Source organism: Pelobates fuscus, chromosome 4 (genome assembly GCF_036172605.1).
Source record: "Pelobates fuscus isolate aPelFus1 chromosome 4, aPelFus1.pri, whole genome shotgun sequence".
NCBI classification, from domain to species: domain Eukaryota; kingdom Metazoa; phylum Chordata; class Amphibia; order Anura; family Pelobatidae; genus Pelobates; species Pelobates fuscus.
The window spans coordinates 120,244,732-120,366,627 of NC_086320.1; the positions used below are offsets into that span (position 1 = coordinate 120,244,732).

General features: G+C 37.7%; 1 protein-coding gene across 2 annotated transcripts; it reads left to right on the top strand.

The window, feature by feature from the left end:
* The first annotated feature begins 3,677 nt into the window (after nucleotides 1–3,677).
* Nucleotides 3,678–121,549, top strand: ARHGAP28 (Rho GTPase activating protein 28). Of its 2 annotated transcripts, XR_010090745.1 has the most exons (16): nucleotides 3,678–4,142; nucleotides 68,274–68,467; nucleotides 70,414–70,631; nucleotides 77,579–77,669; nucleotides 78,081–78,229; nucleotides 85,011–85,176; nucleotides 86,791–86,882; nucleotides 89,222–89,299; nucleotides 93,131–93,293; nucleotides 96,708–96,790; nucleotides 107,211–107,408; nucleotides 109,967–110,110; nucleotides 113,895–114,022; nucleotides 115,287–115,351; nucleotides 118,498–118,725; nucleotides 121,115–121,549. XR_010090745.1 is itself a non-coding variant. In XM_063451543.1 (15 exons), exons 1-15 carry the CDS (start codon nucleotides 4,018–4,020, stop codon nucleotides 118,587–118,589), a joined length of 1,986 nt encoding a protein of 661 aa, XP_063307613.1. In that variant the 5' UTR covers nucleotides 3,678–4,017; the 3' UTR covers nucleotides 118,590–119,608. The 2 variants fall into 2 exon arrangements, 1 of the variants encoding a protein (XP_063307613.1); XM_063451543.1 differs by lacking the exon at nucleotides 121,115–121,549 and having other exon boundaries at nucleotides 118,498–119,608.
* Nucleotides 121,550–121,896: the final 347 nt, after the last annotated feature.

The following is a 121,896-nucleotide window of genomic DNA, read 5'->3' on the forward strand; positions in this document are numbered from 1 at the left end:
GCTCTGCATCTTGGCACCATTTTGTGGCATTTGGTTTGTTAGCTAAAAAGCCTGCCATAAATCAAACAGTTTAAACAAAACAGAAAAAGAAAAAGAAAGGAAGTCTCTACTCTGACCACAGAGGTGGGTCTTGAACCCTTTAATAGTAACCAAATATAGAAAACGAAAAAATTCCCCTTAGCCCTAGATCGACAAGGTTCAATCTGTGGTTAGGGAAATGGGTCAGAGTGGGTGGTACCAGCTCCACCTAATGGGCATGAACCCTTAATTGTAGATATAATAAAAGCGCACTGTATGCTGTGGTGGTGCCCCTTAAGAAAGAGGGAGACTACCCAGCAAGCTGGTAAGATGATAGATGATTATTGGTATGAGCCTGATCTATCTTAAGATTAGGAGTCCAGTGGATAGGGGTAAGCTAGGGGAACAAAAATATATATAGGAGAAAGCAGCAATAGATGGTGCTGGAAGTAATGGATACAGTGTAAGAGAAAGTATCTCTTCATCAACAGTGTTTGGAATTCATAGTTCCGTTTCTCTGATTTTGTCAAAGTTGGACATGCGCAGACATCCTAAGTCTCCCGGAGGTTCCAGGAGACTCACACATTTTGAATGTGGCTCCCTGACACCAGCAAATCACATACAATCAGGGCCGGTGCAAAGAATTTTGGGTACATAGGCAAAGATGCATTTTTCCGCCCCCCCAAAAACATCTGCACCTGTGTGCCTCTTAACCTCCCTTTTGTGTTTCTTATCCCGTCTTTAAATATCTGACTACCTTTAGTGTATTTTATCTCCTATTTTTGCCTTTGTGTGTCTCCTATGTCTCCTCTTTGTATGACTCTTACATCCTCCCACATTTTGTGTGTCTTACTCCTCCCAGACCCTTTGTGTGACTCCTTTTCTCCCAGCCCTTTTGTGTCTTTTACTCTTCCCAGCTCCTTTGTGTGTGTCTCTTTCCTTCTCAAGCCCCGCTGTGTGTTTCTTTCACATCCAGACCCTCTCCCCGTCCCTTAATGGTCCCCTCCCTTCTCTGACCCTTACTGTTCCTCTCCCCTCTCTCCTCCTTTCCCTGTTCCTTAGTGTTCCTCTCCCCTCCCCCCTCTGTTCCCTGTCGCTTAGTGTTTCTTTCCCCCCTCCCTCCTTTTCCTGTACCTCAGGGTATTTCTCCCCTCCTCTCCCTGTCCCTTGGTGCGCCACCCACCCCCATAGTGGTCCCCTCCCCTTCCTGGTGTGCCTCCTACCTTTCTTGTAGCGTGGCTGAGCGGAGCGAATGCAGGTACAGTGAGCTTTCCCTGTCAGTCCTGCCAGGTACAGGAAACAGAAGTTCCTGTACAACGGTACACTCCGCTTGGCCACGCTACAGTCAGGGGTGTATAAACACTGACAGTCACACACACTCAACGACAAACACACAGACGCCTCTGACAGCCAGACTCACTTATCTGACATACTCATTCATTGACAGACACTCACACGCACACTGACAGACACACACACACACACACACACACAAACTCACAGACACACATTCTCACATGCACACACACACACACTCACATGCACACACACTCACACACACACACAAACTCACAGACACACATACTCGAACACACACACTGACAGACACACATACTCACATGCGCACACACACTGACATACACACTCACACACACTAACAGAAACACTCACTCACACACAAACTCATAGACACACGTACACACACACTGACAGACACACATACTCACATGCACACACACACACACACACTGACAGACACACTCACTCACACACAAACTCACAGACACACATTGACAGACACACATATTCACATGCACACACACACACTGACACACACACACTGACATACACACTCACACACACACACACATACACACAGTAATTAATAATCTAAATTAAATTTACATTTCCCACACAGCCTCCCTACCTGGAGAGGTGGCGTGGGTCTCTCATTGGTGGTCCAGTGAGGCTGCTGGGAGGTGTGCGGCTGAACTGGATTAGGAGGCGGCAAGGGAGCTCTGATCTCTCTGATCTGCTCCCTCGCAGGCTGTTTTCTGATGCCGCGGGAGACGTCATATTCCGGCTCCCGCGGCATCAGCAAAAGGCGCGCGAGGGAGCCGGTCAGAGAGATCAGAGCTCCCTCGCCGCCTCCTAATCCAGTTCAGCCGCACGCCGCGCCGCTCCGGGGATCCAGGAGGTGACCAGGCAGGAGGGAGCACTTCCCTCCTGCCGGTCACTGAAATTTTGCGCCCCCAGATTCGGTGCGCCCTAAGGCGGCCGCCTGTGCCGCCTTATGGAAGCGTCGGCCCTGCATACAATATTCATGTGTGTGTCTGATTTCCATTACATTGCATATGATTTGCACCCTCTAACCCATCCACCCCCCCCACCCCCCCATTACTTGCTAAATAGGGGTCCGATTGGGTGCCATTCATTTAAGAGTCCACCGGCACCTGTGATATCAGCCTGCGTGGAGGAAGTGACAGCCACTTCCTTCCAGCTTCACAGAGAGCCTCCCAGGAGGAATTGAGGGAGGAAGGAGGTTGGAGGCAGCAGAGGAACACAGAGCAGCATGGAAGCATGGGAGAGGCTGGAGTGAAACTGCTGCTGCATGCTCACTCTCATCCTGGACAGAAATGGCTGCATAAGTATAAATTATGACATTTCTGGTGTCAGATTGTGTGCATGTCAATATGTGTGTGTATCTGTGTGTCAGTGTGTGTATCTGTGTCAGTGTGCATCTGTGTGTATGTGTCAGTACGTGTCAGTATGTGTCAGTATTGTGTATTGTGTTTGGTGTTTGTGAGTGTGGTGGAGGAAGGGGGAGGGGGAGGGGTGGTGCAGTAGCTGGTGAAGCCTCCTCCTGGAAAAGCATTTTTGGATGTTGGGATCCCATGCAGGATGTCACATGCAGCCTATGTGGCAAGTCCCAGGAGAGGGCCAAGCAGTTACCATGTTTAGTTCACTGGGCTATATCTAAATAGGAAGCAGTCACTTTATGGCTGCTAACCCTTTTTAGAACAGATTGATTAATCTTATTGACTAGAAATGTTCTGGGGGGGGGGGGGGGGGGATAAACTACATATCCCATAATTCTCTGCTGTTCAGTGGTTTATGGGATAAAACTAGACACCACAAACCAGAACAAGGCACTACTGTTGAGGGGCAGGAAACATTTTAGGCAAATAATAAATTGTTTCTTTAAAACTTTTTTCATTTTCATGTAATAGCTTATATAATGTAGTAGGGGGATAATTACCTTTAATTCATCGTTAATTTATATTATTTAATTACAGATCCTTTAACAGCAATTAGTGTCTGTATTTGCTTTGTCCTGTTATGTGTTAGCACTGCATCCCATATTTAAAATAATTTTATTTTGAAATTTATTTATTTTCCCTTCAATATGAAGTCAGTGGTGAAATGGTTAACTGCCGATAAAGTATCTGTCAGTATGCGTATATGGTCCAATCAAATGCTCAGCACTGACTGGCGACACACACATACATTAATAACAATTACACATTTCCTCTTTCACATCCCTTTAGAAAGTCCATGACCACTGAAAAGTATTTATTTTGTTTCACGTCATCGCATGCAGCGTCATGAAACCATATCTACTCACTTTTCATCGTAAAATATTTGCACTTTGTGAGTTAAAGGGCAGCATGAGTGAATGGGCATGGCTCAGCTCAATCAGGGCTCCAGACAAAGGACATGGAAGGCTGTGATTTCTGCTTCCTACGGACCCAGGCACTTCCTTAAGCTGGGGGCGGTGTTTTTAAAGATATGTTAATAGAGCTGCCAGTATTGTGACTGTAAGCTCAGTCCTCCTGTCCTGCACTCACCCCTGCCTGCTGCACCCGGGGCTCCTCAAGTCACACAGATACAAGGAACTGTCAGGGGGAGGAAGACAATGTATCTGTGACAGTCACTCTGAACTCTTAGTGCTGTGTGGTCAGCCTGTGGGGCAGACATGTCTGTGGTCCTGGTGGTATAATGGAGATAAAGGATTCTGGAAGCGTGGTCCTAACTGGATACCATTCTTACACTCCATCAAGATCCCCAATAGTGGAGCACAGCTTTGTACCAGAGATGCCTTCCACTCAGTGTTCTCTCATCAGGTAACCCATGGGCTGAGCTCTGTCTGATATGTTTCTCTTACTAAAACAGCATCGGTGTTTGGCTGAGCTGGAAGTACCACTACTCTTGGGTAGTTGTCTGGCTGAGTGTAATGAGAGTTGTAGTCCAGCAGCAACGTTACTGTGGAGAGTGAAAAGCCCCCATGCTATTTTAGAGGCTATTTGAGGCTGGTAAGATAAAGAAAAGGCTGGGATGGATACAAGGTAACAGTTTTTTTTAGAGCAATTTCGAACGATCCCTGTATTCAGATAGAGCAAAGCTGCTGATAGCGTTGTTTGGAATGACCTGTTACAATCATCTATCTGCCTTTTCTTATTACTCAGTGACAATGTGACTTGGCGAACTCTGTACTAAACGAAAGTTAATGCAACAGCTATCTGTGTGAAACAATGGTGCTTGACCTGGGAGAACTTTGTAGTCAGATCTTAGTGTCCTTTAATACAAGAATTCTGCTTTAGCTTTTGTAAAGGGATTTTGCTAAATAAATGTTTGTTTTTAGAAAAGTTATCTTATTTGTAGGTGGCAATAAGCCTACATAATCCTGTCTGCATACAGGAAAATTAAGTCTTAAAGTTTACTAAATGCAAGTTGTTTTTTTTATTTATTTTTTTATTGGTGTTAAGCTTGTATGACTTACAAGACTTATGACTTAGCTATGTGTTCTAGTCTTGACCCTCAAATGTGCAGCCATTCTTTTATTATATATAATTACAGGGAATTGTTTGGTATGATGTACATATAGCATTATATGTGTACAATTTCAAAGGACCACAGCACTCTACGCGTTTATTTATAAAAATAAAAATAAACTTTTCTTGAGTGTTCAACGTTTAAGATTTGCATAAATCTTCCATAAGGATATATACATATATAGTAGAAGGATGACCAGAACTCAAATTTTTTTCAAAGGTTAAAAGTTATAGACTTTAATAATATTCCATGTTAAAGGGCCGACGTTTCAGTCCACATATAAGACTTTCATCATATATTTCACCTTACATGAAATATATATATATATATATATATATATATATATATATATATATATTATGCTAAGGATGTCCTGTTCAGTCCTCCAAAATATTAGTTCTAAAACTGTATTGGTGGTTTGGTGATGATCTAATTTTGGAAGACTTTAACATTAGTCAACATGTATGCCTCTTGAATAGTGACCACAAAACTGTCTCCGATTTCTAATCTTAACACATAACAGCTGCCCCAGAGAAATGGCTGGAACTTGCCTTATGTGCTCATTAGAGTCAGGATCCATGATCCACGGAGAGTTTATTAGCTCAGTATGTGGCCCTTTGGAATGTTAGCACACTATATACTTCATCAAATGTTCTAAGACTTACACCAAAGCTACGACCTTTGATTGCGAACTTCAATTTTAATACTTTCTTTATAAGAGTTGTTATATATAAATATAAAAATATCCTATTCAATATTTAAAGAGCTACATCTGAAATTTGATTATAGTAAGGAGGCCCATACTGTGTTTAATCCTTACAGAATTTCTCAAATGAAATAATACTGCAAAGTAAACATTTGCTGTGAATTTTGTTTGGAAATTACCTAACATTACTCCTCATTGAATAATTTATTTGTAAGCATTAGTGCAGCTGTAAAGTTGCAAACTGTCACACTGTATAGTTAACACATCAATCAATCTTTTAAATTGCTCAAACATGCAATTCTAGATTATTGTGCTGAGCACAATATTTTTCTTGAAAAAGTGGCTAGGATAAAAAAATGTTTCCCTGAAAGAAATGTTTAATGTATCACTCTGTTTTATAGTGTGAGCATATATATATATAAAATCATTCATGTTAGTTTCGGGCTGTTAGTAAAAGTTTGTTGTTTTTTTTTTTTTTTTGGCCTGCTGTGTTCTGTTCAGATTTGCCATCATTTCCTATTGAGGAAATGTTGATGGCTATCCATTACTATATAGTAAGCCACCTCTTGCTCCTCTTTCTCAGTACTAAGTACACAGTCAAGTAAATTCGGTTTAATCCTAATCCCTTACTTATCCATTATTTATGGCAATCGGACTGAGCAAGATCTGTGTGTAAATTGCAAATAGTGGATTTACTAAATTGTATTCAATGTGTCCATTGCTGGTCCATTGTGTTTTACACCCCACTTGCTATAGAATGTAAGCTCGTTTGAGCAGGGTCCTCTTCAACCTATCGTTCCTGTAAGTTTTTTGTAATTGTCCTATTTATAGTTAAAGCCCCTCTCTCATATTATTGTAAAGCGCTACGGAATCTGTTGTCGCTATATAAATAAATGGCAATAAAAATAAAGAAGTTGAGGTTTATACGTTTATAACAGCCCTTAGTTATGGTTCACTGTGGACTGCCAATGTAAGCAGAATGTCTCTAAACCAGTGGGCATGCACCTATTGTCTTATCTTAGTGAGCACTATGTTACTCAGACCTTGCATGCAACTACAGCTCCTGAAAGATCAGTCCATGGCCCTTTTACTGTTAAAGTGATACCCTTGGATGTGTATTTCCAAGTCAGCTGTTCTACATCTAGTTGCTATTTTGTAGAATTTTACTTGGGTCAGTGTTGGGATATGAATAGATTGTGTAGATTGAATGGAATCAGTATATATTTCCAAATAACCCCACGTCAGCAAAAAAGGATATTCTGATAGAGCCCAGTTACACGAGGAAACGTTAAGCATGAATTTGTGTTTGTTAGTAGTGTGGCAATAGCTAATTTTAGCAGAATAGGAACTCATTAAAATAGATTTAATAAGGTCACTAAATAAATGAATTATTAACTATACAGAAAGTAAAAAAAAAATCATAATTGTTATCTTGGTGATACTCTAATTTGTTAAATCCACACCAACCAGAGAAGGCCTGGTGTAAGACAACCCATGGCAGTAACTGGATGCATGATAATAATAAACACTCATGAAAAGAAGATTTTGATGTAGAATTGTAGCCTGGATGTTTGGTTATCTGAAGTCTCTGTAATAGAGGATTTTAGAGCGTGGTTTAGTTTGGTTAGGGTAGCCTGCAAAGTAGCATGGGCCAAGCCAAGGGTCTACTGTCTGGTGAGATGTTAATAACACAGGAATATAAGAAAGAACTAAAGAAGAATAGGTTCAAAGAAGCAGTTTGTAGAAGGTTTGCTTGTAGGTACAGAGGAACCAGATTATCTAAAGAATTTAACTGGTGAATCTGGTCTAGAGCAAAGGTGGTATGCAGGAAGTGTAAACAAAATCATCTCATCTGCCAACAGACCATGTTAATGTGTGAATAATTTGATTACACAAAAACTTTTTCCTTGCTTCCTACGCTATGAGTAATTGCATTAGCTTGCTTGGTGTTCCATTTAAAGATACAAACTAGAGATCTACTGACAGAGTGTAACTTTACTAATCTAAATTTATAAAAGCATTATAGCTATAAAATGAACAAAGGTTAGTTGTTTATTGATTAGCGGAGTATTTTATTGTTGTGCTATAGTGATAGTTTGTTTTTGTTCATTGTGTTTTTCAAAGTTTATAAAACAAAAGATCAATTTTCTGCAGCTTGTACTGTATGATCTTGATTTACAGACTTCAGTAAACTCTAATCATCCTAAATACTAATCCTTTTTATGATCCCAAATCATGTTATGGTGATGCACATGGTTACTTGACTATGTAAATTCATTTAAGCAGGGCCCACTTCATATCTTGTTTCTCTCATTACATGTCAATATTGTTTTACCTCCTCTGTATAATTGCAAAGTGTTAAAAAATAAAAAATAATAAAAATGTTCTATGTGTATATATAATTAATGTACCAATACCTTCTATTATTTGAAACCAGTTCCTGTCTTGATATGATGAGAATGCATTAAAACACCTATGATATTGTTAGAATTGGTGTCAGGGTTATTCGTTACAGTGAGAATTCAAAGTAAACTCAAATGTAATGCCACAGTAGCTGAACTGAATGCTTAACTGAATTAGAGAATGCTTCTAGTTTGGATATAATACCTTAAATTTGAATCCACATTTAGTTCTCACTTTTACTGAATAATCTTGTGGGGTTTCATTAGCAGTTACTCGGTCAGAACCCATTATGGGTTTAGGAACCACTGCATTTACTTTGCAGATAATGCTAATGAATGCAATACTTACTTGCATTCTTAGTTATATCTTTATATGAATAACTTTGTACTGAAATTTCCTACTTTGGCCTCAAACAAAGTAGCCCTCGGAGAAGGGACCTTGGTGAATCACTAGGCAGATGACTGAAATAAACAAGATTTTCCGCAAAACCACTTCCTCAAATCAATACATCTTAGCACATAATGCATCTCAGGGATTTTAGGGATTGTCCAAGTAATTGAATCAGTCTTTATAACATAATTTCAATATTGCTAGACTCCCCCTTGCTTATAAGATTTAACTTGTTATGCTACATACATTATTATTTCACTTATTATCTTGCTTTGTAATCAGGTTCCCTATTTCAGTTTCAGCTTAAGGTTACATGGCTAAACGAAACAAACAACAACAAAAACCCTAATTTTTATATATGTGTATATCATACAAGATCGAGCACACTCACTCATTCATTCATTCACTAAACCACAATTTCAAAGCTCATTGAATGTAATAGTTTTTTTTTTTTTTTTTTTTTTTTAAACACCTAGCCTTGGCAAAAAGTAAATGGGGGTTTAGTGACAGTATATAATCATTAATTGCATAAGCCTGCCCCAACGTCAATGTACCCAATTCTTGGCAGGTCCTACTCTAACAGCCTAATGTTTGCTCTTATGAGATTAATCTACTTACTTGAGACATGCTTCTTCCTGGGACTCTCTGCAGTGCAAGGTTAAATAAGTCCCTGGAATGAGACACCTGTGACATGGACAGGTGCAAAGCCATGGGTGTTGGCCTGGACTCCCAAATACATATCATGTATAAGACCAAGAGGGCTGTACTCACCTGAACATGCGTGATCGTGATTTAAAAGAAACAAAAAAAAAAACCTCACCTAAGCAAGAATATATATTCCTGTTCTCACCACTCCAGGTGCATTTTGTGATTTCCTTATCTGCAGGTTTTCCTGTAGAGGCCTTGGAGTTTGACCGTTCTGTGCAGTATGTTAACACTGCACTCTTCTGGACAGAGATCCCAGATCTTCCACCTGGAATCTACTAAAGCCACTCTTCCAACATTGGGTTCCCAACTCTAAGTGCTCTCTTTCACAACTGGGGCTACTGCTGCCTTTACTTTCCACATCCACTGTAGCTCCACTTTCTGTCCATTGTACATGCCCACCTTCCCGTGTTCCATCTTCTTGAATTTATGGTCACTGGGTATTGCTACATCCTTCACCAATACAGTCTTCCATTCCTTGTCTACGACCACTATGCTGGATTCAGTGGCGTACACACAATCCATGGGGCCCCGGTGCAAAACTGATCCATGGCTGGATAAGTTGGTCATTACTTGCTTGTCTCTCTGGATCTGCAAGAATAGGGTACATCAACAGGTACAGGTTTATGCAATGTATGGTCATAGACTGTAACTAAACTCCCATTATTTTTGCCCAGCTTATGTTTTACGTTTTAATATTACATTATTTGAGCTTTGAAATTGCTGTTTTAGTGAATGATTGAGTGTGTTGGATCTTGTATAATATATGCTTGTTCAGGGGCACACAGTGCCAACTCTTTGATGCCTTTGATGCTATAGTGATAGAATAACAGTTGTTTTTTTTTTAATTTTATTTAGGGGGCTTTTGTTGCTCAGTGTTAGGCACAGTTTTGTTGTTGTTTATTTTGGTTGTTTTTTTGAATGGTGGTACCCTTCCCATTATTTGCAGCCAAATCTAATAAAAAGATATAAACTTTTAATGGTAATGAGTCAGACAATTCTCTTTAAATCATGGTAGGCCTGGCATGGCATCTGTTTCAAAGACTTTAAGTTAAATAACATGAATCAGTTCTTCGTGGTAAAGACAAAGTAAGCTGCTATTTTTCCAAGTATGCTGATGCTTAAAAAAAAAAAAAAGAAAGAAAAAAAAAAACATATTATTTGAGGGTATAATCAATGTGCATGGGAAAGCTGGCCAAATAGAAATCAAAATGCTGTTTTGGAATTAAGAAGGATTTTTCCTTGGTTTGACACCATTAGAATTCACATCAAATTTGGTTGTTCATCTTATTTTGGAACAACAGCATTAATTAAAGTGTGAAAGGTTGAACTTGATGGATTTAATTCTTTTTTTTTTTAATCTAGACGGATATGTAATTGTTTCTTCTTGTTACAAGTACTCTAATTTACAACCATTCCATATTGTGGTATGTGTCCCTTTAAAATCATAATGGGCAAATACAACAAAGATGAAAATTCACTCAAGCTTAAAAGCAGTGTAGAAAATACAATGTTTCTGCAAGAATTTATGAAAGAAAATGTTATCATGCTTTCTTTTTATTGATTGAAAAAAGCTTCCTTGACAAGGGGAAATATTTACAGTTCAGAGAACCTATAGTGTATTTAAACCAATGCTCATTGTAATTCTCTGCTTCTACCGGCATATTTTGAAGGACAAGGACACAATCTCTATTCCGACTTGATAATTCAAGGCTTGGTTTCCTGTTATGGAGTCAGGAATTGAACTTGCCAATTACTTGCAGTAAATCTTGACCTTTAAATAAATGGTACATTTAAGTTTGAGTTTGATAAATAGCTTGCGAATCTCCCATCCTCCCATCCACATGGCTAAAATCTGCATCTCCCCAAAAAGCTATTTAAATTAGTAACCTTTTCAAGAAAAACATTGATGATTTATGACTCTATATTCATTCACTTTTAAGGGAAGCAATGGTGAAAAGGAAGTTTATTTTTAATGCATTATATAGAAAAAAATAATGATTACATGAAGCAAAATTATTAAAAAAAATATCCTGTATATTACTGTACAGCCTGCCACAGTCACAAGTTACACAAAATCGATATAGGTAATCCAGAACTAATAATGCCATCTGATTGAGAGCTCAGGGAGCCTGTCTTATAATTGCAGTGATTTTACAAATCAGTGCAGGTATAAGGCATTCTGAGAGCTAAATGTAGATGCAGGTTACTCTCTGTCTCAGAAATGTTGCAACTATGTATAGAGCGACCCTCTCAATTAATGCTTTATTCTTAAAACAAATAATTATGGGTATGTTTACCAAGTAATACGCAGATTTTGGGGACTTCAGTGGGACTCATTCAGGTCATATGTAAATGATCGGTTGTATTGTACTGTATTATATTTGCCCTGTAATTGGCAAAAATTATATTGGTGAAAACATAACGAGGTGTAAAAATATAAGAGATGAAGGTGGCTACTAAGAGCAGGTACATTAAGCTATATATATATATATATATAAACAGTGTTTCTTGGCACTCACCCTTTCATGTGTATAGTTCAATTTAGCCTGGGTGCAATCCCACGTTGAAAATATATAAACAGAAATAAAGAGATGCACTCCAAGGACTTGGTAGATGAAAAAAGGGGTAGTTTATTCCAATAGGTATAGCATTAAAAAATAGCCGACGTTTCGACCCGTTCGGGTCTTTCTCAAGGTCCTAGAGAAAGACCCGAACGGGTCAAAACGTCGGCTATTTTTTAATGCTATACTTATTGGAATAAACTACCCCTTTTTTCATCTACCAAGTCCTGGGAGTGCATCTCTTTATTTCTGTGTGTATATATATATAAATAAAATGTGTTCTGATCAGTTAGCACCGTCATCTAATCACACTTAAAACTCCTGATGACAGAACATTTTATACTCAATGGGACTGTTGAAGAAGAAAGGGAGAAGTGTCTTGGACTAATGTGTACAACACATGGATAGCTGGTCATCAGTGATACCAAAAGCTAGAGTGCCTCTGGGTGTATTGTGATCCAGATTCACAGCTGGTCAGACATGAGGCAAGTATTAGTGAAAGGGGTCCTGCTTCTCAGGAGACTTTGTAGCTTTGACAAATTCACTCTTAGAAGATGGGGATGTGATTAATGCAGTTCCTTGCACTGGAAAGCTCTGCAGCTAATCCCACTTAGTGAAAATGGTTTATAATAGTATACATGAAACCCAGTGCAGCTGGTTTCATTAGATAAACAGAAGGGAGGGTGACAGTGCCTCATAGAGTTGGCGTGGTTTTTAAGGGAAATTATATCCAACAGATAAGTGAAGCTTTACTTAAAAGAACAAAATGTGTAATCTCTCCAACCCAACATACATTTATATAAAGGCAGTTCCTTTACAATAAATAAAATGCTAAAATAAGACTGTAAGTAGCAGTCATTTTGGATCATTTCACATTTTATTGGAGTTACTAGACTGGCTCAGGTATATAAGTGATTCCTCAGACAAAGTAACTTCCTGCATACCGAAGAATTACGCTAAAGTCTAAAATTACAGCAATCTTGGGTTTGCAACAGATCTTGTAAGAACCAGCCTTTGATGAATTATTCCTTACAGTAATGTACAATTTGGGAGTGCGGTTACATCACTAAGAATAAGGGGAACTCATTTATAATGGAAGCAGGGATTGTTTTTGGAAATGAATGGTGCAGGGCTGCAGTGTTATTAATACATGTCAGATTTTTGGACCATCTGACTGCTAGCTAGAAATTAGCAAATGTAACTTTTTCTACTTTCTTTCTTTTTTTAATTCTAATGGGTTTTTATTTGTAGTTTACATTATAAAGGATATAATGAAATGCATTTAACCCCCAGAGTGCTCTCCGCACCAGCATATGTGGGTGCACATATTGCCCTATGGAAGGAATATCCAAGCATTCATATTAAATCATATTTTGCACCAGATGATCAATTGCACGCTCTGTTTATCAGTGGACCATGGCATTGCCCTTGATATAGACGTGCTGGGGAGAAAAGTATGCTTTATACTAACCTTCACCTACTTACCCCCAGTAAAGGATTAAGGCACTATTACTTTTAGAGAAGTCACTGTGTCATTTCAGAGGTACATTGGGCGACAACGATGTTAGAGTGCATCTCATATTTCAACATATTTTCTGCTTGATACAGGTTTACAAAGAGTTATGTAATTTTCTTTGTGTGAATGGGGCTCTACTGATTGGCTTAGAGCGTCAGCTGACTGTTCTAAACCAATTAGTAGCTCCCCTGTCCAAGCCTTCCCTTATCTAGCATTTCACAAAGTCGAATGACAGGGGGGCAGAGCGATCTGGCGCTGGGGCACAGACTTTGAGGTTACACCGTGAACAGTTTATCTAAAAGTGAAGCAGCACAGGGACCTCCTGGCACCATAAAAGGATAATATAAATTCCAAAAGTAAATTATGACACATTTAATAATAAAAATGCTGTGTATTGCTCATATAATCATGCTGCAAAGGGGTTATTGGGAAAAATATACAGTCTTTATATTTGATAAGAGAATATCTCATTTTTCTATGGGAGAGTATACATAAAACAATGCAATCTTAAACAGAACCTCTGCTGGCTGCTTACTTATCAAAATATATATGAATGAGATGTAACTCATAAATTATCATGAAAGATTGTGTCAGCTACCATTCACCACTTGAGTACTCCTCCTTAGTTTTTCAGAGAATCAACAAGCACATCAATTGTTGCAGGAAAATCTCCATAATGCATCTAAAAGCTGGCAAATCCACATCAGAGTATCCCTTTCATGTAATCGTGCATTTTATATTTTAATTTAACACAGCATAGACACTATTCAGAACTAAAAACCATGTTTAAAATCGACTTCAAATGTTACAATAATATCTGATGAAGCTAACTTTGCTAACCATTGATTTAATCATTTACTGCTCCCATCGACCTCATCTTATCAGTTTGTTGTTGTTGTTATTAACCCATCATCAACATATTCCTGTACAAAGGAATATGATTAACAGTCAAACCTTACTACTGTACACTGAATACACCAAACATTTTAAAATGGGAACAATGCCCAACTTTTTCAGGATCTTTCTTGTTAAATGAACAAAAAAATGTGCAATTGTTAATGAAGAGATACAGTCTAGCCTTACAAATGGACTTTTCAAGCCAAGAAACATTTGAAATGCCTAAGGGCAAATAAGCCACCTGTTCATCTTGGATCATCTAAATAGCTATTTTTAGAAGCCTCTGCAGCTCTGACTGAGTATATCTGGGTAATGTGAATATGTAATCCAATTGTCCTACGTTCACCCGTATAAGCACCCAAAGAAAATTGGCTTATTGCTCAGAGCAATAACATTTAGCAAGCAATTAAGAGGAACTAACTAGAAAGCACTTTTAAAGGAAACATTCGACAGCTGATTCTGGAGAATTGGCCTAATACAATAAACATAAAAATTAAATTAATATCTGTAAATACTATATATTTGAATAAGCAAACTCCGAGAGATATCTGCTTCCTCTATTTAGAATAAATACAGGTGTGTATTTGGGGATTTATAAATCAGTCAAACCTTTGCTGACTACCCAAATTCCCAGTTTAATTAACAGGAAGAGGAAAAAAATATTTCAGACAAGTTTAGTGAGTGGAAAATTTCCATACTGTTATTTGTAATACCTAATACCTTTGGAAAGATTTTTTTTTTTATCATTTATGCCCCGTCAGCAGTCTATAGTGAAAAACCTAAATGTGTTCTTTTCTTTGTTTGATGTATGTATTTATATGTAACACTAAAGTTGTATGAAAACACTGCTCTTTAGTCTGTTCAGATGGGTTTCTGTTCACAGAAACTGTGAGAATGCACAGTGTGTTTCAGAGAATGTGTGTCAGTATGTTTCAGTCAGTATGTTTGTGTATGTCAGTCTGCTTGGGTCTGTGTGTGTATGTATGGGACTGTGTGTGTGCATGTATGGGTCTGTGTGTATGTGTGTGTATGTATGTATAGGTGTGTGCATGGGTCTCTGTGTGTCTTCATGGGTCAGCGTTTGTGTATGGATCAGTGTGTGCCTGTATGGGTCAGTGTGTGTGTTTTTATGAGTCAGTGTGTGCGTGTGTGTATGTATAAGTCTGCGTATGGGTCTGCATTTGTCTGCATGGGTCAGTGTGTGTGTATGTATGGGTCTGTTTGTGTGTATGGGTCTGTGTGTGTGTGTGTGTGTCTCTGTGTGTATAGGTCAGCGTGTGTCTGCATGAGTCAGCGTGTATCAGCATGGGTTAGTGTGTGTGTCTTTATGAGTCAGTGTGTTTGCATGGGCCAGTGTGTTTGTTTTGAGGGGGGTCAATGTGAGTGTATGTGTGTGGGTCAGTGTTTGTGTCAGCATGTGCATGTGTATGTAAGTCTGCATGAATGGGTGGAATGAATGTGATGGCAAACAATTTTTCACCTAGGGCGGCAAAAATCCTTGCACCGGCCCTACCGTCAGGGATCCATTTTGGGGCCCCTACTATTTAACATGTTTATAAATGAACTTGAAAAAAGCATTGAAAGTCATGTTTCAGTGTTTGCAGATGACACAAAACTCTGTAAAGTAATACAACGTGAGCAAGATATTACTTTGCTGCAGAGGAATTTAGATAGACTGGGAGAATGGGTACTCAAATGTCAGATAAAATTTAATGTAGAAAAATACAAAGTCATGCACTTTAGCGTCAAGAATGCACAAGCAACTTATAACCTTAATGGAAGCGAATTAGAGATAACCACAGATGAGAAGGACTTGGGAATTGTTGTAGAAAACAAACTATGCAACTATGTGCAATGTCAATCAGCAGTTGCTAAGGCCAGTAAGGTATTGTCATGCATGAAAAAGGGCATTCATTCTCGGGATGAGAATATCATTTTGCCTCTTTATAAATCGCTGGTAAGACCACATCTTACATATGCTGTGCAATTTTGGGCACCTGTCCTAAAGAATGATATTATGGCACTATAAAGAGTGCAGAGGAGTGCTACAAAATAAAAAAAAAAGGAATGGAACATTTTAGCTATAAAGAAAAGTTAACAAATTTGAATCCTCTTTAGTTTAGAAAAACGTCGCATAAGAGGGGATATGATAACATTATACAGATATATTCGTGGCCAATACAAACCATTGTGTGGAAATCTATTCACAAACATGACTTTACACAGGACACAAGGTCATGCATTTCGACTGGAAGAAAGAAGATATAGTCTAAAGCAAAGGAAAGGGTTTTTTTACTGTAAGAACAATAAGCATATGGAATTCTCTGCCTGAAGATGTGGTTTCATCAGAGTCCGTACAGATTTTTAAAACAGTAACTAGATGCATACGTGCAAAAACAGAATATTGAAGGATATAATTTTTCAATGTAGGATAAATCCTTCTTGATCCAAGGATTAATCTGACTGCCATTCTGGGGTCAAGAGGGAATGTTTTTCCTAGGTTGTTGCAAAATTGGAAGTGTTTCAAGCTGTTTTTTTTTTTTGCCTTCTTTTGGATCAACAGCAAAAAACAGCCTATGTAACTATGTTCCTCCTGCCCCCTTCCATGTTCTTCCAGTTGGTCCCTTTCAGCTCCCACGTCAGTGTTGTTCTAAGGTCTATGGATGATTCTGCGATGATTCTTCATAGAAAGAGCCTTTTTTACCAAAGCTGTCACTAGCTGTCACAAAACTTGACAAAGGTAGCTCTTTTGTCAAGCTCTTTTGGCTTTTGTCAAGTTTTGTCAAGTGGGGGAAAGAATAATACTAAGACAACGTAGTCCTTTCTTTGTCTTAGTATATCTTTTGACTGCATTGGAACTTCAGGAAAATTCCGACACAGTCACTCTGAGTATTTCAAAAAGATTGTATCTTTATCTTTTAACTTATATGAAAAGCAACTGCTTGTGCTTACTTGAGTATATGGAAATAATATCCCTGATTTATCCAAACAACATTTTGTATCTACATCATGCATGTGTGAACAACATTGCTAATTTTACATTTTATGCATTAAAATAAATAACAATAATGTAATGTGATTGACTCCCGTTAGGCTTAACACTTCTTACTGAAATACAGTGTCTTAAGGGTGGAGTTAGTAAGCAAGGTGCTTTACATTTTACTTCTAGTTTCTTGCACTAAAAAAATGAAATTATTGTATGCACAATTCTTTATCCACTACAACTTGCATTTCAGATGCCTGAATCATTTCTTAAAGGTTTACTCCAATGTCCAATATCACTTCTGCTTTTTGAAGTGGTCATGGAGGAAGGCATCTGATACTTTAAACACTTCACAAGCAGAGTTATTTACCCTTATGTGCTGTTTACACTCCCGCACTCGAGATTTTCTTGAGTTTTTTGCCTTCTATCCTTCCTTGCAGCCTTCCCGCACCGTATCCCCTCTGTTGAGTTTTTTATTTTTAGTTTCACCTCTCTCCCTCCTCATTGTGGTGACTTAACCGTCCAATCAAAGGCTTCTCTATGAGAAACGTTTTGTTGTACTGTGCAACAGCAGGCGTGAGGGGCATGAAAAGTAGCGCTGGGAGTTCCCAGTGCTGGATTTTAAGTAGGTAAAAAATAATTTTATTACTTAATTTTACTGTTTTAAAGAGGGGGGACCTAATGAATAATACTCAGTTGTGCATTATTTATTTAAAGTTATAAGGGTTGGAGGAACCCTTTAAATATTGAGCTCAGTGCGGTGTTAACATTGGTTGGAGAAGGTGTAGTTTCTTTCAGGCCCTGAGTGCTAGGTGGCCCAGTAACTCTGTTATATGATCATCTCTTAACCAGTTAGGGAATCTTTTAACTGTGACATGTTAGTGACATAGAGCTGGTGGCATTGCACCTGGCACCATCAGTCTGTAAAAAACAAACAAAAACAAGGCTGTTTATTAACCCCTTAAGACCGCAGCCAAATGTACAAGTTGTGAACCAAAAAAAATGTAAACAAACCACAGATTTTGACTATATGTCTGTTCAACAATAATTTACCTCTTTCATATTAAATGCACCCACACTTATTATATATCATTTTGTTCAGGGGAAACAGGGCTTTCATTTAACATCCAATATTTAGGTATGGAACATAACGTAATATGAATAAAATATAAAAAAATGAGAGAAAATATGATTTTTTTAAAATTTTCTTAGTTCTATGTGACATTCTAACTGTGAATGTCATAATACTGTTTGCTTTTACTGCAATAAAATACACATATTTGTATTCAGCGATGTCTCACGTGTAAAACAGTACCCCCTATGTACAGGTTTTATGGTGTTTTGGGAAGTTACAGGGTCAAATATAGCATGTTACACTTTTCAGTTTTTTCACATTGAAATTTGCCAGTTTGGTTATGTTGCCTTTGAGACTGTATGGTAGCCCAGGAATGAAAATTACCCCCATGATGGCATACCATTTGCAAAAGTAGACAACCCAAGGTATTGCAAATGGGGTATGTCCAGTCTTTTTTAGTAGCCACTTGGTCACAAACACTAGCCAAAGTTAACGTTAATATTTGTTTGTGTGTGAAAAATGCAAAAAACTAATTTGAAAGCCAATTGTGGCCAGTGTTTGTGACTAAGTGGCTACTAAAAAAGACTGAACATACCCCATTTGCAATACCTTGGGTTGTCTACTTTTGCAAATGGTATGCCATTATGGAGGTAATTCTTATTTCTGGGCTACTATACGGTCTCAAAGCCAACGTAACCAATCTGGCGAATTTCATTGTGAAAAAACTGAAACGCAAGCCTTATATTTGACTCTGTAACTTTTGAAAACACCATAAAACCTGTACATGAGGGGTACTGTTATACTCAGGAGACTTTGCTGAACACAAATATTTGTGTTTCAAAACAGTAAAAAGTATGACAGCAAAAATATCGTCAGTGTAAGTGCCGTTTGTGTGCGAAAAAGGCAATAAATTTCACTTTCCCTGACGATATCATTGTTGTAATAAATTTTACGGTTTTGAAACACAAATATTTGTATTCAGCGATGTCTCCCGAGTAAAACAGTACCCCCCATGTACAGGTTTTATAGTGTCTTGGAAAGTTATAGGGTTAAATATAGTGCTAGCAAATTAAATTCCCTATACTTTCGGCCTGGGTTGTTAGGCAGGTCCCGCTAATTGTAATTAATTAGGATACCTAATTATGTAAAATTATTACATAAATATATATGTAAAATTATTATATATACACGTGTGTGTATATATATATATGTATATATATGTATATAATTTTTTTACTATTATTTTTATTTATATATAGGTATACATATAGTGATGTATACGTATATACTTGGGTATATTATTTCGTTCTACGTGTATTTTGATATCTATATCTATCTATATATATATATATATATATATAGATAGATAGATATATATATATATATTATCAAAATACAGTTAGAACGAAATTACACACATATATATTTTTAATTATTTATTTTTTTATTTTAATTTTTTTTACGTATTTACATATTTTTTTATTATAATATATATATATATATAATTATGTATATATTTAATCAATATCCTTCTACGTGTATTTTGATATTAATATATATATATATATAATTATATATATAAATATTAAAATACACTTAGTGTATGTGTAAATGTGTGCGTATATATATATATATTATATATAGATCATATATATAATATATATATAAATGATGTAAGTGTATTTTATTTTTAACTCTAATTTATTTATTTTTTTACATTAAGGGGTTAATAGGGGAGGAGAGGGGCAGAGACAGTGTCAGCCAGTGATTTTACATCACTGGCTGACACACAGGATCAGTGATCACAGTGACAGGCTGTCACTGTGATCACCTCCTGCAGATCGCGGTAATTGGCCACAGGGGGAGTGCCTGGGTGGCCAGGCATGCCCCCCACCGCGATCTGCAGGGGGATCCTGCCTGCAGTTACTATGTGTCAGCCAATAGGCTGACACATAGTAACCTCTGATCGCAGTGACAGGCTGTCACTGCGATCAGATCGCAGGGAGAGGCTGTCTCTGCATTCAGATCGCAGAGACAGCCTCTCCCTGCGATCATACTCTGCAGATCGCGGTCACTGACCGCAGGGGGACTGCCTGGGGGGCCAGGCATGTCCCCCGACCGCGATCTGCTGCAGAGAATTCCGCCGGCTCCATGTGTCAGCCGATTTTAAAATCGGCTGACACATGGTAAATACCGATCGCAGTGACAGCCTGTCACTGCGATCGGAAGCTGCAGACCGCGGTCCCCAGGCACAGGGGGGCTGCCTGGGGGGCCAGGCATGCCCCCCGACCGCGATCTGCAGCGGCCATGTTCCGCCGGCCACGTGGGGCTGAAGACCGCCCAGGACGTACTATGCCGTCCTGCGGCGTTTAGAGCCACCAAAATAAGGACGGCATAGTACGTCCTGCGGTCTTAAGGGGTTAAAGTGAGCATACTAAGGGAATTCAAAATTAATTTCAGATTCAAAGTCAAAACAGCTGAGCTGGAAAAGTTCTTTAAGTCAGCTATGCTTTCAGTTTGGCTACTCTGGCCTTACATTTGTAATTTACTTTCAATTCTCATTTTAGTAAATATGACAGTTATAATAAGGAACATAGATCAGTTTTGCCGAGCGAGAGATGCCTTATTCACCAGATATTCAGCAGCTGCACCCCAGAATCTCAGGAGAATGTAATGTTAGACTGGGGGTAATAATAGTCATACACATGATCCTATAACTGTTCTGTGAGCTGCTGAGAGACCTTGCTAAGGCCCTTTACCAAGCATCCAGGAGATTCAGTGAATTCACTCCAGTAAGAGCAATGGAGCCATGCTCCAGTGGTGGTCGGCTACCCTCACTGCCTAGGGGAAGTAAGAACATCATCCTCCTGTTTCTGAAAGAAACATGGAAAAAACAGCAGCATTTTACAGGTATATTTTTTCCAAGAGTAAGGCTTTACATTTAGCTTTTACGGTTTGTTTTATAACTGCAGTGGGCTTTACATTTTAAATTCACTTTGAATTTCCAACAATTTTCACTAAACAGAATAACCCTAAAAAATGCCATGCCCACTGTACTGCTTGAGATCCTCCATGCACCCCTGCTTGGTCCTCCCATCATCATGCAATCTTCCTCTCATTTAACTTGTGGTTGTGTGTTTTTTAGTAGGTTTTCTTCTCCTATGATGTGATCAAACATACAGGATTATTCACAAATGTGAGAATAGTGGAGAATACAAGTGAATTCTATTTGAATTTCATATAAAAAGCTATGATAGCCAAACTAAAAACAGAATGGACTAGGAGACGTTTGCCCTAAGTTTTTAAACTCACTTTGAATTCCTGGCAGCTCTCACTTTAGCGAATAACTCTGATAGTGTATCTTATCGTTATATAAACATAGGTAGAATTTTAACATAGCCATGTTCATTTTACACAGTTACAGTACATCTGTTGTGCACATATCCTGCCTGATGCACACAATGCTATTGATATCTACAAGCAAATATCAAATGGCAAAATGTCCTTGGAACTGAACAAATCCATTTGGAAACGTATGAAATGTTCTCTACATGCTTGAGGTATGCAGAGTAAAGAACAGCACTCCATGCATATTCTGGCTGTGTCTTGAAATCCAATTATTTTGGATGGATGTACTTGGACGATTGTATTAAATCCACCAGCGACGTAGAAATCCCACATGATGAAATATATTTCATCATGGCTAGACCTTCTTACTTGCCTATTTATTGATTTAAAAAATTAGGAGTGCTTATTTAAAAGTTGCATATCAGCATTCTGGAAACAACCCAAACCATGGAATTGAAAGAATGGCTAATGGAAGTAAAACAGAACGGAATACTCCTACACAACAGCAAAACAGAACAATCTCAGGAAGTAGGGGTACTGGGACCAGACTACATTTTTGTTCTCTATTTAGTCTGTTTTTAGGATTGTAAAGATGTTCCAATGATTGATGAATGATTGATTGATCCAATGTTCCAATGATTGGGATTTGCTACTTATCTTATAGAAGAGGATGTTTTTTGTTTCCAACCCAGCCATTTGATCGGACTGGTTTTATTTGTTCATGAAATCTTCGATGTGCATTTTATGAGCCTACACCATCCCCTTAACTAGGATTTTATGTATGACCTACCTTGGACTTTGCATCCTTAAAATTACCTAGCATGGATCACAAACAATTGTGGAGCTGTAGCTTTTAAATACCTTAAATATATTGCTCTTTTCGAAAATGTAATTGTATGATATCAGTTGTTATTCATTAATCCCCTTTTGACTTTTCAGTAACATATTGTCATTGGTCAAGACAGTTCTCCAGGTCCTCTACTCATCTGCATAAAGACAACCTGATTAGCACACATACACACAGGGCTGCCATCATAAATCTTAAAAACCTTTACAAAACAAGTGGCTTGGACATATACCTCTAGACATATGCATACGGAAACAAATAGAAACACATAAGATAAGATAAACACTCACAGAGAAACACACACATAGAGATACACATGCCAAGACTCATACACACAGATACGCATTCACACACACAAAGTCACACAAATACAACTACATTCAGCCTTACACAAGAATACGCACACATGTTTTTGAGTGCAGAAGGGTGGTTTTGCTGGGATCCAGTGTGGCAAATTGATACAAGTAGCTGATTCCATTGGAAATCCCACGTTGGAATCTTGTGTGAAGATATGATATAACATCTTCCCTGTACAGTCTCAGAGTGCAAGTGGAGTCAGCAATTTGATCTGTTTGATTTGGGTATCTATGTTATTAATTTGAGTGTGGTCCATTTAGGGCATCAGATATTGTTGTATTTTAATGTCCAGATGGCACCTCTGCTTGAGCAGGACCTTTACCAAATCATTGCCTGCACCTTCTGATGACAGACCTGCATACATTACAACATCGCTAACATGTAACTAATTAGCTGCAAATGTATACAAAAACCCATTTGCACAAATCTAATTATTTCTGCACTGCACGCGCTTGCACATTAACACACACAAATTTAGCCACTCACATGCATAGACACACACAGCTTTAAAACCTGCTCAGAATTTACTGCTGCACATTAATGTTATTATGCAGTAGGTTTGTATGAGCAGATTTAAGGTAAGAGACAGTCAGACATCTCTTTGCATTTGAGGCTACACAAAGCACTGGTTCTGGGTCATGTCCTTCTCTTTTCCTGCCCAAAAAGGCAATCTGATAGTTCATTAAAGGAACACTATAGTCACCTAAATTACTTTAGCTAAATAAAGCAGTTTTAGTGTATAGATCATTCCCCTGCAATTTCACTGCTCAATTCACTGTCATTTATGAGTTAAATCACTTTGTTTCTGTTTATGCAGCCCTAGCCACACCTCCCCTGGCTATGATTGAGCCTGCATGAAAAAAAAAATGGTTTCACTTTCAAACAGATGTAATTTACCTTAAATAATTGTATCTCAATCTCTAAATTGAACTTTAATCACATACAGGAGGCTCTTGCAGGGTCTAGCAAGCTATTAACATAGCAGGGGATAAGAAAATCTTAATTAAACAGAACTTGCAATAAAGAAAGCCTAAATAGGGCTCTCTTTACAGGAAGTGTTTATGGAAGGCTGTGCAAGTCACATGCAGGGAGGTGTGACTAGGGTTCATAAACAAAGGGATTTAACTCCTAAATGGCAGAGGATTGAGCAGTGAGGCTGCAGGGGCATGTTCTATACACCAAAACTGCTTCATTAAGCTAAAGTTGTTCGTGTGACTATAGTGTCACTTTTAAGTAGGTATAAAAAACAAGGTACATCAAGTTTAACGGGTCACTCTTACCACTATAAAATGGGTTGGTGGCTCAGAAAATCGCTGCACACAGCACATGATAAAACTGATTACCAACTGTTGTACAGGTCTTAGATTATTTAATAGTTCTTCTATGTGTATAACTCTGTGGCTAGTGCATAAATCGCTTTATCTAATATACCCATGATGGTCAGCATTTTATGGAACAAGATAAGACACTAGAAACCAGAAGAGAGGATTGATGAAGCCACTTTCTGGTCAGGGAGCCTGTCTGCGGCAGATACTTACCTGTGCAAGTACAGCATATATTGTATCTTTACCTGTTTGCCTAAGTTTTAATGTTTTATCTATATAATGCATTGCAAAATTGAGGGGTCAATTTCTGCCAAGACACACATTTGTCCCATTATACTTTCCAAGGACCCTTATGTTTTGATATAAAAAAAAGGTTTAAAAAAACAGTGAATTTCTTTGTTGCAACTCTGAATGAAAAATGCTTAAACAATGTAGCATTTCTCCAAGTATCTGGTGTTACTACAAGAATATATCCATCAGTTTAAAAAGGGTAACCTACTGCATGTTAAGTCATGGTCTAAAATAAAATGAATGGATATTTACATATGGAATGTCCACAGGGATGTTTAGAATGCTTATAGTATATTTATATATGTTCTGGTGTGTTATGCTTGAAACCAGAGTTGGCGGCTACAGTTCAGTTTTTTAGAATGGTGTCTTGGCTGATCTCTCTGCTGTATACACAAGAAGAACTGATGGAAAACATTAGGCACATCTTTGATCACTTAATTTGTTAAATGTTTGGCCAGCTGCCCCGTCTATTTCATTTGAGTTAGTTATCGCTGACTACAAGACAGTTGGAGTTGCTCAAAAATATGCACAATCCTGAAAAAAAATGTTCTACCCTCCTCGGAGGAATTTCAGTAATTTACAGGATAAAAGGTATATGCTAGGTAAAGAAAGGAAACTAATTTTACCCACATTTAAATTATGCACACAAAACATTTTCAGTAAGTATTGTGAATATCAAACTGACCCCAAAATGATTTTTATTCTAAATGCAAAATAAAATGATAGGTAAAAAAATTATTGTTTACAGATTCAAATAGCTTTGTCTCTTAAACTGTTATAAAATCTCCTGTCATGCTTGATATATATCTTCCAAACATATCAATTCCACATTACTTGGAATAGCTCTCTGTTATTACATTATACAAGGAGAGGTACATGATTCAGACAGAATGTTTCCTAAGCTAAATAGGAAAAGTGTGTGAAAATGCAAAATATGAAAGATTGGCAACTGTCTTGAATGTTTTTCACTTTTGAATAATCTTTCTCACTGCAGATGGATGGACTTTACATTGTTTGGAAATGGTCATAAAACTCTTCCCAGTTTGATGGGCAGCAACAATTGCTTCTGTAAGATCATTGCTGATGTCTTTCCTCCTTGGCGTTGTCACATACCTGAATGCTTCAGACCAGCAAACTCTTTTATAGAACTGGCTTTTATAGAGGTGGTCACGCTTTCTGATGCCAAATAATCAAGGGCATTTGATTAGCAACACCTGTCTGCCTCTTACTACATATGGTAGTATTAAGGCTGTACTTAGTTTTTCACAAATGGCTTCTCCATTTTGGCTTTATATTTGTTAGATAATTCATGACACCGTGTAATATGTTGTTAATATGACGTATTTACCTAATTTTAAGACTTGCTAAGGAACATATGATTTTTATTATGTTCTATATGTAAAACCATAGAATTTAAAGATGATTGTATATAAACACCATGCCCACCCAGAATTCTTTGCGCTAGTAACATCACTGCAAGTTTGTGATTCATGTGGGAAAAGCAAGTCTTATGGCTCGACTGGTGTGCAGATTTTCGTTTAACATTGTATTAACCCCTTAAGGACTGAGCCAAATGTACACGTTGTGAACAGAACAAAACGTAAACAAAACCTGGCATTTGCACTATATGTCTGTCCAACCGTAATTCACCTCTTTCATATTAAATTCACCCCCTCTTATTATATATAATTTTATACAGGGGAAACAGGGCTTTCATTTAACCATGTTAGCGGTATTCCCGAGCGTGAATGCCAGAAGCGGTAACCCCGAGTCACGCTCGGGGTAGATAACAGAGCTGGCAGCGGAGTCTCCTTACCTTCTCCTTGCGATCCAGCGATGTCCCCGCGCTGTGATTGCCGGTGAGAGCCCCGGCGGATGCCTCCATCTGACTTCCTGGTTCCGTCTCTGTGAGCCGCAGAGGCTCATGGGGGCGGAACTGGGCGGGTAATTCAAATGTTTCAAGCATAAAAGTGACACACACACAAAAAGTTAGGTGATACAGTGAAATCCTGTCAGATTACATTGTATCACCTCAGATTTGACACAGTATCACCTCAGATTTGAAATTTGATCATCCTACACTGCCCTGCCTGCCCTTTTTGCTGTAATTTCTGCCCATAAAATAAATTTTTTACCATGGCATCAAAAAAGTCACTTTAGCATCTCCAAAGCGGGTTTGGATCAGATGAGTGACAGCGGCAGCGACACAGAGCCACTCGCAGAATTGAGCGACTGCGATAGCGATTCGTGGCAAGATTCGTCATCCGACTCTGACAGTGACCAGAGAAGTGGCGACAGCGACGATTCTGCACCCGAGCTCAGTGATGTGCGCACTTGGTGCCTTATTGATTGCGGTATGGATGAGGTACCGCCGCCAAGATTTCCGTTTACTGGATCACCTGGGATGAAGGTAGACGTTGAGCACAATGATCCTTTGGCATACCTAAAATTATTTCTCACAGATGACGTCATTGAAAAGATTGTCACGGAGACAAATCGCTACAACGAGCAGCAATCAGCTACTCTGCATAGCAAGTTTTCTAGGAACAGAAAATGGGAACCGGTATATTATTTATTAGATTATAATTCATGATTTTATGTTTCAAACTTCATCACATCTGAGAGTACTTTTGGTCAGGTTTAAGAAAGTAATTACTGGCCTACAATACATAACACCAAATTTCCATGCAAAAAAATGGTACCGCTTTTGGTACAAAATTCCTGACATAATCATACCGCCAGGGAGGTTAATATCAAATATTTAGCTATGAAACATAATTTAATATGAAAAAAATGGGAGAAAATAAGAAATGTTGTTATCTTTTTAGTTCTACATGACATTTTAACTGTCAATGTCATAATACTGTTTGCTTTTACTGCTATAAAATACACATATTTGAGGGGCGGAGCCAAGCAGCCAGGCTGAGCGGTCGCACGGGAGAAGAGCTCCGTGCAAAACCACTCATATCCAGCCAGAATTGGGGCAAAACCCTGACAAAACGACGATTAACTGACATTAAGTATGGAGCCCTAGACCGCAGAGCAATAAGCCTAGTATCCTGACCGCGACTGGCGGCTCCTAACCGGGGATTGACCTGAGGCCTACCTGAGGCCTACTCAGATGGGGCGGGGAGGCGGCCAATCCCTGCGCTGACTGCAGCCATTCACTTGGAGGTCTCTCTGGCAAACTCCCTCCCCCCCCCCCCCACCGGTGAGGGATATCCCGGTACCTAAAGTTTGGAACACAGCAGCACAACCACAAAGGGGATAGTCCCATACAGCTGGACCAACACTAGCAACTATGGCAGACACCATGTGTCAACCCCCAAACAGCGCCCAGCGGTTATCTCTGGAAGAAAGATTGGACCGTTTGTTTGAAGCCTTTTGGGCTAAAATCTACTGCCAAGAAGACACGGAAGTGGAGACTCCACCAGCAACAACCCAAGGAGAGGCTGGGGTGAGACCCGCAACTCCCGCCCGGGGCAACGCCAAAGCTAAGATGGCAATAGGGAGGAGGAGGACGCCTCGACGCAAACCCCGAAACCGCAGACCGAGAACAGCGGTGAGTCCTCCTACCCCCCAGCAGGGACTACCCCTTCACAACCTCAGCACCCACCATATGGGGAACCAGCACGACAGGCCATGGAGACCCTCAGCAGCACCCCGCCGAAACACCCACAGCACCTCTGAGAACCCCTTCCCCAGAGACTGACCTGCCCCGCATACAAAGGAACAACGTGGCTCCTGGTCAAACACCCGCTCCAGCTCCAACACCACTGCACAAGCGGGGCGTCGGCTGAACTGGCCTCACCATGGACGCACCAGCCATATTCAGCGAGATGCAGATCGGATGATCGGCACACAAGCCCTGCATACCCAAACACTGAGACTCTCACCTGCAACATGCAGACACCCTGGCTTTGCCTAGTAGGCACCCCTAATATGCTTTTTTATCATGAGTAATGTTTATTTTCTTAGCATGTAACCTAAGTCGACCAGAACCACATATATGTTTTCTAATGTCTTCCCCAAAATGCAAACTAGCAATTAACGGCTGGACGGGCAGCTTACCAGATCTAAATGTGCCAGTATTCCATAGCTAATCTAGTAATGTTAAATGCTGACTACCCAGTCTTAATTCTACTCAGAAGGGATAGATGCTGGGCCCAACTTGTCTACCTAACCAGATATAACTGGACTAAAGCCATAGAACGTTAACCTATGCTTGCAATTGTTGCTGAGGCAAACTTAATAATATGCTCTCTATGCTATAGCTAAAGTTGAAAAAGGCTGTCCCTTACTGGTCTGGCACTGAAAACCTGCTGTGTTTCTTCTTATACACGATTAGTTAACTGCTGTAAGACACTCCCTGGATGTATACACTTAGTCTAACCTTTACATGTTTTCTTTAATCTAGCTACTGCTGTACTGTAAACCGTGTTTATATAATATGTCTATGATAGCATTGCAACAGCAGAATTGAAAACTGAAATCACATTGTACTCTAGTTCATGCATACTTGTATGTCCCAGCATTCATTATACAGCAATAGTGTACAGCTAAGCAACCTCAACTCTTTCACATGCCATACTACATGGCAGTAAGTATTCATCAATGTTAAGCCTGTTATATTGTTTGTATTCAAAAAATGTGCACGCACTCATGCCACTGCTCAATCTATATGAATATATATGTACGCTGTTGTGGCGTTTAAAATGTCATGTACCTACCTGCACAACAAAAATAAAGAATGTATAAAAATAAAAAATACACATATTTGTATTCAGCAAAGTCTCACGTGTAAAACAGTACCCCCTATGTACAGGTTTTATGGTGTTTTGGGAAGTTACAGGGTCAAATATAGCGTGTTACATTTGAAATTGAAATTCGCCATATTGGTTACGTTGCCTTTGAGACTGTATAGTAGCCCAGGAAATAAATTTACACCCATAATGGCATACCATTTGCAATAGTAGACAACCCAAGGTATTGCAAATGGGGTATGTCCAGTCTTTTATAGTAGCCACAAACACTGGCCAAAGTTAGCGTTAGTATTTGTTTGTGTGTGAAAAATGCAAAAAATGCCAATTTTGGCCAGTGTTTGTGACTAAGTGGCTACTTAAAAAAGACTGTACATACCCCATTTGCAATACCTTGGATTTTCTACTATTGCAAATGGTATGCCATCATAGGGGTAATTTTCATTCTTGGGCTACCATAGGGTCACAAAGGCAACGTAAGCAATCTGGCGAATTTTAATGTGAAAAGAATGAAACACAAGCCTTATATTTGATGCTGTAACTTTTGAAAACACCATAAAACCTGTACATGAGGGGTACTGTTGTACTCGGGAGACTTTGCTGAACACAAATATTTGTGTTTCAAAATAGTAAAAAGTATCACAGCAATAATATCGTCCGTGTAAATGCTGTTTGTGCGTGAAAAATGCAAAAATCGTCACTTTTACTGGCGATATCATCGTTGTAATACATTTTACTGTTTTGAGACACTAATATTTGTGTTCAGCGAAGTCTCCCGAGTACAACAGTACCCCCCATGTACAGGTTTTATGGTGTCTTGGAAAGTTATAGGGTTAAATATAGTGCTAGCAAATTAAATTCCCTATACTTTCGGCATGGGTTGTCAGGCAGGTCCCGCTAATTGTAATTAATTAGGATACCTAATTATGTAAAAATATTACATAAATATATGTGTAGAATTAATATATGTATATATATACATATGTATATATATGTATATATATATATATATATATATATATATATATATATAATTTTTTAAAAATATTTTTATTTATATATAGGTATATATATATAGTGATATACGTATATATTTATGTATATAGATATATGTATTGTTTCGTTCTACGTGTATTTTGATATAAATATATATATATATTAATATCAAAATACAGTTAGAACGAAATAACACACATCTATATATTTAGTAATAATTTATTTGTAATTTTTTTTTTTTTTTACCTATTTACATATTTTTTTATATTATATATAAATATATATATAACAATAATTATATATATATATTTAATCAGTATCAGTCTACGTGTAATTTGATATTAATGCATATATATATAATTATATATATATATTAGTAGTAAAATACACCTAGAAAGTGTGTGTGTGTGTATGTATATGTGTATATATATATACTTAGATTATATATATATATATATATATATATATATATGTATATATATATATATATATATATATATATATATTTTTATACTTATTTATTTTAATTTTATTTTATTTCTAGCCAGCAGGGGGACTACCTGTCATTACAGGCAGTCCCCCTGCTGGCATTGCAGCAGGCAGCTAACCCGGCCATGTGATTGTGAGGTCCTCGCAAGGACCTCACTCTCACGTGGCCAGGGGGGCTCCTGGAGGACGGACGTGCCGTGGAGTGCTCCCTTGGAGTCCCCCCAACCGCGATCGCCGGCGTGGGATCGCCGGCGACCGGGTAAGTAAGAAAAGACCGGAGGGCGTACAATTACGCCTGGCGGCGTTTAGAGCTGCTTAAAATAGGGCGTAATTGTACGCCCTCCGGTCTTAAAGGGTTAACTATCCACAGACATCAGGTGGAAGAGGTTTTCAATCACAATTTTTCCCCACCATAACCTTTTTTGTTTTTTGCTTCACAAGTACTGCCATGCCTCACTAGCAAGCCAGTAACCAACCTCATGCTGATGATTTGCATTAACAATGAAACAGCTGTCCATAAGTGGTTCACTGGCTTTGCATATTTTCCTAAGTTGTGTTTCAAAGCTGTTGTATATAGCAAACACAGGAATCCATGTTTAAAATGGAATGAGGCAAAAATGTGATTCTTTGTTAAACTAATTTGCATATGCCCACCCAGAATCCTTTGCGGTAGTAACATCACTGACAAGTTGTGATTCCTGTGGGAAAAGCAAGTCTTACGGCTTGACTGGTGTGCAGATTTTTGTTTAACATTGTATTATATATACATATATATATACACACTTGAAAAATGTATCACTCTTGGCCAGCCTTCATACACAACCACACTCAGCCAGCCATACTGAGCCCACCACCACAATGACACTCAGCCAAGTCCTACACACAATCACGATTAGCAACTGCTCGCATATCCACACACAGCCTGTACATACATCCCACTTTGGTGTAAGGACCCTGTAGTTGCACTGGGGCCCTGTGATTCCTAGTTAAATTGCTGATGCTGAGGGCTGCAGGTAGCACTGTCTATGTTTTGATCTGAATAGGCTTCAGCAGTGTAGCCAAGCACTTTCATTAATTTTCATTATGTAAGAACTACCTGCAGATCATATTGGCTTGCAACTGTCACAGATGGGTTTTGTTTACATAAAAACATTGCTCATTTGACTACATTTTTTAAATACATGCTTTTATTAATGCCTTACCGAAGTATTACGTAGTTGTCTTTGTGTTCTATTAGGTTGGCTATTATTTCTTTTAAGTAGTATGAGTCGTTCTACAATCATACATGTGTTAAAACCTATTTTATGAATATATATATATATATATATATATATATATATATATATGTATGCCTTAGCAGATTGATATTGATACTAGACTTGTACTGCCTATCTGGCACACTGGGTAAATAGACTGTTATGATCATAAGGCAAGGGCCAACTTGGGATATTCAAACATTTCTTCAACTGCAAAATATGGCACTGTGCAAATCAGGTGGACTCTACGAGAACAGCTGATTAAAATAGCAGTGTTTTACTCTGTTATTTTGTTAGAAGCGCCATTAATGGCTGTCTGATTGACAGCTACCAGTGACATTTAAACACTACAATGAAAGCATAACCATTCTGCTGAAGGTGCATACATGGAATCCAGTACAATTCATTGAGATGTCCCAGTGCAATTTGTGTCCCTTTAAATGTAAGTAAATAACGATAGTGCCAGGAATACAGCTTTCTGTATCCCTTTAAGTTTAAAGGTGCCATTAGTGTCCCTTTAAGTATGGATGAGCTGGCCTTTTCAAGTTTGGGGGAGCATTAGAAACGGGAAATGTAAGACAATAAAGGGTACTCATGATAGGGAGTACCTGCCTTCAAAGTTATTTTTACTGAAACTCCCATGATTCCCATTCAAGCAAACCCTAATTATTTTAACTCTAACTCTTCTTAACCCCGGCTTTTATTTTAGCTCTTGAATCCTAAATATTTTTCTCAGTCTGGCCCTGAAGATTCAGTATTTACAGTGATATGCAGATCCCTAAATACAATCCCTTGACCCCCCTCCATGTTTTGCATTTCTTCCAAAAATAACTAATACTCCTGCTATTTAGAGGGTCTGCTTCTGGTCAAAATAAATGATGATTCACAGGTGCTGCTTGAGAATGAAGTGATATTACGTTTCTACCTTGGCCAAGAAGGGACTTACTTTGTCATTCCAGCCAAACATAAAATATGAAGTAATTAGCAGTTGCAAAGAGGAGCCTCTTGAAATATTTTCCTTGGGAGATCTACCCACAATTTGAGTGCAGGCAGTGATGCTGAAAACCAAAAATCCAGACAGATTTCCTGAAGGAACAAAAACACCCATGCAAGTAAATCCACAGATCATGATTAAAATATAAGAAGTGGTTGTTCATTGTACATAAATCATGGCACAGCAAAAATATGGAGTAAGGCAGAGAACAGAAGAAAAATTAACCTTAAAAATTTGTTATGCCTCTCACGGCGCTTCCTGACCTTCCATGCTGTGTGCCTTTTTCTATTTGGAATTAACCTGTTGCAATAAAATATAAACCAATTGTTCCCATCTCCATTAATGGATATTTAACAAATGAGTGAATGCATGCAAAACTATTTAATTTTAATAATGATCTATTCTAGAGAGTATTTCTTCTGGATATATAAAGTGTATTTGCTTATATTTATCCAGTGGGAATTGTATATACATGTGGTTAAAGGCCACGCGTTACTTATATCAGGCAATTACATGGAAAAAACGCTGTTAATGAAATAGTATAGACATTGATAGAAGTGTTATAACTAACAGCTCCTTTGTGAAGTGTGTGTGGTCTGTCTCTCCAGCATGCCTTAGGGAGGAAAAGCACTCTGATGGAAATGAATAGAGATGTGGTGAGAGCAACATAGGATCCAGAATAGGGAGGGCTGGGAGTTGGTAATTGTGCGAGTTTTTCTTACCATGGCATATGGTAGTACTCAAACTCACATTCCTTCCACAGCTAGTTAAAAACAAAAATAGAAGAAAAAGATAAAAGTCACACAAATCACAATAAGCTGAAGATCTAATTATTTCCATTTTTTAAGAGCACTTCTCTTTGTGAGTGCAAGGCTTTTGTTCTATTTTTACCAGAAAACACCTTTTAGTCCCTGCTGATATTGAGAAGGCAGATTGTCTGTAAGACAAGACATGCACACTGTTGCGCAAATCAATAAATATGTTTGTCTCCTGTAGTTAAAAAAAAACCTCTCTATTAAAGCCATGGGATTCATAACAGAAGAGTTACCAATCAGGTCTCCCTCGGTCTGGTGCTCCTTGCAAGATATCACCTTGTGGAGTTTCAAAGATCATGAGAACGGTGTGGAATCAGCCCAGAACTACACTGGAGGATCTTGTTAATGATTTCAAGGCAGCTGGGACCATATTCACCAAGAAAACAATTGGTAACACACTACGCCGTGAAGGACTGAAATCCTGCAGCGCCCACAAGGTCCCCCTGCTCAAGAAAGCTCATGCACAGGCCCGTCTGAAGTTTTCCAATGAACATCTGAATGATTCAGAGGAGAACTGGGTGAAAGTGTTGTGGTCAGATGAGACCAAAATCTATGCTCTATGGCATCAACTCAACTCGCCGTGTTTGGAGGAGGAGGAATGCTGCCTACGACCCCAAAAACACCATCCTCACCGTCAAACATGGAGGTGGAAACATTATGCTTTGGGGGTGTTTTTCTACTAAGGAGACAGGATAACTTCACTGCATCAAAGGAACGATGGACGGAGCCATGTACCGTCAAATCTTGGGTGAGAACCTCCTTCCCTCAATCAGGGCATTTAAAATGGGTAGTGGATGGGTATTTTAGCATGACACAAAACACACAGCCAAGGCAACAAAGGAGTGGCTCAAGAAGAAGCACATTAAGGTCCTGGAGTGACCTAGCCAGTCCCCAGACCTTAATCCCATAGAAAATCTGTGGAGGGAGCTGAAGGTTCGAGTTGCCAAATGTCAGCCTAGAAACCTTTATGACTTGGATAGGATTTGCAAATAGGAGTGGGACAAAATCCCTCCTGAGATGTGTGCAAACCTGGTGGTCAACTACAAGAAACGTTTGACCTCTGTGATTGCTAACAAAGGTTTTGCCACCAAGTGCTAAGTTGAAGGGGTCAAATACTTATTTCACTCATTGATATTCAAATCAATTTATAACTATTTTGACATACATTTTTCTGGATTTTTTTTTTTTTTTAGTTATTCTGTTCTCACTGTTAAAATACACCTACCATTAAAATGATAGACAGATCATTTCTTTGTCAGTGAGCAAACGTTCAAAATCAGCAGGGGATCAAATACTTTTTTCCCTCGTTGTACATAGAATACAGTGATACATGTGGTATTTATTTATATTTACATGGCAAGTCTTAGTTTAAATTCAACAAGATTACTTGGATTCTATTTTCTGATTTCCTCATACTACACACATAAACTAACACTCATACAACAAACAAAGTACTTGTTTACAGTATGAAACATGTAGATCAAGGGCAAGCTGATATGTGGCTGCTTAATGCCAATGTTTGCTGGACTGTTTAACCTTTTTGTTTTCTAGTAGACATTTTGTATTTCAATAAGACTGAATAAAGATATGCATTTTCATTGGAGTCCAGCTAATGATCATTCTCCTCCTTTTTTTTATATAATCAGAAGTTATTGCCAGCCTACTAGGAAAATAAAGACACAAGTTTGAAACTTGTCTGTAGATATCAACCGCTACTAAAAAACAGCTGTTGATAATAGCAATATCTTGCAACTGCTATTTAGGTTGAAAAAGAGTCTGGAACCAAGCTATTTCAGGGAAGGAGCAGATTATGAAAAGAAAAAAATGGTCAGCAGGAGCTCTTTGCAATTCATGGGCCTTGAACTTAAGCTACTAACATACATACAGATATATGCATGTAGTTGAAGACACATGCTTCAACTGCCCCACTCGTGACTTCTTATGGGTCTCTTGTTATTTATAGTATTATTATTATTGCCTTTTATATAGCGCCAACAGGATCTGTAGCGCTGTACAATATTATGAGAGGGGGGTTTTAACTATAAATAGGACAATTACAAGAAAACTTACAGGAACGATAGGCTGAAGAGAACCCTGCTCAAACTAGCTTACAGTCTATAGATATCCTCCCGTGTGTCCCTTAACTGCCACTGTGCAACTTTTTGTATTTCTTGTTTATCGTCTTTCTTCCTGTCTGCTCCCACGCTCATTGCTAGGGCAGCTGTCCGTTCCCTGCCATGCTTGGCAATCAGGAAGTGTGTGTACTGCTTGCTTCTTCTCAGTCACTACAGTAGCTATAGCCTGTGCAGCCCATCACATCTATCCCAGTTTCTTCTGGCTGCTGCCTGTTAATACAGTGCACAGCCATCCCTCATGGTGAACTTCGGTTTCAGCTGCCTGCAGTCACCAAAGTGTTTTTTGCAAGGACTGAAAGCAATAAACACATGCACTGCAGCATGAGCACAGTATGGTGGACAACTGAACATATTGTGAACTGCCTGGGGGTAGAATTTGGCTTGCTGACACTTTACAGGACGCAACGCCCCTCAAACTGCAGGGCCTGTGGTTGATGCCTTCTTGCCTAAGCCAAAAGGCATATTTGACTTTTTGTGACTTCAGAACTGGTAGACAGGGAAAAATAAGGGAGATAGGGGTTTCAAAACAGGACTGTCCTGTCGTTGGGAGTATTTTGGAAAGTATGCTGCTTATTTGCCACAGTTTCATCCGAACAAATATATGAAATTAGCACCATTGGAAAATTTGGCTCCGTCACATTTGGCATGTCAGAATTCTTTTAAATGTCAATAGAGACATTTCAGGTTTTAAACATATAAGACATTTTTTCTTAATTTAATAAGGTGTATTAATTTGCATTAATATGAAATGTTCAAATTAATTAAATGATGTAGCATTCTGTTAAATTTATATTTGCATTTTTTGAAATACATATTTTTGTAGGTATTTCATTAGCACTTCTTTGTTGCTACAATATTAGATATTGAATACGGTACAAACAAAATATTGACATATGCTAACCTATTCACCGTAAATTTCAGGAATCCATTCTTTGTACTGATGTTTGACCTCAAGGACACATGAAATGAATAGCTGGAGGCCTCATATCTTAAATATGAAACCAATTAAAGTATTGTGCAGTCAGAAATGAAAAAGGTTATAGGATTATCAACTTTGTTGTGCATCTGGCTTTTGTGATACAGGAGTGTAACAGGATGTTTTGATTTAATAGATTTTTCATACAGTTGCAGCCACCAGTGGAAAGAAAATATTTCGGATTAACCATATGTCAATCTGTATAAACACATTTAGCCATGTGTTAGCTGTTCTAAGTTCAAAAGTGGCACATAGGTGGAATTCTTTTACCTGTGAGATCTGTTTCTTAATAGAACACACTAGAATGGAGATGTTCCCATTCCCATTTTCTAAATGCAAGCATTGCTTTTTTAAACCTTCTTTAACATTAGTAAATGCTAAAGTCAGTGAATAGAAAGTAATGAAAAATAAAGCGATCATTGCATCTAAAAATCCACCGATTATGCAGAATGTGCTGCTTCTGCAGTGACCAGTCCAGGAAAGATCTAAAAAGCTTCCATACATTCTATTCTGTGGTTGTCTAATGCATTGTAGAGGTTTATTGAGTTGTAGATCATCTGTCAGTTTTCTAAATTGACTTGTTATTAGCTATTTGCCCAAGAAGGGAGGGCGATATGATGACATGGGCCAGGGTATAAAAAGGCATGAGATTAAGGTTCCTATAATTTTCTCCCACAAAAGTGTCAACTTAATGCTGATAGTCCTCCCCTTGGCCTGCACTACACGTGGCTCCTTGTTACCTCAGGTGTTCAACACCGTGGGCCTACAAGACTGCTTAGTATTTATGATTGGTTCACTGGCAGCATCTGGTGTTATTTCCATCTCTGCACACATCCTTCCAACCCTTGACTTCTAGACTCCCATACACCTCTCAGGTTTTAGCCGCGAGGCAAACAAGGCATTTGCCTTGGGCGGCATTTTCCAGGGGGGGGGGGGGGGGGCAAAAAAAGCCGCCCCCAAATGCCCAGGGCAAATGCCTTGTTAGCCTTGGGGCTAACTGACATGCTGGGCTGGCGGGCGGCTGGCGAGGGAGCACTTCCTCTGAGCTGTCTGCTCAGCTCCCTCGTGCGCCGCAGAGTGAGGCTGGGAGCCAGAATATGCCGTCATATTCCGGCTCCCAGCCTCACTCTGCGGAGCGCGAGGGAGCTGAGCAGAGTACTCATTTCTAGACTTTATATAAGCAAGCTTCATACAATTTACATTATATGTTTTAGTCGGCTAGATAAAACAATCAAATTATTAACACTGGAAGTTGCATACCTCAGTATATTTAGATATGAAATTGGAAGGAAGGGGGGATGGTGTGGGTAACACAATGTCTGTCACGGACACACAATTCTTCCCAGGTTGACAATCAGGACTGTAAGCCAGCCATAAGCCAAACATGATTGCCCATGCATGAAGTACTGTGGAAGCAATGTCTTCACACAACACATTAATGTTAAATTTGTTTTTTTCTTTACATTTTGTCTGTGTTGTTCCAGCATCTTTTCAAACTACATTTTTTAAATTAAAAAGCTCACAAGTATCTGGAGTTCTGCAATTATCCACCATTCCCTAAGGAGTAAAACTTTCTCGCCCTTACAAAGAGACCTTGACCCATCCATTATTATTTCTAAATGCCAGGATAAAGATACTGACATGAAAATGTGTCAGCTGTGAGATCTAACATTTTAATCTAAACCAGGACTACAGCCTTCAACAGACTCAAAATTAAAAAAAAAATGAAATCAAAGGCTTCTTTTCTTACATGATTCACTAATGGAAAACAATGTGCATGATCATATGTTTTTCTTTATGCAATGTTTTAGGGATTTATCATTTATATATATATATATATATATTTTTTAAATTCTTTATTTTTGTAGTGCGTTGGAAAAATAACATTTGCCTGTGAGGTACCCCAAAGGTAATCCTCTGGCACAATACAAACAGCTGAACATAAGGGTACAGGGTAAATCAAGCACATTTTTATAAAACAATGGGAATGGTATCGCTTGACATTGTTTAGACATTAGCGTGACTTAACATATTTTGTGCATATGATTTGTATGTAACGATTGTGTAAAAGATTCGCATGAAAAAGTTGCAATCATTTATATATTTTAATAGAATTTTACAGAATTCAACTTCTGCTGAAATTTAATTTAATCTCAATATATAATTTGTCATGTAGAAGGTTGCATCAAAATCCCAGTGCCTTGCATTGTTTAATTCCCATAGCCATCTGCTACGAACAAGCACAAGTAGCACACATGTTGAAAAGAAGCAAAGTGCCACTTTGGGGACTTTTGTGGGTTAGCTCCTCATTAAAATGTGATATAGAACGTCAGACATACCAGAAAGAATGTGACTTGTGGTTTAATTCACAGTGGAATCCTGCAGTAAAATAATTGCAGATAAAATAGTTTTGGTCTATTTTCCTGAAATCATGCTCTGCCTATGTCTGCCTAAAGGTGAGCGGAGTTATTTTCCAAAAATAGTTGGTTTCTCTATAGGAGTAGATTTTACAATATTACTTTTTAATCCTGATTGTTGTGTATCAGAAAATAGCCCTGTAATTCCCATGTGCCTGTGAAACCTTTTAAATATATTCTTGCTAAACTTCACTTTAGTTACTGACAAGCACATTTGTGTGTGGAAGTGTGTTTTTTGATCTACCAGCATTTTTTATAAATCCTTATGCCAGTGTACAAGATGAGTTTAAAGGGTGGAGCGTCAATAATGTTTCAGAAACATATCAAAACAGGTCATTTGTAAATAAAATACAATAAAGCAAAAATGTTTTAAACTGCGAACAAAACAATTCAAATTTGGAATGGTTTTCTGGCTATAATTCAAAAGTGACAGAAGTGACAGCTTCTCATAGAGATGCACAATAAGCATTGTACTAGCAATCATGGCACTTCACATGCATGCAGCTGATATCCTTGATGCTTTTCTGTGAGAAGCATTGGATTGGTCTGAGATTATCAGTAATGATGATCTCACTGTTGGCATTCCAGGCTTAGAAATGCTTGAATAAATCTGGGCTTAAATCTAAAACAAGAAAGGAACACTTCAATGTAAAAAATAAATACTTTAGGGGAGGTGCCTGATTTCAGATGGCAGCACTTTGCTATAGCTCTGCAATATTGGGCAAAACAACAGCTTACAAAAGCACAAATCGCCAAATAATTCCGCCACAACCTGCCCCACCTGTCCCAATGATAATCATTGTGAAAAAATCGAGACACAGCAAAGCGGTAGCACTGATATTCCGCAGCCACGCAGACAAGGGTCCCACCAGGTGTAGGAGACCGTCTGAGTCCGACTCAGACTCCGACTCCTGCGAAGTGGGAAAAAGCAGTCAGGACCTCAACCCGGTGAACAGAGGGGACCTGAGGGGGTTGCTCCGTGATAACAAGCTGAACATGGCAGCGGAGCTGGCAAAACATTTGGCCTCTATCTGAGAAGGCCTAGAAGACTTAGCCAGGCGCACCTTAGCAGTGGAACTGATGTCACGCAAAGGACACACACGCACGTTCTGTGGTCAAAGGCCGGTTACGGCCAATAAGATCCATAGGAGGGTTATTTAAGCGCATCTAAGTCTTCCCGAAATCTCCTAGACGGGCTCAACACCCATCCGCCAAAGATTTCACATTTTATTCGCACCCCCACAAATCATTTTCCCGAATTGACCACTTCTTGGTGGCCTCAAAAACCCTCTCTCAAGTAGTCACCACCAGCATTGGCTCGATCATATGGTTGGACCATGCAGACATATACCTGACACTACGCATTCTTAACCTGACCCGGCCCTGGACTTAGAAATTGAACCCCTTATTATTGCACGACATTGACCTAACCGGGACTATATCTTAAGACATTACAGACTATTTTGAATTAAACACCGACCCCGAGGCGATATCCTCTATAACCCTATGGACAGCACACAAGACAAGACGATAATCTGCAGAAAGTTAATTAGCCTGGCAACATCCATGAAAAAAAGACGAATACAACAGATCACAGATACCATGGCAAAAATTCATGACCAACTGACAGCAGCCAGAGAACTCTTAAAGCGTTTAACCCTAAAAGACACTTCTAAGGTCCTGCTCTGGCTTAAACAAAAATTTTACGAAAAAAGTAATAAAGCCAACTCCATGTTAGCATCGTGGCTGAAATGTTGCATGGAATTGAAAAGAAGTTTGCGCATTCTCAACTCGAATGGGGATATATGTGACCTCCCAGACCGGGTGGGGGAAATCTTCCAGACATATTATCAAGATCTATATAACCACACGACATTACAGCAGACTACCTCACTTGACGTCCCCAACCTCACAAAGACATTCCCGAATCCCTTGAAAATCTCCTCCTTGCCAATGTCATCCAGCCAGGCCTTGGCGGAGGAAGTGACAGCGGAAGAAATTACCATTGCCCTTCGTTCCTTTAAGCCCAACAAAAGCCCAGGCCCAGACGGATTTGGGGCCCTGTACTACAAAACCTTTAGCCAACACCTACTGAAACACATATGTGAAGTATTCAATGCCATGCTACGTGGGGAGAAACTCTCGACGGACATGGTCTCAGCCAATATTTGCCTCCTCCGAAAACCTGACAAGCATCGTGATGAACCAGGTCATTTCAGGCCAATATCATTATTAAATGTGGACTTAAAAATTATGACCAAGGTGATGGCCAATAGAATTAATCCCCTCCTTAACTCACTAATCCTTCCTGACCAGGTGGGGTTCATCCCCATCAGGCAGGCAGCGGACAACACCAGGAGTGCCATAGACCTAATAGGGTTCGCAAATCAGAGACACATCCCCACAGCAATAAAATCCCTGGACCTATAAAGTCTCTGCATATGCAGACAACGTCCTCTTAACCCTGACTAACCCAGCCACCTCCATAGACCATTTATTACAACTGATACACTCGTCCTCCCTTATCTCGGGGTATAAGCTGAACATAACGAAATCTCCAGATCCACATATCTAGCGCTGACCTCACACATCTAAAACCAAAATTTACTATATGAATATGTGAGTCAGCCATTGCCTACCTAGGCATACAACTCACCCCAGACATCACAGCCCTGTACCGAACAAATAGCGCTCCAATGCTTGAAAAGGCATACCCTGATCTCAAAGCATGGGAATAATTGGGGATCTCATGACTGGGCCATGTTGCTTCTGTCAAGATGAATCTCCTACCCCGTTTTTTATCCCTGCAGAATGCAATTATTAAATGTATCTGGAATGGCACCAAAACCAGAGTTCGCAAGGAAACATTATATGTACCTAGGAAGTCTGGCGGGCTGGGCCTCCCTAACTTCTTACAGTATCTTTTTGCAGCACACTTGACCCAAATAAGATGTGGCACCTGCCACCCATAGAGAAACGATGGGTATATATTGAACATTCTACATGTGGCTCCCCAGACAACATCACCCCTTACCCCCTCCGACGGCACCTACAATTACTCACTCACTTGACCTGTAGGATAAACTACACATCAAATATGACCTATCCTCCTATCTATCACCGAAGACCCCCATTCTCCGGAACAGACTGTCCCCCCAGGACTTACGTCCAAACATTATTCCCAATTCTAGAGGAGAAGAATAACGAGACTGGGCAACCTGTTCACCAATGACCAAATAATCTCCTACACAGACATTACAGAAGCTGAGTCCCTCTCAACATTTGATTACTTTTGATACATACAACTCTGCAGTTTTGCGGCTATAGCCAGCATCCAACAGGCAGGCAAAGCACCACTTACTAGCTTTGAGAGGGACTGCATAGTAGCTTCTACCAAGAAATACCAAATTTCAGACTTATACCTCATGATTGCAACACATACGACCCACATCTCCCTCCCATTCATCACAGCCTGGGAGGTAGACCACCCAAGGATGCAGAAGACTGGTCAGATATATGGGATGCTATGTCATCCCTTACAATTTGCGTAACCCACAAGGAACAAGCATACAAAATGTTTTTCCAATGGTACCTGACACCCCAACGACTGGCTATCATGCATTGCTTGCCCACAAATCTATGTTGGAAACAATTTCTCCATTGCTGGTGGACATGTCCTAAACTCACACGAATCTGACAATCCATCACATCCCTCCTCACAAGAATATTAAACAAATCATGCCCCACTAGATCCTTGGGTGCTACTGCTATCCAAGCCACTGGACACTTTCACAAAAGCCAAAAATAAACTAATAGCTTGAGTAGCCCTGGCCAAATGTAGGGCAATTGGAGAAGTATGGTCCTCCACTAATATACCCCTACAAAAAGTGATACTCAAGAAAACCTGTACATGGACAGACTAACAGTACAAATACATGAAACCCCCAAAACGTTTCACAAAGTGTGGGACCCCTGTTTAGGGGGGGGACACATCACTCCCTTGGTAGCCATACACAACTGCAGCAACACAGACCACAATTAGACCCAGAAATACTTACTCTCACAACTCCTCCTTCTCCTGCTGCCCCTCCCCCAGGTCTTACTCCTCCACTCCTTCTCCCACCCCCACACCCTTTTCCAGGGGATGTGGGAGCACAGGGCCAGGCGGCCAGGTACACACACATGGCCTCCTACCCACTGGGCAACAATCCACCTCCCTTCTCCCTTCTGGATTCAGATCCACCTCCCTTCTACCAACCCCCTCTCTTCCTATGACCTGAAAACCTCTATTCTCAATAATCCCCATATCAGGCCATATACCAGAAAACCATGCCCCCACAATGACAAATCCTACGTGACAGCACAAGGGACCACAATAAGGAGGCACCTGACCTGGATGAGACAACCTTTTTAAGATCAGGCAGGATGTAACTCTGCCCCCCCCAATAGCGACACCCTAATGACAACATATACGAACATTCCTCATGGGACCAATCGCAAGGGCTGTGGAACATCGGAAACAAATAAGGGTATCTATGTTACAATTGCAATCTGAAACATAGCTCACTGATACCCCGCAGTAATACAGGCGTGTTGCGCACAACAGGCCTGCAATGTACGGTTGTAGCCTGATCTCTACTGTACTGTTTCTTACCTATGCCTATATTGTAAACCAATTTATTGTTACCTATTGTACGTTCACCTATGTTACCTTTACATAAATGAAAATGAAAACAAAATAATTGAATTGAATAAGAATTACAAAAATAAATAAAAATACTTTAACCTTAGAGTGTTTCTTTAAGCTCTTCAGTATGTGTACAATTAACTCAGTATCTATACTTTGTATTAAAAAGTAAAATTCAGCCTGCAAGGTCCCATTTAATGACATGTAGTGTTTTTTGTTGTTTGCTTTACATTATTACAATGTTTTGAAGATAAACATGCTTGGTTTACGAACTGTTGAAGCCTTTGCATGTGACCATTCCAATTCACATACTGTTTTGTCCAAATGTTCTATATTTACACATAAATATAAACGACTTGCTGTAAAGGAAGTTGCTTACTTTGTTATGTTTACCTTTGCAAAATCTTTAATGGTTTATCAGTTTCATGTGTTAATCAAAAAGCTTGTCTTTACTCCTTCCTGTGCTTACATCTTTATTTATAGAAATCAGTTCTGACATGCCATATTTAGCAGGGTATGCAATACATCACATGTTTTACAAAAAAAAAAATCGAATCATTTCATTATGCAACCGAGGGTACCTACGATTATACAAATACAGAGATTTTATTATGTTTTTATAAGTATAGTTAGCTCAAAATAAGCTATATTTTTTATTTGCTGTCCTATCCTAACTGTTTTTTTTTTTTGTTACCTTGCTTTCCTGCAGATACTGATTTTAACACTCATGAAACAATATATGATGTATAAATAGATCAAGCATTGCATGTTAGTGTATTTCCTAACGGGTCAATATAATTGACATCACCATAAAACACTTTATAGCCACTGCACAATGTTTGGCAGAATCAAAAAGTGTTTCCTTAATTTCATTGCTGGAATATAAGCTAAATACATTTACCCCTTTGTCATGGAAGAAGATAATTATATTACAAAGTAAGACTTTTGCTAGAAATAAGTCTTCTTTATATTTCATGCTATCATAGGTAAGGTCCACGCTCTATAAGAACACAAGGAAGCAAACGATAAGGAAACAGCTGTATTCGGCTTTATAATATTCTAAAAACAGCTTTGGACAGAGCTTTCTTTGTTCCACTTCCCTTTCTAGATCATTGGTACACCACTGTTTACATTACAAAATAGTAAATGATGTGCATCCAATTAGAGAATATTGATTGAGGAAGCCTCCAGCAGTAATACTTACACTAAACACTGCTCTAGCTCTTTGAACCCAGTTGTATTATGCGAGTTACTATTCCACTGGGAATACTAATACTAATACTATTAATGAGGTAGACTATTTATTGTAGAAAGGATACGTGATTTAATAATCTACCAGGATATAGATCTTGCAGAGTAAAATCTTTCCAAATTGAAAATTAGTCACATGGAACTAATGAGTAAGACAATACCATGTTTTAAGCATGGCCTTCCCTTTGGGCTAATTAGGCACCAGATTGTTTTGTTTCACCAGCTGCATTTATTGCTGATGCATAAATTGTGCTGTTAAAGGCAACCTTTTAGTAGTACCGTGCCAAAACAAGACCTTGAAGTCCCTTTGCATGCCGGTGTAATTTTTTTCAATTGATGTGTTCAGTTATTTATGCGTGCTGCAACTGCTTTGTAGCATTGTATTTGTGCCTAGATGGGCTTTTATAGTGTATATGTTCATGAGTAGTTTGTGGTATTGTTTATGATACTTACGATTGTGGGCTGTGTATGGGGGCAGCTTGTGGAATTGTGTGTGTGGATGATATGTCACAGTGTGTGTGTATATGTGTGGGGTTGCCTGTAGTATTGAATGTGAGAGGCTGCTTGTTGGATTGTGTACGTGGATTTTCAGTGGTGTTTTGTTTGTGTGGACTGTGTGTATGTGTGTGGGCTATTTGTATTATTTTTATGATGGGAAGCTTATTCTGCAGTTATTTGTATATCTAGTAGTATGGGTGGCTTCCAGGGATCAGTGGGGATTGGTCTGGTCTGATACAGGCCAAAGGCAGGGGCTGTGATAGCTGATGCAGGGTGCTCTACTCCAGTGTGGATTTCTGTTCATAAGTGCGAGGAGAAATTGATCTAAGATTGCTTCCTCTAAGTGCTGCCATGCATAACTTAAGGATTACCCCTCACCTCCTGCAATTATAACTTGGTTTGCACTAGCAGATATCTGAAATCCCATCGGGACTCCTCAAAGGCCAGAACCTGTTTGGCTCGGGTAGCCTTCAGTGCCCTGCAAGTGCCCTGAGTGCCATAGGTTACTGACATCTGTCCTTGAGCCTTGCTAATTCAGTCTAATGGAAATGGCTATTTGTTGCTCACAAAGCTCTGTGTAGCTACTTGTGTGTTCTGAATAAAATGTAAATAACCCTTATTCAAGATTGTTGCTTACAAAGTCACAGCACTATGTATTCGTGTAGGAAGGTACTGTATTTTTGTTTTTTTACCAAAGTGATCTGAGAAGGACATAAGCTTTCTTAACAATTGAGCTTGCTTTTGCAATTGATAAATAAGAATTCCCACATCCATGATAAATAGAGGAGAGAGAAAAGTCAGGGGGAAGCATGTATTCTCAACTTAATTAGCTTAGTAGAAGGTCAGATTTCCTGTGTGGTGAAGAACAGACAGAGCCACAATCAGGAGCGGTAAGTGAATTTATTGACATTTTCAATCAGTGCAGGATTGCTTAGGTTCTACTGATTGGGCACCATCAGAGGCACTTGTTTTGACACATGGAAGTTAAAAATGGTGCATTTATTTAAAAATGGAATTCCCATGATGTAGTTAGGTTACATGGACTTAAAGAAAGTCTTTATCTGCTTTTTTGAACATTGGTTCTTCTACTTTTTTAATATATAGATTAAAAACAATAAATACAAATGCAAATTGCATTTATCACAATAGGGTTTAAATTGAGTCTCTGAAATATTGGCAATGTGGCAAAAATAACTGCAAGGCCAGGTTACATACTGAAGGTCATCATTTGAATATAATTAATTAACATAAACATGGTACTTTAAGGTTACTAACCAAAATTGATTAATCTGTGTAAATTCAGCTGCAGCCTCAACATGCAAGGTCTCTCTTCAATATTGAGGCAGTCGTGTCATATTCAGCCATATCCAAGCAGTATTGATGCAGCGTAATTTTCACTAGGTCATCTGTAACCTACACATCTGTTTAGCCTTTTGTACTGGTGTCTTGTCTGGCTCAATGTGCCTGCGCAAAAGTTAAACAAATATGACAAAATGGGCCTGGGCACATTTAAACCCCTGTTAACTATGGACAAATACTATTCTGTGCATTCAGAAGTCCTTGATCTTGATGCTCGAATTTAGGTCAGTCGGGTAATGCTTTGTGATTCTAAATTATATTTGTGACACCAAAAAAAGAGATGTTTGATAGGGTTAAAAAAGATGATTGATGACTAGGGGACCGTCACTAAATATTGATGTTATTCACATATCAAGTGCAAAGTGAGCAATAGAGGTAAAAAATAGGAAAAGCATTAAACTAATTTATATTTTTGATTTTTTTTATTTGATCTGTGAACCAAATAGTGGGAACATGCTTCTATCAGTGTACTACAAAATAATATATATATTTTTATTTCATTTTTTTAACTAGCTTATTGACTCTCCTCTGTTTATTTACTTTTTTCTGGCTATTCTCAGCCAACCTGCACCTTTCACTTTCAGGAACATCTTCTCCTATTTATGACCTCCCTCTCACTCCCCCTCCCCGTTCTCCTCCCCCCCCCCTCCTTCCCCCCCTCCCCCCTTCCCTTCTCTAACATCAGTTGTTTTAAGTGTTAAACTCAGATTGATCAGTATTGCTTCAGACCTGTGGAAGAGAGGAAACAAGAAAGCTTGTCTTTGAAATATTATGTTAGTCCAATAAAAAAGGTATCATTGCATACTGCAATTTTGGCATCTTGTCTACTGGCTTAATATGGCTAATCCAATATACACTACTAAATTTTCTTAGAAATTGGCCCTTTAATACATTCTTGTTACACCCCCTGGCTGTCAGTCAAACAATCAGTCCAGCTACTTCCTGGTTGTTCAGCTCAGGTGAGCTAAACTTCAAGAGGCAGCAATTGCCCAGATCACCTGTCTTGCAAAGACTTCCCTTTGATCTGCATTGGGAAGTCTGTGATTCGATAGCCACAGCAGATCTGGGTGCGGTTAGGAGGGTTAAGGTTTGCAAAGGCTGTAGACAAAAAATCTGCAGCATTTGCAAGTTGTGTTGAGATATACCCCCTATGAAACAGTGGGTAATTAAATGCATGCATGTTTTCATTAAGGGTTTGGTAACTAAACAATGATTTTTATTTTATTTGTGTTTGGGCAGTGGACTGTTTCTTTAATATTTAATTTTGGTTTAAGATATAAATATTATAAGAGCACCAAAGAGAAAATGTAATAAGAGAATAAAACCAATTACTCCTGTAGAAACATGCATAGGGCATTTTAAAGGCTAGTGATCTTTTTAGATGATTGTGTGAAAAATCTGATGTATTCCAGGGCAATCTTGTATTGCAATTTCCAACACCTTAAAATTATATTAATTGCTTGAGAAATGATAAAGATAAAATAAGCAGCTCTTCTGATGTCTGTATTTTGTGCCATATTTTAAGGGGACCGTCACATCATGTGTCATTTGGAAATACATGAATATGACCTACTAGGATTACAAAATGTGTCTAAACAAAAAAATTAAATTGTTTCGTAGTCACAAACCTATTGCACAACCTGTTTCTTTTGTTCATATAAATATTTGTTTTGCTGAAGTTCTTCCCTTGAATACAGTATACCTCTTTGTCTAATGTTCTATCCCAAGCACTTTCGTTTTGCTTGATTGATCATTATTATTAACTATGTAGTCTTGTGTCTACTGTAAACATATATTTATAATCAAATAACAGCGATACTTTAAAATCTTCCCTGAAACAAGGTATTATTTCTTTGATCTGACAAATATTACATACCAAAACCAAAAAAATAATTGTAAGGAAAAAAAAACCATAAAGGGGTATATTCTCTAAACTTTTTAAAAAAATTTAAACAGAATATGCCAATTTGAATACTTTTGCAGTCGCTATTTGTTACGTAAATATTGCAATTTCCTTGACAATCCACCACAGCTTTTTCAGTTGTCATTCACAACCACTAGAGGCTCCAGACTAAAATAGATTCACTAATTGAATGTATTTGATGTCTGTAGTTAGCATTTAAAGTACGCTTATGCTGGACACTACATGCATCCAATTTTTGTAAAAAAAAAAATTTTAAGAATCATTGTGTCAGCTTTAGACTGTGTGACTGTATTCACTGAGAGTAAAATCCTCACAGTTTGTTTTCAACATGAGAGTTCCCAGGTATGCTGTTGGATAAAGTAACACTCAAAGCATCCAAACCATTACACATGGCTGAAGTGGTTATGGTGCCAAGACCCTAGTAATGAGCCCCCCAGCCAAGCCATTTAAGAACAAGGAAGGCACTCTTAGCCAATGAGTACTGCCAGGACTTAGTTTAGTAGAGCTAAAAGAGGGACATTTAAGGAGCTTCCAGCGACAGAGAAGGTGGCAACAGGCACACAGTGGACCTCAAGTGAGGGATCAAACCGTTCATAAAGAGTTTGACTAACTACACTGGGGGGTTGACACCAGGGCTCTTCTTTCACCATAACCACTACCACTGGCTATTGGGGATATGGTGCTTGGAGTATCCCTTTAATTATTTCAAATGCATTGTTCCCAGTTTTTTTCTGAAGAATGTGTCAGATTTCAAATTGTGTCTGCATAAAGAGATTGATGTGTTTCATTTCTTCAAACTAATCTTTCAGCTATTCCCTGACAATGGCTTTACTACTTTGTTTCTTTTTGCATGTTCTGAATATGAATTGTGAAAGTGTGTAACATTCTAACAGAGCAGTTTATTCAATAACCATTAACCCCTTAAGGACACATGACATGTGTGACATGTCATGATTCCCTTTTATTCCAGAAGTTTGGTCCTTAAGGGGTTAAACTGTACAGAATTGACAATTGAATTTCAAAATAAAGTAAAATAAAGTTCTTCTCCAATTATAGTCACAGCTTAGCTATTTTAGCTTAACATTTGCAATTTGGTTTGGTTTCATGGCAATTCATTGTTTAGTAAATACATCCCGTAGTCTTTGTTGTTTTACTCCAGTGTGAAGATGTTTCTTCATTATTATGTCTATTGACACTGATGAGTCACAAATAAGCTCACAGTTTCATTTTGCCACAAACAGGAAAACACTACTGGCTTTTGTCCTGAAGTCTCTGGCTCCTTAAATAGTCACTGAGCAAGTTTTGTATTGTTTGGTTCTTAGTGTAGTCATACGCTGACATTCCACTGCCTTCATCAGTTTCATTGTATTTCAACACGGATAAGGTTCAGTAACTTATCTGAAATCAGAAGCAGGGACAGGGACACTGTTAAGAAAACACGACTTGTTTATTTCTTAATTGTCGCGTTAAGAATTCCAGAACATGTAAAGGTAAGTGCAGTGTACAGTATTCTATTCTCAGATTTCGCTGTTATTCACAGCAGCTGTTTATTTTACCAAGAACGATCGGCAGGATGTCTATGCTTTTATAACGCAAGACTAATTTGTCTGCTTGCAACTTTTTGGCAAAGTAGGTAGATTATAAACGTTTTATCATAATTAGTTTATTTAGGATGATACAATGCATTGCCGAGTCTTGTAAAATTCTGGAGACATTGCCAGCAGTGTACTGCTATTAAATGATGTGTTGCTCACCTCTCAATGGGTCACTCATACATCACTCAACATGTAAAACAAGTACAACTAAAACAATAGCTGCACGCACAATACATTAATCTGTATTGTAAAATATATATACCATCTTGTTATATCTAATCTGACACAGATTAAAACGATACTCTAAGCAGAAAAACTGATTAAAGGGTTGCTCCAAACTTTTTTTTTACTATGCCTGTGACCAGCGTGTTGTTCACACTGACACCAGATATCATTTTTTTTTACAGAATAGTCAAGCACAAATGCTGCAGTTACAGATAACTTTTTCCATGGCCACTTCTAAAAGCAAAAGTGGTCATGGAGGCTGGAGTAACCCTTGAAGACTTAATGAAGCAGTTTAAGTGTCCAGATTATGTCCCATAAGTCTCACTGATTATCTACTATATTGTGGTTTAATTACTGTGACTCACATAGCCTACATAATAAAAAGTTTAGTTTTTACAACTCAGTGTGTTTACATTAGAAGATCTTAGTTCCTACTCTATTGATTAAACTTTAATCACCACCACCTTGTAGTTCTCTTTCTGTACCAACATGTAAAATCATGCCTTTTCTACCCTTCAGACTTTCTCCCCTTCAGACTTTCTCCCCGGCTACTGAACAAGAGGTGGCTGCGCTTCTCCTTTCCTCTCGCCCCACCACTTGCCCGCTCGATCCTGTCCCATCTCACCTTATCAGATCTCTCTCCCCCTGTCTTGTGCCTTCCTTAACACACATCTTCAACTACTTTCTCTCTTCTGGCGTTGTCCCTGCTGACCTTAAACATGCCATTGTAGTACCTATCCTGAAAAAAACATCTCTTGACCTGTCCTCCCTCTCTAACTATCGTCCCATATCCCTGCTGCCTTTTTCCTCAAAACTTCTGGAAAGACTTGTCTTTACCCATATGTCTCACTTCCTCAATTCCAACTCTCTCCTTGACCCTCTTCAATCTGGCTTCCGCACTCTCCACTCTACTGAGACTGCTCTTACCAGAGGTACTATTGACCTAATTGCAGATAAATTCAAAGGCCACTACTCCATACTAATTCTTCTTGACCTCTCTGCTGCCTATGACACCGTTGATCATGCTCTCCTTCTTCAAACACTTCAATCACTCGGTGTCTGTGACTCTATCCTCTTGTGGTTTTCTCTCCCAATGCACATTCAGTGTCTCCTTTTCTAATGATACCTCCTCCCCTCGTCCTATCTCGGTTTGAGTCCCCCAAGGCTATGTACTTGGTCCCCTTCTATTTTCTCTATACTGAAACTCTTGATAAACTTATTACCTCATTTGGATTCCACTACCACCTGTACGCTGTGGACATCCAGATAAATCTCTCCTCCCCGGATCTCTCCCCTGCCATCCTGCAATGTGTCACTGCTTGCCTTTCTTCCATCTCTGACTGGATGTCCTCTCGCTTTCTGAAATTCAATCTCTCTAAAACTGAGCTCCTTGTCTTTCCTCTTCCTAATACTGATCCTCCTCTTTCACCCTCCCTTCAAGTTAGTGGTATCCACATAAGTCCATCCATGCAAGCGCGCTGTCTTGGCGTCATTCTTGATTGTGGCCTCACCTTTGAGCCTCACATCCAGTAAGTTGCCAAATCCTGTAGATTCAATCTTAAAAACATAGCCCGCATCCGCCCCTTCTTACACAAGATGCTACCAAGGAGCTTGTCCATGCTCTAGTAATTTCCTGCATGGATTAAACAGTGTGATTAAACTCTAAAATGGCAGAGAATAGAGCAGTGAGACTAATGGGGCATGAAATATGCACAAACACCACTTCATGAAGTTTTGTTGGTGCATAGTGTCCCTTTAAATTACTACCACTATAGATTCAACCCCACTTCTGAAGAAACAAACAAAACAAAAAAAACAGACTTTAACTCATGTTGTGAGATCATCTCTGGTCCAATTCAACTATGATAAACAAGGCAGATGTTTGCTGCCTTAAGGGCAATTGCCACTCTCCAACTTCCCCATGCTTCTTAGAGAGATACGGTGAATGTAATGCTTCTTTGTGAAGTATTAACCATGTTCAGCGTCAATACCAAATTCTAGGGTCCTAAGCTGGAAGTAACTCTAGTAGTTGCCTGTCGTTGTTTTACATTGCCATTAGGCCAGCATAGATGCTGTGCACTAAGATGTAGTGGTTTTGGTGTGTATTTTGTCCCTTTAAGAGAACCCAATTATCTAAATAATGACATTACTAGTGAGCTATGTTCATGCCATAGATACCAGTGGAACCCATGAAGAGCATACATTGCAGAGCAATAATACTTTTCATATAGTCTTGCTGTAAAAAAATGCCAAGTATCCTGTGCTAAGGGTCAGAAAAGGTTGTTCTATATTATCCAACTGAAACTTCTAGTTTTCTTTGGATCTCAAAGTTAATTTTAGATTTTGTGACATGCTATTCCCAAAGTAGTCACCAATACAGCTTTAAGTGCTCCAACAGAGCTTATAACAGCTGCATGTAATTATGTTCTGAACTTGCGAAGCTCCATTGAACACCTAGTTTGGCAACTTTTGTATTTCAGTTAACATAGCATAGACGTCACTTCTGGTACCTCTTGCCTTGGAAACCAGGAAATCCCTTGTGTTGAAAATAGCTTAGAGTAGCTCTGGGGGATCCAAAATTTCCAATGCAAGCAAACAAAGCAATCTAGCTGCACAGGCATTTGTCAAGTGTTCTTTTAATGTCATGTTACATTTTCCATTCAAACCATGGGCAGTATATACACTCTTTACAAGCTCATACTTTATGGTGGTGATTATGATTACATTACTGAATGTTAAGGTTTACATGTAGGTGATTGATTCATTTTGTTATAATAAGTATGGATACAGATATGTCTACTTGTTTATTGATCTCATTAAACTCGGGTTTTTTTCTTGAGCTGTTTTATGTCTGTGTTGGGTAGGCATGCCTTCCTTTTTCACAGGAAATAAATAATTCCAGTGGAATTTTAGGTGGAAATGCCAAGGGGGCTTTATAGATAGGAGAGAGAAAACAAGCCTAATGAAATTAATTTAGTGTATAGACCATGCCCCTGCAGTCTCACTACGCAATTCTTTGCCATTTAGGAGTTAAATCATTTTGGTTTCTCTTTATGCAGCCCTAGCCACAACACACATGCCATCATGAAAAAAAAGTTTTTTATCTTCAATCAGAGGTGACAACTCAAGGTTACGTAGGGGAACCCAACACTCACAGACCTTAATCTGCTTAAAAGATATATCTCATGTATTACCGGATCTTAAAATGGCTGCATTTAACCTATAGACTAGTCAGAAAGAAAACCAAGGTCAAGAGTAGGAGAAAATATTTGCCCCATTCCTGTATATTTGGACTGGTGGTGCCAACTGGAGAAATAGTACAGACAAGACACCAACAGAGACCATCCTAGCAAAATTAGGACTGTTGATAGGTCATTTCCCTTTATTATTAAAAAATATATATATTTTTTTTTCTTTTTTAACCACGTTCAGCAGCATCATTTTAACACAGTAAAGGGGTTTAAGTATGCATGTGATGGGCATAAGGTTATCCTATACTTAAGATAAGGCCAGTGACCAATGAAAGTATTTGGAAAATTGGGCAGAAGAGATGGGCCGAATGATTCTTATCCACCGTCAAATTCTGTTTCTATTTTTTTTTTTTAAATTATGCTTTGGATATTTTATACATTTTCTTTATTTTTTATTTTGCATTATATATTTTATATATTCTAAAGCTGCGCATTATAGTTTTGTAGATAAAATTTGATTTACCTTCATTAAAGTGTTGAAATAATAAAAAATTCCATCTTTGGATATCCATGGCATGATTTGTTTTGTAAGACATTCTTCTATTTTCCTAAGTGGAGATCTAAATAGCAGTTCCAGTAATCACATAAGTTAATTGGAACTTTTTAATAAACTGGGTTATGGAACTGGCTTATGTATTACTATCAGGAAGGGAACAATGGACCTTTCCTATTGTACATTCAGTGTGCACAATGCACATGCACAATAGGAAATAAACTTACATTGTTAATCTAGAACTGTTTCCCAGGCTGCCTGCCTGATTGGAAGCTATCTTTATAAATCACTGCTATCACTGCAGTTAGTGTGCACTTAAAATCATGCGCTTTCCAATAATGCAAATCGTTTATAAGTGACTTTTTAAGAAACTTGCACTACAGCAGCACTTGATAGCAATTGCAGAACTTAAATATTTTAAATGGAGCTGTCACATAGACAGAGAGAAGATGCACTGTGACTACCATTAACATAGTGACAGTTCCAATAATAGCTTTGTTGATGGGGTTATCAGATGCATTTATACCCACATAGAGCAGACTCCACATGATTCTATGAAAGAACGTGTTAGGCTATCTGTGAACTGACACTGAGGACTCTTGTAAGCAATAAAATGTCTTGTAAGAGGTGTAAAACAATTGTATTGCTAGCGATAAAACCAAGTTTATGCATTATATCCTCATCCACTGCACAATACATTTGCATGCAAAAGGTCTTATAGCAGGCAAAAAGTGGGTAGATTTCACTCGCTGATAATTTGCGCTCTAAATCCCATGCCTGCTCTCAAATCTTTAGACTTTTAGAGTTTTTATGCATGTTCCAGTTAACTAATAGGAATTAGCCCTGATACACCAATGTAAACTTAGTTAAAACACATATAGGGCTTATTCACCAAACATCAGTTTTGAAAAATGTAAAAATTTTAAATTAAAGTTAAAGGAACACTCCAAGTACCATGACCCCTAGACACCAACACTTCTCTGGGTCAAATTACCTCTTAATCTTCTTCACCTCCTGGTGCTTCGCTTGCCAGAAGCAACCTCAGTACTGTTCTCTCGCACATGTGTGAGAGTACAATATTGAGGTCTATGGAGGATCCCACACAACTGTGGGAGCCTCCACTGAAGGTGTCTCGTAATGAGCAAGATCATGAATGAATCCCACAGCTATCATTTGTGATAGCAGAGATTCTCCACATTTGTCAAGCTCAAATTTACCGTAAGACAAAGAAGTAACTATATTGTCGTATAGTATATTTGCACTGCGTTGGGATTTCAATGAAAGTCCAATGCAGTTAGCATCAGGATTTCATAAAAAATATATCCTATGAAAATAATGAAAAGTGACAAAGCCACTTTAATGCTGGAAATAAAATGTCAGTATTTCGTTTTCTGATACCGCAGGTTTTGTCATATGCAGTCTTATTTACTATTATCTTGTTTGTTATATTAGGTGTATTTAATGAATTGCAGATAATTCAAAGTGAATTTCTAATTCAAGGTCAAACTAACAAAACTTACAACAGAATTGACTTCTGAAATGTTTCAAATTTGGGTATTTTTTGCCTACATTTTTTTTTACCACTTGGTATGTTTTGCAATTCTCACTTTTGCTTATAGTTATACGCTAATCTGTACAGAAACTATGACTTAGCAACCCTGGTATTACAATATAAACATAAAGAGTGTGTAAAATATGTGGATTAAAATGAGCTGTGGTTTGGTAAACTGGTTTAACCAGTCTGTTGAAATACAAGGGAATTATAAATTACATTTATTTACTTATAGTAAATTCCTAAGAGTCCTGGGAGGATAGTTCCATGTTGTCTTAGAAAGTCCTTATTTATTATATTTGCAATTTGAGTCTTAGTGTGGTTTATCAAAGTGTTCTGTTCTTCAGAGTGGTGAGTAGAGTGTAATAGGGAAGGAGTTACTATTGGCATGTGCCTGTTGAATCTACTGGTTTCCACATGTTGACCTTTAGACCATTTCTTAGAATAGGACACTTGATAAATATCCCCTTTAGAATCTTTTCTCTGTTTGTATCACCTGCCATATAAAAAATATGTTGGATATTGATGCTGGTATATGCTTGTTTCACAAAACAAAACAAAAAAGAAAACACACTACTAGTAACAAAATTGCATCAAATTTGATTAAAAAAAAAGTCACCATTGGATCGCTCAGTTCTTCAGAGATTCACTTTATTAACAAACATCTTATTGGTTATCATTAAAGATCCTATGCACACATGGTTATTTATCATAGAACACTCACATGACACACATTGAGCTGTTGCTAAAATGTAAAATTAAAGAGTTAACCCAATAATCATAACCACTACAGCCTGCTGTAGTGTTTATGAGGCCAGGAGAACAGTAGCCTGCTTCCCCATCAATGGAGAAAACCAAACAGCAAACGTTTGCCTCATTACCTGGGTCCCCACCAGCCTCCAAGGCTTTCTGGTGATCCACTGATGCGCTCTCTGGTGATCCAGTGATACGCTACTTGGTGATCCAGTGATGCGCTCTCTTGTGATCCAGTGATGCGTTCTCTAGTGATCCAGTTATGCCCTCCTTCATAATCCAGTGATGTCCTCCCTTGTGATCCAGTGATGCAGCTCTGCAAAGATGTAGAAATCAGAGGCTGCAGCCATAGTCATTCATTGTCAGTGACTGACATGCAGTGCAATGACATTTTTGCAAAATTGACATTAGCCAGCTCAAAACTAGTTTTGCTTTGACTGATGACACCCCAATGACGCTGATGGAGTTAGAGTTATACCTCTGGCAGCAGGTAGGTTAAACTCTGTATATGCTGCATTTCATAGTGAAATGCTGCACGTAGAGATTCCAGGCACCATGACTTCAAATCACTGAAGTAGTTTTGGTGTTTAGAGTAATCCTCTAATACAATTATTTTAAGCATAAATTGCACCAAATCAAATCTGGTGATTTGGGAATAATAGATGAAATAACATACAAATTGCCTTTAGCAAAAATGATATTATTTTGCATCCAATTTGGTCATATGTTGTAATTAAGTGGCACATTTTGAATTGAGTTCATTATCTACAAAGTTAACAAGCAAGGTTTACTTTTGCCAAAAGTCATGTATTTCTAGGCACTCACAATTTTTACAGAAATACATATTTTTCCTTCTTTCTGCTCTGTTTGTGTTCTTCTAACATCTTCAATTTGCTTTGGAAACAGAGCCATGAATATAATTGAGATACAGCAGGGCTTTATTCACAAAACGAATTGTAGCGAATTGCACTGAATTAAAAACTAATTTTAGAATACAGGCATAATTGTAGAATGTAGGCTTAAATAGTCAAGCAATGACTACAGTTTAGGTGGAGATTATTTTCCAAATCACTTGTTTAGGCCTTAATTTTTCAGTCCAGTTTACAATTCATTATAATTTATTGTTTTCAGATTAACCCCTTAAGGACACATGACATGTGTGACATGTCATGATTCCCTTTTATTCCAGAAGTTTGGTCCTTAAGGGGTTAAATCCCAGTATGTTTATTTATTTATTTTTTTGTTATATGTGTTTTGGCAGTACTTATAATCTCACATATTTATGTTTATTCCAGAGCTATGCATTCCCATTCTGTTGCCTCACTGATAAGGGTTAGTTAGGAAGAGTTGGGCAGCTCCCCATGCTTTTTGAGTTGGGACCAGATTAGCATAGACTCAGGCTAGGTAGACATATACCTAATATTTAATCTACATATAACAGATTTTTTTGTACTAGGCTGCAATACTTGCATGTGATCTCATGCACACTCACAGAAATCTATTCTATAAATACTGTCAGAGTATCTCCATGTGCATGCGCCTTCATACAAATACATGTGTGGGCACTAGCCTGCTCTTCCAATAGCATTGGAAGAGCAGGCTACTGCCCACGTGTGTATTTTAATGAAAGATCATGCACATGGAGATACACTAATAGTATAGGATGCATGGCCTCATCCCAGACTGCCAGAAAGATTGCAATGAGCAAATATTTCCCCACATTATCACTATACACAGGTAAGATATAAAAAGCAAACAGCAAATTGTCTTAATCTCCTTCAAACAATGAATCTAATATAATACCATAAATATTAGTTCATAAAACCATATCAACATAGATCAGTATTTTTGCAGGTTCAGCAAAGTTTTTAGATATCTCATTCTTTAGAGTACTGTTTATAAAATAATCTATTTTATTTTTTTGTTCTTGAGCTTGTGGAAAACAGTTTAGTGTTACTCGTAGTGTTACATATTTTTAAGTTTGTTTTTTGTTAAACACTCAAACTTGGCACTCAGTTTTATATTATTTGTTTGACAATATTGCAGTAACAGAGTGGGAAACCTTAATGCCAGTATGTCTGAGCTAAGCTGGACAAATGGGGAAGGGACCGAGTCCCTATTAGTATGCCCGGGGCAACAAAATAAAAGTGTAGCTTTCAATAGAGTAGCTTCCGCAAACTAAGGGCGCCTCTGTATGGAGTATACCACCTGCTACCTATGTTATAAAGAAAAGGTATTCCAGTCACCAGGGGTGTGTATGTGCCCAGCACTCTGACTGGTTTCCATTGTACCACTGCAATCTCCCACAGAGCCCACACACTATTTCACATGTTTGTAGTGCCTTTATTTAACACAGTGTACTATATAAATATACTGCCTGATGTTCAATAAACCAGAATTGTCTTGTCCATGCACTCAGCCATGTCCATGTTTGGGTACAAAGTGGAAAGAGCTATACATCACTTTATCCAGTATCTGGCTGATGGTTGGGCGATATTCTTGAAGAAGCTCAGGCTGCTAGGCAAGGTGCCAGGCTGCTGCTGTAGCACCTGGTGGTTCCTAGTGGCATAGATAAGGTATGGGCACATTAGCAGTTTCAGGTCTAGAACCAAAGTCAGGGACCAAAGCACCCTGTTCCTGTTACAGTAGCATTAAAATGTAGTTAAGATAACTAAAAACACAATTACCTCTGACACACAAATTAGGGTTTGGGTAATCTGCCATCTGTAAGTGATATTCTCATGTAGACACTAGCAACCCTGCTTATCACAGAGTTGTCCATAATTTGTGCTTTCAAGCTGAGTCTTCTATTAATAGGACTAAGGAAACAGAGCCCAGTTCACTGCACTTTGGCTTTAATTTCACACCCATGGCATGTGATAATTGAAGAAATATAACATTTATTAAAACCACTTCAAAATTTTCCCTTTTTATATCAATTAGAGACTGACCTTGCTTTTGGATTACACCATCCCACAGCACTGGCAGAGACATATATAGCTCTGTGTAAAATGTGAAATGAAATGGTTACAGGGCAGTGCCCATATACAAGCTATCAGCATTGTTCATTAAATATTCTCATTGTTCTCTCTTAAAGGTTATCAACTTCTCATCTTCAGGATTTTCCAAAACAATGCTGGCTTGTGATTGATGAGCAATATTCCCACACTCATCCCGTGATAGTATACAGCATTAAAACCTGTTTGGGACCTAACCTTTTATGTTTTGTTGATGTATATATTTCTGTGCCATAAACTAAATTAATTAAGAGACAGTGCAAATGGGAGCAAAAGTACTTTACATGAGATACATACAACGTATTTATTCTAGAAGATACAAAACTGTTAATGGAACTATGGAGAAATATTGCTGCTAGGAGTTTGGGGGAAAAGGGTGGTATCACATGATGTGAGAATCATATTAAATGCATGTCTATTCATGTTAAATTTCCTAGATTTCATGACCAGGGCTGTCAAAATCATTATGAAGGTGCTGATAGCACTACTTATAGAGCCAAGCGGGATTTTACATTAATATTTTAATATGACACAATGTATTTAGCAGTTTTTGTACAAGAATCAAACATCAAGAAACCATTCAGAAATAGAAAAAAAACTGACATTCAAAAACAATTAAAAATAAACACATAAACAAGATTTAACCAAAATTTAAAAAAAAAATCATAAAGCTCTTAAACTTCATTATTTGTGTTTTGATGAAACCTCCAAAGCCCACGGGTCTTGGCAGATGTTGTCAAACAAAATTCCAGAAAGTCCAGAAAAGTTTTGATGAGCATCTTAATTAATACTATTGTCCCTCTCCCTCACTAGACAAGCCTCTTACTATCCCTACCCCTCATTTAACACTTGAGTACCAAGAGGACATAGAATAATTGATGCCAGACAGAAACAGCAACTCAAGATCAGAAGTGTGTCTCCTTATCATGTTGGGTCATGTATGTATTCACACTGTCCTAAGATTAAAGGGACACTATAGTCACCTGAACAACTACAGCTTAATGTATTTGTTCAGGTGAGATCTATAGCTCCCTGTAGGCAATCTAATGTAAACACTGTATTTTCAGAGAAAATACAGTGTTTACATTGATTGATAGGAATACCTCCAGTGGCCGTCACTCAGACGGTCACCAGAGGGACTTCCTATCATGTAGGGCCCTAAAAAGGCCTTGTACATGTCAGACGTATTAAGATACGTCTGACGTGTGCAGGAGAGACAAGGCACTGTGTGAGCGCCTTCTCTCTCCTGCCTGTCAGTCAGCTCAGCTCGCGGCCGCGATAGTGCGATAGTCCGCGATAGTGCGCTCAGGACTTCAGAGGGCGGCATGAATGCCGCGCAAGGGAGCAATGACGCTTCCAAATAGAAGCGTCTGATTGCTCCCTGCTCGCGCCCGCCTATTTCGGCATTTTGACGAAATAGGGGGCACGGCTTCACGAGACTTCCGGCGCTGGAACCAGGTGAGTAAACTACTCTGCCTGGAGAGTCTCTTTAATGGATCCCGTGCTGTACAATGTATGTCAGGCCCTGCAATATGTTTTTACTTTCATGCAATCATGTCTTAAACAGAATAAGTTAGCTAAGGATATGGACTTCTTTCTACCATAATTTATGTTAGGAGAATAAATGGTTATAGTGCTATGTGTTTGACTGTAGGGAGTTAATTACCAAGGAAAACAAATAACTTTCTTGGAAAGTAGGTTCTGGACTTTGGCCAATTTGTACATTCTTTAGAATATTTGGTATGCTTTTCTATTTAACTTTCCTGTTAAAAATAAATCACTTTAGTTATATGAATGAGTGTGTATGTTGTATCTGGACAGCCCATGCCTGCTTTACGTGCTTTATGTGCTAATTAGAAAACTGATTTTTTTTTTAATTCAGGTTTGACCCTGATACTGAACTGTTTTGAATATTGCACTGTTAAAAGGACACTGCACTACCCAAATAAATAATTAAATAAATAGATAAATGAAAGTTAGCTTTTGCGTGGACCATTCTGTCATTCTGTGTTGGACTTTAAGGTGCAGCCTTGACAGGAACGGGAGGAGCAACATTTAGATTGGGCGATGCCCGAGTTTCATCATGCCTAGGGCAGCACAAAATACACCACTGAATATTGCGTCCATTTAAGATACACTGGTCATGTTTGGACTCCATTTGTATTGACCCTCAACTTTCTGAATTTGTGCAACTTGAGACAGTTAATCATCTCTGGATTATGAAAGTTTTTGAAATATAATTCATAGCAAAGAGCTTGGCTCCTGACTCCTAATTGTCAGTTAGCATATCAAAAGGGTCCAAGGGATGCTAAGCAAAGTGGGACACAGTTGTATGTTTGGCTGAAGAGTAAGGAACCTAATTTGCAAATCTTTCTCTAGGATCTGACAAATGACATGTTCCACTAGCATCGCTGTAATCAGCCATACCACCTTCAATGGATAACCATTTCATGTAAACCCTATGTGCATCACATATATTAAAAGTATTGCTACAGTAAAACAATGAATCATGTTCACTGGGCATGACATTCCTAAATCCATTTCCCAATTTACAACTGATCCATTTTCCTACTATCCTTTCTTCTACCCTATTCCATACCCCATCATCCCTTCTTTTTCCCTGGATTCTATTTCCCCATCATATATACGTTTATCACTTACTGTTTAATCATGTATGATAGGAACTTGAATGTCTTCCAATTTGTTTAAATGAAATGTAAACAGACTGGGATTGCTCTGAGTACTCTTTCTTTGTTTGTTTTTTGAATGTGTACTGTACAGTCATTTTCTATTTGATTATAAAAGAGGTTCCAGTTAGTTGTTATTGCAATATTCATTTATGTCTGTTTTTGTTTAAGTATTGTGCACATTAGAAGGGGGAAAAAAGCATGCTGACATCAACATAGCTACAAAAAACAAAAACATTTCTTCCGAATATGGTGTTCATGACTAGATCAGATGAAACTTGTTTGAGGTATCTGCCAATAATGAAACAACCACTGAATACAATTTTTTCAAGTAAAAAAATTAAAAGCACATAAGTTCTTGATACATGTTCTTTATTTGGCACAGCCACAAAGAAGGGAAATGAATACAACAAATTGATTTAATTGAAATATAATTTTCAAAGTTCATAATCAAGGCCACCCATTAATCTTATTGAAGATCTTGCAAATATATGCAAGGTCTGTCCGGAAAGTATCCAGCCGTGTAATATGAAAAATAGAGACATTTACTGAAGAAGATGCAAGAAACATTGTACATAGGACAACAATGATGCCTCCATCTCATTCAAAGTAAGCACCTTGGAAACTCACACAGTTCTCCCAGCGTCTCTTCCACTGTTCAAAATGCTCTGCAAAATCCTTTGTTGAAATCGCCATCCACTGTCTCATCATATTTACCTGAATCTCATCGCTGGTCTGAAACCTTTTTACTTTCAAAGGTGATTTTAGTTTTTGCAAAAGCCAGAAGTTTCAGGACGCCAAATCTTTCAACGGATTATCTTTGAAGTGTTTGAAGCCTTCTCAATCATGCAAATAGTTTCCGCGGAGGAATGTTCACGCCTAATGCAAAATTTGATGCAGATTCGTTGCTCTACTCGGTCAGTCATTTTGAAGAACACCCAGTACCCCACTGACTAGTACAGTGAAGTCATCATTGTTCACACATGCACATTCATGTATCATGTACGGTAGACAAATGCTCATCCAGAACAGGCATTCCCTTGTAAGAGAATGCAGCTGGGAGCAAATTTGGATGATTCCCACGGTATTAGGGAGTTATTTACCAAAAGGCTAAAAGACCTAAATTGGTCTTTCAGCCAAATTTACTAATACTAAGTAAAAATTACTTAGTATTAGTAAATTGTGCCCCTATTCGCAATACCGCGAGTAGGGGCATGTCTATTAAACAGTGAGCAGCCTGTGGCTGCTCACTGTTAAAAAATAAATAAAAAAGGGTCCCCCCTCCCTGATCGGGTGGGGGCCCTAAAGTAAATAAAAGGGGGGAGGACCTATTGTCCTCCCCACCGGCCCCCACCCCTGAGCGGCATGGGGGCCTTAAATAAAAATTGGAGGGGGACCTAATGTCCTCCCCCCTGGCCCCCACCCCTGAGCGGTGGGTGGGGCCCTTAACAAGAATAAGGGGGGGTACCTAATGTCCTCCCCCCTGGCCCCCACCCCTGTGCGACAGGTGGGGGCCCTAAATACAAATGGGGGACCTAATGTCCTCCCCCCTGGCCCCCACCCCTGAGTGGCGGGTGGGGGCCCTAAATACAAATGGGGGACCTAATGTCCTCCCCCCTGGCCCCCACCCCTGAGCGGTGGGTGGGGGCCCTAAACAAGAATAAGGGGGGGGACCTAATGTCCTCCCCCTGGACCCCACCCCTGAGCAGTGGGTGGGGGCCCTAAACAAAAATAAGGGGGGGAACCAATTGTCCTCCCCCCTGGCCCCCACCCCTGAGCGCCGGGTGAGGGCCCTAAATACAAATGGGGGACCTAATGTCCTCCCCCCTGGCCCCCACCCCTGAGCGGCGCATGGGGGCCCTAAATACAAATGGGGGGACCTATTGTCCTCCCCCCTGGCCCCCATCCCTGAGCAGTGGCTGGGGGCCCTAAATAAGAATAAGGGGGGGACCTAATGTCCTCCCCCCTGGCCCCCACCCCCTGGAATTTTCCCACGCTGTGTAATTTGACTCATAACTCTCTGATTGGTTACTTAATCCACCAATCAGAGAGTTATGAGTCAAATTACACAGCGTGGGAAAATTCCAGAGAACTTTCCCACGCTGTGTAAAATGACACAGAGCACTCTGATTGGTGGATTTCAAACCAACCAATCAGAGTGCTTTGACAGGTAAATGTAGAGACTTACCTGTCAGTCTCTTCATTTACCTGTCAGAGCATTCTGATTGGATGGCTTAAACCCACCAATCAGAGTGCTCTGAGCCTAATTGCAGGGTGGGGCAAGGCTTTATAAGCCTTCCCCCGCCCTGCAGAGCTCAGTCTGCGTGGAGCCCTCGCCGGGTGAAGATGTATTATTTTTTTTTGCGCTCGTTTTTTTTTGTCGGTTATTATGGATTTTTATTTGGCCTTTTTTGTGGCTGAAAAAATAAGATTTTAGAAGAAAGAAAACATCGAATGGTAAGTTTATTTTTATTTATTTTTACAGGTATTTAGTTAAAGGTCCCCCCTCATTATTTTTAGGGTGAGGGGGTAGGTAGGAGTTTATTTTTTTGGGGAGGGGGTGACTAGGGTTTTTTGGACCCCTAGTCACCGGGGAGTTAAATATGTATTTAGGGCCCACACCCGCCGCCCATTAGGTTTAGGGCCCCCACCCACCCCATTATTTTATTAGGTCCCCCCCCTTATTTTTGTTTAGGGCCCCACCCACCGCTCAGGGGTGGGGGCCAGGGGGGAGGACATTAGGTCCCCCCCAATTTGTGTTTAGGGCCCCCACCCACCGCTCAGGGGTGGGGGACCCTTTTTTATTTTATTTTTTAACAGTGAGCAGCCTTCGGAACTTCGGCACTTTGACACCTCAGAACTTCGGCAACTTTGGAACTTCGGCACTTCAGCAATTCGGCACTTCGGCACTACTACACTTCGGAAATTCTGTAATTTCGGCACTTCGGGACTTCAGCAATTTGGCACTTCGGCACTTCGGCAATTCAACTATTCGGACATTCGGAAGCACCCGAATGTCCGAATTACCTGAAATTCGGCTGAATTTTAATTCGGACCGAAACTAATTGCACATGTCTAGTATTGTTTAGTATTATAGGATTGTTCTGTAGTATGGTGACATCATGACATGTTTCTGTAATGTATTTAATGTTTATAACCATTTGATCATTTGTTTCGCTATCATGCTGGCAGGTCTAATTTCAAACTTTTTATCACCCATTCCAAAAATCTGATTGTCTTCTATAATCCGCAGCTCAACATCCTATATGTCTACCTGAATTTATAGAGAGAACCATTTTTAATATTTTTTTTTCATTCGCTTTTTTTTTTTTAAATACTAACATGGATCTAATAGGAACCAGATGTTTAAACATTACTACCTAGTATTTAAAAGCTCCGGAGGTTGAATTCTTGCATGATGATTTAAGGAAATCAGAAGGTGGATAAGGAAATGAGGGACAGAACTGTTCCTTCATGCAGATGGTATTATTCAAGCTGGGCTTATTGTTGACACAGTGGCCCCAAGGTTTTTGAACCAAATCCACAAACATTTCTGCCTCAAGTCTCCAATTAATTATGTTGGTGGTAAAATGTATTTTCCTTTAGCATCAGTAAACTTTCTTGTTTAATATTACACGAAGAGTAACTTGATCATCTGATATTACTTGGAAAAGATTTTTGAGAATTTCAGCCAGGATTACTCCAGGATGGCTGCATATTGTCATACCTAGGTTCCACCAGTTTATTCTCAACCTTTGCCTTTTCTAGTCACTGTCTATCATTTCAATTCAACTTGCGATTGAAAAGAATATAAGGACAATCAGAACACAACTTTGGTTGTCGAGTTAATTTTTAAAATCTTTTTCCAGACAGCTTGCCTTACATACTCTTAATAAAATGAATTTCAAGAAAAGATAGAAAAGCCTCTAGTCTCTAATAGGGTTATTCACTAAAAACTGGAATTTATCTGAATCCCGACGGCAATGGCAATTCTCATAATTACTAAAGCTGAATATGGTCGGAATTCATTCAACCTGGATATAAAACCTAGGATAGGATTCGGAAGAATCACAGAGCACTAACATTTTTACTAAAATTTAGGACTGAATTAATCTGGCAAAATACACATTTGCAAATTATCACTCGCTTGATAATTTTAATAGCTAAAAATCCAAGCTATTTGCCTATTGGCATCATTAACAGCTAGAGAGCAATTACTTAAAAAAACCCTCAGCATTTTTTTTTTGTGGTGGCTAGTGATGATTTGTATTGCTATTTAGACTGTTGCAGGTTACACTCACCTATTGTCCCTGTTTGAAGCTCCATCAGTCCGGACACAAATGTTGAAGAAATCTAAAAAGTTTTGTGCAAATCCGAGTTTGATATTGGGACTTTATTGCAGCTGGCTCTGTTGCTTGCAAATGTCTAGATGGTGCCTATGAGGTCTACTTGTCAGCTTTCTCAGGTGAGCCAGGAACATACTGCTTTATTAATGAGGAATTGCCTCATTATACTCAAAGACTCCTCACTACAATATTATCACCTAATCAAGTTAAACAGATAATGATTGATTATTGCTTTCGCCTCCAAGGGCCAGAAAAACATCTCAAGAAGCACCAAGAGACATCCTGATTACATTTGTGTGGCACTCTGGTAGGGGAACCTTTATGGGGGCTGCTAGGGGATCTCCCTTTGTGTCCTCTGAAGGATGGCAGTTCCATATGAGAGGTGAATCACCCTACGTGGACTGTGGATGAGATCACTCCATTGTGCCAACGCTTACCTCGCCAGGCTCATGTGAACCCCCAATCGAAACACCTCTGACACCTAGCAAGTTTAATATTTGCTTTTTAATTTTACATAGTATTCTCTTTTTAATTTCCCTTTCTCTGGATCCATAGGCTGATATTTCCCTGCATCCTCAATACACATGCCCCTAAACCTTTAATCCTCAACAGTTTAATATATAGCACATAAACCTAGCACATAGTAGTGCTGACACCTCTCAAGTTCTAATTTGACTTTTAATTTATTGAATAGATTATTTTTAGTTTTAGTTTCCATTAGTCTAGACCAAAGGTAGGCAATCTTTGGCACTCCAAATATTTTGGACTACGTCACCCATAATTCTTTTACAGCCATAAGGCTGGCAAAGCATCAAGGGAAATGTAGTACAAAACAACTGGAGTGCTGAAGGTTGCCTACCCCTGCTCTGGACCATAGGAGGATCTTAAGTATACCTCATACTGCTCATTTCCCTCCTCCATCCTTTTTGCACGGGCCTAAAAAACATTTACGTTATCTCTGGATTATTCCTAGCATGTTCCCATTGCATATTGCATCCTCCATGTGAAAGTTGTATCTTTGTGGTAGAGTGGCCATGCAGTTGGAGCCATCTTTGGTTTGTATCACTTCCATATTGTCTTTATGTTGCAGTGCTTTTCCTGTAAACCTGCTACTTACATCAATAAAAATCTAAATTATAAATAATAAACTATGATAATTTGTATATATTTTCACTAAATAAAATTATTCAATAGTTTATTATTGCGAGTTTCTGTTTTTTAATAGTAGGTTGGCTGTTTTTTTGTTAACTAGAATGTAATAAGTGTTCTAAGCTATGCTGATGAAATAAATGAGAGGTTACATTAATTGCAAGCAGGTCATTGCAAAGTTAGATCAGATTGCAATATGAATAATATTTCCTTTTGTACTTTTGGATACAGCATAGCTATATGATTACACTTGTTTTATTGGAAATCCATGTCTCTCGTAGCTGTTTTCATTTTGTTATCACAACTATTACCAATTGTCCCATATAATAAAAAGAACAAGAAATATAAGTATTGCAAAAATTGAATGTCCATTACAATTATGTGTTTTAGGAAATCTCACTCTCGCAGAATGAACAGGATGCTTTCCAGTGAATCACCTCGCACTCCGTCATTTAATCGTTCAATCTCTGAAACGTCCATGGACAATTCTTCAATGGAAGACTTTTGGTGTGAACTTCAACACATCAAGGAGACCAGTGAAGATAATCCAGATGACAGTTTGGTGGAAATGAAGCCAGTGGATGGTAAGTTATTGTCACATAGATTACTTTTGCTTTTGTTAGTGAAGCTGTAATGTTCATAAGCAAATTATCCCTTCGTGGAATTCATCAGAACTTCTCACATGTATGTGCAGCCCAGTGACAACACAAGAAAATGAAATCTAGTTGGGAACTTGGTTTCTAAATCCATCCATTTTTACATTTTCACTTCCTATTTATATGTTTATATTTAATTTATTCATTTTCTTTTTCACTCCTTTATTTTTTTATTTTTTGGGGGGTCAGAGTTTTTATTCAAGTCTATTCATTCTCCACGTAGCATTTATTTGCACTTTGAACATTTATCCCACATTTAAAGGGACATTACACTCATTGAAGATTTAAAGGTATAGCATTAGCTTTATTCCTACATTCATTAGTACTTAAGCTATTAGTTACTTAGCCAGCTCATGGAATCTACACCCTTTTAGAGTGGTTTTCTACACAAGAAAATGAAAGTCCAGCCAATCACTTCCTTTATTCTGGGTTATTCATGCTGTGATAAACTAGGCTCTATAGTCACTTAGCCAGCTCCTGGAATCTACACCCTTTTAGAGTGGTTTTCTACACAAGAAAATGAAAGTCCAGCCAATCACTTCCTTGATTCTGGGTTATTCATGCTGTGATAAACTAGGCTCTGTAGTCCTCGTAACCACTACAGCTCATTGTACTAAGTTAATCTATCCTATTGCTCTCAGCCCATCATTGCCTGTAAAAGTTAGTTTGCTAACACAACATAGGGTCTGGTCTTTAGATTTTGTCAGCTTGCTTACGATTTGAGAAAACCCACGTGGAAAGAGTCTTTATACTATATTCACTACAAAAGATATGTGTTCCAGTCTTTCAGTACAAGCAATTGATAAGTAATTACAACGAATGTTGCTTGACACCCTGCCTTTTATTTTATTTTTTGCTTTAGTAGTGTCATATATACAATTCAGTGAATCTATTACCATTACCATTACCATGATTGAAAGAGTTCAGTTAGGTTTGAATGTGCAAAAAATGTATAAAATACAATATTGATGTACTCAGTGGTTTATTTTGGATTTGTGCTGCCCTAGTCATGACTAAACTTGGGCATCCCCTAATCGAAATTTGTCCCACTCCTTCCTGTCAATACCACACCTCTTCCTGGTAAAGACACAGCTCTTTATCTTTAGGCCCCACCTTTTCCTCTTTGAACCTCACCTCTTCGTACATCATCCTTGCAAGCACACGTACTTTCACTGACTCATTGGCACACACATTGTTTAACCAACACACACTTTCACTGATAGACTCACACTGACACAACCAGTCATTGACAGAAACACACTCCCAGATACATATATACTCACTAACAGACACAAGCCCTCACTTATTGACACACACTGACAGACATACACACATTCACAGACATACACACTGACAGTCACATGCACTTAATGACAAACACACATACATCACCAACAGACACAGACTCTCACTGATTTGACACTCACTGACAGACACACACATTCACAGGCAGACATACACATACACATTCTCTCACACACTCACAAATTAATATTAGTTTCTTTCATTTTATGATTTATGTCAACTCAGCTTCCCCTAACTTTGGGAGAGCTGGAGTGGATCAGGTCTCTGGGGTCGATGTGGATCTTGTGCCTGAGGTTCAGGGGTGACTGCTATCGCACACCGGCCTGCCTCAGAAGGGCTCTAAGATGGCCAGATTTTGGGCCCCCCTTGACTGGTGAAAGTCGTGGAATATCAGGAACAAGATTTTTTGCTGCCCCCCCTGGATAGTGTTGCCCAAGGCAAATGTCTTGTTTGCCTTGGCCAGAATACAGCATTGGATGTACTAGTCTATTAAAATATATATTCAAATGTTTTTGGGAAATTACAGAGCAATAAATAGCTCCTTAAAAATATTATTTTTTTTTCTGCAGAAGGAGAGATGGAAGCTGAATGGCTCCAGGAAGTTGGACTATCTACTCTCATCTCAGGCACTCAAGAACATGATGGACAGGCTTTATTGTCAACGTTGACACGAACGCAAGCTGCTGCTGTACAAAAGAGATATAACACTTATACCCAAACCATGAGGAAAAAAAACAAACATTCAGTCAGGGATGTACGTGAAATCTTTGGGATTAATGACTCCTCGGTAAGTCTGAAATAAATTTTATTTTTACATTCTTTTTCTGACAATATTTGAAGCCATACAACAAGAGATATTTGTTACATCAATCACTGTTGACAAGTGAGTTGCAATATTTATCTTCTTTTGTTCCTTCAAAAAAGAACAAAAAAAATATGATTTTGTAGCTTTTTCACTTTGTCACTACACTGTAAATAGCATCTACTTATGTCCACTATGCAGAATTTGAAAGATAAGGATATGCATTGCCATACTTTCTTCTAGAATATTTTTTTTTATTGCTATCTATATAATATATTGCTGAGAGAAGACATCTCAGCATAACTTGGACAAATGGACACATCATGATATATATTTTTGTTGTAGTTGATTTTGCTTTTGCGGAGTGTGCATCCTTGATTTCTTTGTATACAGGGAACAAACTCATTACAGAAAATGAGCCGCTTTAGAATTAGTTTTTTTATTTGTCAATTTTGATTAGTTTTGGGGTACAGAAAAAAGTGGGGATCAAAAGAAGGGGGACACAGTCCCATATCCATCCAAAATGTGCATGTTGTTATACAATATACATATTGGTACGTTGGTTTTACAATCTCTCAGATATTTCAGGCATGTTGGTCAGTCTCAACCACCCCTATAGCACCCAGTTTGAGTGCATGAGTAGTGTGTGGGAAGGGTGCCTACAATCAGTAGGTTTAGTACAGTGGGAAGTAGCTCATTAAATTGGGGTTTCCGTAGTGGAATAGCCAAGGGGCGGCCTTTAGTTGTTGGATGAGTAGGATGGTTCTGGGAGGCGAAGGGGGAGCTAGAGGGGTGGGGGAGTGGGTATCTCAGCTCGGGACATTACTGTCTGTTTTTCCAGTGGGGGTTCCTCGTTCTTTGGTGACAGTGGGTGGGTTTAGTTCCGAACTAGGAGGTGCTGTCGTGGGGTTTATGTCTATCCCACAGTTCCCATGCTGCAGACTAAAAAGTGGCCCGTGGTTGGGTTCTTCTGGCTATTATCTCATAGTGTTTGTTGGTGTCCACGGCTGTGATGCATTGCCCCATCACAGGGGGGAGAAGTTTGTTTCCAATGTCTGCTAATCACCGTAAGGGCTGCTATAAGGATGTGGTATAATAAGTATTTCTGTCTCTTTCTGTTTTGGTAGCAGTAGAAGTAGAAAGGTTTCAGGTAAGAAAGGTAGATCCACTTTTGTGCATTCTTGTGCCATAGTAGCAACATCTTGCCAGTGTTTGCTGAGTCTAGGGCAGTGCCACCAGGTGTGGATCATGGTGCCTTTGTCTTCTTGACATCTCCAGCAGATATTAGAGGTGTTGGGAAGCTCTGTTTGAGGCGCATAGGGACTAGGTACCACCAATAGAGAATTTTCCTGGAGAGTTCGATATGGGACATTTATAGTGTCATTAGTCTATGGGCTACAAATATGTCAATTGATTGTGCATCCATGAGTGTGTGTTTAAATCCTTTTCCCAGGATGATTTAAAGGAAAGAGAGTTTGGGCCAGTCAGAGTCATGTTCTGTGGCATATGTTGTGGAGATTAGTTTTTTGGGTGGTTTTAGTCAGATTTTTTCAGCTTCAGATATTTGTGGTCTTTAGGAGTGTGTTTTGGTGGCTTTTTATTGTAATGCCATCCAAGACTGCAATTTTTATGCAGGAGTAGTGAGGTAGTGGGCTGTGGTTGGTAACTTGAACTCAGTTTGTAGATCGGAAAAGGTTTTCAGACATGGGCCCTGCAGCATTTGTGGCAAGTTGGCAACGCCGTGTCTTTTCCATAGTTTGTGGTTGAAGTTGGAGATGAGTAGTGGTAAGAGCTTGTGAGGTTGTAGTCATTAAGTCCATTGTTTTTGCGGTAGTCATTCCAGATATAAAGCATGAGCAAGGTCATAGGCAGCATTGTGTTTCGTTTTGGACTTTGTGACTTTGGCAGCCATGCCAGCACAGGCAGTGGGAAGTCATTTGTGTAAGTCCTTTCTATCTCAGTCCAGGCAAGTGGTTTAGGTTGATGAAATGTATATAACAGGGGGGCTATATGAGCTGCTCGGTAATATCCTTTCACGTCCGGCAATTCCATCCCGCCTTTGGAGAATAATCTGTACAGTGTTGTTCTGGCTACTCTTGGTCTGATATGTCCCCATATGAAGGTGTTAAGGAGTTTTTGCATGTTCTGCAGATATGTATTGGGGAGTTTGAGCGGAAGTGTTCAGAACATATATTGAATCTTTGGGAGAAGTATCATTTTGACTGCGGCTATCCTGCCAGCCCAGGATAGAAACTTCCTTGTTCACCCTTGGGTGATGTTCTTTAGTTCATTGATTAATTTTAGATAGTTTGCCTTAAACAGAGTGTGTATGTTGGGCGTGATGTGAACCCCTAGGAATTTGATATTATCATGCCTCCAATCATGAAGATTTGTTGTAAGTGTGTGTTATGTTTTGTCTAGGGATATTGACGCCTAAGGCTAACATTTTTGCTATGTTAAGCTTGTAATAGGATCATTTGCTGTATTGGGCAAGGATTTCATGGAAGATTGGCAGGGATATGTGTGGTTGTTCTAGTGACAAGAGGATATCATCAGCAAATAGTGTTAATTTGTACTCATTTCCTTTGAGAGTGACACCATGTATATTTGGGTTTTCTCTTATCATTTGGGTTAATGGCTCCAGTGCCAGATGTAAAGTATAGGGGAGAGTAGACACCCCTGTCTGGAGCCATTAGAGATGGTGAAATGTCGGGATATGAAGCCTCCATTCCCCACTCGTGCTGTCGGGTTGGAGTATAGAGCTGTGATTATGGATGAGAATTGGGGTGGGAATTCAAATTTCCGAAGGACTGCGAGGAGGAAGGGCCAATGGAGCCTGTCGAAAACTTTTTCCACGCCCAATGACAGCAGTACGCTTGAGGCTTTCCAGGTTTCGGAAGGGTGGCAACATGTGCCATTAACATTTCGGGTGGCATGTGTCCTGTCTGTATTATGTGATTAAATACTTTTTCTAGGTTGGGAGCCAAGAGGGGCACAAACTGTCTATACTGAGAATTGGTGAGACCACCTGGGCCAGGCAATTTCCCCGGGGGGAGAGAGCGGATAGTGTCTAATATTTCTTGTGTTGTGATTGGGTTTTGCATGGAAGTTCTGTGTGCTTCTGACAGTGTCGGTAGTGTAGTGCGTTTTAGGAAGTCCCTTATTTCCTGATCGGTTGGTTGGTGTACCTAATGTCATCTATAAGGTTATATAGGGTGTGGTAGTATGCTGCCATTTCGTCGTTTATGTCTGTGGGTTTGTGGGGTTTTGGAGTTGGCCTATTTTTGTCTAAGCATTGCTGCTAGGGTTTTCCCGGCTTTATTACTTGTTTTCAGTTTCATTTTGGTTAGGATGTGTGTTGTTTTATTTAAGGATAGTGTGTTCAGTTTTGTAGCAGTTTCAGCTATAGCGTTGGCGTGGGCCTCTGAGGGTCGTGCAAAGTGGGCAGTGGTTGTGTCTCTTAGTTTACGTAGAAGAGCCAAGTAGTCTTGTTGATTTTTTCTTTTGATTTAGGAGGCCGTACTGATTAGCAGACACTGTAGGATGGGTTTATGAGCTTGCCAGATAGAGTATGTTGGTACATATGGGGTTGTGTAAGTTTGGAAGTACGTTTTGATGTTTTCTGTCAGTTGTTCTACCAATGAAGCATCATGTAGGAACGAGTTGTTCAGACGCCAAGGTGGTTTGCCTCTGTGTTGGAATTGGTCTGTCAGGGTTGCGATGACTGGGCATGGTCAGACAATATTATATTCCCTATAGAACAATGGGTGCCTTAGCATGCCTGTCTGCGGTGATCGGTATTATGGTGTCTGTTCGCGAGTTCAGGGTATGGTTCAAGTCTTTGCATATGAGCAATTAGCTATGTGTATTGCTTGGTATTTTTGCTAGGACATAGAGCCATAGAGCTATAATTTCCCGTATTGGATATTGTTTATAATACAGTGTAGAATAATGTATCATCCTTTGCTGATAGAGAGCTGTGTGGGAGAATGGAGACACCTCTGGATTTTGAGGAGTGGGTGGCATGGTATTGTGTGGGGTAGTCTTAAGGCACTTTGGAATTATTTTAAAGGTCTATCTAATAACTGACCACATTTGATAAAACATACAAAAAATGCATACTAAAAAATAAAGAAATCAAAATGTTATAAAAAGGGTCCCTCGGTGCACTGTCTAACAGGTTTGTCTATGATTGCAGTCTGATCCCTACCCTGCTAAGACACCTCAACCAGGAGCATTGCCTTTTGGTGTATAGGGACTAATCTTGTCCAACAATTAGTTTAGAGAATTAGTATTTAAATCTCCAAACTGTGATTCTGATCATCACGTTGGATGATGAGAACTGCATGCACAGTGCACAGATCAACTCTCCCATGAAGTGAGTGTGGTGTACACATGCTGCACGTGCCTGAATATGGACTAAACTTATATTAAACAACCTGGAAGAAGTGTGTTTCCTGCTTGATGGGTTGCCTTGGTGGGCTGTCTTGTAGTGGGAGTGTTTTTTTTTTTGCTGTAAACCACTCTAAAGTGGGCTAAGGATGCTCTAATTACCATACATTGTGCAATGACACTTTAAAGAACAGATAACGCAGCCTGATGGAAAAAAATCTAGAGGGTTTTGTTTTTTTAGGTGAAATATTACATGGAAACTGTCTGTTGAGCCATTCAGAGAAATACTAATCAAAAACAATGCTATGGGACTTCCTACCATCCTTTATAAATGGCCAAAGAAGATAAACAAATAGGAAATAATCGAGAATAAAGAAGTCTTAAAGACATAAAATATAAAGTAGTTTTTCAATATACTGCACAATAAAATTCATTACACTTTACATCTGTTAGAGAACGTCAAAACCCTATACATAAAAATAAAAAAGGCAAAAAGCATAAGAAAATGATCATCACAAACTTTATTTATAGCAGAGCCACTAAAAAAACATATGTAGCAATGTATTTTATGGTTTGGTGTAAACAATTATGTTTTTAATGTGACAGCCATAAGCAATATCAAAAAAATAGTTTTTAGCTTTTAGCCTGAATAAATAATCATGCCTTTAATATATATAATGTATATTTAAACATTCATAGAATGTGAAAAATAATAAACACTGAAGCTTTGATTTATTTTTATTCTGTAATAAAAATTAAATTTAAAAAACAGACAAAGGCTGTGTGACCACATGTATTTTCAATTGCAGAATTGACTGTGTCATAAGGCCAAACATTTCAGAATGAAAGGCCACTTGTAAATGTTACAGGAAGCCTGGTCACCAAACAGGAAGCTCAAAGAATAAGATACAAGGACAAAAATCACTGATGCAACCAGATAACCCTATACTTCTACCCTCACGCTTCAATCATCCCTAATTTCAGAAGAATGACATTTATGTTCCTTCTTCGTTGAAAAGAAAAACATTGTAGATATTTCAGTGCTTGCTTAATGACAAATATTTCATAACCACCAAGACCTTTATAAAAACACAAGACTTTAACGTTCAATATAGGTAAATTAATAGCTTCATGTTTCAAAGAAACACTAAAAGCACCATAACCACTACAGTGCACATTTGCAGTTGTGTCAGTAGTGCAATGATATAGAAAAGAAAATTGTGGTAAATTGGCACTTATAACATTGTAGAATAGTGCTGCTAAAAACCACCGTGAAATCAACCACTTAATTCCACACAATACATACAAAACAAGGCAAACAAAATGTAGGTTAGCGCTCTGTGAAACAGTAACAGGAAAAATATGCACAGTGTACACAAAAGTGCTGTCGTTAGAATTTATACATACACTAAAATAAACTTTGTCCAGAGGGAATATCTATAAAACAAAATAGCTCACGCAGGGCAATATAGCTTGGATAATGTCCACACTTTGACTAAAGATATTAATAAAATAGTTGCATCCTACTCACATTTTCATGAGCCTGTATAGATGTATAGATGTACTCCTTCAGCTTCTATGTTTTCCCCCAATGGTCATGCAGTGAGAAATGATGAGCAGGGGTTAGAAGTAAAATACAAACATTTATTCCATAAATCAATAAAAAAAAACGTATAAAAACACAGCAAGCTGCATACAAGGAATCTTCCTAGTTCAAACACAACGCGTTTCAGCTGGACACCTTCATCAGGTGCTTATCAGTAGTGCAATGATGCCTACGTAGTAGTCATTGGGGGTATATTTAAACAGTGCTTGCCAAAATTACAAATCTAGTGTCAGCAGCCTTTGCAAGCCCTCTTCTTTTTCCTCAGCACAGATTTCAGTCTGTGCTGTTGACGTGACCAATCAGAGGCCTCTCACTGAGAAGGAGGACCAGGAACCAGCAGGAGCCAGGGGTCCAAGGTACAATGAGCCCTGTACAATAAGCCCTGTTGCTCCATTTGACTTGGTGGAAGTGGTATAATATAGTATAATATATTGTAATATAATATAAAACCATATAATATAATATGATAGTTCTATATATAATCACCAAATAAAAAATCAAGATAAATTGGTGATACCTCCTTCCCTGCCCCAACAAATTTTAGGGCTCTATCAACCTGTTAATGAGATAGATATGAGGGTTTAAAGATAACTGCAAAATGTAGGGGACTCACTGGCATAAATATTTTTACGATATGTTTTAGTTCACTTTTTACTGAGAATTTAAAGACAATCTGACCCTGACTATTCCTTTAGGACGTTTCTTGCTACTTATTAAAGAAAACCAGGTTAAAATCAGAGTACTTTTGCAATATCTATAAAAAACAATTTTTAGAATGTCTTCATATTGCTGAGTGGAGGTGATTATTTTAACAATAGTGCACTAATTTATTTTATTTATTTTTTTATGAATCTTATAATTTAAATGCAAGTTGAGTGATTTTGCATTCCATATTTGTTTTGTTTACTAATTTTATATGTAATATTCCTTGTAGCAACAATTTGAACCCCTGCCAATCTCACCTCTAGCAACAAATGGAGTTCAGCTACCAATCATAAAGAAACCCATTTGGAAACCTGTTTCATGTGAGTATTGGTAAAGTAGCATTTTTGAAAAGTTTTTATAAAAAGTAGAGCGTTTCATAGTTAATGCCTTTTTCACATTTTTTTTTTGTGTGTGTGAGTAACCAAACTTTTATTATCTATTTTGCTCAAGATTATGAGTAATCTTAGAAGTTCATTTTAATAAATTTAAAGAAAAATCATTGGTTTGCTTAAGGGATCTCAATATTTTAACAAGTCTAGCAAATATTTATATCTGTAAATTCTGTTATTTATAGTTTTTGTTCCTTTTTTTTCCTTTTATTACATATTGTTTTCTATTTCATACATCTATTTCATATATTATATTTTTATTCCATACATTATATACATATAATAAATTATATAATTGAGTTCTGGTGATAAGTTTCAGTTAATTAGTATGTTCTTTTTTAGCTAATAGCTGTGTATTAGAGAAATCCAGTCCCTCGATAGCGGAAGAACTTTCCTTCGAGGCGTCCTTCTCAGAAACCATTGTGTTGGATGATAAAGAAAAGGAAATGCAAAAGAACCAAAGAATAAAAAAGGAAGATTGTATTTTACCAGTAAGTTCAATTAATATAGCTGTTTTGAACTATTAACAGCATTTAAAAAATTTTTTTTGATTTATTATGAATTTCAAAATCAGGGGGTTAGCAGTTCATGCCTGTGTTTACCCTTTATTGTCTATCTACAGTCTATAAGTCTACAAAGCATACCTGGTGTACATGAATTTAGAAGGCTATCATGACTTGGGATTGCATTACCACTATCTTAAACTCATGTAGGCATTCACATTTAGTTTCTCTGGAGAAATGGAGACAGCTCCATGAAATGAAAAATAATAATATTTTAGTATTTTGATATTTTTTTATTATAAAAAAAATAAATTTAAATTGTATCCAAAAATATTTAATCATTTGAAAAGCTTATCCAAAAATGTAAAATTGAGGTCATATTAATCAAAAATGTTCCATAGAATGTTCTACACATATGTAGAGCAGGCTGAATAACCCACAAAGTATGTAATCTGCCGTTAACGCGTAGACTGGACTGATATAGCCATTAAAAATAAACAGAATATATTACCTTTGGTTAATATATCCAAATAATATATCCAAATATAATACGATTTGGGATGTTTGGTTTACATATTATAAGAGTTAATTATTTCCATATATCATATATTACCCTGTCTACGTTGATGAACATCTTACTTTTTATTTTTTTATTTTATTCTTTGTTTCCCTTCTCCCAGAAGAAGATCTTATAATCAAGGATGCAATCCTGGATATTTCTTTACTAATATTTTTTTCTTGTTTCGAAGATATGTCTGATCAAGTTTTGGTTTTTCTTGGCCTCCTATAAGTGTCTCAGCACTTTATGTTTATGTGTAACGGTCGTAGCGTCTCTATGTTAATGTTCAGATATGAAGGTTTATGCACATGTAATTTACGTGCAACTGTAATATTTTAACATGATAATCACATAAGCACTTAATATTAGTATTGGCATGTTCTTTAATATATTTTGCTGTACTATCACGCACTTTAACGAGAAACTTACTTGAATATGTGAAATTTGTACATGTGATTTTTCTTGTTTAAAAAACAAAAACAAACAAAAAAACTGAATATATAAAGAAATACAAGTAAGCAACTAAACAACTGAAAGATCAAAATTTAGAAAAGTGTGGCAGTACTCTCCAAACCCAGGACAGTTGATGGTACTACAATGATATTACATTGCCTGGTGGAGTCATAGAACTTTGGAGCTGTGCATGCCATGACTACTTTTTGTGGTCATTGCATGTTTATATATTCATTTATTTGCACTATCTACTAAACCGATTGATATTTTCATGCATAAACACAGGCATTCACAGACAAACACACACATTTACAGACATATACACACAATTACACACACATACATAAAAACACACACCTAATCACAGACACACACACATTATCACAGACATGCACGCAGTCATATCACGACTATCACGACTGGCAGCGCACTGCAGGGCATGTGAGGGAGCTTTGTAGAGAGTCAGTTAGTGCAGAGCTCCCTCGCCACATGTCCCCCCCTGACCGGACAACTGTCCTTTTTGGCAGAGTAGGCACCTGCCTTGTGGGTAGGCAGGTGCCTACTCTGCCAAGTGCAGTTTGTGGCAGGCACACTAGGCTCGCCCACCTGTAGTAATGCCGAAGTCTATAGCTATCACTGGAATTCCATCATAGTTGATATTTTGTATTTACTAAAGGCAAATTTATATAAAATGTGGTAACTACCACCAATTTAGCCCATGATTCAATTTAACTTTTGGCTGTAGACCTGATTCAAATTAAAACTATTTGCCCCCCCTGCTTGTAGCACAATGAGGGGCTCAGTATGACCCCCCCCCCCAATAGCCAATGTGTAAATAGTGTTGATTTCAGTCATTTATGGTATGCAGACAGGCTGAAATACATGGTATTTATGTCCATTTGAATTTGGGATTGCAAAATCCTGACATAGATATACTGAGAGGAATGTCTGGATTTTTGTTTTTGAATGCCCATAGACAGTCCTGGATAATTTTAGCATTCCAAGTCGGAGGGGGGCGGGGGCACATTCAGAGTTTAGTGAATAACCTTGTCAGAGTTAAGCAATTAATGTTTGATACCAATTTACTCAGTACTCACTTCATTTGCTGAATAAAGTGTTAAAACCATATTATTAAGCAAACATTTTTTCCTGGATTAAGTTTCAAGAAGGGCACAAAGGATAAGTGGGTGGCCCAATGGAAAATTCCGTCTCTGTGTATTTGGTTTCTATGTTCTCTCTGTTGTATTTCTAAAATTATTTTAGCCTTGACTAGTAAAATGCCATTTTTAAAAATAAACATAATTACACATTTAACAATCTTCGGTATAGTTTGTGCCATATCTGTTTACACCATGCAAAAATTCAAATAGAAAAAAACCCGAGCACACAAGTTCATGGTTTACTTCATAGAGAAAGGATTAGCATGCAAATAAACTCAAGCACACCATGCGGGGAAGCAACTCACATGTATGTGTTGGATCAGTGTTCAAATACTTATTTTAGGTTCAGGATATATAAGATAGCAATCAGAGATGTTCACAAATTTGCATGAGTCATTGAAATTGACATGTCTATTTCTACTATTATTTTTACACTAAATTTGCACATTGACCAATGTTTTTTTTATATTATTCTGAATGACTGAAAACACCATCTAATACAAATTGGAGTCAGTTATTTTTTTTACATGATTATACTGGTCTTATTTCTTTGCACATAATAGGAAATTCCATAGCTTCATGTTTCGCTGTGTCTCTGTGTGCTCTTCTATATAAAATCATTTTATATTGAAGGCTCACTATTTCTTTAAACTGTAACAAACTTAGCTTATTAAGTATTAAAGAACATGGGAGAACCTTCTTTTAGGAAGCACACACGGCCACATCGATTTTAACTTTGATGTGCTAAAGTATGTCAAAGAATTGTCCATGAATATAGCAATATCAATGAATGAAGGAAAGGAGCGACACATTCTGCGCAGTGGTAAAATAATGGAAAATGTTATTTTGGGGTATATGTATAGGTAGATGTATAGTACGTAATGGAATGGATCCAAACTTATTTTGGGGCATTTTGTGGTTTTTGCATTTGTGGAATATGTTGCTGCTAACCCAGCAATTTCTCCTCTTTCTACCATCAAAGTGCATATTTTTCCTGGAGATTCATTCTTGGGAAGTATTCATCTCTTAAGGCATGATATTTAGCACGATGCAAGAAAAATGTGCACTCCCTGGCAGCCCATGGTTTCCTTTTGTACATTTGTCTACAGCCCTTTTTCCAGCTGGTGGTCACTGAATCTGTACTTAGTGAGTGTATGTCCATATTTATGATTATTAACATTGGTGACAACCTCTCTTGCAGGTTAGATTGTCACCAATGTCTAAATGACTTTGTCTCGGGGTCACTCTGTGCTTTGTGGTGAAAAGTGGCTTTGTTCACAAACAAACAGTGGTGAGGTAGGAAAAGAGATCACTCTAGGGAAATGGTTATAGATGTAACTAAATACACATACCAATATGTAGTGGGATATCAAATCTCCCAAATGAGGAACAACTTAAAATTGTAATGCTTTTTAGAAACTTTAATAGGCTAAAACTATTGAAAAACATATGGTGTCTTTGTTGCTGTCTTTGAGATGCAACCAGAATTTGCATGTCCTTCTCTTCAAAGAGAGCAAAATGGGGAAGAGCTCTACTCATGCTCAGCCCCTATTGTTTGTGGTGATCGTCTATATGAACAATGCATATTTAGAGAATTGGAGGTGCATGTGTTATATGTAGTTTTGTCACATTCTATGTATTTCTGTGTTTGGATTGGTCCCCAAACATCACAGCCATAAGAAGATAGAGACTTCTGTACTTTAATATACTTTGAGCAGCGGTTTTATTGAAGGATTGTGATAAGTTAATGGCTTCCTGTTTGCATGGAAAGGTATTTTTCTCGCTTTTTTATGCAATGTCTTGATGGCCAGTTTAAAGCTCCCTGGTGCAACGGTCAGTTCGGATTAGGAATAGTTTGGACTGTGATGGCTTTCATGGGATTTAAGGCTGAGTTTAAATTTATTCTAGAATTTTTTTAACTTTTCTGAAAGATCATGATGTTTGTTTTTTTCCAGGTTAACCCCTAGTACTCATGACAGTGTGTGTGCATGCAGACCTTCTGTTGTTGGAGATAGAAAGAGCATGTTGTCTGCATTCAGCAGGACGTAGGCTGATAATAGGCTGACAAGAGTAAACCTTTCTGATCATTGGGCCGACTTCAGGAGGAGAGAGGACAGGCGCCAGGGGGAACCACTTTGAGGTTAAACTGTTTGAAATCAGATTAACCCTGTTAAGTTAAATGGTACCCAGTGACTCCAGCCCACATAATAACTTTTATTAGAGCATTCCTTCAACTAACTTTGAATCTATTCTTATGGAAATACAACTGATGTATCCCTCTACCCTTCTATCTACAATAACTATTATGTCCAATAGCTCTTAGGTCATATTATACTTAAGCCAACTGAAAAGAATATAAGGAGCAGACTACTTGTACACAATCCAAGATCCTGAGTGATTCCAGGTGTTTCATGCCTTCTGCACATTTAACTATATACAGAGTTTTTCAGTTGTTGCTATTTGTATGCTTAATGCCCACATTAGAAATATGGTCTGTTCAGAAATTACTGCATGCATCTGTATACATTTAGACAGGCATAGATTAAAGTAAAGTATCTGCATTGAAGCAATGGAATTATTAAATGCACATTTTTGGCTTTATTTAATAAACAAATAACTATTGCCATGGGAACACACTACTAGTTTATTTAAATCTTATTATTTTATCTTTCCATATATAGACATATTTTACATTTCCTACGTGACAAAAATGCTGAAACATTGAAATGTTTTATTGTATTTAACTTCACAGTAATCGACAGTTAGATAACGTTTTTATGGATAAACACGTCATGAGTTTATACATCTGCTGTCTACTCCCTTTTATTTTTTGCACCAAAGACCCTACAGTCCCTGCAGTATTCCTCCTCCCCTTGCCTAGAGATCTGGATAAACTGAAGAGTTCCAGGCTTCTTTGGTGGCATGACGGTTGAGGAAATGTGTGCATATGGCCCAAGGGCTTTGTAAAACTTTGACAAATGACCACAGGAAAGTGAATTCTTCTGCATGCTGGCAATGTATATTTTTAAAGCTTTTTACTGGACAGTACAGTGATGTTTATAAAATCAATGTTATGTTAGCCTTGTGTGTCATGAAAAGACGTCAAATAAAAAGAAAAAATAAACAGAAGGATTTCTTTGCAATATATTTTAAAACAAATTATAATTTAATAAAAAACCTGGCCTTTGGAAATAGAATAATAATGGTTTTAAGCTTTTTTTGTTTTTTCTGTTTTATACGGTTATTTTTATTGTTGGGCTCTGTCGGGTACCAAGCATCCCATACATCATCATCTATAGAAAACCATAATACATTAAACAAAGGTATAGGACACTTGGAAATGCAAAAGCTAAAGTAAATCACTGCTATTCATACGTGCTACTAAAATAATATTATTATATGGGTGAGTTATGTCAGAACAGACATCATCCTGAAACTAGTCCTTGATATTTGCAGTCATTTTGCAAGAATTTCAAATTTGATTTTCAAATTGAAGGTCAAAATAGTTGTATTGGACACATTCTCTAAATAAGATATGCTTCCAGTTTGGCTACTTGGCCTTAAATTTGAAATTCACTTTAGTAAATAAACCTGTTATTAGATTCCTAATGTGATTATGCACTTTTAGCCCTCTGCCTCAAAATTGCTCCAGTTTTCCCCTGGTAGCTATAATTCTAGAGATTGGACAATAAACACAGGTCTTACAATAAATTCCTCCTGGTAAAATACCCTATCAATGAATAAGTAAACAAGTTAAAAAAGAAATCGGATTAAATGCGCAGTTAAGGGAAAACGCATCTTGAATTGAATAGGATATGCCCCAATAAGGAAGGAGAACATGAGGATTGTGAAATAAATTAAGCTGAAATAGTCTGCAAAGTCTGCTGGTAAAATGAAATATAACTATTACGTGGGCCATAAAACTCTACTGTACAAAAATAAACAGAATAATTATGTGTTCATTGGTATTCTTACTGCTATGCTTATATGGTATCCCTGCGCAGCCTCTAGAACAGGGGTGCCCAAAAGCTAGCTAACCAGATGTTGTAGAACTAATATTCCCATAATGCTTTGCATGACTTTAGAATGCCTTTAGAATAATTGTTATAACTTTTAAAACATCTGTGGATTTACCTTTTGGGCACCCCAGTTCTAAAAAGTCTACAAGAAATGAAAGGTAACAAAATGCAGTCAATGTTCCTTTCAGCAGTGCAGAGCATATCAAGACATTTTAACAGACACAATGTTCTGGGAGCCAGATAATTCTTTGCTATGTCCACCTTACCAATCGCACACCACGCTGCTCTATAACCTCGCTGTTCTACCATAAACAAACTAAACAAAAGTTGGATTCAATAGATATACACATATAAAAGTAAAGTTTTTTTTATTTCTGTAAACAATAATTTCTCGTTTAAAAAACAAACAAACAAAATATCTGGTAATGGTATGAAACAAACTCCCACATCTGAGTTGAATCTATCTACCAGGTCAATTTGTCTTGTGTCTATGATACATCTATAGGTTTGTTGGTGGATTGTTTTTGTCAATCTTGATTTAGGGGAATTTTTTTTAATACTTCTGTTTTTTGTTTCAGAAATTTATTGTCTGGAAAAGCAGGTTTGGGCTGACCGAAGTGGGCGATTTGTCTCTTGAAGATATGAAAAAAATTAGATATCTGTCTCTGATTGAACTAACAGCTTTTTATGATGCTTTGGGAATTGAACTAAAGAGAAATCGGACCGTTAGATTCAAAGGAAAAGGTATAAATATGTGCACATATTATTTACATATATACATTTTCTCTGTGTGTACAGTTGTGTTGTAGTAAAGTGGCATTTTAACATATTATACTTATTAAAGTCTCTTTTTAAAATATGTACTTAAATGAATCCATTTTTTTTCTATTTTCTATTCTACTTTTTTTTCTGTGTGTGTGAAGGGTGTGAAGGGTGCTGTGTGTGTGTGATGGGTGCTACATTATTATTATTGTTATCACCATTTATATAGCGCCAACAGATTCCGTAGCGCTTTACAATATTATTAGAGGGCGATTTAACTATAATTAGGACAATTACAAGAAAGCTTACAGGAATATACATGTAGGTGAGGGGTGCAGTGCGGGTGAAGGGTGCAGTGTGGGTGAAGGGTGAAAGGGGCAGTGTGTGTTTGTGGGGCTTTATGTTTGTGAAGGGTTGCAGTGTGTGTGTGAGGGGGGCAGTGCGAGTTTGTGTGTGAAGGGTGCATGGGGTTTATGCTGTGTGTAGGTGGGTGAGATGTGAAAATCTATCTTAATGTCTCCCCCTCTTACCTTTTACCAGTGAGGGTGGACATAATACTGCAAACCCTGCTGGTCTAATGGTGGCATGCTCACTTTAGCCTGCAGCTCTTCTGGCTGTAGGCTGACTCTCCTGTCTTCCTGCGGGCACAGCAGTGTATCGTGTGTTGTAATGGTAACGCTCTGACCAACCTGAACGCAGAGCCTCCCAGGCCCTTCCCTCCCTCTGCTGGAATTAAGTGCTAGCAGGCTGGTGAGGGAGATTTTTTTATCTCTTCACCAGCCTGAGAGGGCTTACAGCAAGGCTGGCTCTGCATGGGCCAGCAGGGGAGATAAAAGGATCTCCCCTGTCGGCTTGGTCCACGGCCATCGAGGCCCACTGGGCGTTTTCTGCAGAACCCACCACCCACCTGAAATCTCAAACTGCCCAAAAGTAGGTGGTTGGGACCAGGTTGACTACCCCTGGCGTAGACTGATATGTATTTGAAACCTCTGTAGGAACAAACCCATAAAAAAGAGATCTAGCTGTAGTTTTTTACACAGAGAAAGCAGGAGCAATTTATATTATTACTTAGCAGGCACGTATAAGAGAGGAATATAATCGAAACAACACAAAACGACTATGGGCAGTTCTAAAAGTGTTGCAGAAAGGAAAGTGATAAAAGAAGTAGAAAAATCACAGTAGAGTGGAATTAATTCCAAAGTAATTCTTGATTTGAATACAATTGGTAATTCCTATTAGTACCACTTAAAAATCAACCCATGGTTTTACAAAACACACAGAATTATTTACTAGTGAGAATTCCAAGTGAATTCAAAGTGAATGTGCAATTTAAGGCCAGAGTAGCTTAATTGAGAGCATAACTGACTTAGAGATTTTTTTTCCAGTACAGCTACTTTGACCGAAAACTTTAATTCACTTCAAATTGACCTTGAATTTACACTTTAGTGAATACGGTAACTAAACTCTGTAAGCTCTGAAGTTATTTTATATTGTGCAGTACAGTGCACAATGAACTGATTCCACATGTTGTTTAGTTAATGTCCATTACATTAGCATAGTGTAGTAATTGTTGGATACATTATTTATTTTTGGCAGAAAATGGTCTGTTTGGAGTTCCCCTGACAACGTTATTGGAAAATGATCAAAAAAAAGTCCCAGGCACAAAAGTCCCCTTGGTTTTTCAAAAAGTAAGTATATCAAAATAACAAATCAAACCAGCAATTCTAACCTTTTTACGTCGTCAAAGATTCATTGTGGTTTAAATGATGTGTCAATAGTTATACAAGTATTATATTTTTGTGTTATTATTTTGCTTCATATTTTGTTGAAAAAATATGTTTGTTTTAGCACCTAACATATTCTCACAAGAATGATTTTACCAAACAGATAGGGTTATAAAATACACAAATATAAAATCACTTGATCTCTCTCTGGGGAACAAGTGCTGACTCGGACAGGATTTAACCGATGAGTCACAACTTATTTGATTCATAAATCAGAGGTAGGATAACTCACAGGGGAGATATACAAGATACAAATGGATGAAGCTACAGTTAGTGTTTTGTACCTCAGAGGATTCCTCATATACTTTACAGTGTTATGCTGTAATCATGGAATTCTCAACAATTAAAATGTGACATTTTAGGCCAAAATAACAAATAACCCCCTAAGGACAGATGACAGATATATTCCGTCATGATTCCCTTTTATTCCAGAAGTTGTGTCCTTAAGGGGTTAAAGGGAATAATCTAGGGCAGTAATGACTAGCAATAGTACTGTGAATGTTTGTGAACATATCCACATTGCTCAACATTCAGAGGAATAGGGTTAATTATATGAGCTTAAATACGAGCATATGTCAACAACATAAAATGTTATCACAAAAAGATTGTAAAGTGATGTGATAAAATGGTCTAAGTATAAAAGCAATATATCTACAAATGAAGGTAAATAGTGGAAATATATTTGAGTACATATTACTCTCCATAATAAGAGTGGCTGCACACTATTAAAGCAACACTATAGTGTCAGGAATACAAACATATATGCCTTACACTATAGTGTTAAACTAACTATTTATGTCCCCAGCTTTAAAAAGGTGATTTAATCACCTTACTCACTTTTTCTCCCACGCTGCGCCGGTTTTGTTGCGACTGGCTCTGGCTCCATGGCTGAGATCATTAATCTTGATGATCTTAGCCAATCCAATGCTTTCTCATAAGAAAAGATTGGGAGGCTATTGCTCAAATGCGGCAAAATGCTGCACTGCGCCAATCAGCAACTCTTCATAGAGCTGCATTGAATCAAAGCGTAAAAGCGTATCAATTAAACTGTTAATAGCTCCCAACTGATTCCTCTTCTGCAACTGTCACTAGTCTAATACTATCCTTACCTTTTGTGTCATTTTACCCCACTCCCTCTAGCATGTAAGCTCATTGAGCAGGGCCCTCAACCCCTCTGTTCCTGTGTGTCCAACTTGTCTGGTTACAACTACATGTTTGTTCGTCCACCCATTGTAAAGCGCTGTGGAATTTGACGGCGCTCTATAAATAATAACATAATAATAATAATAATAATAATAATAATAATAATGCACCTCTGTGGGGAATGTTCAGCGCCTCCATGCAGAACAGAGCTGTCTGAGTAACTGTTATTAGAGGTGTTACTAGGCAGCAATGTAAACACTGACTTTTCTCAGACTAGGCAGTGTTTACATTGAAAAGCCTAATCGGACAGGCTACAGGCACCATAACAACTACATTGAACTGTAGTGGTTCTGGTGACTTGAGTGTCCCTTTAAATATCTTTAATCATTATTTTTATGTATTCATATTCGTTCTTGCTAATTAAATCAACTCACTTGGCAGTGCTGTATGTTCCATAACTCTAATATTAGTTTACCACTATTTTAGGGGGAGAAAGGGATAAAATGGTTGCAGTTTAGTTGTTGTTCCACCCATGTTTCTGTTAAGCCCATTCTTTGGGTAAATTCCGCCATCATCTGGAAAAACTCCATCCACAGTAGACTGCTTATTTGTGTGCATACTTGATCTATTGCAAATTTGTAATTGCATGTATCTCTAAGGAGGTTTGAGAGAAGGAACCTGCAACTTTTATGCTGAGCGCCACATGCATTGTAGATCTGACCCACCCCATAGGATTAGCAGCTTTGGTATCTTCATCTCTTAATACAAAAGGAAAACACAGAAAGCACACATCCTCGATTCGATTGTAAGGAAGGGTGCCAAATACCTGGTTCTGCTAAAATGGCCACAACTACACAGGAGAAGAGAGATAGTCTAGTACCACTCCAGCTATGTGTCACAGTCTTGTATTTCTGACCTTGTTAAGGTTGAACCATTGCTGTTAAAATTATTGAATAAGAGATTTTATATACACATTGGGGATTGCGGAACCATTTCTTGTGTTTACCTTATAATGCAATTGTCAGCAAATCCTTGAAAAAGCAGGTTGTTTGCTGCTGAATAGTTTGTAATAACATATTGCTTCATTTTTATTTCTTCAGCTTTTGCAAAGACTCGAGGAGACTGGATTAGAAGTGGAAGGTATATTAAGGGTACCAGGATCTGCCTCACGAGTCAAGGTATGTTTCACACCTCCATCATTAGAATATATTTTTTTATATAGATTTCCTGTACTAGATGGCTTTAGTGAGTTATTAAAGCTTCTTAAAGACATGAAAGAATACTTCTAACCCTAAGTGTGTTTTATAATGCCACACGCAAAAGCCTGAATTAAAAGTTTCCTGCCTCAGACCTGAACAGAACTCAGAGCTGATCCACTGTCATAAGCAAAATGCAGCCTTCTGGATGACCATATGGATGACCATATCAAGACTTTATCCTACTCATTATCATTTCATTGTATTTTACCCACACTGTATATATAATTTTTGATTTTTATTCTCCACTACCTTGTAATTTCTAATTATTTCATTCACCTATTTGCATACGTCTAATGACTTTTCATCGTGATTTATGTCCGTCTCCCTCTCTTTTATGTCCTCCTCCCAAAACAATAGTTCTGCTTGACTAACCATCACATTATCTGTGCATAAATGTATCTACCCAGCTTTATAGCTTTAGTGCAGGCCCATCTGATCCGAATATAACGCTTATACAACCTTAAAGGACCACTATAGGCACCCAGACCACTTCAGCTTAATGAAGTGGTCTGGGTGCCAGGTCCCTCTAGGATTAACCCTGCCTGCTGTAAACATAGCAGAGAAACTGCTATGTTTACATATGGGTTAATCCAGCCTCTAGTGGCTGTCTCATTGACAGCCGCTAGAGGCGCTTCCGCGCTTCTCTCTGTGATTTTCACAGTGTGAAGACGCCAGTGTCCATAGGAAAGCATTGTGAATGCTTTCCTATGGACTGACTGAATGCGCGCGCGGCTCTTGCCTGGGATGGGTGTGAGAGCTCCCATTCCTGTAATTACGGGACTTCCAGGATTACCTGCCTTGTGGATTTTGGGAAGCATATAGAAAGTGCCCATGTAGGGACTAGTTGGTATGAGTGATTGCAGTTCTAGATGCAAATTCTCAGGGAAGGATTTAATGAGCTCCCTAAGTTGTAATGTATATTCCTTGGTGGGGTCTTCGTTTAGTTTTCTATAGTATTTGTCATCTGAAACTTTCCTGTCCCCTTCTTTTATGTAGTCCTGGGTGTTCCTTATTACTACTGCTTCTCCCTTGTCTGCTGGTTTCATGGTGATAGCATGATTATTTTTCAAGTCATTCATAGCCATTTGTTCCTGTATGAAACATTTTCTTTTGGTTATGCTTGGCTGTCAAGGATTCTGTTCTTAAACGGAAACTTTCAATGTAACTGTTCAGTTTGGCATTTCGTGCTGGAGTGAAATTAGTGTTCACTAAATGGGGGACAGAGTGATGTATCAGACCTAGCACTCTCCTCTACAAATAATATTTATGTTGTTAAATGTTAAAGGGACACTTCAGACACCTGCCAAATGTGTGTGAAAGATTTTGGGAAATTGACTTACCTGGATAAATACACGTTTTCAAAATTGTCCAGTTTGTATTTTAAACAAATGCTCCTTAGATTGTCACTTCCAAAAGGAAATAAGAGAGACCCTGAGCGAAATTTACCATACAGTGTTCTTTTGTACAAATGTAGAACATTTGAAAGCCTATTTTTAGCCAGTTATCACTTGTATGAAAATTCTGTTTGCTACCTTTTTTTCTGTACATATTGCCGACGTGACAAAGTATAATGACAATTGCCTGTCCACTTTACATTAATAGGCTTTAGGCTAAAAAATATATGTTAAATTAGAGGATAATATTTAGACAAAATTCAGTGTCATGTTTATTTAGTTTATACATCTAAATATAGATCAGTTGAGTGGGGTCTAAACTGCTCAATATATTTTTTAAATGCCAATTTTGACACCATCATCAATTAAATCGAGTGAGGCTGAAAATGCAGCGAGGGTACTCAATAATTTGTCAATGTGAAGTGTCAATCTCAATTAATGTGAAACGTAAAATCAGTTTTAGTTATTGCTCACTCAGCGTAAGGTGCGAAACTTTATCAATGATTGATCTATTCACAATAACACAAACAATGAATCGTAAAGAATATGTGGATCTCTTTTTGACTGGGTCTACAATGTAATTTTTTTGCACACGCGCAGCAGATGTGGTAATGTTGTACAGCACTTGGGGAATTGTTTGAAATGATTCTGGCTTTCGTTTATACTGTTACATTAATTCATCAGGATGAAAGCTGTTATGCCCATGGAAATTACATCTACTTTTAAACAAATCCAGATTAAAAAATGTTGAGGATATGTGGATTTTGCATGCATTCCAAAACCTTTAGGTAATGTTTGTAGCATATGGTCCTGATTAAGGAGGCCAGTTTCTAAGTATTAGATATAGGTCTTTGTTGGCTTGCAAAGTGAGGCAGACATGCAGAGTAAAACATCTATATGCTTAATATATCCAGTTTCAATGTATTAATTACATGTCACTGCTTGCCTCATTGCTTAGAATGATAATTACTAAATAGTGTTAAAGGGCTGTGCTACCCACTGGGAGCAATTAGAAAGATCCTGGTTTTCAGTTTTAAAGTGTGCTCCTGCCTAAAGAAAATACATTTATCTTTTTGTTCTTTGGTAACAAGGGATACCCAGATCCATCTGCACAGCATTCCATAGGTAAAAAGGATAGAACCTAACAGGATGTATTACAATTAATTAGTCACTTATGTTGTTATGATATATCATTTTTAATCATACCCCAGGTGGCATACTGAACTGGTATTACTGAAGACAAAAAAACAATAATTGAGAAAAATAAATTAGTAGAAAACGTTCAGTTATCAATATGCCACCACCAATATGGAGGTTGGGACCATCCAACAATGTAATGTCTAACTCTAGATAACAACAATGGCAATCCTCTGAGTCCCACATTATTCTCACTGTAGTCCACACATGGCTGTAGTGTTATCAGGAATTAGATCTAATATGCTTTTTTCTTTTAGATAACAAGATTGTCATAACATATCATCTTGACAATAGTGCTCAAGTTGATTGCATTGGCCAATGCTTTTACTGAACAGTTTAACTAGAATTACAGGTGTTATTAAATTTAATTTAGAATATATACTGTTTTACCCTGACATTTTTATGATTACAAACAGTGTAAAGTGGTCTCTATGTTCTATCCCAGTTCTACAATGGCCCATATACAGAAAGGATATGAGAACCACTTTGTAGAGTTTTGGTGATATGATTGAAAATGATATGTATTTGTTCGTTATACTTATGTCTGGTTACAGACCACTTAACATGTACGGCAAAAACAGGTAGTCCTCTGTATGTCTATTTTAGGATTGGGTTATGTAATGTAATATTGTAAATCAGTAACAGAAAGGGAATAATTAACTTTGATATAGTGGGCAATGTTTCCTATTTACAAAGACTATTACTACTTTTATGAGCCTGTTCATAAATGATCTTTTACTATTATGGTTTTCATGACACATTTCTTGCACTATTATCGTTTTTATTATTCTTTCTCCCACTTGCCCTTTCATTGATTTTACGATATGCCTACAATCAAATAAATGTTTGTGAGTGCATAAATCACAATTTTTGGTTTTATGGTGTATGAACAATACTATTCTATGAATTCTATTTGTATTCCACTGTAAATATATTGGCTTTTGCATATTCTAAGGACTTGGAGTAGTCCTATTGTTCATCTACAGTGCTTCGAAAGATATGGTAACATTTTATTATATTTTACCCCTTCACTATGTGCTTTACACATTTGTACAAAAAGGGTGTTCTTTTTTTGGTTTCTAATACTTACTATAGTAAGTTTATAATGACTTTTCCAACTTTTTGTCTAATAACTACAACTTTATATCTTTTATCCCAGAGTCTGCGAGAGGAACTTGAGGCAAAGCTTCCTGACAATACGTTTGATTGGAATAAAGTTCGGAGTAATGATGCTGCCTGTCTTCTCAAGATGTTTATCAGAGAGCTGCCCGCTCCCCTGTTTACAATGGAGTATCTTCCAGCATTTATTACATTAGTCGAAAGTATGTATCTGTGCTGACATGTTTTATGTCTTTATTTATATTAGTAAGTGAATGGCATGGAGATAAAACTGATACCTGAGTTTACAGCCGCTGCACTGTGACTATCGCATGTCATGGACTCCATGATCACTATAAGAATATTTCTGTATTGTTTTTTACAGCCAAATTAAGGCAAATAATTTGAAAAAAAAAAAAGACTGCTTCATAGAAAAAAACATATATGTTGAATTTTACATTACATGCAAAGAGAATAAAATCACCAACGTCTTGCAAATACAAAACATGCCAGAAACACAAGTGTGTCATTCATAACCGGATCACACATACTCTTCGTGCGCTCTTCGCTAAACTGGGAAATGCTGAAATTTGAGAAAACAATTGCAAAAGTTGTAAAAATCCTCCTACTCTGCAATTTATACAGATCAGCAGCTTGGGCCTATAATTGGTCATTATTTTCAATTATCCCAATACGAGGTTTAGTAAACAACCCCACCATTTTGAATTAATCTCCGATTGTATCAAGCATGCTATTTTCAGTAACCTCATGTCTTCAAGCTCGTATGTAGGTTTTGTTATGTTATTTGTAGAGGGTGACTTAAAGTCACTAAAGTTCACACACATCTACTGGGCCAATGTTAGGCACCACTAGCACAGACAATAATCACAGAGACAATACAGCCAAAAAAATTGTCATATGTCATATCAATACATAAGCTTTATATAATTCAAAACCAAAACATGCTGGGGCTTACCCATTTAAATCAACATGTATTTCTTATTTGTACTGGCAGATGGCAGTTTAACCCCTTAAGGACACATGACATGTGTGACATGTCAGGATTCCTTTTTATTCCCGAAGTTTGGTCCTTAAGGGGTAAACAACTTCTCACGACTGGTAATCTTTTCAAATGCGATTTCTGAGACGCTTATTGTTAACTTAAAACAATTGTTTTAGTATAGTGGGAATTGATGTACTCAGCCAGGCCTCTGAGCAGTGAAGCGTGAAAATCAATAATGTATGTTACTATCATATTTTCATTTTAATATAAAATAAGTCTATTACATAGCAGCGGTAGCCATTGTTCATTTTGAACAGGAACACGTTTTTCAGATCAGATATTAGTTTAAAAAATATTTTTTTAGATGTATTTTGATGTTTCCTTCTTTCAGCAGCACCATGAAAATAAAATAGTTTTAACTGGTGGCTGTGCAAAGGCATAAATACATAGAATACTAACAAACTAACTTCCTCAATACCTTGCATGCAGTGCTATGAGTGACTCTGTAAATGAAAATGTTACCATTATAATAATTACAACAAGCTTTAGTATGGTTATGGTGTTTGGAATGTGCCTTTGACATAACACGTCGTCTATAAGTTGAGTGGTTAGACTGCTTTTAGAAGCCTGCTGTAGATGACCAAGTCCTAAGCCTAGGAGAGAGTCAGTCCAGCACTCTCAACCTATCATTGAATCATATGCTCCAGGATATGGGTGCCAGGAATATTTCGTTTTTTTACACTGTTCAGGTTAAGTGAATAACATTGGCACCTTGTCAAAGGGTGAGATGTATTAGGAACAGTTCATTCTTGAATTTCAGGAAAAATGGGCAATCAAAAATATCTGAGTGACATTGTCAAGAGCCAAATAGCTAGACGATGGGTAGACAGATGTGTCAGAGCATCTCCAAAATGGCAAGTATTGTGGTGTGGTACTGGTATGTAGTGATTACTGCCCAAAGTGGTGCAAGGTAGGATTACAGGTGAACTAGTGTTAGGTTAGTGCCCAATGCTTGTTGATGCACGTGGGGAGTGAGCTAGCCCATCTGGTCCGATCTCACAGAAATACTGCTACTGTAACTCAAATTGCTGGAACACTTAATGCTAGTCATGATAGAAATGACACAAAGTAATAACTGTAGTCTAATATGCCTAGGCACATAAGACCAAAGTAGGTCTCTCAGTTAAAAATAACAAGGTGTATAAATTAAACTTTATTGATTAACTCAGGTCAAAAAAGGGGACTTCCCAAAAAAACACCATTAAAAAGCAATATAGCTTTTGCTAGAAGGCGGGGGGACATCAAAAAAATAAATAAATAAAAAAAAGCAGAGGGAAGTAGTGTCCAGTATTATTTGTAAATGCAATGTGGTAAATAAGTAGTTTCACAAGAGGATTAATTCACTGTAGGTTTCCCTTCAGGGCTAAAAATAGCTACAAAGGGTATCCAACAAAAAATATGTCATTGCATTTAAATTAAAGTGACAGCTCTACAGGTAATTTCCAGTCGGAAATAGTTAGTAATAACTAAGCAGCATTTTAACACACTATGGTTAGGACCCCTTAGAAAAATATGTATGGAGCCAAAAGGTGCACCCGTAAAGCAATTGGCTGCTGTAAAAAACAAACAGTGTAACATAAGGGTCTTATCCTCTAAATAATGCATGTATGGCAAGTTGCTAGTAGTCCAACATATGTACACATAGGAGGTCTTGTTACCAGGTACCCAGGCTCCCAGGCAGAGACCCAGACGCATCAGGCACACAAATTGACTTACTGCAACACTATTATGGTTTAAGTTATCTTGAGTTTCTTGCTGATATGGGGGTACCGTAGGGAGCCAGGGTACCTGGGAACAAGGCCTCCTATGTGTACAGAACTGCAAGGGAGCTATTAAAGTGATCTGCACACCATAATTCTCCCCTACCGGACCATGGGGAATACTGTTCACACTTCCCTGGACCACCAGGGAAAGGTGAACAGGAGACGGAAAAAACAAACACACACTCAGGCACTACACATACAATCACACAACACCCTCTACCACACACAGACTCTCCTCCCCCACAACACTCAGACTCCTCCACCCTCAAAATGCATCCACCACAGACACAACACTCAACCAGCACACACAGGCACTCTTAACCTCCCCCACCCCCATGCAAATCTCAGCCTCCGCCACACACAACACACTGCCGCTAACACACACTCCTACCAACACAACACAAGTCTCCACCCCACACTCACACAAAACTAAGCCACCACACAAACAACAATCCTATAACATCATACCTGGGGCCCTGAGCAATCTTATTCTGACTTTGACCATAACTAACAAGCATCTTTAAGTTTGAATGTAATTTTGTTGGTGCAAAGGATCCAATACCACCTTGAATACTACTGTACTTTTGGAATCATTTTTTCTTTTGTTGTTTTACATTACTAAATTTGAGAACTTGAGTGACTGTGAAGAAAGACTTATGACAGACCAATCTTTCAACTCTGTGCTGGTTTATTTAAGAAATCATTTCTCTAAGGTCCACAGCAGTTTTCCTGAAAGATTTCTCTCAGCAGCTAATCATGTTCCTGACTTTCATATAAGAATTCTTATTTTGAGTCATTTTCATTTTCTTTAGAAATCTCCAAGATCAAATTGCAGCTACAAGCTCTTCATCTATTAATCATGCTGCTACCTGATGCCAACCGTGATATTGCCAAGGTAAATGAAATTAGATACAGTTTCACTAGATATTTGTGTATTTTTACCTTCCAGAAGTTTGAAGCTTTTATCTAAATAACATATTTATTTGGAATATTTTGCTTTTTTTTTCAAACAAGGTATCCAAATATTTTACTTGGCTGTGTATATGACAATAATTCCCTTGAGTTCTACAGGAATTACAAGGTTAAGCAGAATTACCATATGCTTTAGACATTATAATCAGCGTGAATCACTGTGCCTCCTATCTGATTTTATGGAGATGGTCCTTGCCATGAATACTGGCATTCTATTGGTTTCATTTACTGCATTTTAAACAATTACAGAACAAATTCTTTATAAAAAAAAAATTAAACAATTAGAGTATTTGAGCGCTTATTAAGTGTAAGTGTTACAAAAATATGTGTGCAAAAAAAATGTATATTAACTCTTAGCTGCTGCCACACTGTGATGTGCAACTCTCCCTAAAAACACACAAATGCAAAAATATATTTAACCAATTACAGTGGAGCGCTTAATTAATGAGAATAAATAACTTATACACCTAGTGCAAACAGCAAAAAAAAATATCTTTTTATACCGTTCACGTAAAATTTTCTCAAAATCGTCCAGTGACAAATTACCTTCACAAAAAAACAGAAATAGCAAAACATAGTGTAGTACCCTTAGGTGTACAAATGTAATATACAGAATAATTTGTACACCTAAGGGTACTACACTAAGGTTTGTTATTTCTGTTTTTTGTAAAGGTTATACGTCACTGGATGATTTTGAGAAAATTTTAAGTGAACGGTATAAAACGATATTTTTTTTCCGCTGTTTGCACTAGGTGTATAAATTATTTATTCTCACTAATTAAGTGCTCCACTGTAATTGGTAAAATATGCTCATTGTTTTGTATCTGTAAGGTTATTTTCTTTTTAACTTTTTAAAGAAAATTCCCGCCAGACAATTATGCCTTTAATCTCATCACAAAACAAATGTGCTTATGCCAAACGTGTGTAATATTGAGAGTCAAGTTCCCTTGTATTGACAGTTTAAAGCTCCCACTAATCCACTCCCCTCTGGGCGAGGTAACAGGTGTGGACTAGCCTATACCCTCTGCTAATACCAACAGTGTCTTACATGGTACTGTCCCCTGACGGTTTGTTGTATATTGCCATAATTTTGGGTGCTGCTACTTTTTAGAGAAATGTTATGTGGATATAAATGGCTGAGCTGCTTCCATCATGGGCCTTGTATAATTAATTTTGTAAAACTAATTCCAAAAAGGCCAGGCAGGGGATAGCACCCACATTATATTTTGGGGAAAAATGGTGCAAGCTATAACCCTATTAGAACAGGTTTGCAATATACCTTATTCCAGGGATGTTACGGTGCATTGAGGACAGAGTTGGGAACCACAGCTTTAGAGTAATAAAGACACTGAAATTGGAACTCGAGGACTGAAGTTGAATTCAGATACAGGGAAAGAGCACACTCTCACTTTCTTAGGAATAGGGACATTATCTAAGGAAGTGCAAGATAGCAGAGCTGGTAACACAAATAAGCAAAATGAAGAAACAGACAAAAGTGCTTAAGTATCTAGAACCTGGATCATCAAGCTATAGAGTTCTAGGTATAGGGACATAGGGAACAAATACAGCAGGACTTTGGCCAGGCCATCTTTGGTGGTCAAGTGAAGCAGTGTAGAGTGACAAACCATGGATCCAGAAACATGTACTAAGCAAGCAAACATGTATGATTTCACTTTCTCATGTTATCAGTCATTTTACCAGTAAAATGTAAAACCAGGAACGAAAGAGTACAATATAATTTAGAAAATAAAAAGGATGAGTGAAGTCAATGGCAGTGAATGAAGCTGCTGCCATCGCCTAAACAATATCTGTCACTTTTAATCTATTTCATTATTTGTAAATGTTGTCACTGTTAAAAATGAAATATAAGCTCTTGGGTTTTTTTTAAATATGTCTGGGAAATAGTTATTTATGTGGCAGTTATATAGGTAGTGCAAATATTCCCTGAATACTTATAAAAGCTAGCTGTCACAGTTTGGATATTCATTTCCCATGGTTGGGATAGATATCTTGTAATTTCATGCTGTCTTGCTACTCACAGTAGGTTACTGTAGTTTTGGCTTGAATATAACATCATAATATTGTATTCAGCTTAGCAAATCACAGTCAGTCTGTCGTTGTCAATATTCAGTTTCTGTGTCTGGATGTTGTTTTCTCATTATTTAGATGTGTTTAGAACTTATATTTCAGTATAGCCAGTTTTGATAACCATAACTATATTTTTTACCGCAGATACATCAGCCATTAGACCTCTTTCAATGTATTCATTTAAATTCTGTAATTATGTAATTCAGCTTAATTCTGAACTTTTCAGCTTGCCTGCCTTGCCTGCCTTGTCTGCCTTGCATGATCAAATATGTTTTCAGAACGCATGATAATAGATATGCTCTTTTTACTTTTACTAAGCTGAGAATTAGTTTATGAACGTAAAGTGGCAAGTATCTTTCATGATACATGCTACTTTTTTCCTTTCATAGGAGGCCTCCATTTCAGTTGGAAACATATAGGCTTCCCTGTTCATCAAAGCTTAGTCACTGTGCTACTGCTAACTCGACCCCTCACTACAGTAACTCATGCAGGATAACTCACTAAAAACTCCAAATAGTCCTGTACCAAATGGGGTACAACCCAGGGGCGTACCTAAAGCATTTGGCACCCGGGGCAGATCTTATATTTGAAACCCCCCAATTTTAAAATGTAAAAAAACAGTCACAAATTTAAAAATATATACATTTAGCATTGAGCTGTGTTTTTTGAGTATGTGGTGTGTTTTTATGTAGTTTTGATATTTGGATGCAGGGGTGTATTTGTGTATAGTGTTGGCGAGAAATGTGAGAATGTGAGAAATGTGAGGAATGCTGAGATGTATGCACATATACACATATACTCAAATATACACACACTGGCACATATGCATATACATAGGTATACACATGCAGATACATAGAAACACAGCCATGCACAGATACAGACAAACACTGACACACATACATATAGAGACACACAGATACAAACACACATATAGATACAAACACACACACTTACAGGCACACACTGACACACATGTACAGAGACACATATGCACAGACACACACACAGATACACACATACAGATACACTGACACACAGATACAAACACAGACACACAGATATACAGACACACATACAGGTACACATATACAGAAACACATACAGACACACAGGTATAAGTATATGTGTTTATTGTATGCAGTGTGTGTAGTGTATGCAGTGTGTGTATATGTGTATCCATATGCGTGTCTGTGTATCTGTGTGTCTGTGTTTGTATCTGTGTGTCAGTGTATCTGTAGTGTAGTGTATGCAGTGTGTGTGTGTAGTGTATGCAGTGTGTGTATGTGTGTGGTGTATACAGTGTGTGTGTATAGTGTGTATGCTGTGTGTATGCTGTGTGTATAGTGTGTATGCAGTGTGTGTGTGTGTGTGTGTGTAGTGTGTATGTCGTGTGTGTGTGTGTGTGTGTATAATGTGTATGCAGTGTGTGTGTGTATAATGAGTATTCAGTGTGTGTGTGTATAATGAGTGTATAGTAAGCAGTGTGTATTGTTTGTGTGTGTGTGTCCCATCCCTGACTCTTACCTGTGTCCAGGGGGGGGGACACTACATTCCAGTATGGTTGCCCAGTGAAGAGGGCCCAAGGAGTCTCCACATCCAGCAGCAGCATGTCCTCTGTTCTCGTGATGCGCGAGAGCGTTGCTGCAGGTTGCCATGGCAATGATCCAGCATCCATTGCGTGCGCAACACTCAGCAAATGTGGAGTGGCATCCGGGGAGGACCGTCCCCTCTGCCCCCCTTTAGTACGCCACTGGTACAACCATCTGGTTTTGGTAGGATCCTTGTGAAGTAGACACTTGCCTGATGCCACCCCATGGATCCACCACTGACATCATGTATTTGGTCAGGAGTGGTAAAACAAGTTTCACTGAAACCTGGTCAGGACTTTACAATGTTGTATAAGGATGCCGTTACATTTCTCTTCCCTTTCCACATCCTATTCTCCTCCCTTTATACATTTACTATTTTTACATGCCCCACCACTTTTACAATAAACGGTGTCATAGAAAGCATAGTCCGAAAAATGTGTTCACTAGTAATGATGATTAACCATAACACTGCAGATGTTTATGGAGTACTATTCACAACATTCTAAAACAGCCTTAAGGTGCAGCTCTCTTACAAATGTGTGAGAGTGACGGCATATATAATTTGTGTATATGCATTTATGTATAATGTATGTATAATGGTATGAATATTACACGTGTATGTGAGCTTGTGCATAATTTGTGTAGAAAATGTATGAAACATAGTTATAGTTACATAGTTACATAGGTCAAAAGAGACGCGTGTCCATCACGTTCAACCTTCCTCACATTTGTTTTTTGCTGTTGATCCAAAATAAGGCAAAAAAAACAGTTTGAAGAATTTTGCAACAAACTAGTGGAAAAAAATTCCCTCTTGACCCCAGAATGGGAGTCAGATTTATCCTTGGATCAAGAAGCTGTTACCCTACGGTTGAAATATGATATAATTGAATATTATGTTTTTGCAAGTATGCATCTAGTTGCTGTTTAAACATCTGTACGGACTCTGATAAAACCACTTCTTCAGGCAGAATATTCCAAATCCCTATTGTTCTTACGGTAAAAAAAAAACTTTTCCTTTGCCTTAAACTAAATCTTCTTTCTTTTAGTCTAAACGCATAACCTCGTGTCCTATGTAAAGTCCTGTTTGTGAATAGATTTCCACACAATGGTTGGTATAGGCCCTGGATATATTTGTATAATGTTATCATATCCCCTCTGAGGCGCCGTTTTTCTAAACTAAAGAGATTTAAATTTCTTAACCTTGCTTCATAGCTAAAATGTTCCATTCCTTTTATTCATTTTGTAGCCCGCCTCTGCACTCTTTCTAGTACAATAATATCCTTCTTTAGAACAGGTGCCCAAAATTGCACAGCATATTCAAGATGTGGTCTTACCAGTAATTTATAAACATGGCGATCTATCCGGTAATATAAAAGTTCTGTTGAAGCCATAATTAATTATTTTGATAAACTTAAAGATAACAATATGTTCTTTCTGCCCATAAAGAAAACACAGTTGTGTAGTACAGGGGGTATGTTATTGCTATACAAGATATTTGAGTGATTTCAACATTCAAAATATTCCACAGCTAATAGAAGACTGTGTGAAGACAGTAAACACATAAATACTATGTTTTAACTTTTTGAACTCAAATTTTTGAACCTGTTCTTATAATTTTTGCCACCAGAACAATAGAAGTTATCAGTTATCAGAACCAAGAGGGAGTCGAGCTTTAAGCGAGAAGTGCAGTTGCTGGAGAGTACAACACACTGATTGTACAGGCAACTATCTGCTTCCAGGGTTTTACAAGGTCTAAAAGGGCCGAACAAGGATTGAGATCAATGCAGCAATGACTTCAGGACTTCAAGGGATACAGGTCTTGTATGGCTAGCTGAAATGAAAAAGAAAGCACTAGATCTAGAACAGGGCAATAATTCATAGTCTGCTTGGGGGGGAGAGCGAGCAGATGCTAGACATGCTAATCACTTGCAACAAGTGTCCCATTCCTGGTCAAAAGAAAGATAACACAATGACTAAGGATGTAGGAAAGCCTGGAATAGGATATTATTGCTAGACCCTTTTCAAGACAAACATTTGTGCGGAATGGCTCTTGAGTTTAAAAATGTCAGTATACACTATAATAAAAGCAAACTGATACGATCACAGTCTCCATTTGTAATTGCAAACATAGAAACATAGAAACATAGAATGTGACGGCAGATAAGAACCATTCGGCCCATCTAGTCTGTCCAGTTTTCTAAATACTTTCATTAGTCCCTGGCCTTATCTTATAGTTAGGATAGCCTTATTCCTATCCAATGCATGCTTAAACTCCTTTACTGTGTTAACCTCTACCACTTCAGCTGGAAGGCTATTCCATGCATCCACAAACCTCTCAGTAAAGTAATACTTCCTGATATTATTTTTAAACCTTTGTCCCTCTAATTTAAGACTATGTCCTCTTGTTGTGGTAGTTTTTCTTCTTTTAAATATAGTCTCCTCATTTACTGTGTTGATTCCCTTTATGTATTTAAATGTTTCTATCATATGTTAAGATCCTTTAACCTTTCCTGGTAAGTTTTATTCTGCAATCCAGGAACCAGTTTAGTAGCCCTTCTCTGAACTCTCTCTAAGGTATCAATATCCTTCTGAAGATACGGTCTCCAGTACTGCGTGCAATACTCCAAGTGAGGTCTCACTAGTGTTCTGTCCAATGGCATGAGCACTTCCCTCTTTCTACTGCTAATACCTCTCCCTATACAACCAAGCATTCTGCTAGCATTTCCTGCTGCTCTATTACATTGTCTTCCTACCTTTAAGTTATCTGAAATAATTACCCCTAAATCCCTTTCCTCAGATGTTGAGGTTAGGACTCTATTAAATATTCTGTACTCTGCCATTTGGTTTTTACACCCAAGATGCATTTTCTTGCACTTATCCACATTAAATGTCAGTTGCCACAACTCTGACCATTTTTCTAGTTTACCTAAATCATTTGCTATTTGGCTTATCCTTCCTGGAACATCAACCCTGTTACATATCTTAGTATCATCAGCAAAAAGACATACCTTACCATCAAGACCTTCTGCAATATCACTAATAAAAATATTAAAGAGAATGGGTCCAAGTACAGATTCCCAAGGTACCCCACTGGTGACCTCTTTACAGCATGGGTCGCAATGTTGTGCCCAGAATAATAAAAAGGCAGAATACAACAGAATACCTCATCCTGCATTCTGCATAATTGCAGTGGGATTTGGGGGCTAATAGTAAAGGGTATTAGGCTTTGCCTCCATTAACCCCAGCCTTCAAGTCACCTGTAATTCATTAACCCAAGGCGTAGTGACATAATTGAAACTGATGACTGTTCTTAATGGTGCTATAATTACTAATGCCATTTAAGCACAGGTCAAAGAACACTTGACATGTGTCTGTTTTTAGTGACAATTTAAATTAATTTTGCTATTCAGAGAAATAAACATGTTTGTGCATGTTGTGCTTAGCTGTGTTATGTTCCTGCACTAGATTGCCCTTTTAAAAAATTCACACAACTGGAATAAAGTATATTTTTATTTTACCATTCTATTCACTGCATCAAATCCAATTAGTAATTTAAGTATATCTGATTTTTGTATTTCCTTAAAACTGTTCTTATTATAATTCATACAGACAATCCAAGAAACATTTTCTGTTCCAGTGCCAAATATATATTTTTTTTAATATTTATTTTATCTCCCTCTATAACATTGAATACAGTCCATAATATATCTGAAACCTATTTGTACTAAACTTAATCATGGTTACATGATTTTAGACTTGGGTAAGTGGGTAATTTTTGGATTTTTATTTAGATAGGAAGGGAAATGTCACTACACAGATTTTTAAATATTTTATTTATACAACTCTATATTTAACAGATATGTGCTTGCAAATTGTGAAAAATAAAATAAATGTGGAAATCCATACCTTTCCATCCTACAACTGGGGTGCCTCTTAGCTTGTTGTCAATCATTGTGATAAGCTCTGTCTTTTACACCTGGAAACTCTTAATATGAATTGAGTCAGCACATATATATTACCATGCAATAGGATATTGTGACCACAGACCAATGTAAACATAACATTTCAAGATAAATGAATATGTAGCTGTTTATTCCATCCAAATAGTACCCGGCAACCTGAGGCTTTGGAGAGCAGAAGGTCAAAACTAATCTTGAGTCCTTGATGGGTGAAATTTAAAGCTGCATTATAATAAACTAAAATAAAGTCAATCTATCCCTTAGAATATATTCTAGAAGACAGATTTACTCTATTGTGGAATTAAAGTGGCGTTGACGGCCTTATGTTGGAACAAACAGCAAAAGGTTCTGTACATATATTGAACATGTTAAGGATATTACTATGACATAGAAGATATATAATGGACTGAATAATAATAATAATAATAGATTTCAAAGGTAACTTGATAGATAAGCACCAGCACACACTGATGAGTAGCTACTAAAGTTAAAACAGTGAGATTCGATATTGATACTATAACCACTATATCACTGCAGAGATAGCCGCCACCTGCGGTTAGAAATGTAAAGATTTGGTGCCTTTGAGTAAACAATAGTGGTTGCAGGATTCTGTGGAAATAGTATTGGTATCAATAGCTGCAATGTGAGTTCACAAAGTAGCAATATTAAATAAACAAATATATCAGCTACTTGTATCTTTTCTTCCCATATAAGGGCAAGAAAAAATAAATAAAAAAATAGCTGAATAGAAATGATCTAGTAAAGGTTCTATCACATATATAAACCAATACACTGGGCAATAGGTAGAATAAATGGGAGAAATATATTGTCCCACTGTAGTAGAAATTTTAAATGCTATGTCATTTATATTGTGCAGCCGACAGATTGCTTAAAATATAAAAGATTTTATTAGCAACAATACACTGTGTATAACTTACACATTTAATATAAAAGACAATAAAAGTTCCCAAGTATGAAGAGCAGTTGCTGCCAAGTCTAAAGTCTGAGGGTCCAAAGGATGTAAAAAACTCTTCTCACCGGCCGGATGAAATCGAGTGTGAACCTCCCCGTGCTGTAAACAGACTTGCTGCCAGCCGCGTGCGTTCCACTGCGGCTCTGGTTGCGTTCCAGCCTGCTCTCCTGGGAATCGATCGGGAGTAGAATGCCGTCTTACGCGTTTCGTGATCATAGGATCACTTCATCAGAGGATGGCATTCTCGGTTCTACCTTCTATTAAGTACTCTCTGGTCTAATTGCTCAGTTCAAATGTTAACCCCTTATCTACTGGAGCATAATTTACCAAAAATGGATTTCTACTACATAAATCACTTTACATTTTCAGTAAAATACATACAGATAAAACCATAGCATATTACAATGAAAAACTAAATACTGACATTTCATTTGGACACATTATATTGTAAACACAATTATATTGTAAACACAATTATGCTCCAGTAGGTAAGGGGTTAACATTTGAACTGAGCAATTAGACCAGAGAGTACTTAATAGAAGGGAGAACCGAGAATGCCATCCTCTGATGAAGTGATCCTATGATCACGAAACGCGTAAGGCGGCATTCTACATCGATTCCCAGGAGAGCAGGCTGGAACGCAACCAGAGCCGCAGTGGAACGCACGCGGCTGGCAGCAAGTCTGTTTACAGCACGAGGAGGTTCACACTCGATTTCATCCGGCCGGTGAGAAGAGTTTTTTTACATCCTTTGGACCCTCAGACTTTAGACTTGGCAGCAACTGCTCTTCATACTTGGGAACTTTTATTGTCTTTTATATTAAATGTGTAAGTTATAGACAGTGTATTGTTGCTAATAAAATCTTTTATATTTTAAGCAATCTGTCTGCTGCACAATATAAATGACATAGCATTTAACATTTCTACTACAGTGGGACAATATATTTCTGCCATTTATTCTACTTATTCCCCAGTGTATTGGTTTATATATGTGATAGAACCTTTACTAGATCATTTCTATTCAGCTATTATTTTTTTTTCTTGCCCTTTTATGGGAAGAAAAGATACAAGTAGCTGATACATTTGTTTATTTAATATTGCTACTTTGTCAACTCACATTGCAGCTATTGATACCAATACTATTTCCACAGAATCCTGCAACCACTATTGTTTACTCAATAGGCACCAAATCTGAATAATAATAATATTGTGGCAATATTGTTTTTTAGATTTTTATTTTTTATTTACGAACTTATTTGATTTTATCCATTTATTTAAGCACATATTTTTAAGCGTATTTAATCAAATGTACATACATCAAGTTTACTGAGCACAATTACTCATCATCTCTCAGTCTCTTTGATCTTTAGAAAAAGGGATAGGTTTTGTAGAATTTTTAATTTGTAGTATTAAGGAACTGCAAAAATAATTCATTTGCAAAATTACTCTATAAAAACAATCTATAGTTGCGGTAGATTAAATGTAGCAATGTAATATGATAAGTGTCTTAAACTGTAATAAGTGATACAGTCTATATTTTAGATTAAAACAGATGCCAATTCAGTCAATTAAGCTGAATGTCAATTCAGCCTTGCTTCTCCAGATAGTTTTAGGCTACAAATTGATTACGAGAATTTTAGCGCAACAATATATGGTGAATCAACAATGGACACCACTTCCATAAAATCATATTTCACCAATAAACACGTTTCAATGTACATTTTTTTTCTAGGCATTGCTAAACTTTCTTAAAAAAGTGGTCTCAAATGAAGAGAAGAACAAGATGAGTTTGTGGAATGTATCCATGATTCTGGCACCAAATCTGTTCGTCTTCAAAGGAAAAAGTGCAAACAAGGAGGAAATGAAGGCAGCTGCATCCACAGCGCATATTGTTAGACTGTTAATTAGGTACCAAGACATCTTGTGGACGGTGAGAAAATATTTTAAATATCTTGAGTTTTCTTATAGACACGTTACCAGTTAAGGTGAACACATGACAAACTATATCTACTACAGCCCCACCCCCATCACCACCTCCTCTGGTGCCATTAGCTCCACTGAGCTAGGCCTGGCCGTGCAGGGCGACATTACTCAACTTTACTTTATGCGAGATAATAAAAAATTTTAACACTTGCAAACCTGAGGAAAATTAGTGTAAAGGAAATAAATTAATTTTATATGTAGATAAAAAGACTCAGCAAATTTGTTCATATTATACTCATAAACATTTAATTGATCGTATCACCAATAATAATTCTTCTTATGTCTCCATGGAGGATGCATGTAGAGATATAATAAGGAAGAAAGGACCACATTGTGCAGATTCCAAAATAGTTGGACATTTTTTACAATGTATTTCACTTGTAGAATTAGAAGTAAAAACAGGTACATAACCACAAATTCCAAACACCAAAATCTAGACTCTCGCAGCTCCCACACCAATAATGAGTCTATTGGTGAACCAGCAAGTGAACTTTTTTTTCCAGTGGAATTTGATGTTAGATAAATAAATGATTACAAAAATTAATAAAAACAGTATGCCGAATGAAACTCAATGGCAAACATAGCAGCATGCAATACATTTCTACCCAATATCATATAAAATCCTCAAAGTACTTTCTCTTCCTCCAATCCACCAATCACTGTACGCCTGCACACATGCACACCGTATGAGTTTGATTCCCAAATGGAAGTTCCACTCACGTCATGTTTTCCAATTGCATCTCACTGAAGAAATGCGTTCCACCACAGATCTGCTTTACTCATGCATTCCACTGGGCATACCTTTATGAATGTCCATATAACAAATCTCTTCCAGATATTCCAGCTCCCAATGGTATAACAATCAGGTCAAAATACATTTATAAAGATACTATAAAGAAGGGACTCGGATATTTGAATATTAAAAAACTCTCCCAGACCTCACATTCTCCCCCCCTACCTTCCACTGACCCCTGTCCCCTCCTCCATGCACCCTTACTTTCCATACTTAAATTGTTTTTGTTCTCCTACCCTCTCTTCTTCTCTATTTCTTCTCTCCTCTTCTCCCTCTTCTAGCTTTCGTTCTTTCTCTCCCCTATCTTTAAATCCCAATAAAAGGGGCAGTCACCCTCTGGTCACTCCATTTGCAACAAAGAGTACACCATACTTCACCATTAGGTGCGCAGTATAAAAAACTTCCACTCACTTCCACGCCTTTAAACCGTGCCCAGAAACCAAATGCTTAAACCCACAAACTAAGGAACAACCTGGGCTTGCAACAACAATGTAAAGCAAATAACCCTGGTGGCTTCCACCTCCAAACCTTACCTTGTCTCTTACCTCGCTAGACAGGAGGTATCTCTGCTGCCACATCGAGACTATGAATATCACCATTTTGCTACCAACCTCCTCCGTAGCAGAATATCTTATTGAATGTACATATGTCACTTAATGTACCTTGTTGTTACCCGATTGTAAGGATGTGATCAGTACCCTTACTGTCTTTTCTTTATTCTGTACATTTCCTCCTTGCTAACCAAAAATTGAAAAATCAACATAAATAATGTATATATATATTAAAAAAAAGCCTCACAAGAATTAGAAGTAAAACATGTTATAATTAAAATTTTCAACTATTTTGGAATCTGCACAATGTGGTAATTTCTTCCTTTCCCTATCTCTAACCCCTAAGGAGACTTAAGATGAGTTATTATTAGTGATACACAAACAATCAATTACATGTTTGTGAGTGTAATACACACGAGTTTGCTGTGGTGTTCAAACAATACTGTGCTATGTATATTCCATCTTTATTTTAGCATGACAAATTATTGGCTATTTATTTTTCTTAAATGAATAGTTAATTTTGTTTTAAATTTGAAAATTATTTGTCAGTCAGTCAAATATGAGATGTAAAAAAATTGTCTATGTTTTTATAAACCTGTTTTTACCTATATTTCCATCTTACTGAAAGCCATGCATACCTCACATTTCACATGAATAGACATAGAAGGACACTTACACTTACTAAATTGTTTTATTAGAATATTTGCTGTGAAAATTCACAGTACATGCATTTTGGAGTGAGCATACTTGCTTATCATCAAATATATTTATAATTTGTCATAAAATGTGGGCATTGTAAGAGGCCTGGTGTTAGAACGTTTGGTGATAAATAATATAGCTGGCACCCAATACTTTAGTAGACAAGCCAAGTTAGAGTTGGTTATCATTCAACGCAGATCACCCTAATCAAGAAAACCCATTACTGTGAATATCCATAATGATATAGAGCTTTGCTGTCTATCTTTGGCAGCCGTATAGTTTATAATTAATATATAAGTATCTGCTAGCTTAGTGATCACTGAAATAGACCCATGACATCTGGGTTTTATTTCCCACCTCATCCTTAAAGACATGTACGTGATATTTTGTAAGAGGTAGGCCCTGTGAAATAGTGAATTGTATAAGCGTTGTATTGTATCTTTATGATTATACGTTTTGTAGGTTCCCTCCTTTCTGATTTCACAAGTACGGAAAATGAATGAAGCAGCATCAAGTAATAACAAAAAACAACTCATTTTCGACAAAAGTGTAAGAAAGTTGTTGAGGAGGAAGACCATGGAAAGGGAAAGACCTGAAAGGCGAGAGGTACATGAACTATCCATTTTAGTCACTTTAATAGTATATTCCTTAGCTCTCAATGCAGTAAATATATTAATTACGCAAAAGATAAATTACATTTGTATTTTCTTTTGGCGTTGTTATGGCATTACTTACCCTCTGCCCCTCACTCCAGTGCCCCCACTCCCATAGGAGTTGTAGGTGTTACCACATGTTAGAACACCCACCCTTCACTCCCGCCTCCTGTGTGTAGTCATTGGTCCTGCTTGGGAATAATTCCTCAAGCAAGGCACTCATCATTGATAACGCTGACATGCTGACTTCAGACCAGGGGTAGGCAACCTTCGGCACTCCAGATGTTGTGGACTACATCCCCCATAATGCTCTTACACCCATAATGCTGGCAAAGCATCATTGGAGGTGTAATCCAAAACATCTGCAGTGCCGAAGGTTGCCTATGCCTACTTTCAGACGAATGTTGCTGGAGGAGTAGCACAGTGACAGACAGCAGAGAACGTTTTTGCTTTTTCCTGTATTCATTTAGAATCCATACAGTGCTGTCATTTCTGGTAGCACAATGTAAAGATGAAATGTAATGCTCTTTTTATTATGTACAGGTACAAAGGTGCTTTAAGAAAGGAATATAGATCGTAAAAAAAAAAAATATATATATATACCTTCACAAAAGAGACGCATAAAAACTGTGGATCTTTACAAATAGATATCCAATTCGTATAACACCCAACAAAAAGAGAAGGGTGAAAAGACCAAGTGCCACACTAGGCAAGAAATGCATTCAGCGGTTCTCCTGTTTTTGTTCATTTGGGTTTGTGCTCTCCTATTTTTGTGTGCCATGTAATTGTATTACATATTGATTCTTTCTACTATTAGCACTCTCTTGCCACATTCTACAGAGTGTTTCTTTTATTTTGACCCCATTTTTTATTCGTTGTACAGCCGCAGTGGAGAAGGAGTTTCGCATTTTACTCCATGAACACCCAGTTTCAACTAAAGCAGGAGTTGTATTTTTTCAGTATCTAATATACTGGCTTGACCTGCTTTTCGGAATTTTTGTTTTAACATGCATGTTTTTTGTCGGTGGCTATGAATCTTTATCTAGCATTATGTAAAACTAGATGTAAAGATTCATGTATCTGGTCTGCTCTGCTCAGTTATGTGTGCAAGAACCGGTTTACTCAATTCCTATATATATATATATTTTTTATTTATTTATTTATTTATTTTTATCTTTTCTGTACAGCCTGAGTGTGCAAGGAATCTGGAGTATATATGTAAAAAACTGATAAAATTTGTATATTGTAATACCTCTGTTATTGGACTAACAGAATGTTTTAATGACACACTTTCGGGAGAACCTCCCTTTCTCAAGTCTGAAGCATTTCTGAGCAAGACGACACTGAATTCAAAGTTGAGTTGTGATACAGGGGTTAAATCGACATGAGTGCAGATAAGACACAGGTTTAATAGAACATAGACACCATTCTTGCATAAATATCTTATGTGAAGATCACAGAGTGAGGGAGGAGAAATAGAAAAAACAAACAAACAAGCGGACAGTGCAGAAGATGGTGCTAGAAGGGGGGGTGGGGGTGGGGGGTATTAATATAAAGAATGCATTAATTCCCATCCAAGAATTACAGGATATGCATAAAGGCCTATAGCCAGCATACACAGACACACATACACACACACACTCATGTACATATACATATACACAAGTAGTGCATATGTACAAGTGTACACAAGAACATACACACTATACCCAAGTGCATACAATATACATATAAATTCAACCAAATGCCCAAATATATGTACATGCACACCTACACATGCATCCACACACAAACACCAATACATGTACCTACACATATACCAATGTGCCTACACATACATAGACCCATATATATGTATATGTACACATACACCCATTCACATATACATACATGTATGCATGTATATATACACTTTATACATACACACACACACACACACACACACAAATACATACATGTATACGCATACACATAGATACATGAACACAAATACATACACATGCACACAAGCACATATACATACATGCACATGAACTCATATACACAACTATAAATGCACAGTCACATATATAAGCATACATGCATAAGAGTATGGAAAAGCATAGGTCTACACATAGTACTTTGTGAATGCGTATACATGTATGTATTTGTGTGTGTGTGTGTGTGTGTGTGTGTGTATAAAATGTATATATCTACATCACTGCACTAATACAGCTGCAATCTCTACTTGAACAAGATAGATATATAGATAGATAGAGATATAGATAGATAGATAGATAGATAGATAGATAGAGATATAGATAGATAGATAGATAGATAGATAGATAGATAGATAGATAGATTCCAGAGATTCCTTGCAATCAGGCTGTACAGACAAATAAAGTGTCAGGTGCATTCAGCAAGGGCCACCAAGAATAGACATATCAATATTTATTTCAATAAAATTTGACCTTTTAAACATTGAGAAGACCGTGAGTGCAAGCTTACCTATTGATATATATGTATGTGTGTGTATACATATATATAATAGAAAGTAAGGATACTAGATCCTAAACATACCAGGAGATAATGTGTGAGAAAGTTGTGATATTGAAACCAAATTATTATTTGAAGTCATTGGCTTAAAAACATACTGATAATAAAGTAACAGATATTATTAAAATGACAAAAATCTTGCCATTGACAGATAAAGCTTTTCAAAAGAGAGGTCACGTGGCTGATTAATGGGTCACAAAATAATAGTTATAAACAATTAAAAATAGGTGGAAACTAGATACATAACTGCACAATATAGAGATTTATATCCAGAAGGATGACTTTTTCTAGTCATTAAAATGGCTGCAATCATCTTAAAACATGTAGGACCACATATCTCTGATTATCTGTTTTCTTAGACAAATAACATCTTACGTGTGATGCCAGCATGTGATATTTACATCACTATAAACTAAAATAAAAAAAATGGGAAATGACCATAAATTTACTTTTACGTTGAGTGTAGCTTAAATAACTATCATTGTCCTTGTAATGCATGTAATAATTTATTGGTGGGTTGTATCAGTAATACTCTAAAGGCATATGATACACAATGTTAGTAATGTACTGGTTTTCTAAAGAGGTTTTGTAAAGACAGAAACCTTTTTTAGTTTCTTTGTTTCAATTTTCCAGAAATCTATGAATGCTTTCTGATTGGACACAAAAGCAACTTTGAGCTTTACTAAAGCCAAAAAGAGCTACTCGAATTTCAACAAAAATCGAGATCCTGCCAACACTGCCTACGAACATCGTTAATTATGTCAAGGAGCTCAGAGTCTATATGTCCTGTCCAATATTTTCTTTTTAAACCACTGTACTATCAATGCAGAAATTGTACTTCTGCGTTATCAGTAAAAATCTGTGCAACCTTGGGCAGCAATGATAGGCTGAGAGTTCTGTGATTGGGTTAGAGTTAGACTATATGTGTTCCAGTTAATAACATCAAATAATATTACTGATAACACAGAATAGCAACTCATCTTCGTTCGCTCGCATACCGCAGAAGTGTGACAGCAAACAACGTTTTTAAATCTTACTTAACCTTTTTTTCTTGTTTTTATTTCCAATTTGCATTTTAAGTTTCTAGCAATTTTCTACGCTTTTTGTCCGTCATGATTGATAAGCCTGAGTGAGATAAGCTGCTCCTGAGCTCTGCCAGTCCCAGTGCTGGTTATTATAGTTGTCGTGATTTTGTGTTTCAGCACTGTGATGTACCTGAAGGAGTGATCAGGGTCTACGCTCCACTGCACTCAAAGGTTTCCATGGCGATCCAGCTGAACAGTAGGACAAAAGCCAAAGATATCTTGGCAAGATTTCAATGTGAAAACAGGTGCAGAGAGACATATTTTTTTTTCTTTTAACATTTCCTACAATATGACATTTGTAGGTTTAAGAATAATAGCATTTTTTATCAATCTGTATAATTTGCAAAATTTATTTTAATTAAAATCGATGCCATTTCTTCTGTCCGGAATATTGATTTTTGTTGACTTGTTATTTGAAAGCTGTGTGCCCCCAGTTAGCTAATTATATTGAATACTGTGTGCGCTATATCAAAGATAGAAGCAATTAGTGTCCTCGGCTTTCTCCTCATTCTGGTAGTGATGGATAACCGTGGCATTGTAAAGGTTAATGAACTACCTTTTACTAATGCTTAGCTTGTGAAATCACGTTAATGAAAATCTAAAAGTGCCAGATCTAGCGATCAGTGAACTATGACAACCATCATGAAGTAGAGCGATATAAGTTTTTGGCATGGCATCAGACTACCCTAAAATCTAGGCCAGTACTGTCCTCGGGCCCATTATAGATTTATGTATTATTGTTTCTAAGTGATAATATACTGCAAGCAGGTCAATTATTTTGAAAGTAGGTCATAAAGAGGTAGGTTTTCCATTCCTATCAGTCAATGCTGATGTGGTCATCAGATAAATGTCCACCTTTATATTAATACTTCGAGCTTGCTTCCTTTTCATAGGAAGGTCGGTAATTTAGGTGAAATTGTATTAAATTGATTTTATGCTTCAGTCAGCAGGGAGTTCAACTTAATATTCTAATGAGTGTATTTTTTTTTCTGCAATTTGAATGCAGACCACATTAATTTCTCTACACTCTGACAGACTAACTGTGGTTTTTCTTATTCTGCGTAATAATGTCCTCACATCTGGCTGGAGTATAATCAGTTCTGAAATTGAGATGATATATGTTCTACTTTAAAATGTATTATACTGCACCATTTTAATTGTACAATGGGAAAAAAAATCTTAGTATTTTAATTGTTGCGTTATTCATTAACTATTGTCACCAAAACCATTACAGCTTATTGTAGTTGTTCTGGTGAGTATAATCATTCCCTGCAGGCCTTTTTATGTAAACACTGTCTCTTTAGAGAAAAGGCAGTGTTTACATTGACCACTAGGGACACCTCCAGTGGCCACTCCTTAGTGGCCACCTAAATGGTGGTTTTAATAGTATTGGTTCAGTAATATATGTTCGTATTCCTGACCCTTGTGTTCCTAATAAAACTAAACAAAGTAAAAGGTTGTTTTACACTTAAAGTAAATTGTTTATATTTTGTATCTTTTTTTCCCTAGCCATGGGACATCAGAAAATGCCAAAATACACAACCAAAGTTTATACGAAATTGGGGGAAACATAGGTAAGTAGATTTTATTCAATAATTCTACAGATTTTTATGGTTATTTCATAAAGCATTTGTTTTGATACATGTATAAATTATCTTGAATTTTTTAAGATTAACAGGAGTATTTATATATGTGAATTGAAAAGGACCTTAAAATTTGAAACCAAAAATATCCTAGGCGAGAAGATAGTTGGCTTGGACAATTTTCTCAATTTAGTCACTTTGAATTTCTAACTTTGCATATACCATTCTTTATTTGATAACTTTTTAATAGAAGCCATTCTACTTTATTCAATGTACTGACTTCCATTTAACAACTCTACATTAAAAATGCAGTGACACGTCCAAAATAATATATGAAACAAAACAGCACAGGGTAACAAATACACAGTATCAGAATACAATGAAATATAACTCATGATCAGGAGTCATTTAGGCACACACAGACACCAAAAAAGTGCTTGCATCTGCAAGAGTCATAATATGCAAACATGGAAATTAGACAGATAGGAGTGGCTCTGTCACATCAAACTTACATTTCTCCTATTGTTCCCTCTTTCATTCCTCTTTCAGAATCCGTTCTTCTTTCCTGATCTATTTCTCTTTGGAACATAAGACAAAGTAGGGCCTACTTTGCCCTATATATGTTTCCATCACTTGGCAAACTTGACAAAAGTTGGAGCTTAAGGCAAGCTTTATCTTTGTTGGTTTGAACTTTTTTTTTACTACTTTTTTTTAAGAAAATAACATATTCTAAAAGAGGAAGAGAAGAGGAAGCAAAATATCCTTTTATAGTTGTTAAACCATGGTTAGATCAAATCTGATAGTTAATGTTAATATATATCATGCCAGTTATTGACCTACTGACCTGTGGGTTTGTAGAGTGTAGAATGTAACAGGTCTATTTACTCCGAACTGGGGACATTTATGAATCCAGCCCTTACAGTTTGAAAACCTTTCTACAGTAAAATATGTGGTTCATCCTTCTCTAGACCAAGGTGCGATGGAGCCTGGATGGGCAACATTTCTTTTCCTAGTGGTATGCTGGGATAAATCAGTAATTGATTTTTTTAAGCAGTGTTTACTTGTATTGTTTGTGGTAAATTTACATAGTCTCATTAAGATTGCCTTCTGCGGTATTTTACCTTAAACTACATGTTTTTATTGGTCTACAGTTCTCTAGAAAGTGTTATTGCAGTCGAGGCATTTTCCTGTCTTATGTTAGTTGGATCTAAACGCTTGGATTTTGGCCAAAGAAAGCTTGGTGAACAAAGATTTCCAAGTGTTTGCTCTGGAACATCAGAGATGATGAATTATTCTGTAATTGCCGAGTTAGTTTTGCAGCCTTTGTCTGTTGTCTGGTGCAGTGTCAGCACTATTTATATATTACATTATTTTAGAGATTTTTCTTGGCAATTGCTTATAAAGCCTAAGCAATGGTTTTCTCTTGGGAAGCAGATAGATAGTTTGATTTATCTCCTGTAATTTATAAACATTAACAGACTGTATGATATGACAGATTATTGCCTAATGACCCTACAATGTGTTTACTATGATACAAGAAACTTTATATTAATGTGCCCATATTTCAACCACAACTTACTTTATTAATGGAAAGAAAAAAACAGAAAATATCAGGAAATTCCCAATCAAGACAACAGATCATGATACCTGTTTGCAACATTCAGCATTTATGAGTCCTCAGGCATCCACTTGGACAGAGATCTGTAACTTGTCTATGCCAGTCTCCAAAATATATGAACTTAATGTTTTATTATGTCATTAATGGTAAAGAGGTCTTCCCACTTTCAAAGAGTTATTTTATGCCCGTGTCTTCAAGAGAAGGATTGCTTCAAAAACCATTGGGATTGTCTAATGGCTAAAATAATGATCTGGTTAAAAGATTAATTGACAATAATGCGTGTGATTCATAATTGGAAAGGAAGTTACCTCGTCCTATTACACAGTCTACAGTACAGTAGTCTTCCAAGAAAAGCTGAGATGGGCAATCACACATGCCACTGTCTCTGTCTTGTCATAGAACAAATATGTTAATTAATCTCATTACAGTAAATGCATCACATTAGCCAGAAAAAACTTAAAAAAATTGAGGCAATACAGCTGTTAATATACATGCAAGTCTCACACTGGCAACCATGTTGTAGCTGATAAAGATTTGAGATTTTACATTCTAGTACAGGGGTAGGCAACCTACGGCACTAGTGCCATGCACGGCACTCGAGGTGACTTTGCACGGCACTCAAGGCTGCTAGAGCCAAACAGGCTCTGTCCTATCAGGAGTCCCAGTGAAACTTCCGATATCTGCTAATACGAAGAGGTGGTGAAGGACATTCCTCAATTTATGCATTGCAGCACATAGAGGAAGTGATCTCAGATCACTTCCTCCCAGCACTTGTGAATTGGAATCCACACTGTAGCAGAGCAGCTTGCAGCTGCTGTTGCAGCTCCTATACTTGAGCTATACCTGGCCAGCCTGGTCCCCACTGGAATCTAGGGAAGCCATCCATACTGCTAGATATACACAGAAATAACCCAAATAATACAAATAATACGAACAGCCCATACACAAACATACACACAATCCCCACAAACGCAACACCACTAACAATCCACATACATGCACACAACCCTGCATGCAGCATCTCAAATGCAATACCCCAAACAGCCCCCACACACTACCAAACACACAAGGTGACATTTCCATCCACACACAATTCCACAAGCAGCCCTCATACACAGCTCACATTCATAGGTATCATACACAATACCATAAAGTACTAATGAACATATACAATATAATAGCTCCTATATGCACAAATACAACGATACAAAGCAATTACAGTAAAAATAGCACAAGCAGAATATGGCAGCATACACACCTCAATTTTAAAAAATAGGATCGGCACGCTAAGGGACATCACACCTATATCGGCACAGTGCTGCTAAAAGGTTGCCTACCCCTGTTCTAGTATAACATTGATATACATTTTTTTTTTTTACCAGACTATGGCAAGAATTAAAGCATGAAATATTGGGTGATTGTGCACAGGAACCATAAAAATCCATATTAATCTATGAATACTATAAGAGTGTTTCAGCACATTTTTTAAAAAAAAATCTATGATTGTTTTTCATTTTAGGAGAACATTGCCTAGACCCAGATACCTATATGTTGGATGTGTACCATGTAAATCCTCAAGCAGAGTGGATTTTAAAGCCCAAAGCAAGCTGAAACCATGAGGTTGCAATGGTCATGCACACATTTTTATTGCAGGAAGTGACTGCACAAGTGCAATGCTTTGGCTCGCATGGCATGTAAAGCCTTCTACAGCAGACACAGCTCAACATGGTAGGACACAATTTTCAAGGTACTATGGAAAGAAGAATAGATTACACTACACCTGTGGAAAAAGGCATCGCCTTGAAGAATGTTTTTTTGTTGTTGTTGTTTTTTTTAGAACTTTGGAAAATGTTTTATAATATCTTCCAATTTTTAAAAATGAAAAACTGTTACTGTCAGTGAACTGTCAACATATGGGACAACAAAGTGAAGATGCCCACATGATAACCACTCAGATCGTCAAGTATTATTGCTGACATACAGATGCAGTGTTAGCATCTGTTAAAACCACTAATTGCTGGACATGCATGCAGCAATTCATAAAAATTTCTTAGACAACAATAGGTAACAATATTTCCTTTTGTATTATTATTTTTATAATTATTTTAATGAAGAAAGCATTTGGTGATATGAATGCCTTACTCATAATTGCAGCTTGATGAAATTTCAGAAACATTGTACATCAATTGTATAGGAAACACTATGTACATTTTTATTATTTCTTTGTAGATATATTGTTATGTTTTTAATATGTGTTTGTAGTGGTATGCATGAATGTTTAACCATCTTCTCATTATTTCAGTATTCCTGTTTAATACAAGGTTTCAACTTTTAGGGTCATAGATGCCTGTTCACACATTTTGAGAGACTGTAGTTAGAGACTGCTTCCATAAATAGGACCATAGGACTATTTGCCGGTGGTATAGCTATTTTGGAAACTGTGGACTTACTGCATCTCACATAATTTATTTAACAAGCTGAAATATCCTGCAAGGTTTTCATGTAGGATAACAGAAGGAGCATTTATATCTATGTAGCCCTTATCATTACACAAACAAAACAAAGCTGTATCATTATAAAAATTAGATTGCCACTAAAAGATATGGTGGAATAAAAACATAGGTCCATTTCACGAGTCTACTTTATATGTATACAAGTTTATATCATTATCATTAAAAGGAATGTTAAAGCCTTATTTGATATAACAGATGTTGTATTGGTACATATACATATTGCTTAATTATTTTTTTTTCTTATAAGCCTGAGCTGTGAAACCAGCTGACATGGTTTGTTTTATTATAACCCTGGTGTTTGTTGGGTTTTTCTTGCTACAAATTTCTAGATATTCAATTAACTGTCATATATTGTATACAAGTAAATCTTCAAAGTCACCAAAGAGCTACTTTTGTAAAAAAGAAAGTGGCGATTTTTTGCAAAACTATTTTGCCTACAGTCTGAGCCAATATGTCATGTATCAACTAAACACTTTCTAAAAATTCTTTGCTTCTTTAAAGAGGACACTTAGAATGAACATGTATTGTGCCTTTTATATAGATTACAAGACATTTTATTTTAGAACGTTAAAGACCAGTGCCAGTCTATGTTGTCATAACAAAAAAGACATTGGTAGGACTCAGCACAGCAGCTGGTGCTAACTAAGGACATACTATATTGGTTTCTCATCTGTATTCATCACATGTTGATGAGGGTATTGGATGTCGTTAAATGTTACGTGGTTAAAGGAACAATTCCATTGTTAGAAACCTCATTTGTTTCAAACGTTGAAATGTTCCTTTTCCAATTCCCCATAGTGTCCTAAAATAGAAGCTACTCACATCTAGCTCTAGTGAGTTAATCTAATCTAGGCAGATCCACTCTACCCCAGGAGATCATCACTAGTAGTGATCCCCCAGACCTATCTAATGCATATAATAATCAAGCATTAGGGTCCTATTGAGCATGTGTGCCAATTGCTAAGCTCTGCCTATAGATTGCTACTCATTAAATACTCTACGAGAAGCCCTCACTTCCTCTTGGAAGCACTCAAAGTGATTGAGAAAGACAACCCATACTGCAGTCAATCAGGTGTCACTAGTAGGATTTATAAAAGGGCCACTATATTTTAAAATCTGCACTTTTATGAAATAAAAAGAGGGGGCAGACATTTCATACATAAGGTATTCGCTAATGGAAAAAAAAAGGTCTGCTGCGTTATGAATTTTGGGGTTTTGAAAATTAGTAAATTAGCATAATTACACACATCCCTTATAGTCCTCATTCTCATACTTTCTTACGAAGCTGCAAGAACTCATTGGCATCCTCAAAGGAAGTGAAATAATTTAGTCGGAAAAATATTGTTCAAATAAAGTCAAGATGGCTTTCCTCAGGAAGAATTCTGGAAAGGGTGATGTTCATCTTAAATAATTAAAGGGATACTATAGTGCCAGGTGTACAAAGCTGTATTCCTGGCACTATCGTTGAAGTGGTCTGGGTGCCTATAGTGTCCCTTTAATTAATTGTTTTATGGTAATTTTCTTACACTGTTTCAGATCATTTTTAACTATTTTGCTTTAAAAAAAAGTAAATCGTAATTTTAAACAAAGTAGTAATTTAAATCAAAGACAGTGGGGTTTTAGAGTCGATGGTCCCTCAGCGCTGGATCGTTCTCCTACTCCGACATCACGGTGATGAGGGAACCTAATGGGCCTTCCCCATAGGAAAACATTGAATCAATATAAAACCTTTATTATAAATCAATTGTAGTGAATTTAAAACCAAACTGCAACATTTAGGCAGAAAAAAAGTTACATAGTTACACAGTTACGTAGCTGAAAAGAGACTTGCGTCCATCAAGTTACACATATGTTCTCTGCCATATTCGGAGCGTGGCAATATTAGCCTAAATTTAGCAGTTCTATTGTTTTTTTTATTTTTCCTTTTAGTACAATTCAATGAATAAATGCCAAAGTTAGGAGTTTAAATGTTGCTGTTTTTTTCTATCATGAAATCTGCCATGACTTCAGTGGAGTTGGTGATGTTAAAAGAAAAGGTGAAAACTAACTTTACAATATTAGTATTGTCACATACAGCTTGTAGACCCCCCCCCCCCCCCCCAAAAAAAAAAAAAAAAAACAGGTCATGATAAATGACCCATAGTTTCTCTTTACCCATGTTAAAGTTTGCACAGCCACAAAAAAAAAAAAACAAGCATTAATTTTAATTTAATTCTAACTGGAAAGCTTTACACACTGTATTTCATTGTACATGACGCCATCCTTGCACCTCTACATGTTCTTTTCTGTTTTCCGTACGTGGGGATTTGACCAGTGAGTCCCTCGGAGGTCTCCCGCTAATGCCTGTCCCATTTCATGAAAGGGGCAGTCAAGACCAAATGTATTGGTCACAACATTTACAGAAA

Coding starts and splice junctions, on each gene's coding strand:
- ARHGAP28 (XM_063451543.1), top strand. CDS start 4,018: ATGGAGATAAAGGATTCTGGAAGCGTGGTCCTAACTGGATACCATTCT. Junction 4,143..68,273: donor ACTCAGTGTTCTCTCATCAG/GTAACCCATGGG, acceptor TATGTGTTTTAG/GAAATCTCACTCTCGCAGAA. Junction 68,468..70,413: donor GGAAATGAAGCCAGTGGATG/GTAAGTTATTGT, acceptor TTTTTTCTGCAG/AAGGAGAGATGGAAGCTGAA.